A 144,179-nucleotide genomic window follows, 5' to 3' on the forward strand; every position below is an offset into this window, starting at 1 on the left:
CACTGTCCAAATTTATAGCTTCAGTCGTAAACCGTCCACTGGGCCCTGAAGTTAAAAACCCAGCCAATAAACACAAACATTTGAAAAATTTCAACCATTTTTCAAAAATTTTTTCAAAGGATTAGGGTAATATTCAAGTTGAGAAATTGTTGAGAAAATCGCGTTCTCAACAAAAAACAGACATTACCCTCAACAGTAAAATTCAACACATTCGCAATAATTCATCAAGTTTTATCCTCAAATTGAAATGCATCGCTACTCAATAATTGCTCAAACAATTTTCGATGCGAGTCACATTAAAAATTAACGTTGTTGCAAATACTTTTGAACCAAAATTTGTGTAAATGATATCTCCACTTCAAATTGAAAGTCAAAGCCAAAATTCTATGAATTTTGTATAATTTATTCATTTTCGTCAAAATAAATTATATAATAATACACTACAATACACCCTCAAAAAAAATCGCTTCTCTAACATATGTTCCAAACATATTTTGCAGGAAACACATATATTATTGGATACTGCAGAAACATTAATATGTTTGTTTTATCTGAGCGTATTATATGTTTGGAAGCATTTTGAGTCCAAAAATAGTATATGTTTGGAAGAATTCCCCAAAGAAGATTGTGCTCATTCCCTCACATAATTTTCACTACCACGAAATTTTTGAGTTCTTCGCATCTTTTTCTGTAATACAAATATGCTGTTTTTTCTTTCAAATGTCTATTCTCTTGGTTCCGAATGTATATTCTCTTTATTCTGAATACTCATTCTAATATTCAAATTAAATAGTAATTAGACTTAAGCATATAAAATTTATGGCCTTATCATGAAACAGTTTTCCGAACCAACATACAAGCGGTTTCACAGAAATTGCTCTCATTTCATTCTATCGCTGTGTTATGTTGATATCTTTTTATTCAACCATCCCGGTTTCCATCTCTATTTATTTCTCTATACTAACTCTCTCTCTCTCTGGCGCTCTTTGAATAAAGTATCACAACATATATATGTTTACTCGAAATTTGTAAATTTATATATGTTTACATTCACACATATTATTTTTATGAAACATTCATGCCCCAAACATAATATATTCTAACATATTAACATATGTATCCCAAACATTTTGTGTTAGTTTAGGAACATTACATGTTTGCACTTAAATATATTGTGTTTAAAAATTGTGCCCGAAACACATTTTGTTTATATCGGAACATATTAAAAACATATTTTTCTAACAGTGTACTAATTGAAAAATATATATCTTATTAAGCATATCAACAAATAAGAATAAAACTTTAAATATATTAAACATTATTTGTAAACACTTTTGCATAGATAATTCGATTTCCTTCCTACATTGAAATTAATTAATATGCGGGCAATTTGAAATTAGGAACGTGCTGGATCGCGTGTTAGAATAGATTTCCAACAGAAGGAATTCACATTATATCCATTTTAAGCTGATAATAGGATGTAAATTAAACTGACGATGTGATGCACATTTTCATCCAGAAGTTATTGATATGCAATAATATCAAGTTTTTAATAATTTTAATGGGTTGTACTTTGAAATCTTTCCGGAAACTTTTTCTTGTCGATAAGCCACTCATTTTTCATCGGCCAGCTTCATAATGTTTGCAAGAATGTAGCAACCAAACATTTTAGTTTTCTGCAAAAAGGTTTAAATTTAGTGACTTCTCTAAAATGTTGGTTTATTTTTTCATATTGACTTACCAATTATTATAAACTATTTGAAGCAGTTCAAGTTAATTGTCCAACATTTTTTCATCGGTCAGCTTTTTAATGTTTTCAAGAACGTAGAATCCATAATTTTAGTTTTCGGCAAAGAGATATACATTTAGTCACTTCCTTCAAATTTTATTTCATTTTTATCTTAACTTACCTATTATTATAAAGTATTTGGAGTAGATTCAGTTATTTGTCTAAAATTGTCCAATTTTTTTATTTCTTCCAATTGACCACGAACTTCGTTGCACCAAGAAGTATTAAAAACCACATGGTTTTTTCGTTGCATTTTAGGGTAGTGTTTTGTCAAAGTTTTCTCATATTATCTTCAACACCTTTTCAAAGGTTTCGTCAACATTTTGGAGCTGTTTCAAGCCAAGTTGAATTTATGTTGAAAATTACATTTACCCTCAAACTGAAAAGTTTTTGCATTTGAAAAACGCTCATCCTGTGTTTATTGGGAGTGGATGACTTTGAATTTCGCTGCATGTTCCTATATCAAATAGTCTTTTGTCGTTTCCTAACGAACTAGTTCCAATGAACGGTTCACTAAAAGGAACGACTGTCACTAGTTCCACCTCTTTCGCTCTCATCGTTCCTTTTGCCATTTATTTTTATTTTCAATTGACGCTCCATCGTTCCGCGGATCGGAGTTTGATTTTTTACTTTTGTTTGACAATAACTATTTGCTAATTCTATCATTTTGGCGCGTGTGTATATTAAAGCATTGATTGACAAGCTGCTATTTAATAGAATCATTGGTGTTTTTGTTTTCACAAAACACAAAAAACCCTTTTAGGATACAGTCATTGCAAATTTGAGTTTAGTTACTTTCTTAAATTCTCCATTTCATTCTTTATTTTTTCACTATATTGCTATTTGAAGTAAATTCACTCAATTTTTTCGTATCTTTCATTTGACAACGAACTCGGTGCACATAGTAAACATACAATGTCATGCGCTTTACAGACTATCAGTTATTTCGGACGGAATGTCGGTGTTTGTAAAGAATCTTACAGTGTGTCGGATCGATACGACTTGTCGGCAATGATTATGTCATGTGCGGCCGAATATTGTTTTGATTTTTATGGTTTTAGCGCCATCTGTTGGCGGACAGCAGAAAACGTACGAAGAATAGGGTTATCCATCCCTGGCAAAAACAAAGATATGTTTTTGTTGGGGATTGGAATCAAATTTCGCGATGGCTGGGAAATGGAGAAGATTATGGCGAAGGCAGCGTCAATAATGGAGGTTTTTGGAGCGTCAGATTATTCCGAGTTTGGACGTTGAGAAGAGCGGTTGGTGTGGCAAGAGAAAAAAGCAAAGGAATAGAAAGATTGTGATTGTTGATTGGATTTTATTGAATAAATTTACCTACATAACAAACTTAACAAAGACACAAAGATACAAAGATACAAACCCATACAATTTGATATAAACAATAATATAAAGACAGTTTTGTTTGAAAGTTTTTTAACGAGAAATAAACTAAATAATATAATGAATAAACAATATTACAAAGTTTAATGTTGAATCAAAGTGTAGTTATTACAAATTAAACATTCTTAAAAGTTTAAGCTATATTATAAATGCAATAATATAAAAACAACAATATAAATGCTTAATATAGCTTAAAAACTAATTATTGCTAAAACCTGAAAAGAGAAATGAGAAATCAACATTAGTGAAGTCAAACAAAAAAAAAATATATAAATTAATAAGTCATAAGAACATTCAATAAAAGACTACTTGCCTGTTGTTGTCCACCTCCACTGCCATATTGTAATTGTCATCGACCCCAGTCTTTCCCAGCTGGCGAATATTTGATGGTTTCCAGAAATATTGTTGATTTTGGCTGCTGCATTGCTTTCCGTCTTCCATGCTGCGTATGATCGTATTCCATCTTGGGTGTATTTAGCGCTGGTCAACCTACAGCGCCACAGGTACCTCTGTTTCGTCTGTTGTCATACTTTGAATACTTGGACATTTGTTTGACATCGGCTGACGGACAGACGAAGACATGAGCTTCTGCAAATAAAATAAAGAAATCTATTAGTTATTTGATTTATGCCAGTTTTTATGTGTTAGCGAAAGGGGTATTCATTAGCGCGGGTTTGTTTCGTTGCGCCTGGTTTGGGCATGATAAATAGTGTTTAGGCTGAGCTCACCCTAGGACTAAGTTTAACGCTCGTAATGTTTGTCGCCGTAGGAACACTAAAGCTGTGAAACAAGCGCTACACGAAAAGGATTGTATGTTTTATTTAAGGAAGTTGTATTTTGACGTTACTAATACTTACGTGATCTAGACGGACGTACGGAAAGACGAAGAAAGGATTTCGTGAGGTCCTGATGAAATATTTGCGGATGCTGTCGGTGGAAGATTTTTAGGCTTGTTTGTTAATGGATTAAAGAATTGTTTTGATGAAATACTTATCTTTTATGAATTGTGTCCTTTTTTTTGGAGAATAATTGTAAATTCTGGCCTTAAGTAATTTTCTTCAATTTCATTATTCCAATTAATCTGAAAGAGAGAAAAAGGGTAATAAAAATCTGTTTATAATGTCATTTGAAAAGAAATAATATTGGTGTCAAATTATTAAATACGGAAGGCTAAAGAAGTTATGAGGGAAAAGGGAAAAAGGTGATTTAAAGGACAGGTGAGTAGCATTTGGGGTGTCCCGAGTTGATGGGCCACGGGGACACCATGGTTGGGGTGGGTCAGGCCATGGCATGCCTTGGAAAGCCGGCATGCCAGCAAACCAATATGAGTGGAGATTGTGTGAAAATTATCTTACGATTTTTGATACGTACCTGTTGTGTTTTGTGATGTCCATCAAAGGCTGGTTGTATTTATTTTTTTTGTCAGCTGTCAGAGGACTGAGTTGCCAATGAACCGCGCCCCACAGACTGAGCCAAAAGCCGGCAACACCGTTCAGCAACCAGCGTACGGCAACTCAGTTCCTCACTCCAGATGGCAGTAGCCTCCGGGCTGTGACAATTAAATAATCGGTAAATGTGTTATCGATCCCATAAACATGCAGCAGTATCGATTATGCCTTCGGACTTAACTTATAATGTGCACAATATATGGGATATGTTCGACACGAGCACTGTCGTCCGGAATAACTGATAGTCTGTAAAGCGCATTAAGTATTCATCGGATGATGAGAAATTGACCATTAATATGTAATTACTTATTTGCAGTTTGAAAATTAACTACTTATTTTCTCAGGTATCCAAATCTCGAAAATAAATACTTCTGTCGCCGATAGAATTTATATAACAGGTTGGCTGATAAGTCCCCGGTCTGGCACATAGATGGCGTCGCTAGTATTAAATGCATATTATTTTTATATAGTACCAACCTTCAAATGATTCGTGTCAAAATTTGACGTCTGTAAGTCAATTAGTTTGTGAGATAGAGCGTCTTTTGGAAGCAATTTTTGTTATTTTGGAAAAAATGGAAAAAAGGAATTTCGTGTTTTGATAAAATACTGTTTTCTGAAGTGAAAAAATAAGGTGGAAGCAAAAACTTGGCTTGATAATGAGTTTCCGGACTCTGCCCCAGGGAAATCAATAATAATTGATTGGTATGCAAAATTCAAGCGTGGTGAAATGGGCAAGGAGGACGGTGAACGCAGTGGACGCCCGAAAGAGGAGGTTACCGACGAAAACAACAACAAAATCCACAAAATGATTTTGAATGACCGTAAAATGAAGTTGATCGAAATAGCAGAGGCCTTAAAGATATCAAGGGAGCGTGTTGGTCATATCATTCATCAATATTTGGATATGCGGAAGCTCTGTGCAAAATGGGTGCAGCGCGAGCTCACATTTCTGAGCGGTGTTTGCAGTTAACTCGGAATACACCCGAGTTTTTCCGTCGATATGTGACAATGGATGAAGCATAGCTCAATCACTACACTCCTGAGTCCAATCGACAGTCGGCTGAGTGTACAGCGACCAGTGAACCGTCTCCGAAGCGAGGAACGACTCAAAAGTCCTCTGTCAAAGCAATGACCTCTGTTGTTTGGTATGCGCATGGAATAATTTTTATCGATTATCTTGAGAAGGGAAAAAGCATCAAAAGTGACTATTATATGGCGTTATTGGAGCGTTTGAAGGTCGAAGTCGCGGCAAAACGGCCCCATATGAAGAAGAAAAAAGTGTTGTTCCACCAAGACAACGCACCGTGCCACAAGTCATTGAGAACGATGGCAAAAATTCATGAATTGGGCTTGGAATTGCTTCCCCACCCACCGTATTCTCCAGATCTGGTCCCCAGCGACTTTTTCTTGTTCTGAGCCCTCAAAAGGATGCTCGCAGGGAAAAAATTTGGCTGCAATGACAAAAAAATTTGTTTTTCTTTGTTAGACCGGGGACTTATCAGCCAACCTGTTACTATTGTTATACTACGTTCGCACTAGACACGAAATCTCGCTATTTAGAACCAAAACCTCTCATCTCCGGTCCTAAGTACACTACTTATTTCATGGCCGAAGGTATGCCTGGGGTGAAGTACTTTCCACCAGTGACATGTGTATCTATAAAAACACAAGAGAACGAAACTGTGAAACGAAACTGCGTCAGTAGGTGGCAGCCATGAGGAAAATTTCTCTAATATCATGCAGTTTATGTCGGCGCTTCTCTCAAATATCATACAGTTTGCGTCGGCGCCACCCAGTGCTGACTTTATGAACCGTAAAGAAAATAGGATTAAAAACCTACTTTGTAGTAACTTATGTTCTTTTTTATAAATGTTTTTATTCCATTAATTTTGTTGGCAGACAATTTGAAATTATAACTGCCGATTCCTTTATAAACAATTTATCAAAACAGCGCTTCGACCTCAACGTCGGTAAAACCTAAGCTGCAGTCATTGTGCGACATCTATACGGTTGACATTTGTTGTTGTTGTAACAGTTTTTAATGTAGTTTCATCCATTTTGTTCTATGCTTGTGTAGTTCAGCTGGTAGCCAGATCAAGGAACTCTGCGACAAGGATGGGGTGTGTCCAGAGTGATCTGGTAGTGAGACGGCTAGGCTTAGCTGGGCAAGCAAAAAGGTTACGAGTGTCATGTGGCCCTTGATTACATATGGGACACACGTCAGCTACGCTACTATCAATCACTGATAAGTATGAATTGAGGCGGCTGCACTTGCCTGATCTTAGTTGGGCCAAAACTACCCTTGTCTGCCGTGGGAGGTCTCTCTCCTCCGGTGCAATGGGCAGCGGTCGGACTCCGAGAACAGGATTAACCTTGTAGCTTCTCACCGCTTCAGCTACAGTATCCTCATGAATCCTGTTCAGACCTGTCTGGTATGCTGCCTGATCTAGAGGCTCTCTTTTGTAACGCTGGATCTCTGGCTCTAGAAGGTGAAGATCAACCCTTACATTCCTGGGTGGAGGTTGTCTATCCACAAGATGGTGATTCGGATGACAACTTCGATGGCAACCCAAGAGGTACTGCTTTGACAACATGTAGTTGTGTCGACGCACTGGGATGATCTTGGTCTCCGCATAAAGGTGATCCAGGGGTGTACTGCGGAGACATCCTGTTGCGGTTCTAAGGGAAGCGTTCTGACAGGTCTGTATGTTATTCCACTGCGTATCGCTCGTTTGATGCGTCCACACTGGCGCTGCATAGTTTACCACAGACCGGCCAATTGCCTTATATGTAGTTAACAAGGTTTCTTTGTCCGCACCGCAAGTGCTGCCGGCAAGCGACTTGAGGACCTTGTTTCTACCGCGGAGCTTATCACAAATTGCAGTGGCATGGGCGGACGACTTATAAAGGCTGTCGAATGTGACCCCGAGAATCTTGGGGTAATTTGTTGTCGGAATTGTTTCGCCATCGACTCTGACATTCAACTGCCTGCGTACTTCCACCGTCCATGTAGTGAAGTGTGCCTGAGGATTTTGTGGGAGATATCCTCAAATTTCTTGCAGTGAAATAACTGGTAAGTTCAGCTAGGTAGACATTTAATCGATCGCAAATGTCATCAACAATGGGCCCGGATGCCATTATTGTGCAATCGTCCGCATAAGACACAATCTCGACGCCGTCAGAAGGGGGTGCAATCGAGGACAGGTAGAGGTTAAACAGTGCCGGAGATATCACCCCGCCCTGGGGAACTCCCTGTTTAACTCTACGGGGTTTTGACTTTTTGTCCCTGAATTCCACGTACGACTGGCGTCCACACATATAATTCAGAACCCAACGCTTCGCCCCTGCCGGTAGGGACGTGTTCTCTATGTCCTCGAATAATGTGGCATGGTTGACCGTATCGAATGCTTTCGATAGGTCAAGCGCCACGAGGACCGTCCTATGACACGGCCTGGGCTGGTTAATTCCCATATTGATATGTGTCGAAATGGCATGTAAGGCCATCGTCGTACTGTGTACCTTACGGAATCCATGTTGATGGTGGGCAGCTGGAAAATTCTCCACAAGGCTGGGGAGGAGTAGTGCCTCAAGTGTCTTGGCTACTGGCGAGAGAAGGGATATCGGTCTGTACGATTCACCTTTACTCGAATCTTTGCCTGGCTTCAGTAGTGGAATCACTCTTCCCATCTTCTAGACATCGGGTATAATGAGTGATTCCAAGGACAAATTGAGGAGTCTGGTCAGGTACTCAACTCCCAGTATTCCCAGATGCTTCAGCATTAGCATTGAAATTCCGTCGGGGCCCAGCGCCTTAGATGGTTTCGCGCTGTTGATGACATTGGTAACTTCGGCAGCGGTAAATTGTGGTGTGTCGTCGGCTCGGAGACCACGTATGCGTCGAGTGGCGCATCTCTTCGGATCAGTCACAGTCACGTCGCCAAAGGTGACTGAAATCCTATCATCCCTTGTAGCGGGGTTCGAGAGGGCTCTCACTGTTGACCACAATTTACCAGTCCCTGTGCCTAAGTTATATTGCTTCAGGTGCTCTAACCAAGTGTTCCTCTTGTGCTCGTCGACTATCTTACTAATCTCTAGATTTAGTTCTCTGATTCTAGGAACAGCAGGGTTAGCACGGCGGCGTTCATCACGCTCGTCTGCGAGTCCCGCCGCTTCGGCTGGGAAGTTGGGCCTCACTTGGGCAATTCGACCAGCGGGTATGAAGCGAGCGGCTGGTGCGTTGATGATGTCCCGGAACGCCCTCTGGGCAACATGAACATGAGAGGGGGATGGGAGCTCACTGAATCGGCGATCGGTGTATTTTCTGAAGCCATCCCAGTTGGCTTTATTTTGATTGATAAACGTCCGGCGTTCAGAGGTTATGAAATCGGAGCGTCGGTTAATAGTGAGAATTATGGGGAGGTGGCCCGATCCCAATGAAATGACGGGTTGCCAGGAAACGTCATTTATCAGACCAGGCGACGCTAAAGATAAATCTGGCGAACTGCTGCAGTCGCCCATAATTCTCGTGGGGCCTCTTCGTTCGCCGTGCAAAATGTGGAGTCACCTATCTGCTCTGCCAAAGCTATGCCTCTCTGGTCATTACCTAGGAGTGAATGCCAAAGTTCATGGTGGGCATTAAAGTCTCCTAGAACCAATCGGTTATGCCCGCACAATAGCCACTCAATGTTTGGGCAATAACCTGGAGCACAGCTACCAACCGGTGGTATATACACATTGTATAGCTCTATCTCGGCAGCCCCTGACTTGACTGATACCCCCATACATTCCATATACGGGTCACTAGTGTCTGGCACAAGCGGGATAGGTCTATACTGCACGGAACGGTGTATTATGAAAGCCAGGCCACCACCTCCACTTCTTGTGCGATCCTTTTGAAGCACATTGTATCCATCACAATGGCGTAGGCTGCAGGTGGAATTCAGCTTATCTTATCCTTTTCCGATTCATAAAGCCCACGATTTCGCTAATCTTACCTCGGAGCCCGTTGCAATTAAATTGCAAAAACGATGCACTATCCGGAACTGGAACAACAATATTCGGTGTAAGATGCTGCGGCGGAGAATATTGTTGAACGGGAGATGTCGGGGGGGTCGCATAGTCAGACGACCCACTGCTGCTATCGCTGGCACAGCATCCTGCCACGTAGTCAGTTTGACTATACTCCCGCAGCGATGTTAAGCCGGAACAGTTCCGGTAATGCACCCACTCCAAGCACCGGTTACACCTGACCGAAACCGAACGGTGGTGGATCAGGTTTCGGCAGACTGAACAATACCATGGTCCGGGGTTCTCCTCTATCCCGGCTCGGACCAACAGCAAACGCAGAAGGCTCCCCGGGATGCACCTTCTCCAACACAAAAAGACGACGAAACAACACGTACACTGATGTGGCAGTCGCTGGCCAATGGATGGGGTCCATCGGGTCAATCCGGTACACAGAACCCGCCGCCGTGGGATTGACGGTTGACATTTGTTGTTTTTGTAGAAGAGAAATTTACAAAGTTTTTGTAGAAGAGAAATTTTCGTCCTCTTGTATTTTTATTCTCTCTGTATATGTAATCCGGAGCGGTGCCAATTAATCTGTTAATTACTTTTTAAGCAGGCCCTACAAGATTACCGCATAATTGCTGGGACGCTCTAAAAGTACTGTTACGAATCTGATAATTATAGATTTAAGTTTATTTAAATTAGTTTCCGTTAATTTAAAATTTCAAATTGTAACGATAAAATCTCGTTATCACTTGTTGGAATCATCTATTCATTTTCGGGTACTTTCTTAAATTTCTTTTATGTTCTTTTGATTGCTTATTTTCATATCGAAATGTTAGTTCTTACTTTCTCATAGTATAACAACCCCTTTGCTTTGTTATTTTGCATTCTCATTTCATCTCATTGTCTATTGTCACTGTTATTGTAGTAATGCGAGCATATATCTATGTGAGTGTATATGTGTTTGGCAGCCACCAGATGAATAACTTAATGGTCGTAGATTCTTCTAGCGTTGTCAAAGAATGTTCTGGCGTTGCCAGAATATTGTAGTGCTACCAGAATATTCTCGCATTGCCAAACCGTCATATATAAAAGCGCTCGCATGCTGCTAACGAGTCAGTCTTAAGGTGGGTATTAAGTTCGAGTTTAGCCGCTAAAATCATAATTTTTTCACGATTACTTTTCTTTAATAATCCATTTTAAGGTGTACAAACATTGTGAAAATTGCTTTGGGATATTCCCCATCAAGTTATAATAAAATCTGCAACAAATATTTATAATTTTATGCCTTTTTCTTACTGATTTAGTTTTCACTTTAGCGATTTAGCGGCTAAACTCGAACTTAGTACCCACCTTTAACTAAAGCGTCAAACGAATAACATCAGTGTGAACGAATTGTAAAGTGAATTAGTGTAAAGTCATAGTAAATAAATTGTAGATTAACGTTATTGAAACGAACAGTATTTTAATTGACGGGTAATTAAAAACGCCTAAATATAAAAACGTAACAATTGCAGTCGGAAGTGAAATAACGGGAAAAAAATCTACAATGAAGTTTAATGAGCTTTGTGTGGAAGACTTAAAAAAGGAGTTGAGCAAACTGGAGCTGCCGACAACAGGCAATAAGGCCCAGCTTCAAAAGCGTCTACTGGAAGAGTTTGAACGGCGTAATATGGACATTGCGACGCATGAGTTTGATTATAAGGAAGACATTGATGAATCAATACTCGTCAATACCAGCAGTGTAGAAACTCCGTCTGTGGTTTCGAGTGTTGTGGATTACACATCAATGCTCAGTGTTTTGAGCAAAATGATGGAGGAAAATTCTATAAAGATCATGGATGAGAATTCTAGAAAAATGGATGAAAATTCTAGAAAAATGGAAGAAAATTCTAGAAAAATGGAAGAAAATTCTAAAAAATTGCTGAAAGAAAATGCCCTACAAATGGAAGCAAGTTCTAGAAAATAGGAAGAAAAATTCGACGAAAATTCTAGAATTCTCAATGAAAAACTACAACAAATTTTTGAAGGCATGGAATTGGATAAGAAAGTTCTTTCCGTGGATGAGAAAATTATGGTTCATGATGAGAACTTTCTACACATCGAGAATAAAATGTCAGAGCTGGAAATTAAAGGTGGTCCAGTGCGCGTCATCGAGGGCTCAAAAATCAAAACTCCTGATTTCGATGGCTCAACGTCATTTGATGTCTTCAAATTCCAATTCGAAATGGTTGCTTGTAGAAATTTGTGGAATGACGATGATAAAGCAATTGAACTTCTATTGGCATTAAAGGGCAATGCTGCTGACGTGATACAAAGCATTCCCGCTGCTTCCAGAAATAACTATAATGAAGTAATAGCTGCACTACAACGCAAGTACGGTGGAGAACATAAGCAAGACATCTTCAGAATGGAATTAAGAGGAAGAGTCCAGAAGTCAAATGAGACTCTACAAGACTTTGCAACAGAGGTTGAGCGGTTGGTGCTTTTGGCATACCCTGGAGAGAATCATCCTCTTATAGATCGTATCAAGATTGAGTCTTTTGTGAATGGCATTCGAGACCCTGAGATAAAATGTGCAACATATGCCACACAAAAAGCTACATTCACAGAAACAGTAACATTTACACTTGTACAAGAGACTGCGGAGTGCTGGCGCAGCCACAAATGCAGAGTGTATGTAAGGTGGAGACCGATTGTGAAGAATCGAAATCCGTGATTGAGTTGATAAAAGAGGCTCTGAGGCAGATAATGCAAGAAATAAAGCAGCAGGCAAATAAATCAAGAATAAAATGCTATAACTCTGATAAGACTGGCATTGCAATCTACAAAGCACACACTACTCGAAAGCTGAACCAAAGGAGATATTTGTAAATGTCAGACAGTTACACATCGAATCTGGAGTGGACTGGCCAACAGAACAGCGTAAAGATCCCATTTTGAACAAAATTATTTCGGCAAAGGAAGAGAACAAGAAGCCCAGTAAGAAAGACATCGCGGCCGATAGTCCACTTATGAAATCATACTGGGCTCAATGGGATAGTTTAGTTCTAGTCAATGGATCCCTGCAACGTAAATGGGAAAGCGAAGATGGCAAGAGCAGCCGAAATTTGATCATCGTACCGGATTCCAAAATAAGAGACGTATTGGCGGAGTTCCATAATGGTCCCATTGGAGGTCATCTGGGAATAACCAAAACAGCCGAGAAAGTGAAGCAACGATTCTACTAGGTTAGATGCCAGAAATCAATTGCTGAATGGGTAGCCAATTGCGAGAAGTGCATGAAGGCGAAAGGTCCAACAAGGAAAAGTCGAGGTCCTATGCAAGAGTATAGACCAGGAGCACCGTTTGAAAGAATAGCAATGGACGTGGCAGGCCCTTTCCCAGTAAGTGATTCTGGAAACCGTTATGTCCTTGTGGTCATGGATTACTTCAGCAAATGGCCAAAGGTGTATGCAATTCCAAACCAAGAGGCAAAAACGATTGTGGATGTGGTCAACAAAACCTGGATATGTCGCTACGGTGTGCCGTCCGAGATTCACTCAGACCAGGGAAGAAATTTTGAATCGGCCATATTCAAAGAGATGCGTGAATCTCTTGGTATCAAGAAAACGAGGACTACGCCATTACATCCACAATCCGATAGCATGGTAGAAAGGTTTAATCGCACTCTGGAAAAGTGGTGGACAACACATCTTCGAAAAGTGGTGGACAACGGCCAGAGGGACTGGGACGAACATATACCAAAGTTTTTGCTGTCCTATAGATCTGCCATTCATGATTCCACACCGGCCAATGTTCTATTCGGAACTGAGTTGAAGTTGCCTGGAGATCTGATATTCGGCGCTAAACCTAATGAGCTCGCCATGGAAGAAAACAGAAACGATATCCCAAACACTTTCGGTGAAGTTCACGAATCAGTGCGCAACAAAATAAAAATGATCAGCAACAGAATGAAGGCGAGATACGATCGTGCTGTAAATACTGAGGGCTTCCAAGAAGAAGAATTGGTTCTGCTATTTAACCCGCAATGAAAGAAAGGATTGTGTCCTAAACTGCAAACACAGTGGGAAGGCCCATACAAAGTCATCAAGAAGATCAATGATGTTGTATACCGGATTCAGAAGGACGACAGCCCTAGATCAAAGATGAAAGTTGTACATCTGGAACGATTGGCTCCTTACGGAACAGGTTCTGTGCCTGGCTTAAGGCTTAAGAGGGAGGCAGTGTTACGAATCTGATAATTATGTATTTAAGTTTATTTTTTCATTTTCATTTATTTATTTGATTTGGATTTTCAGTACAACAAGATACAAATCTTATAAATTTAGTACTAAATATGCATTGTTATAAATAATAAAGTAAGAATAAATCATTCAACTATTATTATCAATATTTAAGTTTGAATAGGTAATGAAATTAACAATAAAAAACTAAATAATTTTAAAGACTAAAAAAAAATATATGTATGTATAAATTATTTAAATGAGTTTCTATATGTATTCCCTGAGAAATAGAGAACTCTGTTAGTAGATAGCATCAGGATTCGCTATAGAATTTAATGACATTTGTCTTGAATCTAGGATTGTTTCTTATGATTTGAATGTGATTCGGGAGTTGGTTCCAGAGACGGATAGTTCGTATCAGGAAGTGTTTTTCAGATAAACTACGACGATGGCTTAGTTGTATAATAGTTCTACCCCGAGAAGATCTGGCAAAATTCAGTTTATTGTATAAGTATGTCGGCTTGCATGTGCTTATTGTTAAATGTTGTTTGCAGTTTTCTGTAGTCCTAAGCATTACAGCCCGCAAAAATCTCAGCGGCATAAAACAATGTAGGAAGAATATAGCTTTTAACAAGATGTAACCTAATATTCAGAGGTGTATACTGTTGGGTTGTCCACAAATTACGAATGATAGAGAATAATTTTCCACAAGTAGCAGTTATATGATTGTTGAAAATAAGATGTTTGTTAAAAATAAGTTAAGATGTTTGTTGAAAATAACTACAAGGTTCTTTGCTTTATCAACAACTTCTAGGAGTGACGTTCCCAATAATAGTTGAATGTTGGTTCCAACTTCAACAGATTTATTACGGATAATTATTGCTTTTGATTTGCTTGTATTAAGCAGTAAACCGTTATTTGAAGCCCAATATTGAATTCTAGAAAGATCTTGATTGATATTAGACACACAGGTTTCTATAGAATCCAGGTGGCATGATGAATATAATTGTAAAGGGTGATTCTTTTGAGGTTAGGATTTTCATGCATTAGTATTTGACAGATCACGTGGGATTTCAGACATGGTGTCAAAGAGAAAGATGCTCAGTATGCTTTGACATTTCATCATGAATAGACTTACTAACGAGCAACGCTTGCAAATCATTGAATTTTATTACCAAAATCAGTGGCAGAAAATCCGCTTTTTTATCGACAAATTTTGTTCAGCGATGAGGCTCATTTCTGGTTGAATGGCTACGTAAATAAGCAAAATTGCCGCATTTGGAGTGAAGAGCAACCAGAAGCCGTTCAAGAACTGCCCATGCATCCCGAAAAATGCACTGTTTGGTGTGGTTTGTACGCTGGTGGAATCATTGGACCGTATTTTTTCAAAGATGCTGTTGGACGCAACGTTACGGTGAATGGCGATCGCTATCGTTCGATGCTAACAAACTTTTTGTTGCCAAAAATGGAAGAACTGAACTTGGTTGACATGTGGTTTCAACAAGATGGCGCTACATGCCACACAGCTCGCGATTCTATGGCCATTTTGAGGGAAAACTTCGGAGAACAATTCATCTCAAGAAATGGACCGGTAAGTTGGCCACCAAGATCATGCGATTTGACGCCTTTAGACTATTTTTTGTGGGGCTACGTCAAGTCTAAAGTCTACAGAAATAAGCCAGCAACTATTCCAGCTTTGGAAGACAACATTTCCGAAGAAATTCGGGCTATTCCGGCCGAAATGCTCGAAAAAGTTGCCCAAAATTTGACTTTCCGAATGGACCACCTAAGACGCAGTCGCGGTCAACATTTAAATGAAATTATCTTCAAAAAGTAAATGTCATGGACCAATCTAACGTTTCAAATAAAGAACCGATGAGATTTAGCAAATTTTATGCGTTTTTTTTTTTAAAAAAAGTTATCAAGCTCTTAACAAATCACCCTTTACATCAGCATACATTTGAATATTTGAAAATTTCACTTGATCAGACAAATCATTGGAATACATGGAGTATAGAAGAAGGCCAAGAGGTATGATGATATTAGGCGCACAGCGGTCGAATCAAAGTTACAGTTATATCTCAGTTTATTACATAGTATTGGATGCAGGACACTGTCAAAGGCTTTTGAGTGATCAAGGAGAATGAGAAAAGCTATATCCCCATTGTCGAGAGCAGACCGTAATGTTGCCACGACATAGTAAGAGCAGTGAGACAGCTGTAATCAGGCCTAAATCCAGACTGTCGTGTGGTTAGAAGGTTTTTCTCATTCAGGTAGTTTTGGATTTGAATATGAAGAATTTTCTCTAGTACTTTGGATAGATATGGTAGTATCGCAATTGGACGAAATTCGCCATTACCTTTTGGTATAGGAATAATTGTTGCAGTTTCCCATGCCACGGGGAAGGTGCTGGTCATAATAATGCAGTTATAGATATGAGTGATATTTTGCAGAGTGTATGGTAGAATAATCTTGATGAATTTGGGATCAATTTCATCACAGCCAACCGAGTTGGATTTAATTGACATACAGCTGTTGTAAACCTCAACTTGTGTTACAGTTTTAATACCAAATTCGGACTCAAAATTATTGTTTGTATTTAACATTATCTCTTGATCAGCGTTAGTCATCAAGGGACTAACAAATAAATGTAGGATTACATATTATTACAATACTTATAGCCTATTGGACAAGAAGATTAAGGAAATTAGTACTATTAAGTTACTGAAAAGAACTTCTTCAATAAGCTCGAATAAGTATTGTAATAATATGTAGTTTAAATGACTTGGACATTAAACAGTCCTGCATTGGTGTCAGGCTAACATAAAAATAGTAAATGTAGGATTTTTATTCCGGAATATCTTCAAAAACTGCTTTACAACTGTTACATTCACAACAGTTTTTAATGTTTTAGAAAAATGTCGTCTAGTGAAGAAAATAACATAAAACCATTCCAACAAAATTTAGAAAATAGCCTTTTTGACCAAATTGGCTCACTGTTGACTTAAAGGCAGTGATGCCAGGAAGTTTTTTGAAAATTCCCTACGTGGCTCCTAAAAATTCCATTTTTTTCCCTACGCCCAAAATTTTTTCCCTACATTTTTTCCCTACGGTACTAAATTCATACAAATTTGGCAAGAATATAACAAATATTTTATATTGAATTCAATTTCTTTGAAATTAATAGTCAGGGATTATATCCGTCAATAAAGGGACCAAATGTTCAATATTATGACATTTTTATTCGGATTTCGAACATTGCAACATCATTGCTCATTTTTAACACTACCAACATTTTTCTTGTGGACTTTAATGGTCGCGTGTTTCTTCAGGTCAGATTTCTACAAATTACGAACTTTCCACAAGCATTGGTATTTAAAATCGTCATTTTCGACCGCCTCTAGCCAACCCTTTAAGTCAACAGTGAGCCAATTTGGTCAAAAAGGCTATTTTCTAAATTTTGTTGGAATGGTTTTATGTTATTTTCTTCACTAGACGATATTTTTCTAAAACATTAAAAACTGTTGTGAATGTAACGATTGTAAAGCAGTTTTTGAAGATATTCCGGAATAAAAATCCTACATTTACTATTTTTATGTTAGCCTGACACCAATGCAGGACTGTTTAATGTCCAAGTCATTTAAACTACATATTATTACAATACTTATTCGAGCTTATTGAAGAAGTTCTTTTCAGTAACTTAATAGTACTAATTTCCTTAATCTTCTTGTCCAATAGGCTATAAGTATTGTAATAATATGTAATCCTACATTTATATACACGAATCCGCGTATGCACTGCAAGTGATCTTTGTGTTAGAAAATATTGAGAGGCACCAAGTTGACGAAGCCATCACCTGTTTATGAACCTTAACGGAAGCGTTTATTCCTGCAAATGAAATCTATTTACACATTTGTAATTAAATAACAATACAAAAACATCTTTTGAACTTTTCTAAATAAAATCATTACAATAACATCGTTAACGGTGAATCGCGTATTCCATTAGTTGATGCTTTGACTACCATATATTTTGGAGCTTCAAATATCTGGAATATTAAGGAAAAGTACTCTTCTTGTTGCAAAATGTAGTAAACTTTGGAAATTGGAAAAATTCCCTACATTTGTAGAAAAATGAAAAATCTGTCCTTTTTTCCCTACCGATGTAATTTTAGGAAAAAATCCCTGGCTAGGAATATAATGTCATGTTTGGAAAATGCTGAGCCACATATTTGATCGTATTTTAACACGTCATTCAAATCACTGACCCAGAAAACATCAAGGAGAGTATTAACAGTGGATGAGAAGTGCCTTGGAATAGTCTTATTGACTGGCGCCATGTTTAATGATTCCATACTTGAAATAAGACTCTTGTCTACCAAAAGGTTACAGTTAAAATCTCCAGTTATAAGGGCATCTTTATAGAGCACACCGATCTGCTCCAATTTCAACAACAGTGGTTCATAATCGACTCTACAGTTTGGCCGATATACACATCCTAGCAACATCTTCCCCGTATCACCCTGAATCTCAATAAATATATATTCCATGACGTCTGATGTTTCAGATCTGCACACTACTTTTGCTTTGAAAATGTTTTTCAAGTATATGGCAACACCTCCACCATGAGAATGTCTGTCTGCTCTAAATAGATTATAGCCATGCACATTGTAAGCAGTGTCAGTAATATCTTTGTGAAACCAGGTTTCGGATACACATGCTGCATCGATTCCTGAGTATTCTATTAAGTATTTAAATTCATCAATCTTTTTATACAAGCTCTGAGCATTCAAGTGGTATATAGTAAAACCGCTGGTCGTTTTAGCAAAAACTCTTATCATGTGAAAGTTACCGTCTCTATTCCCAGTATTGTTAGTTATCATGTATGGGACCATAGTAATAAGAATAAGAGTAGATTCAAGAGTAGTCATGGGTATTTGCATTATAAGGAAGAGTAAGAAAAGTATGTCAGTCTCAAAAGGGAATAATATACGAACAAATATTGTATACGAATGATTATATATTATGTATAAGGATACAGAATTATTCATCCGTGGAATTTGATCGATTATTAGCGTCATCTAGAAAAAATGCACTAAGATCATCGGGAAATTCAATGACCCTAGGTTTATCAGCACTAGTTGTTTTAATGTGCACTAGTCCTCGCTGGGTGTACACAGAAAGGATACGCTTTTGTTTCTTAAGTTTAAGAGCTTCCTTAAATATGTTGTAGTTGTGTGGAGTTAAATTTTCATTTACGTATATGGGTTTATCGCTCTGATAACCAATGTCACACAAGCGTAATTGTCTCTTCTGTTCTCTCTTAAATTGGGAAATAACTTTGAGAATAAAGTTTCGATCGTAAGCCGACTGCATTTTAATGATTATTACGTCGTCAATTTGATTTTTTACGGTTACGTATTTGTTTCAGTCTATAAGCATTTTGTATCGATGGATTGATATTAAGTTTGGTGCAAAGTTTTCCAAATACGTCCCTCAAGTTTTCACTTTCCATTTCGGGCATTCCCGTAATACGGAGGCCAGAAGAGACGACTGAATTATCTTTCTCTAGAAGCTTAAGTTTAACATCTCGAAGCTCATTCTTCAAGCAGTTAATTTCAGAGATCACAGATTTCATATCAGTCACCTGCAGTTTCAACATATCCACTTCAGTTTGGAGTGCATTTATTTTGGTGTTCATATCAACCTTAATTCTTTCTTCACTTTCACGTATCATTTTTTCAATAGTTAGAGTTTGATTTTGGATTTTATTATTTATTATAGTAATAAGTTTTTGATTTGGCGATTCAGAACTATTTATCTTCGGAGTATCGGTAATTTTATTCAGTAATGTGTTTTTAATAGATCTTGATGGTGTGTGACGATTGATATTGTAATCCCGAAATTAACCAATGGGTAACACACTTTAAATGTTCGTAAACTAAAGTTTACTTTTAGGATGATTGTGAAAATAGTGGTTGTGAGATTTGATAAGCGGTAAAAGAGCTTAAAAATATAGTTTAATAATTGTTGTATATGTTTAGGATGATGTTGGTAAATAATGGTTTTGAAATTTGATAAACAGAAAAAAGTTTTAACGAATATCGAGTCTTGCGTTAATGTTTAAAAATTATAGTATAGTTTTAGGATGAATATGATACACAGTGGTTACAAAATTCAATAAGGAGATCGACACGGGTTAAGTACAAGTAGAGCTTTCACTTGTATGTATGCGTGTTTTATACAATTTCACTCGTTTCTCACTACTGTTATGGCGAGAGTATCTCTCAGTAGTTTTCACTAATTTGTTTTCGTTTCTTTTTTTGTTTTGTTCGTGTTGCTTATCATAACGAAAATAGGGAACTACAACAGCTGTCTCAAGTCGTGAGCGCATTCATTAGTGATCAGGAAAAGTATTACCTTATGGTTTGTTAGGTCTTATTCAGTTTATTACCTTATGCAGTGCAGTGGCCAGCAATGAACTTATGTTCGTTTCGTTGGGATAAATAATAACGCTCACCTATTTCTTTGTGCATTCGTAACTTACATTTTATTGAGGTATTCTTAGAGTAAGAGTTGTTGAGGGCTCGATGGTTCGATGGAAAAAGAGACCATGTCATGCTCATTGACTTGACAGTTCAACTCGCAAGTCGAGCGAGTAACATGAAATGACCTCAAGTTGCCATCTATCTTACAACTATCAAGTAAATGCATACAGTATAAAAGTGACCGTTAAATTCAAATTAATAAGAAATTCATGAGAAGGGGACAACTACATTCAACATTCTGGGGCCCCTTGGCCCATAGGCCAAATTAAACTCGTATCATTCCATTATATGTAAAAAATCAATTTAAAAGTGCTAATAAAGTCTAAGTCTATGAACGGTATCTACTGTGTGAATTTATATGGATGTTACTTCCAACTAGTTAATTTTCCTTTTTCACAAGTACTCTTTGGAATCTATAACAAATTCATATAAATGGTTTTATGTCAAAGTATTTTCTTGTTGTATCCATAATTCAAATTACTTGTGTGTATGTTAATATATATACGTATGCTTAAATTTTCGTATTGACATTTCGTAGTATGTATTCGATTTTCCATTTTTTTCATTTCAATTTGAAATTCATTAATTCAAGAGGTACGTTTCATATATTAATAGTACAAAATAAAATTAAAAGTCTTACAATGATTCTTGTAGGCGTTTTAAGGCGATCAACGCTTCTTCGATATGCTGTTTCGCATTTCCTGATGGTGTTGTTATATCGTGAGTAGGTCGACGAGGTTTAGACCGAAATTCATGAGAAGGGGACAACTACATTCAACAGTTCGTATATATGCACAAAATGATTTGCAAATTTTGATGAATTTCTTTTTTATATTTTACGTATTAAAACTTGATATAAAGTTTAGTTTATAACGACACTTTTTTTAACTTTATATTGTCTTATTCACTAGGAAAAAGCTTTTTAATACGAGCTTTAACAAAACACGTCCACTCCCAACCAATGTTGAGAGTGGACGTGTTTTGTTAAATTAAAATTTCAAATTGTGACGATAAAGGGTGATACGGTCACAATTTGGTCAATATAAACTTGACGTATTTCTTTCAATTTTGCATTTAAAAAACCTGAACACCCCCCATTTTGAAGGTGTGTGAGTGTGTAGAATGTTGCTGCTATTTTGATTTTGGAATTCACTCTTCAGTTGTCAAAATGCCGTCCAACCAAGAAGAGCAGCGTATCAAAATTTTGCTCGCGCATCGCGAAAATCCGAGCTATTCGCACGCAAAGCTGGCAAAATCGCTAAATGTTGCCAAATCAACCGTTACAACTGTAATTAAAGTGATTGGGGAACGTTTGTCGACAGCCAGGAAGTCTGGATCGGGGGGAAATCGAAAACCGGAAGCCGCTAAGACGACAAAGAGAGTTGCAGGTAGTTTCAAGCGAAACCCTAACCTCTCTCTCCGAAATGCCGCAAATAAGCTGGGTGTATCGTCTACAACCGTGCATCGAGCCAAAAAACGAGCCGGACTATCGACTTACAATAAGGTAGTGACTCCAAATCGCGATGATAAACAAAATACGACGGCCAAAGCGCAATCCCGGAGGCTGTACACGACGATGCTGACGAAGTTAGACTGCGTGGTAATGGACGACGAAACCTACGTCAAAGCCGACTATAAGCAGCTTCCGGGACAGGAGTTTTATACGGCAAAAGGAAGGGGAAAGGTAGCAGATATTTTCAAGCACATAAAACAGTCAAAGTTCGCAAAGAAATATCTGGTTTGGCAAGCCATCTGTACCTGTGGCTTGAAAAGCAGCATTTTCATAGCTTCCGGGACTGTCAACCAAGAAATTTATGTGAAAGAGTGTTTGAATAAACGTCTGCTACCTTTCCTGAAGAAACACGGTTGTTCCGTACTGTTTTGGCCGGATTTGGCATCTTGCCATTACGGTAAAAAGGCCATGGAGTGGTACGCCGCCAACAACGTGCAGGTGGTTCCCAAGGACAAGAACCCTCCCAACACGCCAGAGCTCCGCCCAATTGAGAAATACTGGGCTATTGTCAAGCGGAACCTAAAGAAGACCAAAAAACTGCTAAGGATGAGCAGCAGTTTAAGGCAAACTGGCTTTCTGCGGCGAAGAAGGTGGACAAGGTGGCTGTACAAAATCGGATGGCAGGTGTCAAGCGTGAGGCCCGGCAATTCGGATTTGGAAAAGCGAAAGCCTAACTGAATATTTTTCCTGAATTTTATACTAATTGAACTTGAAAAAGAAATTTAATTTGATTTTTTAAATAAACGATTTCACCGATTTACACGCGTTTTCCCTTGACCAAATTTTGACCGTATAACCCTTTAAAATTTCGTTATCACTTGTTGGAATCATCTATTCATTTTCTAGTACTTTCCTAAATTTCTTTTATGTTCTTTTGTTTGCTTATTTTCATATAGAAATATTAGTTCTTACTCTCTCATAGTATAACAACCCCTTTGCTTTGTTATTTTGCATTCTCATTTCATCTCATTGTCTATTGTCATTGTTATTGTAGTAATGCGAGCATATATCTATGTGAGTGTATTTGTGTTTGGCAGCCACCAGATGAATAACTTAATGATCGTAGATTCTTCTAGCGTTGTGAAAGAATGTTCTGGCGTTGCCAGAATATTATAGTGCTACCAGAATATACTCGCATTGCCAAACCGTCATAATAAAAAAATTTAAGTTCTTACTATCTCATAGTTTCACAACTCCTTTCCTTGGGTTATGTACATATTACCGACGATTCGTCCCAAACTTCGCCAGCATCGCCGCTAGTCTCCATAAAGGGTGATACGATCAAAATTTGGGCAAGGGAAAACGCGTGTAAATCGGTGAAATCGTTTATTTAAAAAATCAAATTAAATTTCTTTTTCAAGTTCAATTAGTATAAAATTCAGGAAAAATATTCAGTTAGGCTTTCGCTTTTCCAAATCCGAATTGCCGGGCCTCACGCTTGACACCTGCCATCAGATTTTGTACAGCCACCTTGTCCACCTTCTTCACCGCAGAAAGCCAGTTTGCCTTGAACTGCTGCTCATCCTTAGCAGTTTTTTTGGTCTTCTTTAGGTTCCGCTTGACAATAGCCCAGTATTTCTCAATTGGGCGGAGCTCTGGCGTGTTGGGAGGGTTCTTGTCCTTGGGAACCACCTGCACGTTGTTGGCGGCGTACCACTCCATGGCCTTTTTACCGTAAGGGTGATACGATCAAAATTTGGGCAAGGGAAAACGCGTGTAAATCGGTGAAATCGTTTATTTAAAAAATCAAATTAAATTTCTTTTTCAAGTTCAATTAGTATAAAATTCAGGAAAAATATTCAGTTAGGCTTTCGCTTTTCCAAATCCGAATTGCCGGGCCTCACGCTTGACACCTGCCATCAGATTTTGTACAGCCACCTTGTCCACCTTCTTCACCGCAGAAAGCCAGTTTGCCTTGAACTGCTGCTCATCCTTAGCAGTTTTTTTGGTCTTCTTTAGGTTCCGCTTGACAATAGCCCAGTATTTCTCAATTGGGCGGAGCTCTGGCGTGTTGGGAGGGTTCTTGTCCTTGGGAACCACCTGCACGTTGTTGGCGGCGTACCACTCCATGGCCTTTTTACCGTAATGGCAATATGCCAAATCCGGCCAAAACAGTACGGAACAACCGTATTTCTTCAGGAAAGGCAACAGACGTTTATTCAAACACTCTTTCACGTAAACTTCTTGGTTGACAGTCCCGGAAGCTATGAAAATGCTGCTTTTTAAGCCACAGGTACAGATGGCTTGCCAAACCAGGTATTTCTTTGCGAACTTTGACAGTTTTATGTGCTTGAAAATATCTGCTACCTTTCCCCTTCCTTTTGCCGTATAAAACTCCTGTCCCGGAAGCTGCTTGTAGTCGGATTTGACGTAGGTTTCGTCGTCCATTACCACGCAGTCAAACTTCGTCAGCATCGTCGTGTACAGCCTCCGGGATCGAGCTTTGGCCGTCGTATTTTGTTTATCATCGCGATTTGGAGTCACTACCTTCTTGTATGTCGATAGTCCGGCTGGTTTTTTGGCTCGATGCACGGTTGTAGACGATACACCCAGCTTATTTGCGGCATCTCGGAGAGAGAGGTTAGGATTTCGCTTGAAACTGCCTGCAACTCTCTTTGTCGTCTCAGCGGCTCCCGGTTTTCGATTTCACCCCGATCCAGACTTCCTGGCTGTCGACAAACGTTCCCCAAACACTTTAATTACAATTGTAACGGTTGATTTGGCAACTTTTAGCGATTTTGCCAGCTTTGCGTGCGAATAGCTCGGATTTTCGCGATGCGCGAGCAAAATTTTGATACGCTGCTCATCTTGCTTGGATGGCATTTTGACAACTGAAGAGTGAATTCCAAAATCAAAATAGGAGCAACATTCTACACACACACCTTCAAAATGAGGAGCGTCCAGGTTTTTTAAATGCAAAATTGAAAGAAATACGTCAAGTTTATATTGATATAATTTTGACCGTATCACCCTTTAAATTGACGCAAAAAGGTCAGAAGTTCCAGTGGAGCGACGAACAGGAGGATTCATTCCAACATTTAAAAGAACTTTTATGTTCAGCTCCTGTTCTAGCTTACCCTATTCTGGGCGAAAATTTTGTTTTGGATACAGATGCTAGCGCGCATGGTATTGGAGGTGTGCTATCTCAACAGATAGACGGCAAGGAGAAGTTCATCGGGTATTTCATCCGAACGTTGCCCAAGCCTGAAAAGAACTACTGTGTAACGCGACGAGAGCTGCTAGCCATCATAGAGAGTGTAAAACATCATCATAAATATTTGTATGGACAACACTTCTTGCTCAGGACTGATCACTCAGCGCTACGATGGTTGCTTCAATTCAAGAATCCGGAAGCTCAACTGGCACGTTGGATCGAGAGGCTCCAAAGCTATGATTTCAGTATCGAGGAAAAAAAAAAGGTGGAAAACACGGTAACGCTGACGCTTTGTCACGTCGACCTTGCAGTATAGAATGCAAGCACTGCTCGAAAGCTGAACATAAGGAGGAGATTGTTGATATTCGGCTGTTACACATCGAATCTGGAGTGGACTGGCCAACAGAACAGCGTAAAGATCCCATTTTGAACAAAATTATTTCGGCAAAGGAAGAGAACAAGAACCCCAGTAAGAAAGACATAACAGCCGAAAGTCCACTTATGAAATCATACTGGGCTCAATGGGATAGTTTAGTTCTAGTCAATGGATCCCTGCAACGTAAATGGGAAAGCGAAGATGCCAAGAAATTTGATCATCGTACCGGATTCCAAAATAAGAGACGTTTTGGCGGAGTTCCATAATGGTCCCAGTGGAGGTCATCTGGGAATAACGAAAACAGCCGAGAAAGTGAAGCAACGATTCTACTGGGTTAGATGCCAGAAATCAATTGCTGAATGGGTAGCCAATTGCGAGAAGTGCATGAAGGCGAAAGGTCCAACAAGGAAAAGTCGAGGTCCTATGCAAGAGTATAGACCAGGAGCACCGTTTGAAAGAATAGCAATGGACGTGGCAGGCCCTTTCCCAGTAAGTGATTCTGGGAACCGGTATGTCCTTGTGGTCATGGATTACTTCAGCAAATGGCCAAAGGTGTATGCGATTCCAAACCAAGAGGCAAAAACGATTGTGGATGTGGTCAACAAAAACTAGATATGTCGCTACGGTGTGCCGTCCGAGATTCACTCAGACCAGGGAAGAAATTTTGAATCGGTCATATTCAAAGAGATGCGTGAATCCCTTGGTATCAAGAAAACGAGGACTACGCCATTACATCCACAATCCGATAGCATGGCAGAAAGGTTCAATCGCACCCTGGAGGAACATCTTCGAAAAGTGGTGGACAACGGCCAGAGGGACTGGGACGAGCATATACCAACGTTTTTGCTGTCGTATAGATCTGCCATTCATGATTCCACCTCTCGAACACCGGCCAATGTTCTATTCGGAACTGAGTTGAAGTTGCCTGGAGATCTGATATTCGGCGCTAAACCTAATGAGCTCGCCATGGAAGAAAACAGAAACGACATCCCAAACACTTTCGGAGAAGTTCACGAATCAGTGCGCAACAAAATAAAAATGGTCAGCAACAGAATGAAGGCGAGATACGATCGTGCTATAAATACTGAGGGCTTCCAAGAAGAAGAATTGGTTCTGCTATTTAACCCGCAACGAAAGAAAGGATTGTGTCCTAAACTGCAAACACAGTGGGAAGGCCCATACAAAGTCATCAAGAAGATCAATGATGTTGTATACCGGATTCAGAAGGACGACAGCCCTAGATCAAAGATGAAAGTTGTACATCTGGAACGATTGGCTCCTTACGGAACAGGTTCTGTGCCTGTTCGGGACGAACAGGCTTAAGCGGGAGGCAGTGTTACGAATTTGTTAATTATAGATTTAAGTTTATTTAAATTAGTTTCCGTTAATTTAAAATTTCAAATTGCAACGATAAAATTTCGTTATCGCTTTTTGGAATCATCTATTAATTTTCTGGTACTTTCCTGAATTTCTTTTATGTTCTTTTGTTTGCTTATTTTCATATCGAAATGTAAGTTCTTACTATCTCATAGTTTAACTCCTTTTTGTCATTGTTGTTGTAGTAATGCGAGCATATATCTATTGGGAGCCACCGTGGTGCAATGGTTAGCATGCCCGCCTTGCATACACAAGGTCGTGGGTTCGATTCCTGCTATGACCGAACACCAAAAAGTTTTTCAGCGGTGGATTATCCCACCTCAGTAATGCTGGTGACATTTCTGACGGTTTCAAAGCTTCTCTAAGTGGTTTCACTGCAATGTGGAACGCCGTTCGGACTCGGCTATAAAAAGGAGGTCCCTTGTCATTGAGCTTAACATGGATTTGGGCAGCACTCAGTGATAAGAGAGAAGTTCACCACTTTGGTATCACAATGGACTGAATAGTCTAAGTGAGCCTGATACATCGGGCTGCCACATAACCTAACCTAACCTAACATATATCTATGTGAGTGTATATGTGTTTGACCATGAACAACTTAATGGTCGTAGATTCTTCAAGCATTGTCAAAGAATGTTCTGGCGTTGCCAGAATATTGTAGTGTTGCCAGAATGTTCTCGTATTGCCAGACCGTCATATATAAAAGCGCTCGCATGCTGCTAACGAGTCAGTCTTAATTAAAGCGTCAAACGAATAACATCAGTGTGAACGAATTGTAAAGTGTAAAGTCATAGTAAATAAATTGTAGATTAACGTTATTGAAACGAACAGTGTTTTAATTGACGGGTGAAAACGCCTAAATATAAAAACGTAACATTATGTTATACAAGTAACATATTCATTTACAATTATTCGAGCTTTATGGACAATGAAGATTAAGGAATTTGATCAATGGAGTCGTTGAAAAGAAAACACCAGATATAAATCTATAAACGGCTGACTGTACATGTTTCCTTTCGGGCGAGCTATGAGTTGTTAAAATTTGTTTTAATACTACGTTCGCACTAGACACGAAATCTCGCTATTTAGAACCAAAATCTCTTTACAAATCTCAAGTGTTCGGACTGGCAAAATAACGAGATTTCGTGGATTTGAGGATTTAACAGCTGTTTGTAAATATATCAATACAAACACAACCCCGTATGTGTACACGCACACACACATTCATCTACAAGGAAAAATGGGCAGGGTTGCAAAAAGCGCATTTTTAGTACTAAAACCACAGTTGTACAAGGCAGTATAGGGGATTTTGAGAGATTTTGTTGAAATCCTCTACGAGCCAGCTGATATTAGCCTATAGCAAATCTACCGAGATTTAAGAGGATTTCGGTCAAAATCCTCGTTTACGAGGAGTTCATGCCAGCGTGTAGACCATTTTTTGGCGGCAAGACCTATTTTCGGAGTTACGGGACCCTAAAGTTTTCATTATTATTTATGTTATATTGGATTTAGTACCCAAACGCATATAATCTTTCTAAAAGTAATATATATGGTATCCAAATAATAGGTAAGAAAGCATGTATTTAGAATGCATATAAAAAACTTCAGAAGCATGGTACTCATAGCTAATTTCGAGTTGCGAACTTCGTAAAGAGATTTTTATATAGAAAGTCATTAAAGAGAAAAACCAAAAATCTTTCTTCCATTTCCTAACAAATAATGAAAATCACGCGATTTTTTTGAAAAAAATTTTGTCCTGCGGCGCTTTTTTATATTAAAATAATTTGTTACGTTTTTTTGAATTCAATTCAATAGTCCATTTACTACTACAAAAACAAAAATAAGAGAACACAACAATATCACATTAACTGTTCAAGATAAAAAGTACTATTTACATAACAAAATTAAAATTTTTTCATAACCTACATCTCGGAAACTAAGTGTTTTCAGGACAATTTTTACTCAATATTTTCTCTTTAAAATACATCATTTGTACTAAATACGGACATTTTTTTTCAAATTTAGCAAAAAAAGTGAAAAAATAAAATAAAAATTTTCAAGGGTCGATAACTCGAAAACTATGCTTTTCCGACAATTTTTTACTTTATATTTTCTCTTTAAAATGTACTATTTTTACTAAAAACGCAATTATTTCGGAAAATTTCTGAAAATGTAAATAAAATTTTTCAAGGGTCGATATCTCGAAAACTAGGCTTTTCCGACAATTGTTTTACTTTATATTTTCTCTTTAAAATGTACTATTTTTACTAAAAACGCAATTATTTCGGAAATTTTCTGAAAATTTAAATAAAAATTTTCAAGGGTCGATATCTCGAAAACTAGGCTTTTCCGACAATTATTATTACCTTATACTTTCTCTTTAAAATGTACTATTTTTACTAAAAACGCAATTATTTCAGAAATTTTCTGAAAATTTAAATTAAAATTTTCAAAGGTCGATATCTCGAAAACTAGGCTTTCCGAAAATTTTTTCTTTATATTTTCTCTTTAAAATTTACTATTTTTACTAAAAACGCAATTGTTTCGGAAATTTTCTGAAAATTTTCGGTCAAAATTAAAAAAAAAACAAGTAAGGAAAGTCTAAAGTCGGGCGGGGCCGACTATATTATACCCTGCACCACTTTGTAGATCTAAATTTTCGATACCATATCACATCCGTCAAATATGTTGGGGGCTATATATAAAGGTTTGTACCAAATACATACATTTAAATAGCACTCGATCTGAACAGAATTTGATAGACTTCTACAAAATCTATAGACTCAAAATTTAAGTCGGCTAATGCACTAGGGTGGAACACAATTTTAGTAAAAAAATATGGGAAACATTTAAATCTGAAGCAATTTTAAGGAAACTTCGAAAAAGTTTATTTATGATTTATCGCTCGATATACATGTATTAGAAGTTTAGGAAAATTAGAGTCAGTTTTACAACTTTTCGACTAAGCAGTGGCGATTTTAGAAGGAAAATGTTGGTATTTTGACCATTTTTGTCGAAATCAGAGAGCTATATCTAAATCTGAACCGATTTCAACCAAATTTGGCACGCATAGCAACAATGCTTATTCTACTCCCTGTAAAAATTTCAACTAAATCGGAGTTAAAAATTGGCCTCTGTGGTCATATGAGTGTAAATCGGGCGAAAGATATATATGGGAGCTATATCTAAATCTGAACCGATTTCAACCAAATTTGACACGCATAGCAATAATGCTAATTCTACTCCCTGTGCAAAATTTCAACTAAATCGGAGTTAAAAATAGGCCTCTGTGGTCATATGAGTGTAAATCGGGCGAAAGCTATATATGGGAGATATATCTAAATCTGAACCGATTTCAACCAAATTTGGCACGCATAGCTACAATGCTAATTCTACTCCCTGTGCAAAATTTCAACTAAATCGGAGCAAAAAATTGGTCTCTATGGTCAAATGAGTGTAAATCGGCCGAAAGCTATATATGGGAGCTATATCTAAATCTCTACCGATTTCAACCAAATTTGGCACGCATAGCTACAATGCTAATTCTACTCCCTGTGCAAAATTTCAACCAAATTGGGGTAAAACTCTGGCTTCTGGGACCGTATTAGTCCATATCGGGCGAAAGATATATATCCCTTCTGTGCGTGATGAGGTCCCGCTGGACCTTTTTGATTTTTATTCATACATAACTTTATCTTTTATATGAATTTCAGCTTGATGGTTTATGACTTCTTGTACTGAAGTGTTTTAAGTTGAAAACTTTAAATTTTTATGTGATTGAATCATTAAATCGGTTTTTATAGGTATTTGAAAAAGTTTAGTGCGATTCTGCGTGATGAGGTCCAATGGGACCTATTACTAATTACATTAGTGGTTTTAGCACAGTTTAAAAAGCAGTGTAAAGATATTGCGATTTTCGTATTTGGAACAATTAATAACACTAACATCCTTTCAGAAAATACCGTTATTTGGAAGAATTTGTCATTTTTGAAGTTTCCATTGGTTTCGTTGCTTGGTAGTACATAATTTTATGTCTTCCGTTGATATATCCAATATAGTGAGAGTAAAAGTGCAAAAAAAGTTATTTGAACTTCATGGAAATCGTGGTCGAAATAAGTTTTTATATTTCTATACATTTTCCAGACCTATCGGCTCCTGGAATTTGGCAAGATGTGTCTCAATTTGGACCAAGTTTGAAACAATCACAAAACATTGGAAAACTTCAAAAGAAGAAGTTCATCATTTGCTTGTTCAAAAAACAACAATAAAGAAGATTCCACAGTAGCCATCACCAAGAGAGGACGAATGGAAACCAAAGTAAAAAAGGAAAGTACAAAGAAGTTCTAAAAGCTATGGTTAGAGTGGAGAAGGCAGGTATGTACAATGGAAATTTGCATTATACATTTGATCATTTGGTAAATAAAAATAAAACAAAATTCACCGCGAACAATTTGAAAAATAATAAATCACATAAAAACATTAAACTAGATGAAAATATGTTAAAATCTTCGCAAAACCGTGGATAAATTCAAATTAAATTAAAATAATTTATCTCTTCGTCGAATCCACTCAACACACTGTTCGTACCGACCAAACTATACATAATACTGCGAGCAAAACGAACGCCACTAAAAAAATCGTATTGTTTTTCCTTCAAAAATCCAGTTTGTTAAGAACATTCAACTACAAAATCAATATATTGTTGCTTGGTACGTATAAGGATACTTATAGGTACCACACCTGCGTCAAACATCAGGGTCACTAGTATACTAATCAAAAATTTTAACATTATCTGTATCCTATTTGTTGAACCCACTGTTCAACAATTAGACTTCATTTGTTATTTGAATTCTTATGATTTCATTTTGTTTTATATTACCTTTGTATTCAACATGAATTGAAACCTTTTATATTTTACTTTCATATCATTTATCTTATGTACCTCATTTCATTACTTTTATTTATAAAATATATATAATATTTTTTTTATGTAGTAGTAACATAAGTAAATAACGCTAGGAGCGTATTTAGTTTGAAGTCGCCATTGTTAAGTCAGTTCTAAGTGAGCAGTCAATAAAGCAAGAGGCTTTCACTTGTTCAAAAGAAATATCATAACTTGTTTTTATTTCTTTGGGAACTCAATTTTTAACCCCCTGAATTCTGCGAACCAGATACCAGAATTCTTCATGGTCCTTCGAACGTTCTTAGCGGAGTCTAGGAATAGATGGAATCAGTGGACGTTTCCAGATCGTCAACTGTCCTTTCAAAAGTCAACGTTTTTATAGACGTAAACGACAACACGTTAGAAAACTTCAATAGGAGAAGTTCATCACTTGCTTGTATGTGACTTATGTGTTGCTGATCGCCGTTTTTATAGACATCACCAACAACAAAACATTGGAAAACTTCAAAAGAAGAAGTTCATCATTTGCTTGTTCAAAAAACAACAATAAAGAAGATTCCACAGTAGCCATCACCAAGAGAGGACGAATGGAAACCAAAGTAAAAAAGGAAAGTACAAAGAAGTTCTAAAAGCTATGGTTAGAGTGGAGAAGGCAGGTATGTACAATGGAAATTTGCATTATACATTTGATCATTTGGTAAATAAAAATAAAACAAAATTCACCGCGAACAATTTGAAAAATAATAAATCACATAAAAACATTAAACTAGATGAAAATATGCTAAAATCTTCGCAAAACCGTGGATAAATTCAAATTAAATTAAAATAATTTATCTCTTCGTCGAATCCACTCAACACACTGTTCGTACCGACCAAACTATTATTTTCCATCACTAATATGATTTGCCGATAGAGTACCTAAATGTTCCATCACTGATATTGCAAACCAAAAATGCCATCACTGACAAAAACGAAAGGCAAAAGAAAAAGGTGAACAGTATCGAGCGGGAATAAACTAAAAAATTATCGAAAATAAATATTAAAATTAAACAGTGAAAAAACAGTGTAAACAATTAATAAAATTCACAAGAACAAAATAAAAGTTGTGTTTTAGTGACTGATAGTGAAAGACATTGAAAAAATTGTGCAAAACCGGCCGAAATAAAGGAATTGAAAATTTCCTTTGTTGGTGCAAATACGTCCCCCAGACAAATATATACTCAACAATAATTAATCAAGAATACTTAAAATACAAGGAATTAAAAGGGTGAGTGTTTTATTTGGAATTATTTTTCACATATACTTGGTTTTTTGGCAAATAATTTTTTCGAGAAATACATACAATCATAACTGTTAAAATCAAATTCAGTGCCGGTACAAAACAAAAACAACAACGTTACGACCTACATCAACGTGAATGGAGATGCCACATTGGTGTGAAAATAAACTAATTTGCGGATAAAAATTTTCCATTGTTGGAATTAATATTTTAATGAAATTCGAAGAAAGTGATTGGAGGTTAAATGAATAAAAATGATTTCAATAATAAAATCATCGCGTCGTGAAAATTTATAATTTTACTTCGACTTAAAACAAAATAAAAGACTCGAAACATAAAAGCAGAGAATTTTTTTTTTTGCTACAATTTCTTCATGGAAACAACGACCAATAAATATAAATGCTCCAGTTCTGCGGTAAATTTGTTTTTTATAACGGTATAATTTCCAGAAAAGACTAAACTCGTTTGACATTGTTCCAAGGTTATAATCAAGAAGAAGAATTTGTAAAGAACTTTAACAAATATTCATGTGTGTGTTTGAACATAACGGTTTACAATTTCTCGAGAGGAGAAACGAAACACAAAAGAACATTCTATGAAAATCTCGTATTACAAAAGGTATTGCCATTGTTTTCAAATTATTGTATCCTAGTGGGATTCTGGAATTTCTCCACGAAGTAAACATATTTCGTGTGTTTAAATTTTGGAAAATCGTAAAAATTATCGAATATTCTTCTTCAGATATTTTAACTGAATTTTTTCTCACTATATTAAAATCTTTATAAAGAACAACGGACACGACCATCTATTTGAATATAATTTGTCCACGGAATGACAAAGAGAAAGGCAAAAATGTCGTCGTCACGTAAATTTAATTTTGATCAGAGACAATTAGTTTCTTTCTGCAAGAAATTCGCTGAAGAATTTGAAAATATTGACAGTCCTGCGATTTTTGAAGTGAAACATAATGAGTTGGAACGTAAGAGTGACTTCGGGAGAGTCAGATGAAAATCTTGAAGACAAAGAAAATGTGGAAAAATTTGATGCCGCATCGGAAAAGTATCAAGATTGTAAAGTTAAAATAATAGAGGCTTTGCAAAACAGATTGCAGCCAAAGGTACATGGAAGTACACGAGCTGATGTCTCCATGACTTATCAAAATGTTTCGAACTTGAAACTTCCACCCTGTGATACACAGCCATTTGAGGGAGGATACTCGAAGTGGCCTGCGTTCAGGGATATTTTCCAAGCAGTGTTTATAAATCATCCTGGCTTATCTCAAGCTCAAAAATTATACCACTTACGTTGCAAGACAAGAGGTGAAGCCTTGCAAATAGTACAAAAATTTGATCTTGTTGATTCAAATTTCAATTTAGCATGGGAAGCATTAAAAAATAGATACGAGAATACTCGAATCCTCGTCCATCAACAAATGAAGAAATTGTTTGGCGCTCCAGTCGCAAATTGTGAAACCCCAAAATCCATAAGACAAATTCAAAGTTGTATTAATGATAGCGTATCCATATTAAAATCATTCAAGGTGAAAACTGATGATTGGGATCCTATTTTAATACATTTATGCTCTACAAAATTGCCTGACGAGACAATTAGAGCTTGGGAAGACTCATTAGTTGACCATAGGGAATTGCCATCATGGTCACAATTAGATTCCTTTTTATCAAAAAGGATAGAAATCTTGGAAACCATTAATGATTTGAAAAAGCCAAGTCACAAAGACAATCAGAACAAAACACAAACATTTTATGCGTATTCAGAGAGAGGAAATACCAATATTTGCAAGAAATGTAAACGAAATCATGGTCTTCGTCATTGTAAATATTTCAAAGCACTAACTCCACAAGAGAGACTAAAATATGTTTATGCGAATAAATATTGTGCCAATTGTTTACCGTCGAATCATTTTAAGTCTAAATGTTCGAGCAACTCGTTATGTAACAAATGTCAGAAAAAGCATCACACTATGCTTCATTTGGATACAAATCAGAGTAATGTGACAAACCAACGAATTGATATCAGAGTAATGTGACAAACCAACGAATTGATAGCGAAGAAGCTGAAAATGGACAATTAGATACTCCAAGTACATCAAATTCAATAAGAGAAAGAAATAATAATCGTAATGATTCTATACAAGTTCATTTCGCCCAAAATAATGGCACAACTGTTTTACCCACAGCTGTAATAAAATTGGTTCATGCTGGGGAAATTTTTTTGGTCCGAGCTCTCTTAGATGGAGGTTCGGAAAGAAGTTTCATCTCAAAACGATTACAACAACAACTGCAACTGCCAGTACTTCGTCATATCAGTCAGATATCAGGATTGGGAAATTCGAACGGAACCTGTTGCGTTGAAATTCAATCTAGGAATACAAAATTCTCCATGAAAATAAATGCTATTGTTGTTCCAAAATTAGCTAGTTTTCTCCCCGCAAAGAGAGTAAACATTGGACACCTAGAGTATTTATCAAATTTCGATCTTGCGGATCCATTTTTCTACAAACCATCGCCTATAGATATGATCATCGGAAGTGATTACTTACCACAAATTAATATGAAAGGCATTCACCTTGATTCAGCCCAAGGATTAGAAGTCAGAGAATCCAAATTTGGATGGTATTTGTCAGGTCCTATGCCTGTTTCTGAAATAAATTCATTTTCATTATCAGTTGTAGATTCCGATCACGAAAATCTACATGATATTTTGAAGAAGTTTTGGGAAATTGAGGAGGTTGATGTTCGTCCACCCGTTAATGATCACGATGCATACTGCGAGGAATACTACCGGAAAACTACATTTCGAGATGAAAGTGGAAGATACGTAGTGCGCCTTCCCTTTAAGCCTGAATTTCCTCATGAAATATATTTAGGTTCCTCAAAAAAGAGTGCATTGGCTCAATATTTCAGAATGGAGAAAAACCTTGCGAAAAATTCAGATTTGAAGACTGAATACGATAAAGTTCTTCAAGAATATATTGATTTAGAGCATATGGATTTAGTAAAGTACAATGAACTACCTGATGAGAAACAGTTTTCTTTTTTCTTGCCCCATCACGCGGTTGTTAAACCGGACAGGAAATCCACAAAAGTTCGGGTTGTATTTAATGGATCAAAGAAAACGTCTAGTGGCTATTCATTGAATAATGTATTACTTCAAGGGCCAACACTTTTAGCCGATTTGACCCAAATAATTTTAGGATGGCGATTTTATAAATATGTATTCACAGGCGACATCGAGAAGATGTATCGCCAAATTTGGCTTCACCCAGAAGATAGAAAATACCAATCAATTTTATTTCGACCTAATTCTGATGATCATGTTAAAACATATCAACTAAAAACTGTGACTTTTGGAATCAATTGCGCCCCCTTTTTGGCGATAAGGACATTGATTGAACTCAGCGAGGACTACAGGCCGAAATATGAGTTTGGTTCACAAGTGCTTCGGAACGAAACTTATGTTGATGATGTATTGTCAGGTGGACATGACATCGAAGAAGCAAAACTAAAACAATTACAACTAATGCAGATACTCAAATCTGCCTCTTTTCCTTTAAAAAAGATGACATCCAATAACGATTTTCTTTTGCAACATTTGGCCCGGGAAGATCTTCTTGATGATGATTTTTTAAAATTTGATGAGTCCAGCACAACTAAAACTTTGGGCATCCGCTGGAATGCCAAGGAAGATGAATTCTTTTATAATGTTGAGTCCATAGAAAAAAATCCCGTAGCTACGAAAAGAATAATATTATCGGTTATTGCGAGAATATATGACCCTCTGGGTTGGCTGGGACCAATAATTGTCACAGCCAAAATATTGATGCAAAGTTTATGGCAGGAAAAAATTGACTGGAATGAGCCTGTACCTTTACATTTGTTAGTAACTTTGAATAAATTTGTTGAAAATTTATCATTTGTTTCGAGGTTGCGAATACCGAGGTGGATTGGATTTTCTCCAAGAAAGCATATCCAAATGCATGGATTTTGCGACGCCTCGGAGAAGGCTTACTGCGGTGCAATTTATATTCGTGTTCAAGATCTCAGTGGCACTATTTCCAGCAACCTGCTCATAGCCAAAACAAAAGTGGCCCCTCTAAAGAATATAACAGTTCCGAAACTCGAATTATGCGGTGCTGTGTTGATGGCGAAATTAATGAAAACAATCACGGTGAAATATGATTATGAAAAATACTTTTGGACTGATTCTTCTATTGTCTTAGGTTGGCTGCAAAAATCCCCACAGTCCCTAAAGACATTTGTGGCTAACAGAATTACAAAACTCAGTCAAATCTCGGATATCACTTGTTGGAAACATATATGTACTGAAGACAATCCAGCTGATGTAGGTACCCGAGGATGTACTCCACAAGAGCTTAAGCAACATAAACTATGGTGGCATGGGCCTCCGTGGCTTCAAACTCTACAAGAAAATTGGCCCAAGCCAAGAACTTTTGATCCAACAGAAATCGAAACCAAAAAGACGTCAAATTTTCATCTTGAAATTCAAAATGAAGATTTCATAAATCGTTTTTCATCATTTAACAAAGCTATTCGAGTTTTGTGTCAAATATATCGGTTTATCAACAAATGCCGACATAAGCTTCACCAAGAGGGTGAAGCATTATCTACAGATGAAATAACTTTTGCAAAACATCGATTAATAATTATGGCACAGAAGTCTCATTACGCTCAGGAGTACAAGAAACTTGAATCAAAACTGCCTGTCAATAAGAAAAGTACTATTTTAACTCTAGCCCCATTCTTGGACAAAGACGGATTAATACGAGTTGGTGGAAGACTAAATAATTCTGGATTTAGTTTTGAAGAGCGGCATCCGGTTCTCATACCTGATAAATCTCATCTATCAACGCTTTTTGTAAATTATGCACACGAAATACTCTTGCATGCAGAACATGGAGTTATGCTACGATACATAAGACAAGGTTTTTATATTCCTCGCCTTCGAAATGCAATCAGAAAAACAATTCGTAATTGCCGAAAATGTACGATTTATAAACACAAATTCCACAATCAACTCATGGCATCTTTACCTCAAGAAAGAGTTAATTTCTCTCCTCCTTTCACCTATACTGGAGTTGATTTTGCTGGCCCATTCAGCATCAAATCGTCGTTTCTCAAAAATGCTAAAGTGTTAAAAAGTTATGCAGCGGTTTTTGTGTGTTTCACTACGAGATCCGTCCACTTGGAGTGTTGCTCAGATCTGTCAGCTGATGCCTTCCTGGCCACATTTAGCCGATTTGTTGGTCGTCGAGGGCTACCAAAAACACTATTCTCCGACAATGGGAGAAATTTCATAGGCGCTAATCGAAAACTCCTAGAAGAGCACAATTTATTTCTCAAAGATGTGGGAAATAATTTGGGAACAATATATAGTCCACAAGGCTTTACATGGTCTTTTATACCGCCATATGCTCCTCATATGGGCGGCCTATGGGAGGCTGCCGTCAAATCTATGAAGACCCACTTAAAAAAGGTAACAACTAATTGGAACTTTACATTTGAAGAGTTTACAACTTTATTGGTTCGAGTTGAAGCAGTTCTAAACTCAAGGCCACTATGTCCGATTTCAGAAGACCCAAGTGAACTTCTACCATTGACACCCGGTCATTTTTTGCGTGGAGCTTCCCTTACAGCTCCCCCAGAGTCTCCAGTCATACCTCCATTAAAATCTCTCTCATATATTAATCGATGGCAGCGATTAAAAGCGATTTTTCACATGTTTGGTCAAAGATGGAAATCTGAATATGTAGTAGAATTACAAAGACGTTATAAATGGAAGACGAGCAAGAATAACATCAAAGAAGGAGATATTGTCATCGTGAAAGAAGATTCATTGCCACCAACGGAATGGTGCCTTGGCCGAATTTTGAAAACATTCTATGGTAAAGATAATAACGTAAGAGTAGCAGAGATCAAAACTAAAAATGGCGTAATCGTGGGACCTGTCGTGAAGATATGTCTTCTCCCGACATCAGAAAATCCCTCCTTTTCACAATTGCCAAAAGACATATTATTAAAACCAAAATCCCAATGATCAAATCAAAAGATGCAAGTTTCTCATTGTATATATTTTGTTTTCTTTCTCTCTTTCCATTTCAGATTCTCAGTCACCATGGCTCAGCTAGTAAAAAAACCGAGATGTTTTCTCTGTGGTCGAAACCAACCATTAAAATATTGCGTCCGGTTTCGCAATATGTCTGTTCCCGAACGTCGAAAGGTCTTAGTTGGAAAGGATATATGCATAAACTGTTTTGGAAGTGGACACACCAGATCAAATTGTCCGTCAGAAAATCGATGTCAAATGTGTGACGCCAAACACCATACGATGATACACGTCGACAATTTTGAGGCTGTACCAAGTTTCGAAACCACTATCCTCTGGTCGTCAGATAATGAAGAAACAGATCAATTCACCGCAACTACCCCATGCTCTGGCAACGAGACCAACTTTTTCACCATTACTGCAGATGAATTATCTAGCCTACCATTTGACTCCATGCCTTTCTATAAACAGATGACAACATACAAAGGTTGCTTACCATACAACTGGTCCCCCACAGATGACAACAAGTCTACAATGATAGCTCCAGTAATTGAGTGTGATGTCTTAGAAGGAGGTATCCAAAAGTCCTTGACTTTTCTCTTCGAACCAAGAGTACCAAAATCTATGATTTCATTTTGATTTATATTACCTTTGTATTCAACATGAATTCAAACCTGTAGTAGTAGCATAAGTAAATAACGCTAGGAGCGTATTTAGTTTGAAGTCGCCATTGTTAAGTCAGTTCTAAGTGAGCAGTCAATAAAGCAAGAGGCTTTCACTTGTTCAAAAGAAATATCATAACTTGTTTTTATTTCTTTGGGAACTCAATTTTTAACCCCCTGAATTCTGCGAACCAGATACCAGAATTCTTCACTATTAAAAATTAAATAAAACTCTATATTTACAACCAAATGTTTATATATGCAATTTGTGCATTATAGAAGAGTCCACCTACAGTAAATGATCGAAAAATATCGTAGGGATAACCTCTCTACCATCCTTTTTTCATCACGCTGGTATCGCTTCCAGTGTTATCACATACACAAGGGATATGGGAGCTATATCTAAATCTGAACCGATTTCAATAAAATTTGGCACACTTGACTACAGTACTAATTGTTCTTCTTGTGCAAAATTTTAAGCAAATTAGGTTAAAACTCTGGCTTCTGGGGCCATATAAGTCCATATCGGACGAAATATATATATGCACCCTCAAAAAAAATCGCTTCTCTAACATATGTTCCAAACATATTTTGCAGGAAACACATATATTATTGGATACTGCAGAAACATTAATATGTTTGTTTTATCTGAGCGTATTATATGTTTGGAAGCATTTTGAGTCCAAAAATAGTATATGTTTGGAAGAATTCCCCAAAGAAGATTGTGCTCATTCCCTCACATAATTTTCACTACCACGAAATTTTTGAGTTCTTCGCATCTTTTTCTGTAATACAAATATGCTGTTTTTTCTTTCAAATGTCTATTCTCTTGGTTCCGAATGTATATTCTCTTTATTCTGAATACTCATTCTAATATTCAAATTAAATAGTAATTAGACTTAAGCATATAAAATTTATGGCCTTATCATGAAACAGTTTTCCGAACCAACATACAAGCGGTTTCACAGAAATTGCTCTCATTTCATTCTATCGCTGTGTTATGTTGATATCTTTTTATTCAACCATCCCGGTTTCCATCTCTATTTATTTCTCTATACTAACTCTCTCTCTCTCTGGCGCTCTTTGAATAAAGTATCACAACATATATATGTTTACTCGAAATTTGTAAATTTATATATGTTTACATTCACACATATTATTTTTATGAAACATTCATGCCCCAAACATAATATATTCTAACATATTAACATATGTATCCCAAACATTTTGTGTTAGTTTAGGAACATTACATGTTTGCACTTAAATATATTGTGTTTAAAAATTGTGCCCGAAACACATTTTGTTTATATCGGAACATATTAAAAACATATTTTTCTAACAGTGTGGGAGCTATATCTAAAAGACGGACATCGCTATATCGACTCAAGAGCCCACCCTGAGCATTTTTGCCAAAGACACCATGTGTCTATCTCGTCTCCTTCTGGGTGTTGCAAACATATGCACTAACTTATAATACCCTGTTCCACAGTGTGGAGCAGGGTATAAAAAAACATATAGGAAAATACCGATTTTCAGATGTCGATATCTCGAAAACTAGGCCTTGCCGCCAAATTTTTTACTTTACATTTTCGACCCCCCCCCCCCCCAAAAAAAAATATTAAGCACTTTTACTAAAGTATATTTGTTCCACGTCTTGTATGAAATAAAAGAAACGACAACAAATTCATGGTATGCTTGTATGTAAATAATAATACTCCCAATAGAGTCATAAGAAACACGCCAAGCATAAGGCATTTTATTAAAACTTAGTGCTAAATAAAATGATAAAGTGAAACTTGTGCACTTTAGGCTTGTTGTGTTTAGGGTCAGGTTTCGTCAACCCTGAGTAATTTGCAATTAAATCCGACAGGGATACTAGCATTCATGTCGCTTACAACTCCACCATGGGGTATACTCTTTCAAGTGCGACTATTGACGTAAACTGTTGTCAAACACAAATATTCAGTATAATCAATAATGAATAATATAAAATTATAAGAATGCATTTCAGACTAATACTGGTGGTCGTCCGTAGATTTAGTTAAACTGGGACCCCTCCATCATAAGCGTAGTCGGCCTTATTGTGCATTACTAGTCGGTTATCAACAAAATAGAAACTATCTGAACGAGTTTCGAATGGATTAGAAATCATCTCGGATACTGAAAATAAAGAAAGATGAAGATTATATATGAAGTATTGTGACTGAAATTGGGGAAACGTATATGTATCAACCAATGTACGAAAAAAGTAAGGTAATTTTTTGGAAAATATTAAATAAAGAATAAATATTTATTCTCCTAAATAAATTTCATCTCCTTCAAAGAAATATAATACACTTAACCACACGTCATCAACCAATCCTTGAAGCATGCCAAATTGTCTCTTTCTGGTGTATTCGATTTGTTTTCTTCCTCAATCGACGTGAAACGTGTCACCAAATCTCTTTGAAATACACAGAAGTCACACGGAGCCAACTCAAGCAAATACGGTGGATGCAGAACAAAGGACCTTTTGTCCGCAGTACATGCAAAGGAATATAACTTTTGATAACCATGTAGCGCAAAATTCGTTCTTTTGTTTTTTATTTTCTTCGAAAAGTTCAAATTTTTATAACCAAGAAATTGTTATTTTTCATTGCATTTCTTTTATTTTTGCCGTAAATCAAGCTTTGGGACCTTTCGAAAATGCTATGATTCGCTGCAAATTGAGAGCGCTTTCATTTTTCTTGAAAATAATTAGTCATCTTCATAATTATTTTAGATTTATTTTTTTATTTTTCAAAGTCAAAAATCGAATTATCTGCCAATAAAGAAACCGCTGGGTTTCAAGGCGGCCACATTAACATGCTGATTAAAAAAATAAATGGATAATAATATTGTTTGCTCGAAGTCTGACTTCTAAAGCTCTACGTCTGATCGTTATGGTTGGTATATCCAGGTGAAATAAACCCAGCAATAAAAACGTCGCCAAAAAAGAAGTGAAAATGAATTTAACATGGGCTTGTCATAGGACGGATGTCCACCATTTCAACAGCTATTGCACTGAATTTACATCACTTCTTAAGGTGTGATCCGAATTCAGTGTTTTGGATGTGAATTCAAAAATTTGTGATATTTTGCAAAATGAACAATTTATTTAATTTTTTTATGATTTTTTATGCATTCTAACGCTTGTCTGAAAGGTTTGACTTCAACAATTTACAAAAATTCGCAATTTTTCTAGAATGGATATTGCATTTTTTTCGACCAAATATTAATAATTTGTATCATTTTATTAATTCTTACTCAGTTTTTAACTTAAAAAAAATCAAAAGGCACTCATTAAAAATATGAAAAAGTCGAGTTATAAAAAATTGAACTAAAAGAACTTCATGTGTAGTTAAAATAAAGAACATCTTCGAGAGAACATTTTTTTTAAGTTGTGCCTTTAAAAGAACTTCCAATTTTTTTTTTGGCATAGTCCTAGGCTTTATTCTAGCTCTTTGCATAGTTTGGAAGCTTCCACTATTTATAAACCATAAAATTCTTATTACAGGAAAATTACCTAGATTAAGTTCATGGTAAGGTTCGTTGGAAATTTATGGCAATAAAAGCTACGACGAGAACTAAGCGGCTCTTTGGAAAGCGATGCAGTTAGCCAGAAAAGAAAATATATTTTTTTGAATCGTTGTTTGCTTATTGTTCATATTTAACGAAGTTAATGAGTTATATATCTTATTCTTTTAAGAGAGTTCATCTTTTTTATTTTTTTACAAACGTAATCAAAGTGTTCATTAGAGTTTAATTTATAGTCAATTATGAAGCTTATGCATTTAATATGTGTTATTTTTCTCCATATATTTCTAAATTATCGTCCGCATACATAACAATTTCGCACTCGCTCAACATATTTGGCATGTCGTTGATCTATGGTATGCTAAGAAAGGATCCTTGTCTTACTCCCAAAAATATAATATATTTTTTATAAATTGTTGACTAGAGGAAAATAAAGTTTGTCAAATTTATTTGGGCAAAGCCCTTTAGACTGCAAGAGGGTTGGACGTTTCGTAATCAATACATTCGTCATCGGATAATTTACTAAACCAAAACACTTTAAATCTATCAATATAAGTGATGGTGTACAACGAAAACAACAGCAGAATAGCAATACCTTCCTTCGTTTTCAGTTTACCACAGTGCACTATGGATGAAATCGCGATTTTAGCGGCAAAAAGTCAAATTTTAAACTTAAGATTTTTAATATTTTCTAGCTGGGGTTTACTAACGAACATATTGATTGTAAAAAATCGAAATAAATTGTTACTGTTGGCAACCCTGTTTACGCACAAACAGCCGTTAATATTGAAAAAAATTTTAATAAGTGGTAATAAGAGTAAAGCAGCGCAATTTTCTTAAAATTAAAAACTTTTTTAGATAAATATTTTTATAAAAAAAATATGTAAGTATGGGTTCTAATACTCGAGGAGAGTAGTTTAACTATATAAAAATAGAATTCGCTAAATGTTTGCATTTCGTAGTTATTTTGATGGTTTTTGGGTGTACTTTTTTGTGAAATGTAGAAGAGTTTTATCGTTTTTCGTGGAGTAAAACTAAAAATGTTTTGAAATGCCGTGGGAAATGTTTTACATGTGATTGTTTGTGGAAATCTCCAGTTTTATGCCATGGCAAAACTGTCTGCATTTGACTGCTAATTAATGAATGATTTTTTTCAGAAACACTCATGTTTAAAAATTTTGAAATCTTTGAGTTTTTGTTGGCAAATAAGAGAAATGATTCGAATTATGTTATAGAAATTACATATTGAAGTCTGACGGTTTGAGATATGAATAAGTCGTTTGCATGCGTAGACTTGGCAACAAAAAAACTCAAAATTTAAAGAAAATGTTTTGGGTCTTCATTTCGAAAAGCCGAAATAAAATGGCAGTGGAAACGGTGATGAAAACTATTCCTCGCACGAAAGAGAGAAGAACATTTTCCGGCAAGGACCTTTTAGCATCTTTTACTAGTATTAGTATTAAAACATTTACAGCCAACCTTAATTGCTTTCTCCTCGGAATTTGAAAATGGTACTCAAAAGTCTCGTCGTCATTGCATTAAAAATAGTGAAATATTTTTCACAAAATATGAATGGCCCCGATGTCTGCCACAATATACAAACTATTAGTATAGTATATATAATATTAGTATATTTATCTCAAAGAAACAAGGTTTTGTAGTTACTATAGATTTCCTTACGAGCAGGTACCGCTCGTAAGGATTCAAGAGTGCGCAATATACTTCACATGCATCTCTGAGCTATGGATAGCTCTGGCTCATATATTTCTTGTTTACAAGAACCTACACATACCATAATTAAAAAAAAAAAAAAAAACAAAAACAAAAAACATCAATTTACTCGGAATGTCACTAAACGTTGTAAAAGGCTCGGATTACAAAAAAAAAAAAAACAACTAAAATTGCAAATTTTGTTAAGGAGTAATCGTATGAACTTAGTGTGAACTAGAAAGTTGTTAATAAATATATAGGATACATTTCTTACCTTGATTGTTTGGTAATATTTTCAATAGTTCATGAGCTATAGTAGGAAAACCGAAAAAATCGGTGAAAACTTTTAATTTTTTCGACATTTTTTGGCGTTTTGAGCATGAAGATGAAATTTTTCCGACTTAATATATTCAGCATTTTTGTTTGCCTAGTTAAGAGCTACTTTGCTGAATGATGCAAAAACAAATAACACCCTTTTTCGAGGTATTTATAGCAATTACTCTCAATTACTCACCAAATTTTGTGAAGCTAACATGGTTGAAAGTATTTTTTGCCGCTAAAATCTTGATTTCGCCACTGCATTATGGGCGAAATCACGATGAAAAATATCGGGCTACCTAAACTTTTCGACTTCATTTTGTAATATTTAATTACCAGGTAACATTTTTAAACGCCGTTCGTATATCCATTTATTCGTACGGCTATGCCGGTCTCCAACTTTTTAAGACATATCCCACATGTTGACCACACCATAATTTATGTTCGACGACATAATAGATAATGCAGCTTATTAACCACCCTTATTCTGACGTCTGCCGCTTTTTCGTCGCCTCGCCTCTAATTTGGATTTCCTGTAGAAAGGCGACGACGACTAATTGTGCAGGCGGCTAATCACGGCATTTGATATCGAATTCATAATCGTATCGAAAAAATTGCCGATGATGGATCATGGCATTCGACCTGCGTGAAGATAGCGACGTCGCTAACTTTCGATAACAGGGTTATCGAAAAAATAACAGGGTGACACAGAGACGACAAAAACTGAATTAATATCAGACGGACAGACAGAATATTTAATGAAATTTATGTATTTCCGTGCTTAAAAACAACGATTTATACACAGAATATGGTAGAGAACATCTACCTACAATTTGGTGTGCCACATGTGCCTGTTCAATGTTATTTAGCTTGGTTATTACTGGGTACTGGTGGTCAAGACACTATTTCCCATGTGGAGTCCAGGAATGGACTTCGTACACAAAAGTGACAACGGAACTTGGTAGAGGTCATCAATACCTACAATTTGGTAGTGGTCAGGACAGTATTTCCAGCGCTGAGGCCAGGAATGGACTTCGTACACAAAAGTGACAACGGAACTTGGTAGAGGACATCAATACCTACAATTTGGTATACCACATGTATCTGGGAAACGCCGAGTGTAGAACAAAATTTTCCAGAAACTGTTGGACGCACTGGTGGTCAGGACAGTATTTCCAGCGCTGAGGCCAGGAATGGACTTCGTACACAAAAGTGACAACGGATATTGATAGAGGACATCAATACCTACAATTTGGTATACCACATGTATCTGGGAAACGCCGAGTGTAGAACAAAATTTTCCAGAAACTGTTGGACGAACTGGTGGTCAGGACAGTGTTTCAAACGTTAAAGCCAAAAACACTAGGTAACAAATAACAAAATTTTGTTATGTGAATTTTTATATGGTTTTTTCTGCCACATTTTTACTAAAAAAACGCCGTTTTTTAACTTTTTTAAGCCGCCAACATCCAAACTTCTTACTCGATTTGAAAATTTTCTGAGAATGAGTTGTAGACGGCTCAATTTTCTTTAATTTGAGTAGTATTAGGATCAAAAAGGTCAAAGAAAACGAAAGATATGCTCAAAATTGTAGGTGTACCTCCAAAAATTAAAAAAAAAAAAAATTAAAACTCATTTTCGTGTTTAGTAGGTCAAAATCAATAAGAAAACATTTTTGGCAGCAAACATTTAATTTATTACAATCATTGTGTGCGTAAAAGTTTTAAAAGGTCTGTAAATAATAAACAATTTATTTGAGGAATATTTGGAACATATATTAATAATTTTTAAAAGCGATTAGCTGGTTTAAAATTTGTGTACACAGCCCTGTTTTTTTGTTGTAGACTTAAATAAATTTTTGCTACCGAAAATTTCGCTAGAGGTGCATACCGGCCTAAAACTAGGAACATGTATTGCCTTGTTGTACTTTATAACTACAACTCAAGAAATTGCACTCTCTCATAGAAGAAAAACTGAACCAAATGTAAAGGTGAGTACTATGTTCGGGTTTTTCACCAAAACACTAAATTAAAAGTACAAATATATTTATGAAGACGATTATATTTTGATCGAGTCTTGCCAAATAATGGATGGAAAAGGTCCAAGGAATTGATTGTAAATAATTTTATATTTCGAAATTAATTAATTAAAAAAGTAACCGTGAAAACAAGCTGGTTTTCAGCTTGAAAACTGAACATAGTACTCAGCTTAAAGGAAAAACTATTGGCGCCAAATCAATACCATTTTTACCATACAGTAGTTCTTTTTGACAACTTTTGGGAACCGTACTAAAAAATTCTTTTGCTTTAGTTCATATTGAACTTATATGTACGGTCATTGAACTTTATATCCACGTTTGATTCATAAAATGTTTGATACATACTTAAAACAAGGAAAAAATCATTGGGCTGTGGAAAATTTCCAAAACATAATAAAATTTAACTACAAAAAAATAATTTCTTTGCACTACAAATCAGTTAAAAATAAGTTGTTTTGCTAAGACAGCTTAAATTTACAAATAAAAAAAATATTAACAATGTGAACGTAGTATGATTCTACGTTCACATTATGCTTGAAATCTCTCGTGAGCGTATAATGTGAACATAGTATTAATATGAAAATGCTATTTGCAAATCTCGAAAAAGTAAGATTGCAGTGAGGACGTACTACTATACCATGTTCACAATATGATATGAATGTTTATATTATTTGATATCTCACCTTTGTATTGAAAGGCAAAATTCTCGAAAACAAAAGATTTCAAGCACAATGTGAACGTAGAATCATACTACGTTCACATTATATAACAGATTCCACGGCACATATGCCATGGAATCTGTTATACACCAGTCCGCCATTTTGTTATGTGTTATAACACTTTTAGCAGAGTTACCAAGATAACGTACGAAACACGTGCTTTAAATATGCACCCTTTGCACGATCGACATGTCAACACAATAATTATTGAAAAGAAAAAACATGATATTAATTGTAAATATGTAATAAATGATCTTTGTACATATGAAAGAATTTATGTTATTAAATCCCATTTTAAGTTATGTTTTCCTTTTCGTGTTTAATGTTTATTTTTGGCTTTAAAGTTTGTAATACTGTCCTGACCACCAGCGCGTCCAACAGTTTCTGGAAAATTTTGTTCTACACTCGGCGTTTCCCAGATACATGTGGTATACCAAATTGTAGGTATTAATGTCCTCGACCAAGTTTAGTTGTCATTTTTGTGTACGAAGTCCATTCCTGGCCTCAGCGCTGGAAATACTGTCCTGACCACCAGCGCGTCCAACAGTTTCTGGAAAATTTTGTTCTACACTCGGCGTTTCCCAGATACATGTGGTATACCAAATTGTAGGTATTAATGTCCTCTACCAAGTTCCGTTGTCACTTTTGTGTACGAAGTCCATTCCTGGCCTCAGCTCTGGAAATACTGTCCTGACCACCAGTGCGTCCAACAGTTTCTGGAAAATTTTGTTCTACACTCGGCGTTTCCCAGATACATGTGGTATACCAAATTGTAGGTATTGATGCCCTCTATCAATATCCGTTGTCACTTTTGTGTACGAAGTCCATTCCTGGCCTCAGCGCTGGAAATACTCTCCTGACCACCAGTGCGTCCAACAGTTTCTGGAAAATTTTGTTCTACACTCGGCGTTTCCCAGATACATGTGGTATACCAAATTGTAGGTACTGATGTCCTCTACCAAGTTCATTTGTCACTTTTGTGTACGAAGTCCATTCCTGGCCTCAGCGCAGGAAATACTGTCCTGACCACCAGTGCGTCCAACAGTTTCTGGAAAATTTTGTTCTACACTGGGCGTTTTCCAGATACAGGTGGTATACCAAATTGTAGGTACTGATGTCCTCTATCAATATCCGTTGTCACTTTTGTGTACGAAGTCCATGCCTGTTCTGTGTATAAATCGTTGTTTTTATGCATGGAAATACATAAATTTCATTAAATATTCTGTCTGTCCGTCTTATATTAATTCAGTTTTTGTCGTCTCTGTGTCACCCTGTTATTTTTTTCGATAACCCTGTTATCGAAAGTTAGCGACGTCGCTATCTTCACGCAGGTGGCATTCGATCGAAATTTGATGCAATTTCTCTGCCATTGCCAACAGCAAAAAACGAAGCAGAACAAAATGAAGTTAGAGACACAAAATAGAATGTAGAGAAACATATATGTTTTTGAACATTTCAAAGTAAAAAGTAAATTGTATTGGATTATATCTTATCTCTTTTTATATTCCTCCGAATTCTTTCCTAATTGGAGGATGAGATGAATATAAAATAATTTGGCGACAAATTAGGAAAGTGCACATTGTTATTGGTGTAAGTTCATGGGTTTGATATGGTGTACACTGTTAGAAAGTCACCTTTTTGCAGGCTCAATGGACGATTTCGGCTGACGAAGGAGGCGTTCAAATGGAATATGTCCCCATGTTACGAATTCGCAAAATTTTCCTCAACCTCTACTTTCTGAACCACAAAGACATATAAGGTTGGCTGATAAGTCCCCGGTCTAACAAAGAAAAACAGATTTTTTTTGTCAAAATTCGTTTTTATTATTCAACATAGTTCTCTTCAAGAGCGATACAACGATTATAACGACCTTCCAATTTTTTGATACCATTTTGGTAGTACTCCTTCGGTTTTGCCTCAAAATAGGCCTCAGTTTCGGCGATCACCTCTTCATTGCAGCCAAATTTTTTCCCTGCGAGCATCCTTCTCAGGTCTGAGAACAAGAAAAAGTCGCTGGGCCAGATCTGGAGAATACGGTGGGTGGGGAAGCAATTCGAAGCCCAATTCATGAATTTTTGCCATCGTTCTCAATGACTTGTGGCACGATGCGTTGTCTTGGTGGAACAACACTTTTTTCTTCTTCATATGGGGCCGTTTTGCCGCGATTTCGACCTTCAAACGCTCCAATAAATAGTCACTGTTAATGGTTTTTCCCTTCTCAAGATAATCGATAAAAATTATTCCATGCGCATCCCAAAAAACAGAGGCCATTAATTTGCCAGCGGACTTTTGAGTCTTTCCACGCTTCGGAGACGGTTCACCGGTCGCTGTCCACTCAGCCGACTGTCGATTGGACTCAGGAGTGTAGTGATGGAGCCATGTTTCATCCATTGTCGCATATCGACGGAAAAACTCGGGTGTAAAACACCGCTCAGAATCAACACGTTATTTTTGGTCAAATGTGAGCTCGCGCGGCACCCATTTTGCACAGAGCTTCCGCATATCCAAATATTGATGAATGATATGACCAACACGTTCCTTTGATATCTTTAAGGCCTCTGCTATCTCGAACAACTTTATTTTACGGTCATTCAAAATCATTTTGTGGATTTTTTTTTATGTTTTCGTCGGTAACCACCGGCGTCCACTGCGTTCACCGTCCTCCGTGCTCATTTCACCACGCTTGAATTTTGCATACCAATCAATTATTGTTGATTTCCCTGGGGCAGAGTCCGGAAACTCATTATCAAGCCAAGTTTTTGCTTCCACCGTATTTTTCCCCTTCAGAAAACAGTATTTTATCGAAACACGAAATTCCCTTTTTTCCATTTTTTTCACAATAACAAAAGTTGCTTCACAAAAGACGCTCTATCTCACAAACTAATTGACTTACAGACGTCAAATTTTCACACGAATCATTTGAAGGTTGGTACTATATAAAAATAATATGCATTTAATACTAGCGACGCCATCTATGTGACAGACCGGGGACTTATCAGCCAACCTGTTATGAAATTTATGCACACTGTTCTTATGGATAAGGAATTTATTTGGAAGAAGATGGAATTGTTCAGATGTTATTGACAATCCAAAATTTTGCGTTTTGCGAATTCGTAAACCAGAACAGCGGATATGGTTAAGTTGTTGTTGTAACAGTTTATTGTGATTTCATCCATTTTTATGTTATACGCTTTGGTACTTCAGCTTGTGGCCAGATCGAGGAACTCTGCGACTAATGTGGGGTGCGTCTAGAGTGACCTGGCGGTAAGTCGGGTTGGTTTAGCTGGGCAAGAGAAAAGATGACGCGTGGCCCTTGGTTGCAAATTGGACATACGTCAGCTACGCTGCTATCAATCACTGATAAATAGGAATTGAGGCGGCTGCACTTGCCTGATATTAACTGGGCTAAAACTACACTAGTCTGCCGTGGGAGGTCTCTTTCCTCCGGTGCTATGGGCGGTGGACGGACTCCGAGAACAGGATTAACCACGTAGCTTCTCACCGCTTCAGCTACAGTATCCTCTTGAATCCTGTTCAAACCTACCTGGTACGCTGCTTGATCTAGAGGTTCTCTTTTGTAGCGCTGGATCTCGCGCTCTAGATTATGTATATCAACCCTTACGTTCCTGGGTGGTGGTTGTGCATCCATGAGATGGTGGTTTGGATGATTACTGCGATAACAACCCAGGAGATACTGCTTTGACAACATGTAGTTGTGTCTTCGCACAGGGATGATCTTTGTCTCCACATAAAGGTGATCCAGGGGTGTGCTGCGGAGACACCCAGTCGCAGTCTAAGGGCAGCATTCTGACAGGTTTGAATGTTATTCCACTGCGTATCACTAGTCTGCGGTGTCCACACTGGCGCTGCATAGTTTACCACTGACCGGCCAATTGCCTTATAGGTAGTTAACAAGGTTTCTTTGTCCGCACCCCAAGTACTGCCGGCAAGTGACTTGAGGACCTTGTTTCTACCACGGAGATTATTACAAATTGCAGTGGCATGGGCAGACGACCTGAAAAGGCTGTCGAATGTGACCCCAAGAATCCTGGGGTAATTTGTGGTCGGAATTATTTCGCCATCGACACTCAACTGCCTGCGCACTTCTGCCGTCCATGTAGTGAATAGTGTGGCTGAGGATTTAGTGTGGGATATCCTCAAGTTTCTCGCAGTGAAATAACTGGTAAGATTAGCTAAGTAGACATTTAAACGATCGCAGATGTCATCAACATTGGCCCAGATGCCAAGATTGTACAGTCATCCACATATGATACAACCTCGACGCCGTCAGGTGGGCGTGGAATCGAGGACAGGTAGAGGTTAAACAGTGCCGGAGATATCACCCCACCCTGGGGAACTCCCTGTTTAACTCTACGGGGTTTTGACTTTTTGTCCCTAAATTCCACGTACGACTGGCGTCCACACACATAATTCAGCGCCCAACGTTTCACTCCAGCCGGTAGTGACGTATTCTCGATGTCCTCAAATAATGTGGCATGGTTGACCGTATCGAATGCTTTCGATAGGTCAAGCGACACGAGGACCGTCCTATGACACGGCCTGGGCTGATTAAGTCCCTTATTTATATGTGTCGAAATCGCATGTAAGGCTGTCGTCGTACTGTGTACCTTACGGAATCCATGTTGATGGTGGGCAGCTGGAAAATTCTCCATAAGGCTAGGGAGGAGTAGTGCCTCAAGTGTCTTGGATACTGGCGAGAGAAGGGATATCGGTCTGTACGATTCACCTTTACTCGGATCTTTGCCTGGTTTCAGTAGTGGAATCACTCTTCCCATCTTCCAGACATCGGGTATAATGAGTGATTCTAAGGACAAATTGAGGAGTCTGGTCAGATACTCAACTCGCAATATTCCCAGATGCTTCAACATTAGCATTGAAATTCCGTCGGGGCCCAGCGCCTTAGATGGTTTCGCGCTGTTGATGACACTGGTAACTTCGGCTGCAGTAAAGGGTGATACGGTCAAAATTTGGTCAATATAAACTTGACGTATTTCTTTCAATTTTGCATTTAAAAAACCTGAACACCCCTCATTTTGAAGGTGTGTGTGTGTAGAATGTTGCTCCTATTTTGATTTTGGAATTCACTCTTCAGTTGTCAAAATGCCGTCCAAGCAAGAAGAGCAGCGTATCAAAATTTTGTTCGCGCATCGCGAAAATCCGAGCTACTCGCACGCAAAGCTGGCAAAATTGCTAAAAGTTGCCAAATCAACCGTTACAAATGCAATTAAAGTGTTTGGGGAACGTTTGTCGACAGCCAGGAAGTCTGGATCGGGGAAATCGAAAACCGGAAGCTGCTGAGACGACAAAGAGAGTTGCCTTCCCAGTTGGCTTTCTTTTGATTAATAAACGTCCGGCGTTCAGAGGTTATGAAATCGTAGGGTCGGTTGTTGTGAGAATTAGGGGGAGGTGGTCCGATCCCAATGAAATGACGGGTTCGAACGGTCCCATCGCCCACTTTCCCGCCCCTTCCGACCGTGAGGGCCTCGTCCCCATGACGTAGGGACAGCGGACACACCATGATCCGGACCATGGCGGGGTGGAGGCAGAGGGATTTGACCAGCTACAGAGAAGGACTCATCAGCCGGGTATATTAAAACACAAGATCAAATATTAGGTTAGGTTAGGTGGCAGCCCGATGTATCAGGCTCACTTAGACTATTCAATCCATTGTGATACCACATTGGTGAACTTCTCTCTTATCACTGAGTGCTGCCCGATTCCATGTTAAGCTCAATGACAAAGGGACCTCCTTTTTATAGCCGAGTCCGAACGGCGTTCCACATTGCAGTGAAACCACATAGAGAAGCTTTGAAATCCTCAGAAATGTCACCAGCATTACTGAGGTGGGATAATCCACCGCTGAAAAACTTTTTGGTGTTCGGTCGAAGCAGGAATCGAACCCACGACCTTGTGTATGCAAAGCGGGCATGCTAACCATTGCACCACGGTGGCTCCCAAAAATATTAGGTTATTCAATAAAACTAATGTATTAGTTATCCAAATATGCTAAAATTCTAGACTTCATCATATCAATACTAAGGTTAGTGTCAACTAGATGATAGATTGAATTAAAAATAATACACATCCTACGAATAGGCTCCACAGAAGCATAATTCGAACGTTGAAAATCAATGTAAAGAAACTGGTAATTCCTAGATGCCCTAAAAGGAACATTTATCCTAATCCTAGATATCAATTCCGAACATGGAATATCCCCACTAACTAACCTAAACATCATCATGGAGCTCAACATCGTCCGTCGGCTCCTAAGCCACAATGCCAAGATCAACAAAAGAATCAACCTCTTCCAATAACGAGCCCCGTATACTATACCGAACATCAATAGGCCTAGACCTAAAGAATCGCATAAACTTGCATTTCCTCAAGTTCAAATCCATCAGATTTACCCTACACCAATCATCAAAGCTATCCAAATCACCTTGTAATAAATGCACCTGATCAGAATTATCAAACGAGGAGAATAACTTGACGTCATCAGCATACATCAAAATCCTAGAGTTAACCACGGACTGAGGTAAATCGTTTATAAATAACAAAAATAAGTCGGGCCCCAAATGACTACCCTGAGGCACACCTGATGGGACATCAAAGCACCTTGAATAGGAATCACCAAAAGACACAATCTGCGTACGGCAATCAAGATACGACGAAATCCAAGCCAAAAGGGCACTGGCCAATCCAATCCTATCCAGCTTATATAACAAGATCTTATGATTCACCCGGTCAAAAGCCTTACTAAAATCCGTATAAATGACATGAGTCTGATTCCCAACAACAAACTGATTAATAACATGAGAAGTAAATTCCACCAAGTTAGTAGTAGTCGATAGGCCCTTACGAAAACCATGCTGGCATGGATCCAGTATCAAAGAAATGCCATGCGACAAAACATCAGACACCATCTTTTCAAAAACCTTGGGAATAGCACTCAATTTTGCTATCCCCCTATAATTACCCACATCAAAGGGGCTCCCCGACTTATGAAGTGGTACGACAAAAGAGCTCCTCCATCTTAGAGGGAAATAACCTCAGTGAACTATTAAACAACATCGACAGTGGAGCAGAGAGACATTCGGAGCAAAACATCAGAATTATCCCAGGAATCCCATCTGGACCACCACTGGTGGACGCCTCATCCCCACGCAAATACCCAGAAACAGACAGATTGTCAAATAATGGAATTGCCACTCTATCAAGCGACCTAATAGAATAGGGATATGAACCATCAGCATCATAAGCACCCTTTCTATAAACAGATTGAAAATAGCCCGCGAAACAGTCCGCAATGGACTGGTCCCCATAAAAATCAACACCATCCCTCCGGATCTTCGATGGCATAGTCGAAGACTTACGTTTCATCCTAACAAATTCATAAAAAGACCTCGGGTTACAATGAATGTCACCTCTAACCTTATCAATGTAACGAACATAACACGCTCTTGATTCCATATTATAAATAGACCTAGCGACAGAGTACCGAGCATAATCAAAATCAGATCCCGTCCTCTTATAACGTCTAAAACATCTATTCCTATCATTCCTGAGTCTCGCCAACACAGGAGAATACCATGGCCGATTCCTAGAGAAATCCACCCTTCGCCTAGGAACAGTCCGTGACACAAAACCGTCCAAAACCTTGTAGAAATTATCAACAGCCATATCGATATCAGACAACCGATCACATCTATAAACAGAGCTCCAGTCAACACCCGAAAGAAGCGAATTCAACAAATCGAAATTCGTCTTCTTAAAACATAGTGAAAATACCTCATCCCGAGCAGCAACCATTTGAGACTCATGAGCAACATCCAAGAGGAAAAGAGAGAAAGCAGGGTGATACCTATCCTCAGGATAGGTATCACCCTGCAGTAGTTCTTTTTGACCATACAGTAGTTCTTTTTGACAACTTTTGGGAACCGTACTAAAAAATTCTTTTGCTTTAGTTCATATTGAACTTATATGTACGGTCATTGAACTTTATATCCACGTTTGATTCATAAAATGTTTGATACATACTTAAAACAAGGAAAAAATCATTGGGCTGTGGAAAATTTCCAAAACATAATAAAATTTAACTACAAAAAAATAATTTCTTTGCACTACAAATCAGTTAAAAATAAGTTGTTTTGCTAAGACAGCTTAAATTTACAAATAAAAAAAATATTAACAATGTGAACGTAGTATGATTCTACGTTCACATTATGCTTGAAATCTCTCGTGAGCGTATAATGTGAACATAGTATTAATATGAAAATGCTATTTGCAAATCTTGATGACACTGGTAACTTCGGCTGCAGTAAAGGGTGATACGGTCAAAATTTGGTCAATATAAACTTGACGTATTTCTTTCAATTTTGCATTTAAAAAACCTGAACACCCCTCATTTTGAAGGTGTGTGTGTGTAGAATGTTGCTCCTATTTTGATTTTGGAATTCACTCTTCAGTTGTCAAAATGCCGTCCAAGCAAGAAGAGCAGCGTATCAAAATTTTGTTCGCGCATCGCGAAAATCCGAGCTACTCGCACGCAAAGCTGGCAAAATTGCTAAAAGTTGCCAAATCAACCGTTACAAATGCAATTAAAGTGTTTGGGGAACGTTTGTCGACAGCCAGGAAGTCTGGATCGGGGAAATCGAAAACCGGAAGCTGCTGAGACGACAAAGAGAGTTGCCTTCCCAATTGGCTTTCTTTTGATTAATAAACGTCCGGCGTTCAGAGGTTATGAAATCGTAGGGTCGGTTGTTGTGAGAATTAGGGGGAGGTGGTCCGATCCCAATGAAATGACGGGTTCGAACGGTCCCATCGCCCACTTTCCCGCCCCTTCCGACCGTGAGGGCCTCGTCCCCATGACGTAGGGACAGCGGACACACCATGATCCGGACCATGGCGGGGTGGAGGCAGAGGGATTTGACCAGCTACAGAGAAGGACTCATCAGCCGGGTATATTAAAACACAAGATCAAATATTAGGTTAGGTTAGGTGGCAGCCCGATGTATCAGGCTCACTTAGACTATTCAATCCATTGTGATACCACATTGGTGAACTTCTCTCTTATCACTGAGTGCTGCCCGATTCCATGTTAAGCTCAATGACAAAGGGACCTCCTTTTTATAGCCGAGTCCGAACGGCGTTCCACATTGCAGTGAAACCACATAGAAAAGCTTTGAAATCCTCAGAAATGTCACCAGCATTACTGAGGTGGGATAATCCACCGCTGAAAAACTTTTTGGTGTTCGGTCGAAGCAGGAATCGAACCCACGACCTTGTGTATGCAAAGCGGGCATGCTAACCATTGCACCACGGTGGCTCCCAAAAATATTAGGTTATTCAATAAAACTAATGTATTAGTTATCCAAATATGCTAAAATTCTAGACTTCATCATATCAATACTAAGGTTAGTGTCAACTAGATGATAGATTGAATTAAAAATAATACACATCCTACGAATAGGCTCCACAGAAGCATAATTCGAACGTTGAAAATCAATGTAAAGAAACTGGTAATTCCTAGATGCCCTAAAAGGAACATTTATCCTAATCCTAGATATCAATTCCGAACATGGAATATCCCCACTAACTAACCTAAACATCATCATGGAGCTGAACATCGTCCGTCGGCTCCACAATGCCAAGATCAACAAAAGAATCAACCTCTTCCAATAACGAGCCCCGTATACTATACCGAACATCAATAGGCCTAGACCTAAAGAATCGCATAAACTTGCATTTCCTCAAGTTCAAATCCATCAGATTTACCCTACACCAATCATCAAAGCTATCCAAATCACCTTGTAATAAACGCACCTGATCAGAATTATCAAACGAGGAGAATAACTTGACGTCATCAGCATACATCAAAATCCTAGAGTTAACCACGGACTGAGGTAAATCGTTTATAAATAACAAAAATAAGTCGGGCCCCAAATGACTACCCTGAGGCACACCTGATGGGACATCAAAGCACCTTGAATAGGAATCACCAAAAGACACAATCTGCGTACGGCAATCAAGATACGACGAAATCCAAGCCAAAAGGGCACTGGCCAATCCAATCCTATCCAGCTTATATAACAAGATCTTATGATTCACCCGGTCAAAAGCCTTACTAAAATCCGTATAAATAACATGAGTCTGATTCCCAACAACAAACTGATTAATAACATGAGAAGTAAATTCCACCAAGTTAGTAGTAGTCGATAGGCCCTTACGAAAACCATGCTGGCATGGATCCAGTATCAAAGAAATGCCATGCGACAAAACATCAGACACCATCTTTTCAAAAACCTTGGGAATAGCACTCAATTTTGCTATCCCCCTATAATTACCCACATCAAAGGGGCTCCCCGACTTATGAAGTGGTACGACAAAAGAGCTCCTCCATCTTAGAGGGAAATAACCTCAGTGAACTATTAAACAACATCGACAGTGGAGCAGAGAGACATTCGGAGCAAAACATCAGAATTATCCCAGGAATCCCATCTGGACCACCACTGGTGGACGCCTCATCCCCACGCAAATACCCAGAAACAGACAGATTGTCAAATAATGGAATTGCCACCCTATCAAGCGACCTAATAGAATAGGGATATGAACCATCAGCATCATAAGCACCCTTTCTATAAACAGATTGAAAATAGCCCGCGAAACAGTCCGCAATGGACTGGTCCCCATAAAAATCAACACCATCCCTCCGGATCTTCGATGGCATAGTCGAAGACTTACGTTTCATCCTAACAAATTCATAAAAAGACCTCGGGTTACAATGAATGTCACCTCTAACCTTATCAATGTAACGAACATAACACGCTCTTGATTCCATATTATAAATAGACCTAGCGACAGAGTACCGAGCATAATCAAAATCAGATCCCGTCCTCTTATAACGTCTAAAACATCTATTCCTATCATTCCTGAGTCTCGCCAACACAGGAGAATACCATGGCCGATTCCTAGAGAAATCCACCCTTCGCCTAGGAACAGTCCGTGACACAAAACCGTCCAAAACCTTGTAGAAATTATCAACAGCCATATCGATATCAGACAACCGATCACATCTATAAACAGAGCTCCAGTCAACACCCGAAAGAAGCGAATTCAACAAATCGAAATTCGTCTTCTTAAAACATAGTGAAAATACCTCATCCCGAGCAGCAACCATTTGAGACTCATGAGCAACATCCAAGAGGAAAAGAGAGAAAGCAGGGTGATACCTATCCTCAGGATAGGTATCACCCTGCAGTAGTTCTTTTTGACCATACAGTAGTTCTTTTTGACAACTTTTGGGAACCGTACTAAAAAATTCTTTTGCTTTAGTTCATATTGAACTTATATGTACGGTCATTGAACTATATATCCACGTTTGATTCATAAAATGTTTGATACATACTTAAAACAAGGAAAAAATCATTGGGCTGTGGAAAATTTCCAAAACATAATAAAATTTAACTACAAAAAAATAATTTCTTTGCACTACAAATCAGTTAAAAATAAGTTGTTTTGCTAAGACAGCTTAAATTTACAAATAAAAAAAATATTAACAATGTGAACGTAGTATGATTCTACGTTCACATTATGCTTGAAATCTCTCGTGAGCGTATAATGTGAACATAGTATTAATATGAAAATGCTATTTGCAAATCTTGATGACACTGGTAACTTCGGCTGCAGTAAAGGGTGATACGGTCAAAATTTGGTCAATATAAACTTGACGTATTTCTTTCAATTTTGCATTTAAAAAACCTGAACACCCCTCATTTTGAAGGTGTGTGTGTGTAGAATGTTGCTCCTATTTTGATTTTGGAATTCACTCTTCAGTTGTCAAAATGCCGTCCAAGCAAGAAGAGCAGCGTATCAAAATTTTGTTCGCGCATCGCGAAAATCCGAGCTACTCGCACGCAAAGCTGGCAAAATTGCTAAAAGTTGCCAAATCAACCGTTACAAATGCAATTAAAGTGTTTGGGGAACGTTTGTCGACAGCCAGGAAGTCTGGATCGGGGAAATCGAAAACCGGAAGCTGCTGAGACGACAAAGAGAGTTGCCTTCCCAATTGGCTTTCTTTTGATTAATAAACGTCCGGCGTTCAGAGGTTATGAAATCGTAGGGTCGGTTGTTGTGAGAATTAGGGGGAGGTGGTCCGATCCCAATGAAATGACGGGTTCGAACGGTCCCATCGCCCACTTTCCCGCCCCTTCCGACCGTGAGGGCCTCGTCCCCATGACGTAGGGACAGCGGACACACCATGATCCGGACCATGGCGGGGTGGAGGCAGAGGGATTTGACCAGCTACAGAGAAGGACTCATCAGCCGGGTATATTAAAACACAAGATCAAATATTAGGTTAGGTTAGGTGGCAGCCCGATGTATCAGGCTCACTTAGACTATTCAATCCATTGTGATACCACATTGGTGAACTTCTCTCTTATCACTGAGTGCTGCCCGATTCCATGTTAAGCTCAATGACAAAGGGACCTCCTTTTTATAGCCGAGTCCGAACGGCGTTCCACATTGCAGTGAAACCACATAGAAAAGCTTTGAAATCCTCAGAAATGTCACCAGCATTACTGAGGTGGGATAATCCACCGCTGAAAAACTTTTTGGTGTTCGGTCGAAGCAGGAATCGAACCCACGACCTTGTGTATGCAAAGCGGGCATGCTAACCATTGCACCACGGTGGCTCCCAAAAATATTAGGTTATTCAATAAAACTAATGTATTAGTTATCCAAATATGCTAAAATTCTAGACTTCATCATATCAATACTGAGGTTAGTGTCAACTAGATGATAGATTGAATTAAAAATAATACACATCCTACGAATAGGCTCCACAGAAGCATAATTCGAACGTTGAAAATCAATGTAAAGAAACTGGTAATTCCTAGATGCCCTAAAAGGAACATTTATCCTAATCCTAGATATCAATTCCGAACATGGAATATCCCCACTAACTAACCTAAACATCATCATGGAGCTGAACATCGTCCGTCGGCTCCACAATGCCAAGATCAACAAAAGAATCAACCTCTTCCAATAACGAGCCCCGTATACTATACCGAACATCAATAGGCCTAGACCTAAAGAATCGCATAAACTTGCATTTCCTCAAGTTCAAATCCATCAGATTTACCCTACACCAATCATCAAAGCTATCCAAATCACCTTGTAATAAACGCACCTGATCAGAATTATCAAACGAGGAGAATAACTTGACGTCATCAGCATACATCAAAATCCTAGAGTTAACCACGGACTGAGGTAAATCGTTTATAAATAACAAAAATAAGTCGGGCCCCAAATGACTACCCTGAGGCACACCTGATGGGACATCAAAGCACCTTGAATAGGAATCACCAAAAGACACAATCTGCGTACGGCAATCAAGATACGACGAAATCCAAGCCAAAAGGGCACTGGCCAATCCAATCCTATCCAGCTTATATAACAAGATCTTATGATTCACCCGGTCAAAAGCCTTACTAAAATCCGTATAAATAACATGAGTCTGATTCCCAACAACAAACTGATTAATAACATGAGAAGTAAATTCCACCAAGTTAGTAGTAGTCGATAGGCCCTTACGAAAACCATGCTGGCATGGATCCAGTATCAAAGAAATGCCATGCGACAAAACATCAGACACCATCTTTTCAAAAACCTTGGGAATAGCACTCAATTTTGCTATCCCCCTATAATTACCCACATCAAAGGGGCTCCCCGACTTATGAAGTGGTACGACAAAAGAGCTCCTCCATCTTAGAGGGAAATAACCTCAGTGAACTATTAAACAACATCGACAGTGGAGCAGAGAGACATTCGGAGCAAAACATCAGAATTATCCCAGGAATCCCATCTGGACCACCACTGGTGGACGCCTCATCCCCACGCAAATACCCAGAAACAGACAGATTGTCAAATAATGGAATTGCCACCCTATCAAGCGACCTAATAGAATAGGGATATGAACCATCAGCATCATAAGCACCCTTTCTATAAACAGATTGAAAATAGCCCGCGAAACAGTCCGCAATGGACTGGTCCCCATAAAAATCAACACCATCCCTCCGGATCTTCGATGGCATAGTCGAAGACTTACGTTTCATCCTAACAAATTCATAAAAAGACCTCGGGTTACAATGAATGTCACCTCTAACCTTATCAATGTAACGAACATAACACGCTCTTGATTCCATATTATAAATAGACCTAGCGACAGAGTACCGAGCATAATCAAAATCAGATCCCGTCCTCTTATAACGTCTAAAACATCTATTCCTATCATTCCTGAGTCTCGCCAACACAGGAGAATACCATGGCCGATTCCTAGAGAAATCCACCCTTCGCCTAGGAACAGTCCGTGACACAAAACCGTCCAAAACCTTGTAGAAATTATCAACAGCCATATCGATATCAGACAACCGATCACATCTATAAACAGAGCTCCAGTCAACACCCGAAAGAAGCGAATTCAACAAATCGAAATTCGTCTTCTTAAAACATAGTGAAAATACCTCATCCCGAGCAGCAACCATTTGAGACTCATGAGCAACATCCAAGAGGAAAAGAGAGAAAGCAGGGTGATACCTATCCTCAGGATAGGTATCACCCTGCAGTAGTTCTTTTTGACCATACAGTAGTTCTTTTTGACAACTTTTGGGAACCGTACTAAAAAATTCTTTTGCTTTAGTTCATATTGAACTTATATGTACGGTCATTGAACTATATATCCACGTTTGATTCATAAAATGTTTGATACATACTTAAAACAAGGAAAAAATCATTGGGCTGTGGAAAATTTCCAAAACATAATAAAATTTAACTACAAAAAAATAATTTCTTTGCACTACAAATCAGTTAAAAATAAGTTGTTTTGCTAAGACAGCTTAAATTTACAAATAAAAAAAATATTAACAATGTGAACGTAGTATGATTCTACGTTCACATTATGCTTGAAATCTCTCGTGAGCGTATAATGTGAACATAGTATTAATATGAAAATGCTATTTGCAAATCTTGATGACACTGGTAACTTCGGCTGCATTAAAGGGTGATACGGTCAAAATTTGGTCAATATAAACTTGACGTATTTCTTTCAATTTTGCATTTAAAAAACCTGCATTTAAAAAACCTGAACACCCCTCATTTTGAAGGTGTGTGTGTGTAGAATGTTGCTCCTATTTTGATTTTGGAATTCACTCTTCAGTTGTCAAAATGCCGTCCAAGCAAGAAGAGCAGCGTATCAAAATTTTGTTCGCGCATCGCGAAAATCCGAGCTACTCGCACGCAAAGCTGGCAAAATTGCTAAAAGTTGCCAAATCAACCGTTACAAATGCAATTAAAGTGTTTGGGGAACGTTTGTCGACAGCCAGGAAGTCTGGATCGGGGAAATCGAAAACCGGAAGCTGCTGAGACGACAAAGAGAGTTGCCTTCCCAGTTGGCTTTCTTTTGATTAATAAACGTCCGGCGTTCAGAGGTTATGAAATCGTAGGGTCGGTTGTTGTGAGAATTAGGGGGAGGTGGTCCGATCCCAATGAAATGACGGGTTCGAACGGTCCCATCGCCCACTTTCCCGCCCCTTCCGACCGTGAGGGCCTCGTCCCCATGACGTAGGGACAGCGGACACACCATGATCCGGACCATGGCGGGGTGGAGGCAGAGGGATTTGACCAGCTACAGAGAAGGACTCATCAGCCGGGTATATTAAAACACAAGATCAAATATTAGGTTAGGTTAGGTGGCAGCCCGATGTATCAGGCTCACTTAGACTATTCAATCCATTGTGATACCACATTGGTGAACTTCTCTCTTATCACTGAGTGCTGCCCGATTCCATGTTAAGCTCAATAACAAAGGGACCTCCTTTTTATAGCCGAGTCCGAACGGCGTTCCACATTGCAGTGAAACCACATAGAGAAGCTTTGAAATCCTCAGAAATGTCACCAGCATTACTGAGGTGGGATAATCCACCGCTGAAAAACTTTTTGGTGTTCGGTCGAAGCAGGAATCGAACCCACGACCTTGTGTATGCAAAGCGGGCATGCTAACCATTGCACCACGGTGGCTCCCAAAAATATTAGGTTATTCAATAAAACTAATGTATTAGTTATCCAAATATGCTAAAATTCTAGACTTCATCATATCAATACTAAGGTTAGTGTCAACTAGATGATAGATTGAATTAAAAATAATACACATCCTACGAATAGGCTCCACAGAAGCATAATTCGAACGTTGAAAATCAATGTAAAGAAACTGGTAATTCCTAGATGCCCTAAAAGGAACATTTATCCTAATCCTAGATATCAATTCCGAACATGGAATATCCCCACTAACTAACCTAAACATCATCATGGAGCTCAACATCGTCCGTCGGCTCCTAAGCCACAATGCCAAGATCAACAAAAGAATCAACCTCTTCCAATAACGAGCCCCGTATACTATACCGAACATCAATAGGCCTAGACCTAAAGAATCGCATAAACTTGCATTTCCTCAAGTTCAAATCCATCAGATTTACCCTACACCAATCATCAAAGCTATCCAAATCACCTTGTAATAAATGCATTATCAAACGAGGAGAATAACTTGACGTCATCAGCATACATCAAAATCCTAGAGTTAACCACGGACTGAGGTAAATCGTTTATAAATAACAAAAATAAGTCGGGCCCCAAATGACTACCCTGAGGCACACCTGATGGGACATCAAAGCACCTTGAATAGGAATCACCAAAAGACACAATCTGCGTACGGCAATCAAGATACGACGAAATCCAAGCCAAAAGGGCACTGGCCAATCCAATCCTATCCAGCTTATATAACAAGATCTTATGATTCACCCGGTCAAAAGCCTTACTAAAATCCGTATAAATAACATGAGTCTGATTCCCAACAACAAACTGATTAATAACATGAGAAGTAAATTCCACCAAGTTAGTAGTAGTCGATAGGCCCTTACGAAAACCATGCTGGCATGGATCCAGTATCAAAGAAATGCCATGCGACAAAACATCAGACACCATCTTTTCAAAAACCTTGGGAATAGCACTCAATTTTGCTATCCCCCTATAATTACCCACATCAAAGGGGCTCCCCGACTTATGAAGTGGTACGACAAAAGAGCTCCTCCATCTTAGAGGGAAATAACCTCAGTGAACTATTAAACAACATCGACAGTGGAGCAGAGAGACATTCGGAGCAAAACATCAGAATTATCCCAGGAATCCCATCTGGACCACCACTGGTGGACGCCTCATCCCCACGCAAATACCCAGAAACAGACAGATTGTCAAATAATGGAATTGCCACCCTATCAAGCGACCTAATAGAATAGGGATATGAACCATCAGCATCATAAGCACCCTTTCTATAAACAGATTGAAAATAGCCCGCGAAACAGTCCGCAATGGACTGGTCCCCATAAAAATCAACACCATCCCTCCGCATCTTCGATGGCATAGTCGAAGACTTACGTTTCATCCTAACAAATTCATAAAAAGACCTCGGGTTACAATGAATGTCACCTCTAACCTTATCAATGTAACGAACATAACACGCTCTTGATTCCATATTATAAATAGACCTAGCGACAGAGTACCGAGCATAATCAAAATCAGATCCCGTCCTCTTATAACGTCTAAAACATCTATTCCTATCATTCCTGAGTCTCGCCAACACAGGAGAATACCATGGCCGATTCCTAGAGAAATCCACCCTTCGCCTAGGAACAGTCCGTGACACAAAACCGTCCAAAACCTTGTAGAAATTATCAACAGCCATATCGATATCAGACAACCGATCACATCTACAAACAGAGCTCCAGTCAACACCCGAAAGAAGCGAATTCAACAAATCGAAATTCGTCTTCTTAAAACATAGTAAAAATACCTCATCCCGAGCAGCAACCATTTGAGACTCATGAGCAACATCCAAGAGGAAAAGAGAGAAAGCAGGGTGATACCTATCCTCAGGATAAGAAACAGGATCACATCTGGACAAATCAAAATTATAAGGATCGCCTACAAAAACCAAATCAAGAATCTTCCCAAAGAAAATCATAACTCCATTTATCTGACCCAAACCAGCATCAAGAAAAGATCCAAAAAAGTCGTCACCCATTCCGATCCACTACAAGTAGTCAGTGGAGTCAACGCCTCCGTATCAGGCAAGTCGAGCCAAGACACCATAGGCAAATTAAAATCGCCCAAAACCACGATCCTGTCCGAATCATTCATTCCAGACATAATACTATTTATTGCCACAAAATGACGCTCATAGATAGAATACTCAGAAGCCGGAGGAATGTATGAGCATGTAACGAATAACTTAAATTCCAGAACATCTACCCTTACCGCAAGGAATTCAATACCATCAACACCATCCAGAACAATTCGCTCAGATGGGAAGGTGTCAAGGACACCAATTAGTACCCCATCACCAATCCTACCCATACGATCCTTCCTGAACACCAAGTAACGACCACAAAGAATCTCAGAATCATATACCGATGGCCTGAGCCAAGTCTCAGTCATAACCAAAACCGCAAACTCAAAATCAAAACTATAAGCATATAGCCTCGATAATTTCGTATTCAACCCTCTGACATTCTGATAAACATTATACTATGTCTATACTATCGACCCTAGACCTAATATTACAATCAATGTCCTCAGCCGTCGTCTCCGGGGAAAACGAGAAACAAAAACTACCCTCTTTGAGACAGCCATATTGAGTCTCTTCGAGCTTTTCCCCTTTGGTTGAGGCTGAGGGCAATCCGACAAAGTAGGCGTCTCGAAATTTATGAGAGACAAACCTGAATCAACCCCACGACCCCGCGAAGAAGTCGAGTCAGTCACCAAAGGAATCGGCGGTATAGGAGCTTGCGTGGACTGTTCAACTACAATACCTGGAAGAGGATCACAAGAAATAGGAGCAGTCACAGCCGCTCGGGGCAGTGATGATACGGTACCACCTTCCGAAGTACCGGAAACACTAGGCATCGCATCCTTCGTACCCCTTACAACCGCTGACGCACCCCCAACCGTTGATGATCCTACACCAGATTACGGCCAGTCCTAACAACCTTAGTACGACCCTCCTTCGGCGACGACTCTTTCGAAGACCTCTTCCGTTTCGTACCCGATACAGGAGAGGCAACAAATGACGAAAGATCTGGAAACCTATCAAACAACGTCGAAAATTTCACAAAGCTCGAATACAGCTCCCATAAGTCACGCGTCAACGTAGTCACCTCAGACGTAGCCTCCCTAAAAAAGTTATAGAACTCCACACTAATCTTCCTACATCTCACACAACACCATCTAAGACCGTTGTTACCAACGTACAACTCATCTACCACCCTTGCAGCCAGTCCAGCACACCTCGAATGCCAATGCCCATCACAAAGCCAGCATACAATAACAATCTCATCATCAGAAGCAATTTTACAATCCTCATTCGAGCATACCATGATGAATTGAGTAACAAAATAAAATCAAGTTGAAAATCCAAATATAAATTATAGAATAAACTATAACAAAAATTCAAATGAAAATATCCCACTGCCTCAATATACACTAAAAACGCCAAAAACACAAATCAACAAATACAGTATTGACAACACTGTTTGACCACCAAATCAACAATACAAGTATTGACAACACCGCTTGATAATGTATGTAATGTATGTATGTACAGCCACTCAGAAAATTATATGTACAAAAACAAAACAACTGGTACAAAAGAGCAAAGCACACTTGTTATTGTAAACTAACACAAAACTATCAGACAAATAATCCAATTGAGAATAAATACAATACAGGTTAATTACACAGAGGATTAACCAACATTGAACTTTTTCAACAAACTAATCACTTATCTGAATGATTTAAAATACACCGGCACAAATTAAACTTTTCTTTACATGCAAAAAACACAAAAATTATTCAAATTTTTAATAGCGATAAGAAAAACACCACTAAAGCACAACAGTGTTGCCAAAAATCATGAATGACGGGTTGCCAGTAGACGTCATTTAGCAGACCAGGCGACGCTAAAGATAAATCTGACGAACTGCTGCAGTCACCCATAATCCTCGTAGGGCCTCTTCGTTCACCGTGCAAAATGTGGAGTCATCTATCTGCTCTGCCAAAGCTATGCCTCTCTGGTCATTACCTAGGAGTGAATGCCAAAGTTCATGGTGGGCATTAAAGTCTCCTAGAACCAATCGGTTATGCCCGCACAACAGCCACTCAATGTTTGGGCTATAACCTGGAGCACAGCTACCAACCGGCGGTATATACACATTGTATAGCTCTATCTCGGCAGCCCCAGACTTGACTGCAGCCCCAGACTTGACCATATACGGGCCACTAGTGTCTGGCACAAGCGGGATAGGTCTATACTGCACGGAACGGTGTGCCGCGAACCTTACCCTTTTCCGATTCATAAAGTCCACGATCTCGCTAATCTTATCCCGGAGCCCGTTGCAATTAAATTGCAAAAACGATACGGAACTGGAACAACAATATTGGGTGTGAGTATATTGTTGTACGGGAGATGTCGGGGGAGTCGCATAGTCAGACGACCCGCTGCTGCTATCGCTGGCACAGCATCCTGCCACATAGTTAGTATGACTATACTCCCGCAGCGATGTTAAGCCGGAGCAGTTCCGGAAGTGCGCCCACTCCAAGCACCGGTTACACCTGACCGAAACCGAACGGTGGTGGATCAGGTTTCGGCAGACTGAACAATACCATGGTCCGGGGTTCTCCTCTATCCCGACTCGGACCAACGGCAAACGGAGAAGCCTCCCCGGGATGCACCTTCTCCAACGCAAAAAGACGGACGAAACAACACGTACACTGATGTGGCAGGCGCTGGCCAATGGATGGGGTCCATCGGGTCGATCCAGTACACAGAACCCGCCGCCGTGGGATCGGATGGTTAGGTTAGGTGGCAGCCCGATGTATCAGGCTCACTTAGACTATTCACTCCATTGTGATACCACATTGGTGAACTTCTCTCTTATCACTGAGTGCTGACCGATTCCATGTTAAGCTCAATGACAAGGGACCTCCTTTTTATAGCCGAGTCCGAACGGCGTTCCACATTGCAGTGAAACCACTTAGAGAAGCTTTGAAACCCTCAGAAATGTCACCAGCATTACTGAGGTGGACATGCTAACCATTGCACCACGGTGGGTATAATTTGTGATGGCATGTCAACGTCAATTCTACCACTTTACAATTGTCTGTCGTCTTAAAACTTTTGGCCAGTGGAAGCCTTCATCATTCACTATTATTACAAGGTGGTCCAGAAGCGTTATGTTGTCACGGAATAGTACGGTAATTGGTTGATCACAATCTCTTGGATATCGATCTAGAATGTGCACTTTTTATATAGGTCTTTGCCAAGCTAGGATGCTCGCTCCCGAACTCGACTATGACCAATTTTTGTTTAACTGTTATTGAAGTTACATTAGTCCTAAATATTCAAAATATGTTCATTATATGTAAATTTACTACAAAGTACCAACAATTCGAACTTAAACTAATATATTTACTATTCCTATATGGCGAAAACAATGTAAAAAATTGATATTTTGTTGAACTTAACAATTTGTATTGTTTTAACAAATTTAATGAAACAAAATCTGCTTAAACAAAAATGACGCTGCGCCCCCCTGGAACCTCGTGATGCCCCCCATTTGGGAAACGTTGCTTTACATCTTACTAATTTCTATTCCTTAAATTTAGTTTTCGATTGTTCGATTATCAAAGTTTAAAAATTTCTTTTGGTAAATTTAACGGCGACAAAAAGCGACGATATTGGCGACAAAAAAACACCAGGAATACGGATAATATGAACGGCGTATTATATTTGTGTCGATTGAAATCGTAAAGAGGCAGCAATTTATTAAAACAAGAATGTAGAAGTTCGCAAAAATACTTTATATAGTTGAGAAATTTTAATATTACTTGGAAAATTATACCATATATTTCTTTATTAGGTAGTATAATGGTACATAAATGTAGGAAAGTGTCAACAAAAATGTATTATGCATTCTTCCTAATTTCTAAGATCATATCGTTCAAACAAATAATTTGGCGCTAAACGAAGTTCAATTCTCTTCAAACGTATAGTAAATTCATATATAACATTCGTAAACTAAAAGGACAAAATTACACAATAACTGTTTCTCAAAATTAACAGAATCACTGTCTTCAAATCTGCTATTAATAGAGAAATAGAAAGATATCATAGAAGAAAGACACAAAGTTATAAAGCTCTTAAAAAATAAAATATAAACAGATTTGTAAAATAGACAGACTATTTAAATTAAAACATAGTTTACTTGTGAACATTCTGTGAATGAAATATTGCAATAAAAGCAAAAATATTGCAACAAATAAGAATAAATTAAATGACAGCCAAAAATGGCTACATGCACAAAGTGCAAAAAGGGAGTTAGGGTAGAGGCAGCAATACGGTGTGATGGTCATTAGCGTAGCTAGACAATTTTCCTAGGGGGGGGGGGCTATAGCCCCCCTAGCTAATTAATTAATGTTTTATTTTATAAAAATAAATAAAAACTCAGGCTTCACCTTAACTAGACAATTAATTTATAATAAAGCAACTAAAAGCAGTTCCACATTTTTCCAGCAAAAAAAAAATTGGGAATTGTTAAAAGGCACAACTTTAAAAGCAAATTATTTAAAGTATGTCGACAAAATGCAAATTACATTCTAGAAAAATTGCGAAATTTTGAAAATATTTTGGGTCAAACGTTCCCATTTCACATTATTTATTTGGGAAGATATCACAAAAATTTTTAATTCACACTGAATTCGGATCACACCTTAAAAATGATGCAAATTCAGTGCAAGTTGAAATAGTGGGCATCCAGCGTTATTAAGATATTCATTTATGAACGAATAGTTTTAATATCGTTTAATATTTTTTTAAATTAAATCGACTAAAACTCTGACTAAACAAAATAATAAAGGTAGTTTAGTTATTAAACTAAACATAAATTTGGGAACTTAAATCATAAGTTCAACCACAGTTTTATTTCATAAATATCAGACTTCAAACATTCACTTATAATAATTAACTTGTATAAAAAAATAAAAAAACTATATATTGCCATAGGCAACTGCTACCATGAAAGTCTTTAGCGGAACTTTGTGCGGTTGTTTTGACTTGTTTAATATTATATAAAAACAATGAAAAATCGTAAATAGGTTTTCAAATTCTGGGGGGGGCTAAAATTTTTCTGGGGGGTCTAAGCCCCCTCCCCAGAGGCCTTCCTACCAGCGTTGCCAATTTAGCTTTTTTCCCGCTAGATTTGGCTTTTTTTGAAGACGTTTAGCGGGAAAAAAATGCATTTAGCTTTTAGCTTTTTTTCTGGCTTTTTTTCATGACCCTTTTAGCTATTTTTGGCTTTTTTTTATTTTCGACATGTTTCTATTGAAATATGGATAAATCGGCGTTTTTATCTAAGCCTTGCTGCAAGTATAAGGGTTTCCACATATTTCAAAGCTCAGTTGAAACATTAATAATGAGTCCAGCCATTATGCGGGCATTTTTGTAGCAAATACACCTTGTTGTAAAGTTTTTTCATTATATACATAAAGGTTATCGTAAACTTTAAATCTACTATTACCATACAAATTTGTTAGATAAACTGTCAGTAAATTATTGGGAATATTATCATTTGACTCGTTTATCCTTTTTATGTTATTATAATATTCTAAAGTTATTACGATATTACTAAATTAAAATAGTAGATGTGAATAGCTTTGTGCACTGAAAAAATATTGTCGTCTCCTTAAAATACGAACGCGAATTTTGGTTATAATATCATTTGTGAATTTCTTTTATATAAACTGTTTTCCTTGTCCAAAAGACGATAAGGTCGTTTTGTCCTTATAATTAAGTGATTCAACTTAAAAATGGGTATGTTTTCATGAAAGAAGGAAGAATTAATGAAATAGTCTTAAAATGTGAGGAGTTTTTGCATCTTAACCACAAACCAAAATAGCGTTCAAAAATAGAAGATGTTTTTCAACACTTTATTTTAAAAACGTATATATACAATAATTTCTACTTGAAGTCGAGTCTGAATTTGGAAATTTAAGTTGGCGTTAGCACGTTTTTAAAGCACTTTGATAGCTCATGAAGAAAAGGAAAATGTTTTTACTGGAAAATGTAAACTATAGGTATTTTCTACAATTTAAATAAAAATAATGTATTTCGAATTTTTCACAATTTCAAAACCAAACTAAAATTTTATTTAAAAAAATGACAAATCATTTTTTTACCAAATCCAAAGCATGCTTAGATCATTTAATATTTTAAAATAACAAGTAAATAAAATAGAGGTGTTGGGAAGGTAGCTCCCACAAAACGAAGGACTTCCAGTAAAAAATTTGTAATCAAATTAGTAATCAAAATGTATCGAATACGCAAACAGAGCTAATATGCCTTAGATATTGTTACAGTCTCACAGAAGTGGAATTAAAATGAAAATAATATGCATTGTAAGTGAAATAAAGCCTTTAAGTTTGTTAAATTTCAATCAAAAATGTGACTTTTGATACAAAAAAAATTAGCTTTTTTTCCAGCTATTTTTTTTAGCATTTTTTAGCTTTTTTTAGCCATTTTTTTGGGCAAATCTAGCGGTTTTTGGTGAAAAAATTCTGGCAACGCTGCTTCCTACGCTTATGGCGATGGTGTGTGTGTGGCAAATACTATCATTGTAAAAAATGTTCTGATATCGATGAGTCAAGCAAAATATTTCAAACTGCAAAATTTGCATATTAAAAATAACAATAGGCTCAGAGCAATGTTGATCTATAAAAGTTGTATTTCTTAACTTAACATGTTATGACATTTTACTGAGGCCTTGGAATTCTGATGACTTAAGGCTACCTCTAAATTACTTGTACCAAGTGACTCCTACTCTATAGCAAAATTTGAATTGAATTGCATTTCAAAATAATATTTCCTTCCATAAAATAAAGCTTTTTAGAGCAGTAAACTTCTCTACACTTCTGATCGTAGTTGCGTCTTTTACTTACCAAGCTCAGGATGAAGGTTGGGAAATTCGTATATGTGCTCGCAGCTATTTTTCGAATACGGTATGCAATAACCAAACTCAAAATCGAATGTTTTCAATAGACGGTCACGGAAGAAATGTCTTTCTATCATCCTAAAATTATTTACAGGTCTGCTTCCAACTGTAAATTCAACTCTAAAACAACACCGATCGATTAGTATGAAATATTTATAAGTGAATGATATATATTACGTTGCGCCAACTCTTGTTAAGGTAAGGAAAGCCGGAGTGAACTGATAGCGTACGTATCGCCCAGCATTTGGATCGGTTTCTTCGATTGTTAATTCTTCCGTCGCTGCCATAAGTTCTAAATTTGATTTGGCATATTGTTCACTTGGTGGTTTTGCAATTTCAAACAAAACTGCACCACTTTCCAAATCGCGTATTTTGAATCTGGTAAAATCGATATCATATATATTTGCGTTTGGTGAACATAGGTAGTCTTCACTAATTTTGGTTAGCCTCAGTACATCATCAGGAGTTATAGTGCATAATTGAATTGCTTTCTCGCCATCAGGAAGAGGACTCGAGGTCCTGTTCGATTGTAAATTGTTTAACTGTTTTCCAATGACACTCATATCCAAAAATTTAATTTGTTGAGACTAGTGTTGGGAATGTAACGAGTATTTGATTACAAGTACTCGTTACTGACTAATTTTTTGAGTACTCGTTGCAATTAAATGAGTACTCAATATCTTCAATTACTTTTCTTTAATAATCCATTTTAAAGGTAGGTACTATGTTCGGTTTCCGCAGCGAAATCCCATACAAAACCAAAAATGCGAAATATTTTTTCGTTTGTGGTACTTTGTTTTTTTCGAGTTGAAAAACTGACATAAAGCGAATAGTCCCTAAATAGCTCGTGTTAAATCCTTCCATATGTTGAGATTAGTTAGTTTCAAAACATGGCGCCATTTGCAATGTGAATTAAGAAATAATTTATATATTCAAATGATTTGTGTGAAATTACAATACAAATGTGGTTCGCATTGTTATTTAAAAATGCAATAAGATCGATTGACAAAATAAAAATAACTTTTTCGTAATAAAGCCACCATCTAGCGGCTCCCTACTACATGATAGAATAGAAATAATGTACATAACATGAAATTTATAGAAAAGTGTTAACAAAATAAAAATCTATTTAGTGAATTTCACTTTACAATCGTTTCTTTTTACTGGGTATAGGGATAATAAACACAAATGCTGGCCGTGCATCGTAATTATAAAGAAGGCAGTGCGATTGATGTTGCAGTACTATGGTAGCTACGAGTGGAATCACAGGAATAAATTTTTTATGTTCCAAAAATAAAATGCAAAAATTAATTATGCATATATCTTGCATTTTATCGATTCAAAACCCTGGTTGAATTTTATAACGTGACTGAAATAGTTATAAAATTATTCATTGGGAGAGTATCCCTGCCAACATTTTTTGAATTTGGGGCGCTTCTGAGAATCCCCACTACGTCGAAAATAATCATATACGACATCAAAAACTTGTCGGAAAAGCGCCGTCACTATTGAGAAGTTGTACCACGCCACGTTACTACGAAAAAGTAATCATCAGTGCAATTATTAGGTGCCTATTTAGATCAATTTCGAAGGACGCCAATAAGAACCCCTGCAAACTATCAGAAAAAGTGAATTTTAAGGTAATTGTAGAAGAATCATTGTGGTCAAGTAAAACACGATTGTGTAGATGTTTATTGATTTGATTAAACATTTATAATTTCTTATAAATATAACATTTTTCGGTTTATCTCATCACATTTAACATAATTTTTTGCATTAATAAAAGAATGATGTTGAGTTTTAAGTAGCAAGTTACATATTGCAGCGTCTATCAGCCAGTTTGTTTATTTTCGATGGAGACAGCGTGCCTGGAAAAAATATTTGAAAAACGATCACTTTATTCTATTTGGAAAGTCGAAAATTGTTCACCATATACCTTTCACAATTTTAAGCGTAATATCTATGTTTTCAGAACTTTATTTTCGTTTTTATTTAAATAAAATATAACAAGCTGGTTGCGCTTGGCGTTTCACAAAGGATAAAATGGCTCTTCTAACAGTAGTAATGGCAAAATACTTTCATGTACATTTTGTACTTTTTGATATGCTTCCCCCATCACAGTTCGCGATGGTTGTGGTGACATTTACGAGTCTGTGGTAGCGATGAGGAAGAAATGGAACTTTGAAATGCTGGCAGGGGAAGGACTCACCGCCATGTGTCTATCTCGTCTCCTTCTGGGTTTTGCAAACATATGACTAACCTGGGATGGATATGGATACGTATTTGAAATTTGCTTCTCCAAAAGGCTATACGATGTAATATTTGGTGGTGTTTTGCTGCGGCCTAGCTCGCCGGTTGGTGGATTCTTCTCGCCTCTAAGGTTGTACATTTAAATTTTTGTCGAGTACCAATTTGTTTTCCTGGACCAGAACTGGGAGATCACAATTCGTAGAAAATAGTAATTATGATGGTTCATACCTGATATTATGTGGGCAATCGCTCTCATTGAGTGGCTTTTTATCCTTGCATCTCTCAACCAGATAGTCCAGGGATGGGAAGTCATGTGTTACTTGGGTCATTTTGTGTGTAATATTCTGATGTATGAAATTTGCCAAAACTTAGATTGTTCAAATCTGACTATTCTACATCTAACATGGGAGAGATTAGATGAATTTTTCCTCCCAGACAGCCCACCCCATATGACATTTTTTTTTTTGTCATCCATGGTATTTTTATGCCTTAAGGTGGGTATTAAGTTCGAGTTTAGCCGCTAACACGTCATTTTTTCATGATTACTTTTCTTTAATAATCCATTTTAAGGAATACAAACTTTGTGAAAATTTGCTTTGGGCTTTTCCCCATCAAGTTATAAAAAAATTTGCAACAAATATGTATAATTTTATGCCTTTTTCTTGCTGATTTAGTTTTCACTTTAGCGATTTTAGCGGCTAATCTCGAACTTAGTACCCACCTTTGTTTAAAAAATACCCCAAAATTGATATAACCTTTTTTTACATTAAATGACCGTTACGAAATTTAGCATTTTTGGAAAAGTTTAACACATTTTAAATAATTTTCAACAATTAATCATATTATTTATTTAACTTAAGTTTTAATTTTGATATGTATGAATATTTTAATAATAATAAGAGAAAAAATCAATAATCTCAATTAAGAACAATATTTGAAAATTAAGTTGATAACAAATCTTATAAATTTAGTTATTTTATTATGTAGAATTATATAATAACATCTGTGATATTTAACATAAAAACATTTTTTAAGTTTATTTAATATGTTTGATTTTTTTATATATTTATATTTATTTATTTTATTATTATTTAATTTTATTTTAGAAGTTTAAATATATATTTTTTTTATTTATTTATTTAGTTATTATTATTATTATTTATTAGCACTTATTTTTATTAATTATGTATATTTTTAGTATTTATTTTATATATTTATTTATTCTGATTTCATTTTTCATATTGACGTACCAATTATTATAAACTATTTGAAGCAGTTCCTGTTAATTGTCCACCATTTTTTCATCGGTCAGCTTTTTAATGTTTTCAAGAACGTAGAATCCATAATTTTAGTTTTCTGCAAAAGAGATATACATTTAGTGACTTCCTTAAAGTTTTATTTAATTTTTTATTTTCACTTACCTATTTTTATAAACTATTTGGTTATTTGTCTACAATTTTCCATTGTTTTAATTTCTTGCAATTGACCACGAACTTCGTTGCACAAATAAGTATTGAAAACCACATGGTTTTTTCGTTGCATTTTAGGGTAGTGTTTTGTCAAAGTTTTCTCATATTATCTTCAACACCTTTTCAAAGATTTCGTCAACATTTTGGCAAATTGGAAGTAATTCGCAAACAATTTGAAGATGTATTGAAGATGAGCTATTTCAAGTCAAGTTGAATTTATGTTGAAAATTATATTTACCCTCAAGCTGAAAAGTTGTTGCATTTGAAAAACGCTCATCCTGTGTTTATTGGGCAGCTTTATTTGTACGAAGCTGACGTTACGCGGCATTTGGTTTTACGAACCACAACAACAGATAATCGTACAAATATGTTGATGAATACTTTTCAGACATCCCAACAGTTTGAGGTTACACCACATCAATTTAAAGCAGCAACAAAAACGAAGCTTGTGCTCTCCCACTTCTACCAAACCTTTACATACAACATTAACAAAACATATATTCCCCTATGTTGCACGAGTGCAAAGGGGGAGAATGTTTAAGCGACTTCTCTTAAACCGCTAAATGCACCATACTCAACGTCAAATCAAACTAAACACACCAAATGTATTACTGTGAATGAATGAATGAATAAACCTCTAGTGCCATGGAGATGCACCAAGGAAATATAACCAACCTTCAATAACCTGAGTTGAATAAATACAGTCCACTAAAAAATTATCCCATCAAGTTATAATAAAATTTGCAACAAATATGTATAATTTCATGCATTTTTCTTACTGATTTAGTTTACACTTTAGCGATTTTAGCGGCTAAACTCGAACTTAAACCTGAAGCAATTTTTAGGCAACTTCACGATTTATGATTTATCGACCGATATGTTATATATGTATTAGAAGTATAGGAAAATGTAAGTCAGTTTACACGTCTTCGATTTTACAAGAAAAATTTGGATATTTTGGCCATATTTGAAATCGAAAAAACATATTTATCTGAAATGATTTCAACCAATCTATAAATTGCACTCCTTGTGCAAAATTCAAAGCAAATCTGGCTGAAATTCTGGCTTCTGGGGCCGTATTAGTGATGTCGGGCGAAAGAACCGATTTCTTCCAAAATAAATAGGGTTTTATTCTGACAAAAACACATACCTATGCCAAATTTGATGTCGATTGAACTAAAATTGCACTTTGATTTCAAAAATGTGTTCACCCTGCCAACATTTTTTGAATTTGGGGGCGCTTCTGAGAATCCCCACTACGTCGAAAACAATCATATACGACATCAAAAACTCGTCGGAAAAGCGCCGTCACTATTGAGAAGTTGTACCACGCCAAGTTACTACGAAAAAGTTTCTCATCAGTGCAATTATTAGGTGCCTATTTAGATCAATTTCGAAGGACGCCAATAAGAACCCCTGCAAACTATCAGAAAAGTGCATTTTAAGGTAATTGTAGAAGAATCATTGTGGTCAAGTAAAACACGATTGTGTAGATGTTTATTGATTTGATTAAACATTTATAATTTCTTATAAATACAACATTTTTCGGTTTATCTCATCACATTTAACATAATTTTTTGCATTAATAAAAGAATGATGTTGAGTTTTAAGTAGCAAGTTACATATTGCAGCGTCTATCAGCCAGTTTGTTTACTTTCGATGGAGACAGCGTGTCTGGAAAAATATTTGAAAAACGATCACTTTATTCTATTTGGAAAGTCGAAAATTGTTCACCATATACCTTTCACAGTTTTAAGCGTAATATCTATGTTTTCAGAACTTTATTTTCGTTTTTATTTAAATAAAATATAACAAGCTGGTTGCGCTTGGCGTTTCACAAAAAATAAAATGGCTCTTCTAACAGTAGTGATGGCAAAATACTTTCATGTACATTTTGTACTTTTTGATATGCTTCCCCCATCACAGTTCGCGATGGTTGTGGTGACATTTACGAGTCTGTGGTAGCGATGAGGAAGAAATGGAACTTTGAAATGCTGGAAGGGGAAGGACTCACCGCCATGTGTCTATCTCGTCTCCTTCTGGGTGTTGCAAACATATGACTAACCTGGGATGGATATGGATACGTATTTGAAATTTGCTTCTCCAAAAGGCTATACGATGTCATATTTGGTGGTTTTTTGCTGCGGCCTAGCTCGCCGGATGGGGGGATTCTTCTCGCCTCTAAGGTTGTACATTTAAATTTTTGTCGAGTACCAATTTGTTTTCCTGGACCAGAGCTGGGAGATCACAATTCGTAGAAAATAGTAATTATGATGGTTCAGACCTGATATTATGTGGGCAATCGCTCTCATTGAGTGGCTTTTTATCCTTGCATCTCTCAACCAGATAGTCCAGGGATGGGAAGTCATGTGTTACTTGGGTCATTTTGTGTGTAATATTCTGATGTATGAAATTTGCCAAAACTTAGATTGTTCAAATCTGACTATTCTACATCTAACATGGGAGAGATTAGATGAATTTTTCCTCCCAGACAGCCCACCCCATATGACATTTTTTTTGTCATCCATGGTATTTTTATGCCTTAAGGTGGGTATTAAGTTCGAGTTTAGCCGCTAACTCGTCATTTTTTCATGATTACTTTTCTTTAATAATCCATTTTAAGGAATACAAACTTTGTGAAAATTTGCTTTGGGCTTTTCCCCATCAAGTTATAAAAAAATTTGCAACAAATATGTATAATTTTATGCCTTTTTCTTGCTGATTTAGTTTTCACTTTAGCGATTTTAGCGGCTAATCTCGAACTTAGTACCCACCTTTGTTTAGAAAATACCCCAAAATTGATATAACCTTTTTTTACATTAAATGACCGTTACGAAATTTAGCATTTTTGGAAAAGTTTAACACATTTTAAATTATTTTCAACAATTAATCATATTATTTATTTAACTTAAGTTTTAATTTTGATATGTATGAATATTTTAATAATAATAAGAAAAAAATCAATAATCTCAATTAAGAACAATATTTGAAAATTAAGTTGATAAAAAATCTTATAAATTTAGTTATTTTATTATGTAGAATTATATAATAACATCTGTGATATTTAACATAAAAACATTTTTTAAGTTTATTTAATATGTTTGATTTTTTTTTATATATTTATATTTATTTATTTTATTATTATTTAATTTTATTTTAGAAGTTTAAATATATATTTTTTATTTATTTATTTAGTTATTATTATTATTATTTATTAGCACTTATTTTTATTAATTATATATATTTTTAGTATTTATTTTATATATTTATTTATTCTGTCGATAATGCAGTTTTTATTTGATTTTTATTCTAAAATATACAAAACTTTATAAAATTTTTATTAAATGAATTTGATAATTAATTCATTCATTTATAATTAATTTAATAATTTTTTGATATTATTTGATATGTTTATTTTGTTAAATAATTTTTAAATTGTTATTTTATTTTAACGCATATTTTTTTTTTTAATTTTAATAGCAATAATTCATACATATATTTCTCTTCAACGAAGCACGCATAATAAAACTCAACTCTCATTTAACTAATTTAATCGTGTTTTAATTAAACCATCACAACAGGTTATGGGCCCAGAGTCCGTTTATTAAATTAGTTTAACCGTTTTGAGAGAAACAAGAATTGAATTTGTATAGAATGGCGTTCGCAACAAATTTTAATGTTGAAGAACTGATCGGAAGAGAGAATTATGCATCGTGGTCATTTGCAGTGAAAAATCTACTTCAGCATGAAGAATTATGGGATACGGTCCAAGGAATTTATCCCGCAGGTGGAAGAGATGTCAAAGCTGACATAAAAGCAAAAACCAAAATTATTTTGTTAGTCGACATTAAAAGACGTCTTTCAAGATTCTGTGTTGACCCGCCGTGTTGGTTTGTTGCGGCAGCTTATTACAAAAACTTTTTCATCGTCCGAGAATATTGAAGAGTGTGTAAGCAAGATTGTGTCCACTGCTCATAAGTTGAAAGAAGTTGATATGCCAGTAAGCGACGAATGGATCGGCACATTACTCTTGGCAGGTTACCAGAAGAATACGCGCCAATGATAATGGGTATTGAAAGCTCTGGAGTGATGATTACGTGTGATGCTATAAAAACAAAGCTTTTGCAAGATGTAAAAAACCCGAGTAGAAGGAAAATTTTCCAAATAAAAAAATCTTCGCTGCTTCAATTGCAATCGGTTTGGGCATATAGCAACCTACTGCAAAAAGAAAATAGATAACACCAACAGCGAACATGGATTTTGCACTGTTTTTGTAGTTGGTGCCATTAATCCTAATGATTGTTTTGTAGACTCAGGCGCAAGTCTTCATATGTCGATGAGAGTGGATTGGTTTACAGAAGTAAAAGAGTCACATGTCAAGGAAATTTTTGTGGCCAATAAGGAGCGACTGCCAGTAAAAGGTGTGGGTGACATAAAAATGCAGCTAAAAATTTATGGTGAATTGTTGGATATAACAATTTTTAACGTGCTTTATGTTCCTGAATTGACGGCAAATCTCCTATCCGTCAGTCAAATTGTAAAAGGAGGCTACACCGTCGAATTTCTGGACAAAAAGTGTGTTATATCAAAAAATAACAAAATTGTGGCTACAGCTAGTCAGAAGGACAGTATGTATAAGTTGGATGGTCATACAAATCATATGTGCATGATTGCAAAAAGTGGAAGTTTTTCATTATGGCATGCCCGAATGGGGCATTTGAACCATCAAGACATGTTGAAGACACAAAAGCGTGTAAATGGAATGAAATTTGAGATGTCATCATGAAAAGTGTGTGTCGTGCCTTAAAGGCAAAATGTCAAGAAAGCCGTTCAAAAAGTCTACGCTCAGTACAAAAGATCTACTTGAACTTGTGCATTCGGACCTTTGTGGCTCGATGGAGGAGACATCTATTGGAGGAGCTAAGTATTTTATGATTTTCATTGATGATTTTTCGCGTAAAATCTTCGTATATTTTTTGCAGGCAAAAACGGAAGTACCAGCATTGTTTTTACATTTTAAATCCCGTGTCGAGAATGAGACCGGCAAATTCTGCTGTTCGTTCGCATACAAAACGAAAATCAGCTGATTTCGGTTTCTCTAAGCTCTATCTAAACGACAAGTGAGACGAAAATCAATGCGAACGAAAACGTAACGTTACCACTAAAATTGGGTTTCTCTAACTCCATTCGGTCGCATTTTGTCGAACAGAAATGTCAAATCCACTCACTTTGCACAAACCTTTCGTTTTGTGGAAAAAGGCATAAATAGGGAAAAACTTAATAATTGATAAATTGATTAACGCTTTTTGGTGCAAATATATGATAAAAGTGGTTTATATCGATCTATTTCTCTTTATAACCGCCATATAGACTGTTTAAATGAAATTCTAAAACGAACAAACGCATACATTTGGAATGAAACACTCATTAAAAGGAAAACCGAAACCTAATTATTGCAGATATATAGAAATACAAATACATATCTCTCTACGAGGGCTAATTTCGTAAAAAAAAATATTGACCTAAACCAAATATAAACAATCCCAATAAACACAAACGTTTGAAAAATACTAAACTGCAATAATTTTTCAAACATTTTTTCAAAGGATTAGGGTAATATTCAAGTTGAGAAATTGTTGAGAAAATCGCGTTCTCAACAAAAAACAGACATTACCCTCAATAGTAAAATTCAACACATCAGCAATAATTTCTCAATTGTAATCCCCAAATTGCAATGCATCGTTACTTAATAATTTCTCAAACAGTTTTCAATGTGAGACAAATTAAAAATTAATATTGTTGCGAATATTTTCTAACCACAATTTGTATGAAATTCAATCCCATTTCTAACTGAAAGTCAACGCTAAATTTCTAGGGATTTTGTATAATTTATTAATTTTTTTTCGGTAAAAAATAGAATAGTATTAAAAATAACATTAATAATATATAAAAATAATAATATAATACCAATCAAAACATAATTATCTTATTTAACTATTAATAAATAAAACTATCAATACAACTTTAAATATCTTAAACATTTTTACATGTGTAATTCGATTCCCTCCATAATGTTGGTGTCACATAACTATTAATTAATTAATTAATTATTAATTAATATGCTGGCAGTTTGAAATAATTACTATCGAGGAACTTGCTGGCCTGCGTGTTGTAATAGATTCCAGCAAGAGCAATTCACAAAATAAGAAACTGATGACGGGATGTAAATTGATGTGATGCACATTTTCATCCAGAAGTTCTTGATATGGGAATTGTTGCACTTTGAAAGTTTTCTGGAAACTTTTCCTTGTTGTTTCTTTCATCATTTTTTCATCGGCCAACATCTTCCAAGAATATAGCATCCAATGATTTTAGTTTTCTGCAAACAATCGATTTTAGTGATTTCCATTAAGTTTTCATTTCACTTTTTATTTTGACTTACCAATTATAGTTAGCTTTTTGGATTAATTCCAGTCTAATGTCCAAAATATTTCGTATTTTTGTATTTCTTCCAACTGATCCAGAAAATTCGATTTCCTCAAGAACGTTGGTGTCACAAAATGGTTATAAAATTCATTAAAATTCCGGCAATTTGCAACTAACGTGCTGGCCAGAGAGTTAGAATAAATTTCTAGCAATATGAATTCACAAAATAACAAATTGAACCGATGATGCGATGTAAATAAAACTAAACTATGTGATTTATCATCCAGTTGGTATGGGAAAGCATAACCAGCCTCTTAATTTTTCCAAGCAGCAGCATCCAAAGATTTTAGATGTCTGCAAAGAGATTTGAGTTTAGTGATTTCCTTAAAGTTTTCATTTCGTGTTTTATTTTTACTTACCAATTATTATAAAATATTTTAAGAAATTTCAGTTGATTATTGATTATCAAAAAATTTCCACATTTTTTTATTTCTTCCACGAACTTCGTTGCACAAAGTAGTATTGAAAACCATGTGGTTTTTTCGTTGCATTTCATGGTAGTGTTTTGTCAAAGTTTTCTCCAATTATCTTCAACACATTTTTAAAGTTTTCGTCAATATTTTGGCGGTTTGGAAGTGATCCGCAAACAATTTGAAAATGTATTGAAGATGACTTGTTTCAAGTCAAGTTGAATTTATGTTGAAAATGATATTTATCCTCAAACTGAAAAGGTGTTGTATTTGAAAAACGCTCATCCTGTGTTTATTGGGATGAGAAAAATTTGCAAAATAAGCGGCGATGCCAGATTGAATTTTATGGAAAATAATTTTTAAAATGTATGGGCCTTTTTCAAGTAATTGAAATAATTGAGATCTGGTAATATTAGCATTTGACAGTAACGTAAGCCATGCGAACGAAAGAAAGGAAGTTAGAGAAACCCAAATCTAGACGAAAGTGAGTGACTGCCGTTCGTTCGCAATTGCTTTCGTTCGGATATCAGAAATAGGCTGTAAATGCTTGCGTACGGACAATGGCACGGAGTATTGTAATCAACAGCTGTCATCAATACTCATCAACCAGCCGTATAGCCCACAGCAAATTGGGGCCGCCGAACGTGCTAACAGGACGATAGTTGAAAAGGCGCGCTGTATGTTATTTCATGCTGGATTACCAAAAAAGTGTTGGGCCGAAGCTGTTGCGAATGCCGTATACATATGTCATAAATCGTTCCCTTTCTGCCTCTGTTGCAAAAAATGTGGACTGGCGAAGAATTGGATTTGTCGCACCTCCGAACTTTTGGTTGTCGAGCCATTGCATATGTACCCAAAGAGAAGAGGAAGAAATGGGATGCAAAATCACGAGAATTCATATTCGTTGGCTACTGTCAAGACACCAAAGGCTATCGTCTACTGGAACTAGATAGTTTACGTTTAGTAAAGAGCCGGGATGTAGAATTTTTTGAGGATGAGTTTCCACAAAGACAATCAAATTCAGAATTCGATGGATATAAATTTCTTGATGTTGTTTACAAAATTGGTTGTCAACAAGAAAGTGATGGCACACAAGAAAGTGATGGCACAGATGATGATACGACCAATGGTGATGGTACAAATTGTGATGGTGTACTGTTTGCTCCAACGTTTTTGAAGACAGTGAAAGCAGTGGTTCATTTTATGATCCCCCAGAACGAAATCAAGTTGAAACCGAATTGGAGACAAATGAAAATAACACCGTCCGTCGTTCAGCTCCCACTCCAAAGTCTGTTTATATGAAGGACTATTATTTGTATTTAGTGGAGGCTGACGTTGTTGATGATCCATTGTCTGCAAGGTATTGTTACGTTTTTATATTTAGGCGTTTTTAATTACCCGACAATTAAAACACAGTTCTTTTAAATAACGACAATCTACAATTTATTTACTATGACTTCACACTTTACAATTCGTTCACACTGAAGTTATTCGTTTGACGCTTTAATTAAGACTGACTCGTTAGCCGCATGCGAGCGCTTTTATATATGACGGTGTGGCAATACGAGAACATTCTGGTAGCACTACAATATTCTGGCAACGCCAGAACATTCTTAGACAATGCTAGAAGGATCTACGACCATTAAGTTATTCGTCTGGTGGCTGCCAAACACATATACACTCACATAGATATATGCTCGCATTACTACAACAACAACAATAATGACAATAGACAATGAGATGAAATGAGAATGCAGAATAACAAAGCAAAGGGGTTGCTATTCTATGAGAGAGTAAGAACTAACATTTTGGTAAGCAAACAAAAGAACATAAACGAAATTCAGGAAAATACTAGAAATGAATAGATGATTCCAACAAGTGATAGCGAAATTTTATCGTCACAATTTGAAATTTTAAATTAACGGAAACTAATTTAAATAAACTTATATCTATAATTATTAAATTCGTAACACTGCCTCCCGCTTAAGCCTGTTCGTCCCGAACAGGCACAGAACCTGTTCCGTAAGGAGCCAATCGTTCCAGATGTACAACTTTCATCTTTGATCTAGGGCTGTCGTCCTTCTGAATCCGGTATACAACATCATTGATCTTCTTGATGACTTTGTATGGGCCTTCCCACTGTGTTTGCAGTTTAGGACACAATCCTTTCTTTCGTTGCGGGTTAAATAGCAGAACCAATTCTTCTTCTTGGAAGCCCTCAGTATTTACAGCACGATCGTATCTCGCCTTCATTCTGTTGCTGACAATTTTTATTTTGTTGCGCTCTGATTCGTGAACTTCACCGAAAGTGTTTGGGATGTCGTTTCTGTTTTCTTCCATGGCGAGCTCATTAGGTTTAGCGCCGAATATCAGATCTCCAGGCAACTTCAACTCAGTTCCGAATAGAACATTGGCCGGTGTTCGAGAGGTGGAATCATGAATGGCAGATCTATACGACAGCAAAAACTTTGGTATATGCTCGTCCCAGTCCCTCTGACCGTTGTCCACTACTTTTCGAAGATGTTCCTCCAGAGTGCGATTAAACCTTTCTACCATGCCATCGGATTGTGGATGTAATGGCGTAGTCCTCGTTTTCTTGATACCAAGGGATTCACACATCTCTTTGAATATGGCCGATTCAAAATTTCTTCCCTGGTCTGAGTGAATCTCGGACGGCACACCGTAGCGACATATCCAGTTTTTGTTGACCACATCCACAATCGTTTTTGCCTCTTGGTTTGGAATTGCATACACCTCCGGCCATTTGCTGAAGTAATCCATGACCACAAGGACATAACGGTTTCCAGAATCACTTACTGGGAAAGGGCCTGCCACGTCCATTGCTATTCTTTCAAACGGGGCTCCTGGTCTATACTCTTGCATAGGACCTCGACTTCTCCTTGTTGGACCTTTCGCCTTCATGCACTTCTCGCAATTGGCTACCCATTCAGCAATTGATTTCTGACGTATCCAACGTCAAAGTACGCTTGTCGCCATTAATAACACCCGCAATAGTTAAATTGTTATTTTTCTGTTGAACTATTGCTATGGAGATGGTGGGGCCATCGTCTGTGGGAGCCAGCTCTTGCCCCGCTGAACTAGCTCGATTTAGTTTAAAGGTGACTCACTTGACTGTGGGGTCACCTTCTTATGGCTATTGTTTGATGGGGATGGCGATTTCGATCTTGATCGCTTACGACGTGCTTTACATTCCCGAGCAACATGTCCAGGCTTATCACAGTTATAGCACTTCATTCTGGATTTTGTTGTCTCCTGCTTCATTTCTTGCATTGCCTGCTTAACGGCTTCTTTCACTGAATCAATCACGGAATTTGATTCGTCATTCTCAGTCTCCACCTTACGTACTTTGTGAACTTGAGGACGTGCTAGTACTCTCGCTGTCTCTTGTGCAAGGGCAAATGTTACAGTTTCCACATATGTAGCTTTTTGTGACGCATATGTTGCACATTTTATATCTGGGTCTCGAATGCCATTTACAAAGGTCTCAATTTTGATGCGGTCCACGAGTGGGTGACTCTCTCCTGGATATGCCAAAAGCACCAACCGCTCAACCTCTGTTGCAAAGTCTTGTAGAGTCTCATTTGATTTCTGGATTCTTCCTCTTAATTCCATTCTGAAGATGTCTTGCTTATGTTCTCCGCCGTACTTACGTTGAAGTGCCGCTATTACTTCATTATAATTATTTCTAGAGGCAGCGGGAATGCTTTGTATCACATCAGCGGCGTTGCCCTTTAATGCCAATAGAAGTTCAATTGCTTTGTCATTGTCGTTCCATAAATTTCTAGAAGCAACCATTTCAAATTGGAATTTGAATACATCAAATGAAGTTGAGCCATCGAAAACAGGAGGTTTGGTTTTCGAGCCCTCGATAACGCGCACTGGTCCACCTTTAATTTCCAGCTCTGACATTTTTCTTTCAATGTGTAGAAACCTCTCATCATGAACCATAATTTTCTCATCCACAGAAATAATCTTCTTATCCAGCTCCCCAATTTGGCTTTCGATATGGTCCACACGTTTTTCCATGCCTTCAGCAATTTGTTGAATATTCTCATTTAGAATTCTAGAATTTTCGTCCATCTTTTTTGAATTTTCGTCGAATTTTTCTTCCCATTTTCTAGAATTAGCTTCCATCATTTTGCTCAAAATATTGACCATCGATGTGTAATCAACAACATTAGAAGCTACAGATGGAGTTTCCAGGGCGCTGGCTACTACTGATTCGTCAAGATCTTCCTTATAATCGAACTCATGTGTTTCGATATCAATATTGCGCCGCTCGAACTCTTCCAGTAGACGCTTTTGAAGCTGGGCCTTATTGCCTGTTGTCGGCAGCTCCAGTTTGCTCAATTCCTTTTTTAAGTCTTCCACACGAAGCTCATTAAACTTCATTGTAGATTTTTTTTCGTTATTTCACTTCCGACACCAATTGTTACGTTTTTATATTTAGGCGTTTTTAATTACCCGACAATTAAAACACAGTTCTTTTAAATAACGACAATCTACAATTTATTTACTATGACTTCACACTTTACAATTCGTTCACACTGAAGTTATTCGTTTGACGCTTTAATTAAGACTGACTCGTTAGCCGCATGCGAGCGCTTTTATATATGACGGTGTGGCAATACGAGAACATTCTGGTAGCACTACAATATTCTGGCAACGCCAGAACATTCTTAGACAATGCTAGAAGTATCTACGACCATTAAGTTATTCGTATGGTGGCTGCCAAACACATACACACTCACATAGATATATGCTCGCATTACTACAACAACAATGACAATAGACAATGAGATGAAATGAAATGAGAATGCAGAACAACAAAGCAAAGCAAAGAGAGTAAGAACTAACATTTCGGTAAGCAAACAAAAGAACATAAAAGAAATTCAGGAAAATACTAGAAAATGAATAGATGATTCCAACAAGTGATAGAGAAATTTTATCGTTACAATTTGAAATTTTAAATTAACGGAAACTAATTTAAATAAACTTATGTCTATAATTATCAAATTCGTAACAGTATATTAATTAAAGGTAAAGTCACGAGCAAACGTGTGTACCCCCCATGATAATTATAATGTCAATATAATGTCAGATGACTTAAGTTGACATTTTGTGTATGTGTAGTGTTGTTTTCAGCCAACAATTGTTTATTACAAAGAACAAAAAGTTATTTGAAGTTAAATATATGCCTAAGGCAGACATCAATACAAAACAACAAAAAATGGGGCGAAATTTTTCCGCTACATAAGCGAACGGTATCCTTGTCTCAGTGAAATGGCCTGGGAACAATGCGTAAGTGTGGAGTGACATGTAACAAGTTGGAGGAAATAATTATGAGCTTCTTGTGTATTCTATTTAGGTTCCCGATTTTGATAATCTTTATTTGGATATGAATGGCATTATTCACAATTGCTCCCATTCCGATGATACAAACATCCATCTCAACATAACAGGGGGATATGTTGAAGGACATATTCAACTATATTGACAAGTTGTTTTTTCTAATTAAACCACAGAAATTATTCTTTATGGCCATTGACGGCGTGGCCCCTCGTGCAAAAATGAATCAACAGCGTAGTAGACGTTTTCGTTCAGCCTAGGGATCTATAGTACAAACCAATAATCGATTTTTCGACATTTCGATTATTGACTTTTAATCAAAAATCGATTTTCGATTATTTTTACCAATGAAAATTCGAATATTCGATTTTTCATAATCGATTTTCATAGAAATAATGATTCTAAAAAATATACGATTTTATGAAATCTATTTGTCTTTTTGTGAGTATTATTAACAATAGTTTTTAATAAAAGCAAAAAATTAGTTCCAGTCAAACATGTTAATTTTTAAATTTGTTTAAAAATTAAAATGTTCAACATAAAATTTTTAACATGTGCCAATCATTAATTTTTATTTCCCCAAATAATTGCACTATAAATTCAAGGAAATTGAAAACACAAAGGATTCATTTCCACCAATTTGATATTTTATTTAATAAAATCAGAATTTTTATTTTTCTAGTTCAAAATTTAAACTAAATTTTTGGTGATCAAAACTAAAAATTAGTTAAAAATCTAAAATCGATTTTGCGATTATTTTTAGCTTAATAATCGATTTCGACTTTTTTAGATTTTCATGCCAAAATTCGAATAATCGATTTTCGATTTATAGATCCCTAGTTCAGCCAAGGAAGCTGAACTTTGGAACGATTATTATTATTATTTGTATTTAGTGGAGGCTGACGTTGTTGATGATCCATTGTCTGCAAGGTATATTAATTAAAGGTAAAGTCACGAGCAAACGTGTGTACCCCCCATGATAATTATAATGTCAAACTAAAATGTGTGACGGTTAGTTGCGGTATATATTTTTATATATTGTTACGAATTTAATAATTATAGATATAAGTTTATTTAAATTAGTTTCCGTTAATTTAAAATTTCAAATTGTGACGATAAAATTTCGCTATCACTTGTTGGAATCATCTATTCATTTCTAGTATTTTCCTGAATTTCGTTTATGTTCTTTTGTTTGCTTACCAAAATGTTAGTTCTTACTCTCTCATAGAATAGCAACCCCTTTGCTTTGTTATTCTGCATTCTCATTTCATCTCATTGTCTATTGTCATTATTGTTGTTGTTGTAGTAATGCGAGCATATATCTATGTGAGTGTATATGTGTTTGGCAGCCACCAGACGAATAACTTAATGGTCGTAGATCCTTCTAGCATTGTCTAAGAATGTTCTGGCGTTGCCAGAATATTGTGGTGCTACCGGAATGTTCTCGTATTGCCACACCGTCATATATAAAAGCGCTCGCATGCTGCTAACGAGTCAGTCTTAATTAAAGCGTCAAACGAATAACTTCAGTGTGAACGAATTGTAAAGTGTGAAGTCAAAGTAAATAAATTGTAGATTGTCGTTATTCAAAAGAACTGTGTTTTAATTGTCGGGTAATTAAAAACGCCTAAATATAAAAACGTAACAATTGGTGTCAGAAGTGGGATTACGAAAAAAAATCTACAATGAAGTTTAATGAGCTTCGTGTGGAAGACTTAAAAAAGGAATTGAGCAAACTGGAGCTGCCGACAACAGGCAATAAGGCCCAGCTTCAAAAGCGTCTACTGGAAGAGTTTGAACGGCGTAATATGGACATTGCGACGCATGTGTTTGATTATAAGGAGGACATTGACGAATCAATACTCGTCAATACCAGCAGTGTAGAAAATCCATCTGTGGCTTCAAGTGTTGTGGATTACACCTCAATGCTCAATGTTTTGAGCAAAATGATGGAAGAGAATTCTAGAAAACTGGAAGCAAATTCTCTAAAAATGGAAGAAAATTCTAGAAAATTGCTGGAAGAAAACGCTCTAAAAATGCAAGAAAATTCTAGAAAAATGATGGAAGAAAATTCTCTTCTTTTGGTGGAGAAATTTGACGAAAATTCTAGAATTCTTAATGAAAAGTTACAACAACTTTCGGAAGGTATGGAGAAACGCGTAGACCACATTGAAAGTCAAATTGTGGAATTGGATAAGAAATTTGTGGTTCACGATGAAAAATGTCTACACCTTGAGAAAAAAATGTCAGAACTAGAAATGAAAGGTGGTCCAGTGCGCGTAATCGAGGGCCCAAAAATCAAAACTCCTGTTTTTGATGGCTCATCTTCATTTGATGTTTTCAAATTCCAATTTGAGACGGTGGCATCCAGAAACATGTGGAATGACAACGACAGAGCAATTGAACTTCTGTTGGCATTGAAGGGTAATGCTGCCGATGTAATACAAAGTATCCCAACTTCTTCCAGAAATAACTATAAGGAAGTAATAGCTGCGCTACAACGCAAGTACGGTGGAGAACATAAGCAAGACATCTTCAGAATGGAATTAAGAGGAAGAGTCCAGAAATCAAATGAGACTCTACAAGATTTTGCAACAGAAGTTGAGCGGTTGGTGCTATTGGCATACCCAGGAGAGAGTCACCCACTTGTGGACCGCATCAAAATTGAGACCTTTGTGAATGGCATTCGAGACCCAGACATAAAATGTGCAACATATGCGTCACAAAAAGCTACATTTGTGGAAACTGTAACATTTGCCCTTACACAAGAGACAGCGAGGGTACTAGCACGTCCTCAAATTCACAAAGTACGTAAGGTGGAGACCGAGAATGACGAATCAAATTCCGTGATTGATTCAGTGAAAGAAGCCGTTAAGCAGGCAATGCAAGAAATGAAGCAAGAGGCAAATAAATCCCGGATCAAATGCTATAACTGTGATAAGCCGGGACATCTAGCTCGAGAATGCAAAGCACGACGCAAACGGTCAAGGTCCACATCACCATCTCCATTAAACAATAGCCATAAGAAGGTGACCCCACAGTCAAGTGAGTCACCTTTAAACTAAATCGAGCTAGTTCAGCGGGGCAAGAGCTGGCTCCCACAGACGATGGCCCCACCATCTCCATAGCAATAGTTCAACAGAAAAATAACAATTTAACTATTGCGGGTGTTATTAATGGCGACAAGCGTACTTTGACGTTGGATACTGGTGCATCAAAGTCTATCATTAGATCTGATTTAGTAAAAGGAAAAGTTACACCACTGATTGGAGTCAAGCTACGCACGGCTACAGGGGAACCCGCAACCGTATATGGAAAGGTCGCCGTAAAATTAACTATTGCTAACAAATCCGTTACTTTTGATTTCATTGTGGCCGATATAGTAGACGAAGTTATAATTGGAGCGGATTTCATGATTGCTTTTGGCCTCAATCTGGATATGAAGCGTCGTGTAATGACATGGTGCGATGCCGAAATAACGGTAAACGTGGGATACGACGAGAATACACCTGTCAGACGTTTGACAACGAGCCAGTCAGAGTCTATACCACCGAATGCCGAAGCAATTATATGGGTTTCTATGAATGGAGATTGTGAAGTCGGCCAATTGTGGGTTGTTGAACCAGCAGAAAACAAAAGCAACAACATCTTGATAGCAAATGCCCTGGTAACAACGAACGAAGAGAGACTAATACCAGTTCGTGTCTTGAACTTGTCTGACAATCATGAGCAAATTGTAAAATTTTCTGATATTGGAAAATGTACACCAGCCGAGGCAATAGTCAATTTGGAAGGCAACTCATCAAAGACACATGGAGCAGTGAGAAAACACGTAGAAGGGTATTTCGAGGCTTGGACACGTCATCTATCGCCGTCAGAGAGAAATAAAGCCAAGCAATTGTTGTGGAAAAACGCCTCTGCTTTTGCTTCTGAAAAGGGAAATCAAGGAAGAACATCTGTGGTGAAACATGAAATTAAAACCGCAGAAGAAAGGCCCATAAAACAGGCACCACGAAGTGTTCCCCTGGCAAAAAGAGACGAAGTTCAAAAGCTCATAAAGGAAATGGCGGAGAGTGGAGTGATCGAGCCATCATCAAGTCCTTGGTGTTCCCCAGTTGTGCTGGTCAAAAAGAAAGATGGAAGTACCCGATTCTGCGTGGACTACAGAAAACTGAATGATGTCACCAAAAAGGACAGTTATCCGCTTCCACGCATTGATGACACGTTGGACACACTAGCCGGAACAACATGGTTTTCTACGCTTGATTTGCAGAGTGGATATTGGCAAGTAGAGATCGCCGAGAAAGACAAGGAAAAGACGGCTTTTGGCGTTAATGGCGGTCTCTGGCAATTCAATGTAATGCCGTTCGGGCTCTGCAACGCTCCGGCTACCTTCGAAAGATTGATGGAGCGGGTACTGAAGGGGTTGCACTGGAAGTCGTGCTTGATATACTTGGACGACATCATAGTGATGGGCAAAACATTTGACGAGCACCTTAAGAACTTGAAAGACGTTATCCAGCAATTGTCAGCCGCTGGTCTACGCCTTAACGCAAAGAAATGCTCCCTTTTCCAGCGGGAAGTTAAATACCTGGGTCATCATGTGACTGCAGAGGGCATATCCACCGATGAAGACAAAATCCAAGCTGTCAGAGATTGGCCACGACCCCGAAATCTCCACGAATTAAGAAGTTTCCTTGGGTTATGTACATATTACCGACGATTCGTCCCAAACTTCGCCAGCATCGCCGCTAGTCTCCATAAATTGACGCAAAAAGGTCAGAAGTTCCAGTGGAGCGACGAACAGGAGGATTCATTCCAACATTTAAAAGAACTTTTATGTTCAGCTCCTGTTCTAGCGTATCCTATTCTGGGCGAAAAATTTGTTTTGGATACAGATGCTAGCGCGCATGGTATTGGAGGTGTGCTATCCCAACAGATAGACGGCAAGGAGAAGGTCATCGGATATTTCAGCCGAACGTTGTCCAAGCCCGAAAAGAACTACTGTGTAACGCGACGAGAGCTGCTAGCCGTCATAGAGGGTGTAAAACATTATCATAAATATTTGTATGGACAACACTTCTTGCTCAGGACTGATCACTCAGCTCTACGATGGTTGCTCCAATTCAAGAATCCGGAAGCTCAACTGGCACGTTGGATCGAGAGGCTCCAAAGCTATGATTTCAGTATCGAGCATAGAAAAGGTGGAAAACACGGTAACGCTGACGCTTTGTCACGTCGACCTTGCAGTATAGAATGCAAGCACTGCTCGAAAGCTGAACATAAGGAGGAGATTGTTGATATTCGGCTGTTACACATCGAATCTGGGGTGGACTGGCCAACAGAACAGCGTAAAGATCCCATTTTGAACAAAATTATTTCGGCAAAGGAAGAGAACAAGAAGCCCAGTAAGAAAGACATCGCAGCCGAAAGTCCACTTATGAAATCATACTGGGCTCAATGGGATAGTTTAGTTCTAGTCAATGGATCCCTGCAACGTAAATGGGAAAGCGAAGATGGCAAGAGCAGCCGAAATTTGATCATCGTACCAGATTCCAAAATAAGAGACGTTTTGGCGGAGTTCCATAATGGTCCCAGTGGAGGTCATCTGGGAATAACCAAAACCGCCGAGAAAGTGAAGCAACGATTCTACTGGGTTGGATGCCAGAAATCAATTGCTGAATGGGTAGCCAATTGCGAGAAGTGCATGAAGGCGAAAGGTCCAACAAGGAAAAGTCGAGGTCCTATGCAAGAATATAGACCAGGAGCCCCGTTTGAAAGAATAGCAATGGACGTGGCAGGCCCTTTCCCAGTAAGTGATTCTGGAAACCGTTATGTCCTTGTGGTCATGGATTACTTCAGCAAATGGCCGGAGGTGTATGCAATTCCAAACCAAGAGGCAAAAACGATTGTGGATGTGGTCAACAAAAACTGGATATGTCGCTACGGTGTGCCGTCCGAGATTCACTCAGACCAGGGAAGAAATTTTGAATCGGCCATATTCAAAGAGATGTGTGAATCCCTTGGTATCAAGAAAACGAGGACTACGCCATTACATCCACAATCCGATGGCATGGTAGAAAGGTTTAATCGCACTCTGGAGGAACATCTTCGAAAAGTAGTGGACAACGGCCAGAGGGACTGGGACGAGCATATACCAAAGTTTTTGCTGTCGTATAGATCTGCCATTCATGATTCCACCTCTCGAACACCGGCCAATGTTCTATTCGGAACTGAGTTGAAGTTACCTGGCGATCTGATATTCGGCGCTAAACCTAATGAGCTCGCCATGGAAGAAAACAGAAACGGCATCCCAAACACTTTCGGTGAAGTTCACGAATCAGTGCGCAACAAAATAAAAATGGTCAGCAACAGAATGAAGGCGAGATACGATCGTGCTGTAAATACAGAGGGCTTCCAAGAAGAAGAATTGGTTCTGCTATTTAACCCGCAACGAAAGAAAGGATTGTGTCCTAAACTGCAAACACAGTGGGAAGGCCCATACAAAGTCATCAAGAAGATCAATGATGTTGTATACCGGATTCAGAAGGACGACAGCCCTAGATCAAAGATGAAAGTTGTACATCTGGAACGATTGGCTCCTTACGGAACAGGTTCTGTGCCTGTTCGGGACGAACAGGCTTAAGCGGGAGGCAGTGTTACGAATTTAATAATTATAGATATAAGTTTATTTAAATTAGTTTCCGTTAATTTAAAATTTCAAATTGTGACGATAAAATTTCGCTATCACTTGTTGGAATCATCTATTCATTTCTAGTATTTTCCTGAATTTCGTTTATGTTCTTTTGTTTGCTTACCAAAATGTTAGTTCTTACTCTCTCATAGAATAGCAACCCCTTTGCTTTGTTATTCTGCATTCTCATTTCATCTCATTGTCTATTGTCATTATTGTTGTTGTTGTAGTAATGCGAGCATATATCTATGTGAGTGTGTATGTGTTTGGCAGCCACCAGACGAATAACTTAATGGTCGTAGATCCTTCTAGCATTGTCTAAGAATGTTCTGGCGTTGCCAGAATATTGTGGTGCTACCGGAATGTTCTCGTATTGCCACACCGTCATATATAAAAGCGCTCGCATGCTGCTAACGAGTCAGTCTTAATTAAAGCGTCAAACGAATAACTTCAGTGTGAACGAATTGTAAAGTGTGAAGTCAAAGTAAATAAATTGTAGATTGTCGTTATTCAAAAGAACTGTGTTTTAATTGTCGGGTAATTAAAAACGCCTAAATATAAAAACGTAACAATATTTTATTTAATTTTCCTTTGATTGTTAGGCGGTTGTAGGTGTTTTGTCGTATATGTCAAAATGATTATGAAGTGACAATACTAATTCGCCGCGAAAGAATAGGGTTGTATCTACAACAGATTTCTTAGATTGGAACAGGGATGTTTCCGGCTGTATGTAGGCAGGTCACCCATGCGGTTAGCGCGTCACTCCAGTTTAGCCTTCAGACAGTGAACATCGCAAGGAAATTTGTATTAAGAAAGAAATTTGCAATTGTATGAAATAGTGGTCAGACTTAATAAAATAGGAGACATCAACGCGATTGTTTAAGGAGAGACTGAATAATATTGTACATTTGGAAAAAGGGGTAAATATAGAAAAATATTATATATTATGTTTATTTATGTTAATATAACTGCGACAATGACTTGGTGGTGAAATCACGTGTTTAAATAGGTTGAACCAAGTGCAATAGAATAGAAAGGTCTATATCAGGAAATAAAATAATATCAATAATTTATTAAATCACTAATAAATATAGAATCTATGAATTAATTGATGTTAAGATAGAAAAGAGTGTATTGGCTCCTTATAATTAGAAGGGAGTAAGGTGCACGTGATGGAACCAGAAGCCTTCTTAGCAACGATGCGTTTCGGATTGGAGTATTAAATTAGTTATATTCAATTAAATTCGCGAGCTTGTAAGATCGCGTGTATATGTGTATGTGTGTGTATGTATATAGACATACCAAAAGATTTTGATAATTACGGAATAATTGTACGTCGGTGAAAACCATAATCGTAACCAAACCGAAACGTGTTGCAGGAGCTGTATTAATCAGAGAAAAATTATATTCTGATCGGCGAAACTAAATGCGATTTATTCTCGATACTAATTTGTCTGTATAGGCTAAGGTCTCTTTTATTGGACTGTATAGTCACAGAAATAGGATTTCAGCAGCGGCATGAACCAGACTCGTATACTCCATCTAGCGCAATTTTGCAAATCACTCACGACGGACTCCAAGAGGACAATAGTGGAGTCACGAATGAAGAGGCTACACTGGGTATAGTAGCAATAACTGAGTAGAAAAGGAGAAACATACTTTGAGGCTGTAATGTAAAGTTGTGGAAATTAACGAGGTTGTTATTATCGACCACTACTAACAAGAAGTCCTATGTGTTATCTCCAAGATCTATCCATAACCATAAATACTACTAATTCAGTTAATCTAACAAAAAAATTCAAAAAAAAAAAAAGAACTGATAAGAACGAATCTGAAAAAAAAATATAAAAGCAAAGGACAAACCAAAAACCAAATGAAAAAGTCATGAATAACAACCTAAACAATAATAACGTATGTTCCCTTGTTAAAAGCGACTAACAATTTATCATTCAAAGAAAAAAAAAAAGAAAAAAACACAATTCTCTCAATATCGTTTCAAACAAAATTATTAGGATATTCCTTCTAAAATATATTTGTGTTTATATATATATATATATATATATATATATATATATATATATATATATATATATATATATATATATATATATATATATATATATATATATATATATATATATATATATATATATATATATATATATATATATATATATATATATATATATATATATATATATATATATATATATATATATATATATATATATATATATGTTCATTTGTATGTAAATCCCGATTATTTTCGCTAATGTTACGAAAATTTATTAAACTATTGTTAAAGCTACACATCTGCTCGAATTGTTAGCCATTTATATATGTAAATAAAAAAAAAGGTTCTTATAATTGGAATTAAATCTTTAATACATAAGAATACACTAAAAATAAAGAAAATCATTAATACTTACAAAAAAATAAAAAAAAAATATATATATGATCTACAAGATTTAAACTTTTATTATAAGGTAAAAAGATTATCATCGCCAACAAATGAACTGAAAAAAAACATATCGAATAAATAAAGCCAAAAATAATATTCTTTTTGATAATATCAATATCCACCAAAAAAATAAATGAATAAATAAGTATCAAATTATTATATCAACTAAAAATAAAAACATTTATTTTAAACAGAATTTTAAATACTGAAATAAGAGCAAAAATGCAATACAATGCAGCAAAATAAAAACGATCATTCAATTAATGAGCATATTAAACTAGATAAAATATCCATTGATACAAGTATTGTAGATGTATGTTTACACTAAAATGAATAAATATTAAACCTTCAGATTATTAAAATAAAAGGAGCTATTTATTACAATAGCATGATAAATATGTTAAAAACACTTTATGTTACATATATTTTCATTTAAAAGAAAATATATATATATATATAGGTATATATCAAAATAAATAAATAGATCACGGATATTTTTCTAGTACAATAAAACAAAAAAAAAAAACTATGTGCACATAAAAAAAAAACCCAAAAAAATTAATTTCACAAGAATCGTTTTCAATTTATTTGTTAATATTTATCTTAAAATAAGGTTGCAAAAAAAAAAGATTACCCCCCCCAATGTGATTATAATAATAGAGAAATAATTGACATGGTTATTATAAATTTAGAATGAATAAATAATGTGAACCATTTTACTTTTAATTAAAACCATAATGCGTTAAAATTTGAAATAGGCTGGAAATGTAACGGAGACATAATGTGAAGGTTGGGTCCACTTTTGGGGTATTTTCTGTGATTGGCTAAGAGAATACCACGGATGGCAAATTGTCATATGGGGGTGGGCAGCCAGAGAGAGATCCACCATCGTCCCTCTCTCACACATGATGTAGAATTTTTTTTTTCGATCTAAATAGTATAAAATAGCAGAGTCAAAAATCGGTTTTTATTTAGATTTTTTTTGTTTGGTCATAACCATAGATTTCAGACATTTTATTGACCGGTATTTATAAATTTAAATGTGCAGCTGTATGCGGAAAAGAATTCACCCATCCGGCGAGCTAAGCCGAAGCAATGACACCACACCGGATCCGCACCGCATTGATGAGTGTTTTACTGATACTAAAATTCAAATCTTTGCCTAACTAGGCAGTGAGTTTGGGTGTTCAAATCTCTGAAAATCAAAAACTTACGGCCTTGTTAGAAGCACCCAGTTGTCACATTTTGGCGCCCAATGTGGGGCTGTTTTTTTGGATTTGTTGTTTAAATATATTAACAATCATTTCAAATTGGCTACCCATTTCCCCCAAATTAATGCTTTTAGTCCGCAATATCCCATACATTAGAATAGGAACAAATTTTTTTCAAGCGGTATCCCGGAAGGCAATTCATTGCCACGCCTGAGCTGTAACGCTTGATAAGATTTTCTTCAAGTTCTAAGCAGCCAACTGGATTTAATCGTACTAATTTCGGACAAGGATCGTGTATTCTGCGGCTACAGAGCTAGAAACTACATCAGTTGTTGATCCGAATTAGTGAGATTTGATTCGAGAGGCTACCATACAATTAGATATTTTTTACAGTGTACCGATTTTAGAGATCTGCACTAGAATCCAAATTTTTGAGAGAGACATCATTATTTAGATCCGACAAGATTTCGATAAACATCTTTTATTAAAAAACCAGTAAGGAAAGTCTAAAGTCGGGCGGGGCCGACTATATTATACCCTGCACCACTTTGTAGATCTAAATTTTCGATACCATATCACATCCGTCAAATGTGTTGGGGGCTATATATAAAGGTTTGTCCCAATTACATACATTTAAATATCACTCGATCTGGAAGAATTTGATAGACTTCTACAAAATCTATAGACTCAAAATTTAAGTCGGCTAATGCACTAGGGTGGAACACAATGTTAGTAAAAAAAATGGGAAACGTTTAAATCTGAAGCAATTTTAAGGAAACTTCGGAAAAGTTTATTTATGATTTATCGCTCGATATATATGTATTAGAAGTTTAGGAAAATTAGAGTCATTTTTACAACTTTTCGACTAAGCAGTGGCGATTTTACAAGGAAAATGTTGGTATTTTGACCATTTTTGTCGAAATCAGAAAAACATATATATGGGAGCTATATCTAAATCTGAACCGATTTCACCCAAATTTGGCACGCATAGCTACAATACTAATTCTACTCCCTGTGCAAAATTTCAACTAGGTTAGGTTAGGTTAAAGTGGCAGCCCGATTAAGATTCAGGCTCACTTAGACTATTCAGTCCATTGTGATACCACATTAACTAAAAGTACCTATTACATATGGGCACTTCTAGTTTTAACCGCTGAACCTTCTTGATTATTTTTCTTTGTTGAACCAACCAGATTGTTCCAAAAACAGTAGCAGACTGCTTAAGTTAACGTTTTCCAGATCCGCCAGTAATCTGAAGCTATATGCTCCTAAAAGTTGCTTGCGCTTTACACAAAATGCAGGACACTCACACAAGAGGTGTTTAATTGATTCTTTTTCCTCCGCATCATGACAGCTCATACAATAGTCATTATACTTCGCGCCAATAGTTTTTGCAAAATCGCCTATCAGGCAGCGACCCGTTATAGCAGATATCAGGAGTGATATCTGACGTCTCGAGAACATTAGCATATCTAGTGTGCGGTTTAAGTTGAAATGGGGCCATATTTGCTTGGTGTCGTTACAACCCTTGCAATTCTCCCATCGAACATTTGCCATCATAACAGCCTTCTCACGCAGCATGAGCTTGCAGGTAGCTAGGGGCATACCAACAAATTCCAGTTCCCCTGGAATATGTAAGGTAGTCCCTAGCCTTGCCAACTCATCCGCTTCGCAGTTCCCCGGTATGTTCCTATGGCCAGGCACCCATATTAGGTGAATATTGTACTGCTCAGCCATCTCATTGAGAGATTTGCGGCAGTCGATGGCCGTTTTCGAGTTGAGGAACACAGAGTCCAAGGATTTTATTGCAGGTTGACTGTCTGAGTATATATTAATGCCCACATTTTTTGGAACATTACTTCTCAGCCAATTCGCCACCTCTCTTATTGCTAATATTTCAGCCTGAAAAACACTACAGTGATTAGGTAATCTTTTCGCTATTCGAAGTTCCAGATCATTAGAATATACTCCGAACCCCACTTGTCCATCCAATTTGGAGCCATCAGTGTAGAAATCTATATATTCTTTATTCCCCGGGGTCTGTGTGCACCACGCCTCACTGTTGGGGATTAGAGTCTCAAACTTTTTGTCGAAAAGTGGACTCGCCAAAGTGTAATCCACTACGTTAGGCACACCTGGAATTATTTTGAGGACAGAACTGTGACCGTAACCTTTTTCCGACCACAGCGATAGTTCGCGCAACCGCACAGCCGTTGTTGCAGCTGACTGTTTGGCCAAAATGTCTAAAGGCAATAGATGCAGCACGGCATTAAGGGAATTTGTTCCTGTCTTGCTGAATGCGCCTGAAATACACAAACACGCCATACGCTGAACTTTATCTAAACATGTCGGTTTCTGAAGTGCCGGCCACCAGACTACAACACCATATAGCATTATAGGTCTAACCACTGCCGTGTATAACCAATGCACAATTTTTGGTTCCAGTCCCCACTTTTTTCCTATTGCCTTTTTGCACGAGTACAAAGCTACAGTTGCCTTTCTCGCCCTTTCTTCAATATTAAGCTTAAAGTTCAGCTTCCTGTCCAAAATAACGCCAAGGTATTTTGCACATTCACCAAAGGGAATTTCAATACCCCCTAAGGAAATAGGCCTAACCGTGGGAGTTTTGCGATCGTTGCAGTACATGACTAATTCTGTCTTTGCAGGATTTACCCCAAGACCATTGTCTTTCGCCCATTTCTCAGTCATCCGGAGGGCCCTCTGAATAATATCTCTGATTGTCGATGGGAATTTTCCCCTGACTGCCAGAGCCACATCATCTGCGTATGCCACCACTTTTATCCTTTCTTTTTCTAGAGTAACCAGAAGGCTATTTATAGCAACATTCCAAAGAAGAGGTGATAGAACTCCTCCTTGGGGAGTGCCTCTGTTCACATACCTTTGTATGTTTGCTTGTCCTAGTGTGGCTGAAATACGTCTCTTCATTAGCAGTTCGTCTAACAGCCTGAGTATACATGGATCAACATTCAGAGTTGTCAGTCCATTTAATATCGAGCTCGGATGGACATTATTGAACGCCCCTTCGATGTCTAGAAACGCCACGATTGTGTATTCTTTGACAGATAGTGAGCTTTCAATAAAGCTGACTAGTTCATGTAGTGCGGTCTCAGTAGACCTGCCCTTCGAGTATGCATGCTGTCCTTTCGAGAACAACCGTGAATCGATGCTAGTTCTAAGATAAATATCTATCATCCTCTCCAGAGTCTTAAGTAGGAATGAGGATAAGCTGATTGGTCGGAAATCCTTCGCCCTCGAGTGAGAGGCTTTTCCCGCTTTAGGTATGAAAACGACTTTTGTTTCCCTCCACTTTCCTGGGATATATGATAAGTTGATACATCCTTTATATATCACTGACAACCAGGGGATAATTTTGTCAGTTACAGCTTGTAACTCCGCCGGAGTAATTCCATCAGGTCCGGGGGATTTGAATGGTCCAAAGCTATTTAGCGCCCATCTTATTCTAGTTTCCGATACAATTTCCTCGACAGGAAACGACCGCTGAGCAACTGTGGCACCGCCAGTACATGGTTCAACCGTCTGATTTCCAGGAAAATGTGTGTCCAATAGTACCTCCAGCGTCTCCTCACTGGACGTTGTCCAATTTCCCTCCGATGTTTTAATGAAACCTGGAGCGGAGTTGGTGGATGCTAGAACCTTCCGTAGTCTGGAAGCCTCGGACGTATTCTCAATACTGCTGCAGTAGTCATTCCAAGAGTTATGCTGAGCCTTTCTCAGTTCTCGCTTGTATCCTCTCAGATTCCTCTTGTAAGCGTCCCAGTCCTCAGGGGCTCTGGTGGACTTTGCCTTGTTAAAGAGCTTCCTGCAGGATTTCCTCATATTACTTAATTCCGTAGACCACCATGGTGGTCGATGTTTCCCCCTTGGCTTTCCTCTAGGGCATGCAGCTTTCAGTGAGATGTTGAAGGCCTTAGTAATCCGCTCCACTGCGTGTTCGATATCTTGCACATTTCTCATATTTGTCTCTGTTATTTCCGGTATCATCATATTGAACGATTCCCTATACCTATTCCAGTCAGCTTTCCTAACATTTGGCGAAAATATGGTCTTGGTGATATGAACATCAAATTTGAAACTGATGTAGCGATGATCTGAGAAGCTGTGTTCACTTAAAACATGCCACTCAGATATCATTTCATTCAGTTCTTGCGAGGCCAAGGTGATGTCCAAAACCTCTTGCCTGTTTTTAGTGACAAAGGTTGGGGCATCTCCCTTGTTGCAAACTACCAGATTAGTACGCAAAATAAACTCTATTAGCGACTCTCCCCTTGCATTAGTATCACTACTTCCCCATATACTATGATGCGCATTCGCATCGCATCCCATAATGAGTTTCGTCTTTGTTTTCAGTGACTCCTCAACTAAGGTCTTAACGGCACATGGAGGCATCTCCCTGTCATGTCCCATATAGACCGAAGATACCCAATATTTGCATTTGGCTATTTCTAAATTGGCAACGACAGTGTCTGCATTGCACATTGAGGGAAGCAGAAACAAGTTAAGCTCGTTTTTAGCAATTATACAGGCTCGAATTACATCATTACCAGTATACTGCAATAGTTTGAACCCCGGAGTACTTAATTCACATATTTTGTTTCTATAAACATATGGTTCTTGAATAAGAACTATGTCTATGTCCCCTTTCATCAGGAGAACTTTTAAGGCAGCACATGCAGCCTTACAATGATGAAGATTTATCTGGAGGATCCGTAGGACCATCGAGATTTTCAACAACCGTCACATCAGCCGCTTCAATCGAGTCATCAAGAATGTCCTCTTCAGAGATATCGGTGACTCTCGCAATAACCATAGGTTCGACTTTGGTGAGTTCTGAGGCATTAGAAGCGTCCTCACGCATACGGTATCTATCCATGTCTTCAACTTTGGTATCTCCCTCGACTTCGCAAGAGGATCCGCTTACTTCTGATTCAGACAGAGGCTTGTCCATTTCTGAATCCTTTAGCTGATCGTTTTTATACACCTTCATTTGGATATAATGAAAGCCATAACATACACGGCCCTGGGACTTTGCCAGATGTGGCAAAGACTGAGTGTTCAATATAAACACTGCATGCCGTCTTGGTCCATCCACTTCATCCAAACGGCCAACCTTCCAATCAGCTGTTGGAAGATCTGGATTGCATCGTTTCAGTCTATTTAAAATAGATTCAGGGTCAGAAGGGTTTGCAGGTATCCAGGCATGTGCTCTAGGTCTAGCCGGTATGTCTTTCTTCTCGACTAACTCTAGAGCAGCTCCTTCCCAAACTTCACCAATTAGTATCAGAGCAGCTTTAAAACATTCTATAGACCTCTGGTCCTCAAATGCGACTAGCTTAAATCGTCCTTGATACCAACCAGCCTCTTGGTGTCGAGGATCTGGGCCGGGAAACTTTTCCAGCACCTGTGAGTAGACGACAGACAGAGCATTCTCAATTTCCCCCCATTTTTGCTTTGGAACCATACCGTCCAATGCTCCTTTATTAATGATAGCCATCACAAGGCTATCTTTAGCAACTGAGGCAAACGATCTTTGATCCCTTTTGGAGGATGGCAGCTCATCCGGCGATCGTTCCCTTTTTCCAGTCTCAAGAATTCCTTGAGCCCATTTTAAGGAATCGCTTTGTTTAGCCGACAGCGTGCTTGGGTCGACTGATCCTAACTTCTTTAGGATAAACAAAGCATTTCTGCGTTCCTTGAATCTCTTTCGTGAGGGATTACCTCCTTTTGATGTCGTTACCTTAGAAAAAGTTCGACTTGTCAGAGTGTCGCCACCTGTCGACCCGTCTACAGGTCGACTAATTGGGCCTAACTCTTGGTCATTGCCCAGATTTATAACTCCAGTCGATACCCGTCCACTGGGCCCTGAAGTTAGCAACCCAGTGGATGTCTTTGAATTTTTCTGCATGGTGGCTTAATATCCCACCACACTTGAAATTCGTAGTAGGTACCTATTACGATGAGTTTATCCGCTATTGAAAAACACGTCCGTTCCGTTCGACGGTTGAATAGAGAATTTCAACTAAATCGGAGTTAAAAATTGGCCTCTGTGGTTATATGAGTGTAAATCGGGCGAAAGCTTTGTATGGGAGATTTATCCAAATCTGAACCGATTTCAAGCAAATTTGGCACGCATAGTTACAACGCTAATTCTACTCCCTATGCAAAATTTCAACTAAATCGGAGCAAAAAATTGGCCTCTGTGGGCAAATGAGTGTAAATCGGGCGAAAGCTATATATGGGAGCTATATCTAAATCTGAACCGATTTTGCTGATATTTTGCAAGTTTTTCGAGACTCATAAAATATTCGGATGTACGGAATTTGAGGAAGATCGGTTGATATACACGCCAATTATGACCAGATCGGTGAAAAATATATATGGCAGCTATATCTAAATCTGAACCGATTTTTTCCAAAATCAATAGGGATCGTCTTTGAGCCGAAACAGGACCCTATACCAAATTTTAGGACAATCGGACTAAAACTGCGAGCTGTACTTTGCACACAAAAATACATCAACAGACAGACAGACAGACAGACAGACAGACGGACAGACAGACGGACAGACAGACAGACGGACATCGCTAAATCGACTCAGAATTTAATTCTAAGCCGATCCGTATACTAAAAGGTTGGTCTATGATCACTCCTTCTTGGCGTTACATACAAATGCACAAACTTATTATACCCTGTACCACAGTAGTGGTGAAGGGTATAAAAAGAAGACTTAAGCGAATTTAAATCTACATCAATACTATAATATAATATCTTATATTAATAATTTTAAATAATTCTTAAAACTATATAATAAAAAAAGATATTTAAAGTGGAATATATTTGAGTTACTGAACCGAAACCATTCCATTTGATCCGATTACAAAATTTCAGCCAATATAATGATATTGAGATCAACCTGAAAAAAAAAATAGAAAATGAAATTAGTCATATATGCTAATAGTATACTAACAATTATACATAGTAAATTGTGTGTTTATTTTTTTTGCTAACAAATATCAGTAGAACATACCTAAATAATGTAATTAATGTACATAACAAACTCCTAAATAATAAAAGCAAAAAATACATTGAAACGACGAGGCATTGAAACTGTCGTTAATTTAAGAAGGAAGGAAAACCGTTCCTTAATTTCCTGATTAGGAGGAAGCCTATCTCGTTATACTTTGATTATTATAACTTCTAGGTTAACGCCAATACGATTCTAGCCACGAAACATACACGAAGATATACTCAGGATATACGGAAAATAGGTATTATTAGCCCGACGTGACTACCATCAATAATTATTTAATAGGGAAATGATTAGGTTTTCTTAGTTGGATAGATTTTTGCATATTTGTACAATCTTTATCACCAATCACCCATCGGGTCTACTTGGGAAAAGTTTCTGTGACAAGGTGGCTATCGACATCATTTTTTTTCGTTTTGACCAATTGTCCACTGGTAAACATCAATTTTTTTTCAATTGTCTAGAAATATTATTATTATTTTCGCTGACTTTCATTACCCCAAGATAAAGACATTTTTTTTTAGGAACACGTCAGTTTCAGGAACTGAGTTTGGTCGATTTATCAAATTACAAGTAACCAAACTAGTTATCAGAGTAGTGTAGTATAGACATATTTGGAAAGGGACAGAAGACATAATGCCCAATAATGGGGTACAGAGGTCATCGGACCGTATCGCTGCAAAGCAAAGAGGTGCCAACACGAATGGGCAATCTACTACACAGACAGCGGAAACCACATCGAACACGGCACCATGCAATTTGGCAAACAATATGGATACGACTTTAACAGCCTCCGGGTTCACACCATCTCTGATGTCACCGCCCGTAGTACCACCAAATGCAGCTGGTACACAACAAATGATAAGTCCGCAATATAACAACGAAACGGCTCAGGAGATTAGGCGTGAATTTCAGGAGTTGGCTATGCAAGGTACCTCTCGTCAACCCAATACAGCAACAAATTCTGGGATAAGTAGGGAAATACTTAGTATTCGTGAATACGTAAATGCATCAATTGGAGCGGCACAGGCCAGCATAATGCAAGAGCTGAAAAATGCCATATCGGTTACTATACCAGAATTGGTTAAGGAAGCTCTAAGGGCCGAGAGGAATATCCCCACAGGAAATTCTTCATCCAACAATTTCAATTACAGCGATTCCCAAATCCGAATTCAAAACTCGCACAATATAGGTCAGGGAAATTCGGCTGTGCTAGGGAATAATGGGGGACAAAACGAAACAGATCGAGGAGATAACCAAATAGCGAACGATACCTTTCAGAATACTGGAATGAGTCATAATCTTCCCAGAGGGCAGGACAATAACGCAAATAACCCAATATACTCGCCATTACAACTGGAGAAATGGGGCATTAAATATGATGGTTCCAATAAGTCTCTCAGTGTAGAGAGTTTTGTATTTCGAGTCGAAGCCTTGAGGTCTGATTACGGGTGTCCGTGGGATGTTTTTATGAAAGGTTTTCACCACTTGACTACAGGACGTGCCAATGACTGGATATGGAATTTTCGACAGGAAAATCCCAGATGCGAATGGAACCAATTAAAGTATCACTTAATAAAGAAATTTAGGAACTACGACAGTGATTTCGAAATTCAAAGGAGAATAGTAGAGAGGCGACAGGGACAATCCGAAACTGCCGAGAATTATATCACTGAAATAATGAAATTGAAGAATCAGATGAAAATCCAAATGTCGGAACAAGAATTGGTAAACACTGTAAAAGACAACCTTAAGGACGGATTGGTTCAGTTAGTTTTTCCAAGAAATATATATACCATGGACGAATTACTTGAGGAGTGTCGACGGGCCGAACGTAATTTGGCCAAAAGGAACCCCAACCGACAATATCAACAGTTCAATCGATTGAACGAATTGGAATATGAACATAGTGACCCTTTAGAGCAAAATGCTCACATAGAAGCCATAAGTCATAACACACAATCCGAAAAACCAATGGCATGTTGGAATTGCAAATCGCAAGGACACTCTTTTGTCGACTGTCCACAGGAGCAACGTGGCTTATTCTGTTTTCGGTGTGGGTTCGATGGTGTGACTTCACCTAGATGCCCACGATGCTCGGGAAACTATTCTCGGAACATGGTGAAACCCGTGGTCCCATGTTCAACGAAGAATCCAACGCAATAATTCAGACACGGAAAGATACTCTTCACTATGAAGACAATTCCAGTAGTACACCATATACAGTACTTAGATCCCGAAGTACACAAACAACTGAAAATTTACATGACGATTTAGAGACCACAGGAAAATCCAATATTTTGAATTCAAAATTCACAATGCCATATGAGCAACGTCTAGCAAGATATAATAGTAGACGTGAGGAGATATTCCGGGATTTTGTACCGACGCTTTCCAAGAGAATAGTTAAAGTAAGAGAAGGCTTCGCAAGAAGAAAAAAGGAAAAAAAAGAAATAGCTGCAACTTTGCTGAACACAGACAATGATATTAGACCCTACTTAGAAGTTCGATTAAACGGTATTGAATTGACTGGCCTGTTAGACAGTGGAGCCTCTATAAGCTGTCTAGGGAAGAATTGCCTAGAAAATGTTAGAAAAATGAACGCGACTATACTAAATTTCAAATCAGTGATTAAGACGGCGGATGGAAATCAACATGACGTCATAGGCAAGGTAGAAGTTTTGGTACAATGCGGTAATACTTCGCATGAAGTAATTCTTTATTTGGTCCCGAATCTAACCCAATCCTTAATACTCGGATATGATATGTGGCGGAAAGTTGGTATCTCTATTCAACTTCCTATAAATTCTATAGCTGAAATCACCGAAGGCTGTAATGATAATCCAAAAGTCCATTGTTTGACGCCAGAACAGTTAAAACGACTTGATGATGTGAAATTACATTTTAGGTGTTATACCAAATACGGCCTCGGAAAAACGTCCATTGAACAGCACATCATTGATACGGGCCAAGCCCTTCCCAAGAAAATGCGGTATTATCCGGTGAGTCCCGTAGTTCAGAAATTAATTTATGATGAATTGGACAGGATGTTACATTTAGATGTCATAGAGATAGCAAAGAATTCGGAATGGAACAACCGCGTTACCTTGGTTGTGAAGCCAAATAAAAATCGCCTATGCCTTGACGCGAGAGAATTAAACAAAGTTACCAGGAAAGACGCATATCCATTACCGAATATGGATGGATTATTATCAAGATTGGGTGAAACATACTATATATCAGCTATAGATCTGAAAGATGCATTTTGGCAGATTCCTCTGGAGGAATCAAGCAGGCCAAAGACGGCGTTCACAGTTCAAGGAAGGCCTCACTATCAATTCAAGGTGATGCCCTTTGGACTGTGTAACGCCGCCCAACGCCTATGCCGCCTTATGGATAAGGTGATTCCTCCAGAGTTGAGAGACCGTATATTAGTGTATCTGGATGATCTGCTGGTAGTTTCACCTAATTTTGATACCCACATGGAAGCGCTACGGACTGTAGGAGACAAATTATCTGCAGCCGGCTTGACAATAAACATGGATAAGTCCAAATTTTGTTATAAGGAGCTAAAATACCTGGGATATATTGTCGGAGGAGGGAAAATCAAACCTGACCCATCAAAACTGGAGGCAATCCTTAATATTAAGGCACCAAAGAGCCCCAAGGATATCAGGCGATTTTTGGGCACTGTCGGTTGGTATCGCCGTTTTATCCACAATTTCTCGTCCCTAACTGCCCCCCTTACGGATTGTTTAAAGAAGACACAGAAATTTAATTTAACAGCAGAGGCCCTGGAATCTTTTGAACAACTTACGAAGTGTCTCGTCACCAGCCCGGTTCTCTCAAGCCCGGATTTCAAAAGAGAGTTCTTTGTTCAATGTGACGCCTCCAATGTTGGAATTGGTGCGGTATTATTCCAAAAGGACAACGATGGTGGCGAACACCCCATAGAATATTTCTCCAAAAAGCTTAATTCGGCGCAGAGAAATTATTCTACGACGGAGAAGGAGTGTTTGGCCGTCCTTTTGGCGATAGAGAGATTTAGGCAGTACATTGAATTAATGGAATTCACTGTGATAACCGATCATTCAAGTCTTCAATGGCTCTTGCGACAACACGACTTGAATGGCCGACTGGCTCGGTGGTGCCTTAAACTCCAGGGCTATGATTTCAAGGTTGAGCATAGAAAAGGATCTAAAAATATAGTACCTGATATGCTATCAAGATTAGACTTAGATGCAATAACTCTCAAGCCAGGTATTGTAAATTTCGATTCTTCGATGTTCAAGACTGAAAAATATATCTCTCTGATGGATACAATAGAACAGAAATCTCAACAACTGCTCGATCTGAAAGTTGTGAACGGCGTTGTTTATAAAAGAATCATGTTCAATAGGGATGGAATAGAAAGTGAAGATGGTTGTTGGAGGATTTGGTTACCGGATGAATTAACTGAAGGTGTAATAAAAAGCGCGCACGAGGATGAGACCTTACATAGCGGTACGGCAAAAACTTTAGCCATGGTGAGGCAATATTATTACTGGCCAGGTATGGTCAAGCAGGTCATGGATTATGTAGCACAGTGTAATACCTGTAAGAAGATAAAACATCCTAAGCAGACCACTAGGCCTCCTTTGGGGGACAAAGTGGTGACGCAAAGGCCGTTTCAAAAAATTTATATTGATTTTTTGGGGCCTTACCCGCGCTCGAGAAATGGGAAGGCATACATATTCATCGTATTGGACCATAAGACGAAATTCGTTTTCCTGAAGGCAATGCCTAAAGCCTCTACCAAACTAGTGAATAAGTTTCTAATAGAGGAACTATTCCATAAGTTCGGTGTCCCCGAAGTCATCCACTCGGACAATGGACAACAGTTTGTGTCTGAATCATTTAAGGAGATGTTGGAAATATTCGGAGTGAAACATATGAGGACCGCTTTCCATTCCCCTCAAGCAAACGCCAGCGAGAGGGTTAACCAGAGCATTTTGAGCGGAATTAGATCATATTTAGACACGGATCAATCGAGATGGGACGAGAAACTATCTAGCATCGAATGTGCCCTTAGGGCTACAGTCCATTCATCAATTGGCGTTTCTCCCTACTTTGCCCTCACGGGCTACAACATGATAACGCATGCGGAGAAATATGAGGTTCTACGTAGGTTAGGTTGTTTGGAAGAAGGCGTGGTGGAAGTGTTACCTCACAATGATAGGATGCAGATTATTCATGATAGACTTAATGAAAGATTGGGCGAGGCGTACGAGAGGAACGTTAAGTCCTATAATAGACGATGTCGAAATATTTCATTTAAGGAGGGCCAAGAGGTTTATAGGAAGAATTTTGAACAAAGTTCCTTTAAGAAGGGTTTGAATGCGAAGCTCTGTAAACCCTGGTTGAAGTGCCGTGTTAGAAAGCCATTGGGAGGAATCAATACGAATTGGAGACACTCAAGGGGCAGAGAATTGGAATTTACCATGCGCAACACATTAAACAATAGACTGGAATATATTACCCCAAGGGAGAAATACGTATTTTGCGATAATCCGACAATTAGGCTTGATTGAGACTCATATTAGATCGGATGTCATATGTGAGTCGGGTTCGACACTACGGGTTGAATTATGACAATAACACTGACCTAGTGTACGCAAGTGACCAATATTGTCAATAATTCTCCAATCGTAGATACAGAAATATTTTTTTTTGATTCAATCACGAAATTAACTGATCCAATAAAAGAATTTTTTTTATAATATTAATTTTTGTGATTGATTTTTGCTTCAATTAGGAAAATTTGTTGAATCAAGTAAATTTTTATTGAAGGACAGAATGTACAATCGTTAAATTTTCATGATATTTAATTACCTTTGGTACAATTTTCGGTTCAAGATGAATATTATGATCACCAACGCCTCATCAGCTGGTCGATGGAATCTGGGTCATAACTGGTCGGTTAATATCGATGATACAACGCAGTATTTGGACTATATTGTTTGGGTTTTCGGTTGAATATCACATGTGGTGGACTGGAAGACGATAAAACCGATCAGGCCAGATCTATGTATACCACAGAAGAACAATTATGATGGTGATAATACTGATGTAATGGTAATGAAGAAATTGCATACTTGTACTCGTCTTCAGGGCATAATTATAATGTGGTTACACATTTGAAGCGATCCAAATGGAATATCCGGGCCAACGATATCGACAGAACAGCCTGACATTTGACCGAGGAACCACGAAAAATTGAATAGCTTTCGAAAACGATCTGTAACATAAATGACGACCCGATACACTTTCTCGTTATTGCTATTAACGTGGAAGGCTTGGATGTTTGGATCACCGAATTGCAGATATCACAGTAAACACACAGTAATCAATTCGCACTGAATTTATGGTATATATTGATGTACCACATACAAGGGACACAAACGAAGGAAATAATTGACAAATTATTAGTTATTTTGACTTTGCAATGGCGATAGATGCCTTTTCTTTTGTTTATCAACAGAGAACTGGCACAAACAAACACATACACATGGTAACGTTGGGTAAACAATCGATAATAAGGCCTACGTGTTTTGTTGGACACTATTTTTCGGATTTTGCCCATCCCTTTTGCACTTCTCAGGCTCCGTGAAAAGGGCTGGCTTTGTGACGGTTAGTTGCGGTATATATTTTTATATATTTTATTTAATTTTCCTTTGATTGTTAGGCGGTTGTAGGTGTTTTGTCGTATATGTCAAAATGATTATGAAGTGACAATACTAATTCGCCGCGAAAGAATAGGGTTGTATCTACAACAGATTTCTTAGATTGGAACAGGGATGTTTCCGGCTGTATGTAGGCAGGTCACCCATGCGGTTAGCGCGTCACTCCAGTTTAGCCTTCAGACAGTGAACATCGCAAGGAAATTTGTATTAAGAAAGAAATTTGTAATTGTATGAAATAGTGGTCAGACTTAATAAAATAGGAGACATCAACGCGATTGTTTAAGGAGAGACTGAATAATATTGTACATTTGGAAAAAGGGGTAAATATAGAAAAATATTATATATTATGTTTATTTATGTTAATATAACTGCGACAATGACTTGGTGGTGAAATCACGTGTTTAAATAGGTTGAACCAAGTGCAATAGAATAGAAAGGTCTATATCAGGAAATAAAATAATATCAATAATTTATTAAATTACTAATAAATATAGAATCTATGAATTAATTGATGTTAAGATAGAAAAGAGTGTATTGGCTCCTTATAATTAGAAGGGAGTAAGGTGCACGTGATGGAACCAGAAGCCTTGTTAGCAACGATGCGTTTCGGATTGGAGTATTAAATTAGTTATATTCAATTAAATTCGCGAGCTTGTAAGATCGCGTGTATATGTGTATGTGTGTGTATGTATATAGACATACCAAAAGATTTTGATAATTACGGAATAATTGTACGTCGGTGAAAACCATAATCGTAACCAAACCGAAACGTGTTGCAGGAGCTGTATTAATCAGAGAAAAATTATATTCTGATCGGCGAAACTAAATGCGATTTATTCTCGATACTAATTTGTCTGTATAGGCTAAGGTCTCTTTTATTGGACTGTATAGTCACAGAAATAGGATTTCAGCAGCGGCATGAACCAGACTCGTATACTCCATCTAGCGCAAATCACTCACGACGGACTCCAAGAGGACAATAGTGGAGTCACGAATGAAGAGGCTACACTGGGTATAGTAGCAATAACTGAGTAGAAAAGGAGAAACATACTTTGAGGCTGTAATGTAAAGTTGTGGAAATTAACGAGGTATGTTATTATCGACCACTACTAACAAGAAGTCCTATGTGTTATCTCCAAGATCTATCCATAACCATAAATACTACTAATTCAGTTAATCTAACAAAAAAATTCAAAAAAAAAGAACTGATAAGAACGAATCTGAAAAAAAAAAAAATATAAAAGCAAAGGACAAACCAAAAACCAAATGAAAAAGTCATGAATAACAACCTAAACAATAATAACGTATGTTCCCTTGTTAAAAGCGACTAACAATTTATCATTCAAAGAAAAAAAAAAAAAGAAAAAAACACAATTCTCTCAATATCGTTTCAAACAAAATTAGTAGGATATTCCTTCTAAAATATATTTGTGTTTATATATATATATATATATATATATATATATATATATATATATATATATATATATATATATAAATATATATATATATATATATATATATATATATATATATATATATATATATATATATATATATATATATATATATATATATATATATATATATATATATATATATATATATATATATATATATATATATATATATATATATATATATATATATATATATATATATATATATATATATATATATATATATATATATGTTCATTTGTATGTAAATCCCGATTATTTTCGCAAATGTTACGAAAATTTAAACTATTGTTAAAGCTACACATCTGCTCGAATTGTTAGCCATTTATATATGTAAATAAAAAAAAGGTTCTTATAATTGGAATTAAAACTTTAATACATAAGAATACACTAAAAATAAAGAAAATCATTAATACTTACAAAAAAAATAAAAAAAAAAATATATATATATGATCTACAAGATTTAAACTTTTATTATAAGGTAAAAAGATTATCATCGCCAACAAATGAACTGAAAAAAAAACATATCGAATAAATAAAGCCAAAAATAATATTCTTTTTGATAATATCAATAACCACCAAAAAAATAAATGAATAAATAAGTGTCAAATTATTATATCAACTAAAAATAACAACATTTATTTTAAACAGAATTTTAAATACTGAAATAAGAGCAAAAATGCAATACAATGCAGCAAAATAAAAACGATCATTCAATTAATGAGCATATTAAACTAGTTAAAATATCCATTGATACAAGTATTGTAGATGTATGTTTACACTAAAATGAATAAATATTAAACCTTCAGATTATTAAAATAAAAGGAGCTATTTATTACAATAGCATGATAAATATGTTAAAAACACTTTATGTTACATATATTTTCATTTAAAAGAAAATATATATATATAGGTATATATCAAAATAAATAAATAGATCACGGATATTTTTCTAGTACAATAAAACAAAAAAAAAAAAAACTATGTGCACATAAAAAAAAAACCCAAAAAAACTAATTTCACAAGAATCGTTTTCAATTTATTTGTTAATATTTATCTTAAAATAAGGTTGCAAAAAAAAAAGATTACCCCCCCAATGTGATTATAATAATAGAGAAATAATTGACATGGTTATTATAAATTTAGAATGAATAAATAATGTGAACCATTTTACTTTTAATTAAAACCATAATGCGTTAAAATTTGAAATAGGCTGGAAATGTAACGGAGACATAATGTGAAGGTTGGGTCCACTTTTGGGGTATTTTCTGTGATTGGCTAAGAGAATACCACGGATGGCAAATTGTCATATGGGGGTGGGCAGCCAGAGAGAGATCCACCATCGTCCCTCTCTCACACATGATGTAGAATTTTTTTTTTCGATCTAAATAGTATAAAATAGCAGAGTCAAAAATCGGTTTTTATTTAGATTTTTTTTGTTTGGTCATAACCATAGATTTCAGACATTTTATTGACCGGTATTTATAAATTTAAATGTGCAGCTGTATGCGGAAAAGAATTCACCCATCCGGCGAGCTAAGCCGAAGCAATGACACCACACCGGATCCGCACCGCATTGATGAGTGTTTTACTGATACTAAAATTCAAATCTTTGCCTAACTAGGCAGTGAGTTTGGGTGTTCAAATCTCTGAAAATCAAAAACTTACGGCCTTGTTAGAAGCACCCAGTTGTCACAAATGGCAGATGACTTAAGTTGACATTTTGTGTATGTGTAGTGTTGTTTTCAGCCAACAATTGTTTATTACAAAGAACAAAAAGTTATTTGAAGTTAAATATATGTCTAAGGCAGACATCAATACAAAACAACAAAAAATGGGGCGAAATTTTTCCGCTACATAAGCGAACGGTATCCTTGTCTCAGTGAAATGGCCTGGGAACAATGCGTAAGTGTGGAGTGACATGTAACAAGTTGGAGGAAATAATTATGAGCTTCTTGTGTATTCTATTTAGGTTCCCGATTTTGATAATCTTTATTTGGATATGAATGGCATTATTCACAATTGCTCCCATTCCGATGATACAAACATCCATCTCAACATAACAGGAGGATATGTTGAAGGACATATTCAACTATATTGACAAGTAGTTTTTTCTAATTAAACCACAGAAATTATTCTTTATGGCCATTGACGGCGTGGCCCCTCGTGCAAAAATGAATCAACAGCGTAGTAGACGTTTTCGTTCAGCCTAGGGATCTATAGTACAAACCAATAATCGATTTTTCGACATTTCGATTATTGACTTTTAATCAAAAATCGATTTTCGATTATTTTTACCAATGAAAATTCGAATATTCGATTTTTCATAATCGATTTTCATAGAAATAATGATTCTAAAAAATATACGATTTTATGAAATCTATTTGTCTTTTTGTGAGTATTATTAACAATAGTTGTTAATACAAGCAAAAAATTAGTTCCAGTCAAACATGTTAATTTTTAAATTTGTTTAAAAATTAAAATGTTCAACATAAAATTTTAAACATGTGCCAATCATTAATTTTTATTTCCCCAAATAATTGCACTATAAATTCAAGGAAATTGAAAACACAAAGGATTCATTTCCACCAATTTGATATTTTATTTAATAAAATCAGAATTTTTATTTTTCTAGTTCAAAATTTAAACTAAATTTTTGGTGATCAAAACTAAAAATTAGTTAAAAATCTAAAATCGATTTTGCGATTATTTTTAGCTTAATAATCGATTTCGACTTTTTTAGATTTTCATGCCAAAATTCGAATAATCGATTTTCGATTTATAGATCCCTAGTTCAGCCAAGGAAGCTGAACTTTGGAACGATTAGCACAGAGCCTAGGTGAAGTGAGAGAACACGAACGATTCGGTAGCAATTGTATTACACCAGGAACAGCATTTATGGATCGTTTGCATGAGGCATTGCGCTATTTCATAAAAAATTATTGCTGATCCTATGTGGCAGAAGTGCAGAGTTACCCATCAAAAAATTTGGAAGTTCTTCCAAAGGCACAACTTTAAAAGAACTTCCAGAAGATGTACTCCCAATGATGTTCTTCATTTTAACTACACCCTCAAAAAAAATCGCTTCTCTAACATATGTTCCAAACATATTTTGCAGGAAACACATATATTATTGGATACTGCAGAAACATTAATATGTTTGTTTTATCTGAGCGTATTATATGTTTGGAAGCATTTTGAGTCCAAAAATAGTATATGTTTGGAAGAATTCCCCAAAGAAGATTGTGCTCATTCCCTCACATAATTTTCACTACCACGAAATTTTTGAGTTCTTCGCATCTTTTTCTGTAATACAAATATGCTGTTTTTTCTTTCAAATGTCTATTCTCTTGGTTCCGAATGTATATTCTCTTTATTCTGAATACTCATTCTAATATTCAAATTAAATAGTAATTAGACTTAAGCATATAAAATTTATGGCCTTATCATGAAACAGTTTTCCGAACCAACATACAAGCGGTTTCACAGAAATTGCTCTCATTTCATTCTATCGCTGTGTTATGTTGATATCTTTTTATTCAACCATCCCGGTTTCCATCTCTATTTATTTCTCTATACTAACTCTCTCTCTCTCTGGCGCTCTTTGAATAAAGTATCACAACATATATATGTTTACTCGAAATTTGTAAATTTATATATGTTTACATTCACACATATTATTTTTATGAAACATTCATGCCCCAAACATAATATATTCTAACATATTAACATATGTATCCCAAACATTTTGTGTTAGTTTAGGAACATTACATGTTTGCACTTAAATATATTGTGTTTAAAAATTGTGCCCGAAACACATTTTGTTTATATCGGAACATATTAAAAACATATTTTTCTAACAGTGTACACAGGAAGTTCTTTTCATTCAAATTTTTATAACATGTAGTATTCATATTTTTAATTGGTAATGTTAATGTAATGTTTTTGTTTCAAATTGGTTAAAAACTGTTTAAGAATTCATTAAATGGTACACCCTCAAAAAAAATCGCTTCTTTAACATATGTTCCAAACATATTTTGCAGGAAGCACATATATTATTGCATACTGCCGAAACATTAATATGTTTGTTTTATGTGAACATATTATATGTTTGGAAGCATTTTGAGCCAAAAATATTATATGCTTGGAAGAATTTTTCCCAAACACGATTGTGCTCATTCCCTAACATACTCGTAATTTTCACTTCCACGAATTTTTTTAGTTATTGGCACCTTTCTCTGTAATACAAATAATGTTGAAGAAATTATTCACTTTTATAAATTTTTTAAATTTTACCTTTCGCCTGCACGGAGAATCGAACCGAGGACCATACAGTTTGTAAGCCAACACACTATCCACTGGGCTACGTAGCTGTTATAGTCACCAGTAGATAATTATCGTTTTAAGTTACATTTATATAGCATAGTTTGCAGCGCCCACGAGCCTATGCAAACATAACATTATTTAACAGAAACATACATTTGTTTGCCACGTGGAGCAGTGGTTAGCGTGTCTGCCTTGCATGCAAAGGGTCGTGGGTTCAATCCCTGCTCCGACCGAACATTTTTTTTTGTTTTTTTTTTTTTTTAATTTACACATTTATATTTATACTATATTAATTTTTTTTAATGAAACTTCGAAATGTGCGTTATTAAAGATTTATAGTCAGTAACAGTGCTTGATATAAACGAAATTGACTGATTTTTGGATAAAATATTATTTTTTATTGCAAAAATAACAATCTTGTAATAAAAAACTGTTTTTGTACAAAACTTTAAAATTTGGAAGAAATTCAAAAACTAACAAAAGAAGAACGTGGAGTCGAGTATAAACATACATACATAATTTTATAATATAAACATAAATTTATTTAGGAGTGAACAGTTTTTTAATAGCATTTAACACCATCACCCTAAATTTCCTTTTATTTTTCTTTAATAATTCATTTTAAAGAAAATAAACTTTTTAAATTGTTTTAGCTGTAAAACTCGAACTTAATGCCCGCTTTTATATTTGATGGTGTCCGTCAACTCCTCGTGGACTACTTTTTAATAAAGAGGAACTAAAGTTTGTTTTTTTACATTTTACTGTGTAATTTTTCACTATTTCCTCCTTATTTCATTTTACTGTCCCAACTCTAAAAAGAGTATAGTGCCCTTTCGTTATTTTTATGAAGACCCCTGATTTCTTTTAACGAACCAAGAAAAAAATTGTGCCCATAATGCCAAAATGATAAACAAAACACATGTCCACACATACATAAAATGCTGCTCTCAAGGCGAAAACATAAGCTGTTTGTTTTTCAAATGTCTATTCTCTTGGTTCAGAATGTATATTCTCTTTATTCAAATTAAATAATATTTAGAGTTAAACATATCAAATTTTTGGCCTTATCATAAAACAGTTTTCCGAAACAACATACAAGCGGTTTCACAGAAATTGTTCTCTTTTGACTCTTTTGCTGTGTTATATTGATATCTTTCGTCAACTCTCCCGGTTTCCATCTCTATTTCTCTCTATACTCTCTCTGTCGCTTTGAATAAAATATCACAACATATGTATGTTTATTCGAAATTTGTAAATTTATATATGTTTGTATTCACACATATGATTTTTATGAAACATTCATGCCCCAAACATAATATATTCTAACATATTAACATAGATGTCCCAAACATTTAGTGTTAGTTCAGGAACATTACATGTTCGCACTTAAATATATTGTGGTTTAAAATAGTGCCCGAAACACATTTTGTTTATATCGGAACATATGAAAAACATATTTTTCTAACAGTGTACAAATTATTTAAATTTTGTCGAAAAAATGCTAAATTCAATCTAAAAAAATTATGAATTTTTGAATATATTTGAGGTCAAACGTTTCAGACAAGCGTTAGAATCCATTAAAAATTATAAAAAATCATAAAAATTATTTATTATTTATCTTTCCGATATTATGAGGTATTGCTCAATTCAATTCTATTTGCTTTCCGTGCAGATGTGTCCAATAAATAGTTATAGGACATAAATACATTGTCTGCATCTTCAATCAATTCTTTGGTTCCATAATATGGACACATTTTGAGTTTTTACCTACTTTAACCAAGTCTTCAATGTCCATTAAATCCAGATCATCTTTGCGCGATTCCACACGATGATGAAAGGCACAAGTTCTTTTTTGGACTCGCAATCGACAAATCGAACTGTGTTTTATTTGAATTGCCCTGTTCTCGCAATACCTCGGGATATATGCACAATTGATCTCTGGATCCCATACTAATAACACAATGTAAATAAAAGCAATATATATGTAAACAAAGAATGTAAACAAATCTACTAAACGTAAACAAAACCTTTGACAAGATGAATGTCGATATTAGTCACCTGATTGCATGACTTTACCTGGATTAATATGCCTTGCATTGTCTGTGGATGAAGCTTTAAATAGTGTTGAATGTAAGCAGTGGAGGCAAGCCATGCTTGCGGAATACAAATCCTTAATGGACAACAACACCTGGACATTGGTTGATTTACCTCCAAATACTAAACCTATAAAATGCAAATGGGTTTTCAAGAAAAAGCGTGACGAAAATGGATTTGTTCAGCGGTACAAGGCTCGATTAATAATCAAGGGATGTTCGCAGAGTCCTGGTATTGACTTTCAGGAGACTTAAGCGGACCTTAGACGGTCGGATAAACACTACGACAGAGGTTCGCCTATTTGTTGTGTGTTCGTTCAAGTTTTACCCTCACACTGCACGAACAATTATGATAACAACATGAAGAAATAAGAAGAAGCATAAACACAAACAATGAAGATGGACGAAAAGTTAGGTTTATGAGGCATGCGTCGCTTGAAAGGTCAGCTGCGATTTCAAGGTGAACAGCACGGACTGTTAGGCAGGTGAACAGGGCTATCCACCTCTTTTCACGTCTTCGACTCGTACATCGGCTGGTAAAGGGGCCATCTGGGGTTGGCTTGATTTAGCTGCACGAATTCGACAAGCACTACACTTCGATATTACACTTTTCAACAGCTGGCGAAGAGAAAGTTTCCAAAAACGTAAACGAATTTCACTGATAACCGTCGCCATGTTTATATGTAGAATTATATGTAGAAAATTTTGATGATGCGACTGAACAACAAGTTGAGTAAATTGGCTGTCTTTTGGCAAAATTATTGTCCGACGTGTTTCACAAGCCAAACATGTTGCATTTTCTATCCGATCAGATACACGTAAGATGTTTTCATCATCGACATATGGATTCAAGGATTTGATGCTGCTATTTTGCGACACATGACCATTTTTCTGCAAATCAACCAGTTCCTCCGCAAAGTGTTGTCTTCGAACAAACCGACACAGGCACATTTCAGCTTTTATTTCTTCGTCTATGCTCAGCTCACCCACCAGAAAAGTTTCATTTCTTATTCGACGTAGGTTAGGTTAGGTTAAAGTGGCAGCCCGATTAAGATTCAGGCTCACTTAGACTATTCAGTCCATTGTGATACCACATTAACTAAAAGTACCTATTACATATGGGCACTTCTAGTTTTAACCGCTGAACCTTCTTGATTATTTTTCTTTGTTGAACCAACCAGATTGTTCCAAAAACATTAGCAGACTGCTTAAGTTAACGTTTTCCAGATCCGCCAGTAATCTGAAGCTATATGCTCCTAAAAGTTGCTTGCGCTTTACACAAAATGCAGGACACTCACACAAGAGGTGTTTAATTGATTATTTTTCCTCCGCATCATGACAGCTCATACAATAGTCATTATACTTCGCGCCAATAGTTTTTGCAAAATCGCCTATCAGGCAGCGACCCGTTATAGCAGATATCAGGAGTGATATCTGACGTCTCGAGAACATTAGCATATCTAGTGTGCGGTTTAAGTTGAAATGGGACCATATTTGCTTGGTGTCGTTACAACCCTTGCAATTCTCCCATCGAACATTTGTCATCATAACAGCCTTCTCACGCAGCATGAGCTTGCAGGTAGCTAGGGGCATACCAACAAATTCTAGTAGTCCCTAGCCTTGCCAACTCATCCGCTTCGCAGTTCCCCGGTATGTTCCTATGGCCAGGCACCCATATTAGGTGAATATTGTACTGCTCAGCCATCTCATTGAGAGATTTGCCGCAGTCGATGGCCGTTTTCGAGTTGAGGAACACAGAGTCCAAGGATTTTATTGCAGGTTGACTGTCTGAGTATATATTAATGCCTACATTTTTTGGAACATTACTTATCAGCCAATTCGCCACCTCTCTTATTGCTAATATTTCAGCCTGAAAAACACTACAGTGATTAGGTAATCTTTTCGCTATTGGAAGTTCCAGATCATTAGAATATACTCCGAAACCCACTTGTCCATCCAATTTGGAGCCATCAGTGTAGAAATCTATATATTCTTTAATCCCCGGGGTCTGTGTGCACCACGCCTCACTGTTGGGGATTAGAGTCTCAAACTTTTTGTCGAAAAGTGGACTCGCCAAAGTGTAATCCACTACGTTAGGCACATCTGGCATTATTTTGAGGACAGAACTGTGACCGTAACTGTTTTCCGACCAGCGATAGTTCGCGCACCCGCACAGCCGTTGTTGCAGCTGACTGTTTGGCCAAAATGTCTAAAGGCAATAGATGCAGCATGACATTAAGGGAATTTGTTCCTGTCTTGCTGAATGCGCCTGAAATACACAAACACGCCATACGCTGAACTTTATCTAAACCAGTCGGTTTCTGAAGTGCCGGCCTCCAGACTACAACACCATATAGCATTATAGGTCTAACCGCTGCCGTGTATAGCCAATGCACAATTTTTGGTTTTAGTCCCCACTTTTTTCCTATTGCCTTTTTGCACGAGTACAAAGCTACAGTTGCCTTCCTCACCCTTTCTTCAATATTAAGCTTAAAGTTCAGCTTCCTGTCCAAAATAACGCCAAGGTATTTTGCACAATCACCAAAGGGAATTTCAATACCCCCTAAGGAAATAGGCCTAACCGTGGGAGTTTTGCGATCTTTGCAGTACATGACTAATTCTGTCTTTGCAGGATTTACCCCAAGACCATTGTCTTTCGCCCATTTCTCAGTCATCCGGAGGGCCCTCTGAATAATATCTCTGATTGTGGATGGGAATTTTCCCCTGACTGCCAGAGCTACATCATCTGCGTATGCCACCACTTTTATCCTTTCTTTTCTAGAGTAACCAGAAGGTTATTTATAGCAACATTCCAAAGAAGAGGTGATAGAACTCCTCCTTGGGGAGTGCCTCTGTTCACATACTTTTGCTTGTCCTAGTGTGGCTGAAATACGTCTCTTCATTAGCAGTTCGTATAACAGCCTGAGTATACATGGATCAACATTCAGAGTTGTCAGTCCATTTAATATCGAGCTCGTATGGACATTATTGAACGCCCCTTCGATGTCTAGAAACGCCACGATTGTGTATTCTTTGACAGATAGTGAGCTTTCAATAAAGCTGACTAGTTCATGTAGTGCGGTCTCAGTAGACCTGCCCTTCGAGTATGCATGCTGTCGTTTCGAGAACAACCTTGAATCGATGCTAGTTCTAAGATAAATATCTATCATCCTCTCCAGAGTCTTAAGTAGGAATGAGGATAAGCTGATTGGTCGGAAATCCTTCGCCCTCGAGTGAGAGGCTTTTCCCGCTTTAGGTATGAAAACGACTTTTGTTTCCTTCCACTTTCCTGGGATATATGATATATCACCGACAACCAGGGGATAATTTTGTCAGTTACAGCTTGTAACTCCGCCGGAGTAATTCCATCAGGTCCAGGGGATTTGAATGGTCCAAAGCTATTTAGCGCCCATCTTATTCTAGTTTCCGATACAATTTCCTCGACAGGAAACGACCGCTGAGCAACTGTGGCACCGCCAGTACATGGTTCAAACGTCTGATTTCCAGGAAAATGTGTGTCCAATAGTACCTCCAGCGTCTCCTCACTGGACGTTGTCCAATTGCCCTCCGATGTTTTAATGAAACCTGGAGCGGAGTTGGTGGATGCTAGAACCTTCCGTAGTCTGGAAGCCTCGGACGTATTCTCAATACTGCTGCAGTAATCATTCCAAGAGTTATGCTGAGCCTTTCTCAGTTCTCGCTTGTATCCTCTCAGATTCTTCTTGTTAGCGTCCCAGTCCTCAGGGGCTCTGGTGGACTTTGCCTTGTTAAAGAGCTTCCTGCAGGATTTCCTCATATTACTTAATTCCGTAGACCACCATGATGGTCGATGTTTCCCCCTTGGCTTTCCTCTAGGGCATGCAGCTTTCAGTGAGATGTTGAAGGCCTTAATAATCCGCTCCACTGCGTGTTCGATATGTGCAAGATATCGAATGTGCAAGATATCGAATGTGCAAGATATCGATATGTGCAAGATGTCTCTGTTATTTCCGGTATCATCATATTGAACGATTTCCTATACCTATTCCAGTAAGCTTTCCTAACATTTGGCGGAAATATGATCTTGGTGATATGAACATCAAATTTGAAACTGATGTAGCGATGATCTGAGAAGCTGTGTTCACTTAAAACCTGCCACTCAGATATCATTTCATTCAGTTCTTGCGAGGCCAAGGTGATGTCCAAAACCTCTTGCCTGTTTTTAGTGACAAAGGTTGGGGCATCTCCCTTGTTGCAAACTACCAGATTAGTGCGCAAAATAATCTCTATTAGCGACTCTCCCCTTGCATTAGTATCACTACTTCCCCATATACTATGATGTGCATTCGCATCGCATCCCATAATGAGTTTCGTCTTTGTTTTCAGTGACTCCTCCACTAAGGTCTTAACGGCATATGGAGGCATCTCCCTGTCATGTCCCATGTAGACCGAAGATACCCAATATTTGCATCTGGCTATTTCTAAACTGGCAACGACAGTGTCTGTATTGCACATTGAAGGAAGCAGAAACAAGTTGAGCTCGTTTTTAGCAATTATACAGGCTCGGTTTACATCATTACCAGTATACTGCAATAGTTTGAACCCCGGAGTACTTAATTCACATATTTTGTTTCTATAAACATATGGTTCTTGAATAAGAACTATATCTATGTCCCCTTTCATCAGGAGAACTTTTAAGGCAGCACATGCAACCTTACAATTATGAAGATTTATCTGGAGGATCCGTAGGACCATCGAGATTTTCAACAACCGTCACATCAGCCGCTTCAATCGAGTCATCAAGAATGTTCTCTTCAGAGATCTCGGTGACTCTCGCAATAACCATAGGTTCAACTTTGGTGAGTTCTGAGGCAATAGAAACCTCCTCTCGCATACGGTGTCTATCCATGTCTTCAACTTTGGTATCTCCCTCGACTTCGCAAGAGGATCCGCTTACTTCTGATTCAGACAGAGGCTTGTCATTTCTGAATCCTTTAGCTGATCGTTTTTATATACCTTCATTTGGATATAATGAAAACCATAACATACACGTCCCTGGGACTTTGCTAGATGTGGCCGTCGTGCCGTCTTGGTCCATCCACTTCATCCAAACGGCCAACCTTACAATCAACTGTTGGAAGATCTGGATTGCATCGTTTCAGTCTATTTAAAATAGATTCAGGGTCAGAAGGGTTTGCAGGTATGCACGCATGTGCTCTAGGTCTAGCCGGTATGTCTTTCTTCTCGACTAACTCTAGAGCAGCTCCTTCCCAAACTTCATCAATTAGTATCAGAGCAGCTTTAAAACATTCTATAGACCTCTGGTCCTCAAATGCGACTAGCTTAAATCGTCCTTGATACCAACCAGCCTCTTGGTGTCGAGGATCTGGACCGGGAAACTTTTCCAGCACCTGTGAGTAGACGACAGACAGAGCATTCTCAATTTCCCCCCATTTTTGCTTTGGAACCATACCGTCCAATGCTCCTTTATTAATGACAGCCATCACAAGGCTGTCTTTAGCAAGTGAGGCAAACGATCGTTGATCCCTTTTGGAGGATGGCAGCTCATCCGGCGATCGTTCCCTTTTTCCAGTCTCAAGAATACCTTGAGCCCATTTTAAGGAATCGCTTTGTTTAGCCGACAGCGTGCTTGGGTCGACTGATCCTAACTTCTTTAGGATAAACAAAGCATTTCTGCGTTCCTTGAATCTTTTCGTGAGGGATTACCTCCTTTTGATGTCGTTACCTTAGAAAAAGTTCGACTTGTCATAGTGTCGCCACCTGTCGACCCGTCTAAAGGTCGACTAATTGGGCCTAACTCTTGGTCATTGCCCAGATTTATAACTCCAGTCGATACCCGTCCACTGGGCCCTGAAGTTAGCAACCCAGTGGATGACTTGGAATTTCGCTGCATGGTGGCTTAATATCCCACCACACTTGAAATTTTTAGTAGGTACCTATTACGATGAGTTTATCCGCTATTGAAAAATACGTCCGTTCCGTTCGACGGTTGAATAGAGACAACAAATTATGTACATAGCGCTGTACCCAGGCCATCGTTCGTTTGAGTCTGCGATATTTGGAGAATCGATTAAAATGTGGTACAACAGAACCTACCTTGTGTGTAGTGAGTAATCGATGTTTAGATCGTAGTTCTGTTACGCTGCTGTTATTTTTCTCGCCCACTTCCGTCACTTCTGGCCACTGTGATCACATAAAAGAAAAGCTGGCCCATTTTTCCATCGTCCGTCCGAATTGTAGCTTTCTGAAAACTTCGCCCTTGTGACATAATCCGCCGGGTTTTCACAGCCTGGACACCATCTCCAATCGTCTTTGTCACTGTTTTCCAAGATTTCTGCAAATCTGTTGGCCACGTATTGTTTAAATTTGCGATGATCCGATCGAATCCACTGCAGAACGGTAGAGGAATCTGTCCAAAAATAAACATGATTAATGCGTTTCAAATGATTTTGTAAAATTAGCTCCTTCAATCTCACGCCTATTACCGCCGCTTGCAACTCACGCTTTGGTATCGTATGATAGCGCGTGGGAGCACAACTTGTCTTTCCCATAACAAATGCAACCTTAATAGACTCACTATATACGATCCGCCATAATGGTGAGTATTAAGTTCGAGTTTAAGGTGAGTATTAAGTTCGAGTTTAGCCGCTAAAATCTCTAAAGTGAAAACTAAATCAGTAAAAAAAGTCATACAATTATACAAAATTTGTTGCAAATTTTATTATAAATTGATGGGGAATAGCCCAAAGCAAATTTTCACAAAGTTTGTATTCCTTAAAGTGGATTAATTAAGAAAAGAAATCGTGAACAAATAGCAATTTTAGCGGCTAAACTCGAACTTAATACCCACCTTTAGCCGCTAATTTTCACTAAAGTGAAAACTAAATCAGTAAAAAAAAGTTATAAAATTATACATATTTGTTGCAGATTTCATTATAACTTGATGGGGAATATCCCAAAGCAAATTTTCACAAAGTATGTATTCCTTAAAATGGATTATTAAAGAAAAGTAATCGTGAAAAAATGACGATTTTAGCGGCTTAAAGCTGAGTATTATGTTCAGTTTTCAAGCTGAAAACCAGCTTGTTTTCACGGTTACTTTTTTTAATTAACTAATTTAGAAATATAAAATTATTTGTATTCAATTCCTTGGATCTTTTCTATCCATTATTTGGCAAGACTCGATCAAAATATAATCGTCTTCATAATTATATTTGTACTTTTAATTTAGTGTTTTGGTGAAAAAAACGAACATAGTACTCACCTTAAACTTGAACTTAATACTCACCTTAAATTTCCTTGGGCAATACTTCATCCCATTTTGTACCACTTTTCCACACGCACTGCATCAACACTTTCGATGTAATTAGAAAATCCCCAATAAAACCGAACGGGTCGTAAATCGACATGTTTAACGACAACATTTCACGTTTGGTAGAGATTTTCTTACCGTTTACTATATCACCGTCCACTTTGTGCAAAATTAATTTGAAGCAAAAAACATCTGACTGTGACAACCAGTGAATACCCAGTACTCGTTCTGTGTGGTTACTGTTGAGAAACTCATCATAGTGGTTACTTTCATTGGATGAAATATTGCGTAGATGAAAACCGCCGAATTTATGGATTCGAATTACATCCTTTAAAACTTGAATTGCCTCTTCCTCCGACTGAAAGCAATCGACGTAGTCATCCACATAATGGCGCTCCACAATTCCATGAATGGCTCTCGGTGCTTCTTTTATGAATTCCTTTGCATTTTCATTTTTTACATATAGGTGGGTATTAAGTTCGAGTTTAGCCGCTAAAAACGTCATTTCTTCACGATTACTTTTCTTTAATAATCCATTTTAAGGAATAAAAACTTTGTGAAAATTTGCTTTGGGCTTTTCCCCATCAAGTTATAATAAAATTTGCAACAAATACGTGTAATTTCATGCATTTTTCTTATTGATTTATTTTTCACTTTAGCGATTTTAGCGGCTAAACTCGAACTTAATACTCACCTTATTGCGCTATTGGGGGGGGAACAAGTTGCACCAAAAATTAGTCTTTGCATCACATAAGTTTCCACCGGCTTTTCCATATCGTCTCTCCACAAAAACCTTTGACTATTCTGATCTTCTTTGGAAATGAAAATTTGGTGGAACATTTCTTGCACTGTTAGAAAAATATGTTTTTCATATGTTCCGATATAAACAAAATGTGTTTCGGGCACGATTTTAAACCACAATATATTTAAGTGCGAACATGTAATGTTCCTAAACTAACACTAAATGTTTGGGACATCTATGTTAATATGTTAGAATATATTATGTTTGGGGCATCAATGTTTCATAAAAATCATATGTGTGAATACAAACATATATAAATTTACAAATTTCGAATAAACATACATATGTTGTGATATTTTATTCAAAGCGACAGAGAGAGTATAGAGAGAAATAGAGATGGAAACCGGGAGAGTTGACGAAAGATATCAATATAACACAGCAAAAGAGTCAAAAGAGAACAATTTCTGTGAAACCGCTTGTATGTTGTTTCGGAAAACTGTTTTATGATAAGGCCAAAAATTTGATATGTTTAAGTCTAAATATTATTTAATTTGAATAAAGAGAATATACATTCTGAACCAAGAGAATAGACATTTGAAAAACAAACAGCTTATGTTTTCGCCTTGAGAGCAGCATTTTATGTATGTGTGGACATGTGTTTTGTTTATCATTTTGGCATTATGGGCACAATTTTTTTCTTTGTTCGTTAAAAGAAATCAGGGGTCTTCATAAAAATAACGAAAGGGCACTATACTCTTTTTAGAGTTGGGACAGTAAAATGAAATAAGGAGGAAATAGTGAAAAATTACATAGTAAAATGTAAAAAAACAAACTTTAGTTCCTCTTTATTAAAAAGTAGTCCACGAGGAGTTGACGGACACCATCAAATATAAAAGCGGGCATTAAGTTCGAGTTTTACAGCTAAAACAATTTAAAAAGTTTATTTTCTTTAAAATGAATTATTAAAGAAAAATAAAAGGAATTTTAGAGCGATGGTGTTAAATTCTAGTAAAAAACTGTTCACTCCTAAATAAATTTATGTTTATATTATAAAATTATGTATGTATGTTTATACTCGACTCCACGTTCTTCTTTTGTTAGTTTTTGAATTCCTTCCAAATTTTAAAGTTTTGTACAAAAACAGTTTTTTATTACAAGATTGTTATTTTTGCAATAAAAAATAATATTTTATCCAAAAATCAGTCAATTTCGTTTATATCAAGCACTGTTACTGACTATAAATCTTTAATAACACACATTTCGAAGTTTCATTTAAAAAAAATTAATATAGTATAAATATAAATGTGTAAATTAAAAAAAAAAAAACAACAAAAAAATGTTCGGTCGGAGCAGGGATTGAACCCACGACCCTTTGCATGCAAGGCAGACATGCTAACCACTGCTCCACGTGGCAAACAAATGTATGTTTCTGTTAAATAATGTTATGTTTGCATGGGCTCGTGGGCGCTGTAAACTATGCTATATAAATGTAACTTAAAACGATAATTATCTACTGGTGACTATAACAGCTACGTAGCCCAGTGGATAGTGTGTTGGCTTACAAACTGTATGGTCCTCGGTTCGATTCTCCGTGCAGGCGAAAGGTAAAATTTAAAAAATTTATAAAAGTGAATAATTTCTTCAACATTATTTGTATTACAGAGAAAGGTTCCAATAACTAAAAAATTTCGTGGAAGTGAAAATTACGAGTATGTTAGGGAATGAGCACAATCGTGTTTGGGAAAAATTCTTCCAAGCATATAATATTTTTGGCTCAAAATGCTTCCAAACATATAATATATTCACATAAAACAAACATATTAATGTTTCGGCAGTATGCAATAATATATGTGCTTCCTGCAAAATATGTTTGGAACATATGTTAAAGAAGCGATTTTTTTTGAGCGTGCACGGATGAAAAAGACTGTTTTTCATATGTTTGGCTATAAACATTATATGTTTGGAACACAAATTTTTAAACACAATATTTTTGAGTGCAAGCATATAATGTTCATAAACTAGCATAACATGTTTGGGACATATATGTTAATATGTTAGAACATATTATGTTTGCGACATAAAATGTTTTTAAATATAATATGCTTGGATGCAAACATATATTAATTTAGAAATAGCCTATAAACATATATGTGTTTAGTAGCTTGGAGCGCTATTTAACAGGGAGCGATATTGAATTAAGTTGGTGGTTGTTGCTTGTTATTACAAAATTAACATTTTATTTTTCCTTGGGCAATTGATCAGCTACTTCTTTGATCCTTACAAACTGTGTGGTCCGCTGTTCGAATCCCCGTCCGGCAAAAGGTAAAATTAAAATAAAAAAATCATACAATTGAATAATTTCTTCTACAATGTTTGTATTACAGAAAAAGGTGCTAAGAACTAAAAAATCTCGTGGAAGTGAGAAAGATGTGGGGGAATATACAATTGGGCAGAAACAAAATTTTGAGCATTCAGGTCGAAAACCTATGTTGTTAGCACCTATATTACCTGTTTATTTTCATAATTCATTATGATTGTAAATATATAAATAAATAAATAAAATTTTGAGCACAATATTGTTTGGGAGAATTTTTTTAAGCATCTAATATTTTTGGGTGCAAAATGCTTCCAAACATATTATATGTTCACATAATAACATATTGTTTTTTGGAAGACAACATTATTGAATTTGGATGCAAAAATACAAAATGTTTGGAACTTAGACTACCAAAACATATATTGTTTACACCAATATGCTTTCAAACATATTATATATTGGAAGAGATCAAACATATAAATGTTTGGGCAATACCCAAAAATTTATATGCTTGAAGCAAAATATGTTTGGGAGTATATGTTACAGAAGCGATTTTTTGTGAGCGTGTGTGGATGTCTCCACAAACTGCAACAGGCGCTTCTCTCAATTTTAAAAGAATTGAAATTAATGAGTTATTTATGTCAGATCCTTGTAGAAGAACTTTATTTAAAGAAAATTGATTTGTCTCAGCTGCCGCATCAAATACAAGGCGAATGCCTTTTTTATTTGGATTTTTAACGCCAAAATGTGGCAAATAGAAAATTCTACTACCACCATTTTCAATTCCTTGTTTAGACAATTTTCTTGCGTAGCCTTTTTTGATGTAGTCGTTAATTTTATCATAATATTGCATGCACCCAGAGAAATGGTTGGTTGCAATTCGATAATTACAATGAGGAAATGATGTCAGTAAATTATTTTTTGTTACAAGAACAATGTTTTGATTATTTTCCCCATCATAAAGGGTGATTCTTTTGAGGTTAGGATTTTCATGCATTAGTAATTGACAGATCACGTGGGATTTCAGACATGGTGTCAAAGAGAAAGATGCTCAGTATGCTTTGACATTTCATCATGAATAGACTTACTAACGAGCAACGCTTGCAAATCATTGAATTTTATTACCAAAATCAGTGTTCGGTTCGAAATGTGTTTCGCGCTTTACGTCCGATTTATGGTCTACATAATCGACCAAGTGAGCAAACAATTAATGCGATTGTGACCAAGTTTCGCACTCAGTTTACTTTATTGGACATTAAACCAACCACACGAATGCGTACAGTGCGTACAGAAGAGAATATTGCGTCTGTTTCTGAGAGTGTTGCTGAAGACCGTGAAATGTCGATTCGTCGCCGTTCGCAGCAATTGGGTTTGTGTTATTCGACCACATGGAAGATTTTACGCAAAGATCTCGTGTAAAACCGTATAAAATACAGCTCGTGCAAGAACTGAAGCCGAACGATCTACCACAACGTCGAATTTTCAGTGAATGGGCCCTAGAAAAGTTGGCAGAAAATCCGCTTTTTTATCGACAAATTTTGTTCAGCGATGAGGCTCATTTCTGGTTGAATGGCTAAGTAAATAAGCAAAATTGCCGCATTTGGAGTGAAGAGCAACCAGAAGCCGTTCAAGAACTGCCCATGCATCCCGAAAAATGCACTGTTTGGTGTGGTTTGTACGCTGGTGGAATCATTGGACCGTATTTTTTCAAAGATGCTGTTGGACGCAACGTTACGGTGAATGGCGATCGCTATCGTTCGATGCTAACAAACTTTTTGTTGCCAAAAATGGAAGAACTGAACTTGGTTGACATGTGGTTTCAACAAGATGGCGCTACATGCCACACAGCTCGCGATTCTATGGCCATTTTGAGGGAAAACTTCGGAGAACAATTCATCTCAAGAAATGGACCGGTAAGTTGGCCACCAAGATCATGCGATTTGACGCCTTTAGACTATTTTTTGTGGGGCTACGTCAAGTCTAAAGTCTACAGAAATAAGCCAGCAACTATTCCAGCTTTGGAAGACAACATTTCCGAAGAAATTCGGGCTATTCCGGCCGAAATGCTCGAAAAAGTTGCCCAAAATTGGACTTTCCGAATGGACCACCTAAGACGCAGCCGCGGTCAACATTTAAATGAAATTATCTTCAAAAAGTAAATGTCATGGACCAATCTAACGTTTCAAATAAAGAACCGATGAGATTTTGCAAATTTTATGCGTTTTTTTTTAAAAAAAAGTTATCAAGCTCTTAACAAATCACCCTTTATAATATGTTTGGAAGCATTTTGCACCCAAAAATATTATATGCTTAAAAAAATTCTCCCAAACAATATTGTGCTCAAAATTTTATTTATTTATTTATATATTTACAATCATAATGAATTATGAAAATAAACAGGTAATATAGGTGCTAACAACATAGGTTTTCGACCTGAATGCTCAAAATTTTGTTTCTGCCCAATTGTATATTCCCCCACATCTTTCTCACTTCCACGAGATTTTTTAGTTCTTAGCACCTTTATCTGTAATACAAACATTGTAGAAGAAATTATTCAATTGTATGATTTTTTTATTTATTTTAATTTTACCTTTTGCCGGACGGGGATTCGAACAGCGGACCACACAGTTTGTAAGGATCAAAGAAGTAGCTGATCAATTGCCCAAGGAAAAATAAAATGTTAATTTTGTAATAACAAGCAACAACCACCAACTTAATTCAATATCGCTCCCTGTTAAATAGCGCTCCAAGCTACTAAACACATATATGTTTATAGGCTATTTCTAAATTAATATATGTTTGCATCCAAGCATATTATATTTAAAAACATTTTATGTCCCAAACATAATATGTTCTAACATATTAACATATATGTCCCAAACATGTTATGCTAGTTTATGAACATTATATGCTTGCACTCAAAAATATTGTGTTTAAAAATTTGTGTTCCAAACATATAATGTTTATAGCCAAACATATGAAAAACAGTCTTTTTCATCCGTGTAGTCACTTTTACACCAAGTGTTTCTATGTCGAAATATCCGCTCATCATTTTGTGCATTTGTTGAAGCAACTGGTTTTCGTTTTCATCAAAACGTCTATGGATATGTAAACCGCGCTTTATTACCGAAGTTTTTTCTCCTGGAAATGGCCCATATATTAGTGCTCCCAATCTGTCAATGGCACTGTTAAAAATGAATGATTTAAGCTCAAAATTAATTTTAATTTATTCGTATAATCCCTGGCGAGTATTTCGTCTAGTCCACGGGATTTCAAAAAATGTTCTACGTGGCAACTCTGGATTGGCAATGACAGATCAGACGAAATGTAAACATTACACTGTTAGAAAAATATGTTTTTCATATGTTCCGATATAAACAAAATGTGTTTCGGGCACGATTTTAACATGTAATTTTCCTAAACTAACACTAAATGTTTGGGACATCTATGTTAATATGTTAGAATATATTATGTTTGGGGCATGAATGTTTCAAAAAATTAAATGTGTGAATGCAAACATATATAAATTTACAAATTTCGAGTAAACATACATATGTTGTGATATTTTATTCAAAGCGACAGAGAGAGAGTATAGAGAAAGAAATAGAGATGGAAACCGGGAGAGTTGACAAAAGATATCAACATAACACAGCGAAAGAATCAAAAGAGAACAATTTCTGTGAAACCGCTTGTATGTTGTTTCGGCAAAGTGTTTTATGATAAGGCCAAATATTTGATATGCTAAGTCTAAATATTATTTAATTTGAATAAAGAGAATAGACATTCGGAACCAAGAGAAGAGACATTTGAAAAACAAACAGCATATGTTTTCGCCTTGAGAGCAGCATTTTGTATATGTGTGGACATGCGTTTTGTTTATCATTTTGGCATTATGGGCACAATTTTTTTCTTGGTTCGTTAAAAGAAATCGGGGGTCTTCATAAAAATAACGAAAGGGCACTATACTCTTTTTAGAGTTGGGACAGTAAAATGAAATAAGCAGGAAATAGTGAAAAATTACACAGTAAAATTTATAAAAACAAAGTTTAGTTCCTCTTTATTAATAAGTAGTCCACGAGGAGTTGACGGACACCATCAAATAAAGGGTGATTCTTTTGAGGTTAGGATTTTCATGCATTAGTATTTGACAGATCACGTGGGATTTCAGACATGGTGTCAAAGAGAAAGATGCTCAGTATGCTTTGACATTTCATCATGAATAGACTTACGATCTGCCACAACGTCGAATTTTCAGTGAATGGGCCCTAGAAAAGTTGGCAGAAAATCCGCTTTTTTATCGACAAATTTTGTTCAGCGATGAGGCTCATTTCTGGTTGAATGGCTACGTAAATAAGCAAAATTGCCGCATTTGGAGTGAAGAGCAACCAGAAGCCGTTCAAGAACTGCCCATGCATCCCGAAAAATGCACTGTTTGGTGTGGTTTGTACGCTGGTGGAATCATTGGACCGTATTTTTTCAAAGATGCTGTTGGACGCAACGTTACGGTGAATGGCGATCGCTATCGTTCGATGCTAACAAACTTTTTGTTGCCAAAAATGGAAGAACTGAACTTGGTTGACATGTGGTTTCAACAAGATGGCGCTACATGCCACACAGCTCGCGATTCTATGGCCATTTTGAGGGAAAACTTCGGAGAACAATTCATCTCAAGAAATGGACCGGTAAGTTGGCCACCAAGATCATGCGATTTGACGCCTTTAGACTATTTTTTGTGGGGCTACGTCAAGTCTAAAGTCTACAGAAAAAAGCCAGCAACTATTCCAGCTTTGGAAGACAACATTTCCGAAGAAATTCGGGCTATTCCGGCCGAAATGCTCGAAAAAGTTGCCCAAAATTGGACTTTCCGAATGGACCACCTAAGACGCAGCCGCGGTCAACATTTAAATGAAATTATCTTCAAAAAGTAAATGTCATGGACCAATCTAACGTTTCAAATAAAGAACCGATGAGATTTTGCAAATTTTATGCGTTTTTTTTAAAAAAAAAGTTATCAAGCTCTTAACAAATCACCCTTTATAAAAGCGGGCATTAAGTTCGACTTTTACAGCTAAAACAATTTAAAAAGTTTATTTTCTTTAAAATGAATTATTAAAGAAAAATAAAAGGAATTTTAGAGCGATGGTGTTAAATGCTAGTAAAAAACTGTTCACTCCTAAATAAATTTATGTTTATATTATAAAATTATGTATGTATGTTTATACTCGACTCCACGTTCTTCTTTTGTTAGTTTTTGAATTCCTTCCAAATTTTAAAGTTTTGTACAAAAACAGTTTTTTATTACAAGATTATTATTTTTGCAATAAAAAATAATATTTTATCCAAAAATCATTCAATTTCGTTTACATCAAGCACTGTTACTGACTATAAATCTTTAATAACGATGTTTCATTTAAAAAAATTAATATAGTATAAATATAAATGTGTAAATTAAAAAAAAAAAAAAAAAAAATGTTCGGTCGGAGCAGGGATTGAACCCACGACCCTTTGCATACAAGGCAGACATGCTAACCACTGCTCCACATGGCAAACAAATGTATGTTTCTGTTAAATAATGTTATGTTTGCATGGGCTCGTGGGCGCTGTAAACTATGCTATATAAATGTAACTTATAACGATAATTATCTACTGGTGACCATAACAGCTACGTAGCCCAGTGGATGTGTGTTGGCTTACAAACTGTATGGTCCTCGGTTCGATTCTCCGTGCAGGCGAAAGGTAAAATTTAAAAAATTTATAAAAGTGAATAATTTCTTCAACATTATTTGTATTACAGAGAAAGGTGCCAATAACTAAAAAATTTCGTGGAAGTGAAAATTACGAGTATGTTAGGGAATGAGCACAATCGTGTTTGGGAAAAATTCTTCCAAGCATATAATATTTTTGGCTCAAAATGCTTCCAAACATATAATATGTTCACATAAAACAAACATATTAATGTTTCGGCAGTATGCAATAATATATGTGCTTCCTGCAAAATATGTTTGGAACATATGTTAAAGAAGCGATTTTTTTTTGAGGGTGTAGATATATTAAATTTTTTATTGTAATCGCCAATTCCAGTTACGGTCAAATTAACTTTCTCGGTTTTTCGTGATATTTGGTGGTCGTTTAGCCATTGGAGCTGCAAAATTTCTGGTTCGCCGCGTAGACCAAGTTCCCGTGACAAACTTTCGTCTAGCATTGATACGTTGGAGCCGTCATCGACAAAGGCGTATGTTGTTATAATTTTAGTTGCTCCATACAATTTTACCGGCAGTATTTAATACACTCACCTTCGCTTACAAAACATTTTTGGTTGACTGCTCTATACACTGGTAGAAAAAAGGCGGTATGTGGCCATTACCGTTTGGTATTAATAAATTGATTCACGTTACCTTTTAATTTTGGTACCACTTTATATCAAATCATTTACATCTGTGACCACCTACTTCGATATTCTAGCTATTCTCACTATTTTTGTTTGGATTGGCAATTCTTCTTTCACTTTTTATTTTGAATTCATTTAAACTGTCATTTCATGTAATTTCAAAATTAACCAGTCCGAATACAACTCTGATAGCCAGTGTTGGGAAGGTTATAGGTTCACTTATGACAGGGATATTACTAATGTCACGATAAAAGAGAGTCGATTTGAAAGTTTTGATCTGAGAATCGCTCTTTATTGTTTGAGCTACCATTAGAAACACACGCTGGAATACTAGAGAACTCGGGAAAAAAGTGTACCACGAGGTATCTAAAATTGACCGTGACATTTCATAGAAACTTTAGTTAAAAGTGCGGAAATAGTAAATGTTTAGAAAATTTCGCAGCATTAAGGCCGGTATGCACCTCTAGCGAAATTTTCGGTAGCAAAAATTTATTTAAGTCTACAAAAGTTTTTCTTATCAAAAGGTAAGGAGAATAGAAGAAAAGTGATTCGCATTAATGGTATAATGATGATATTCGTTTTTATAAGGAATAGATTCACATTTCTTTTTTTATCCTTTCGTTTTATTAATTATGTTAAAGAATATAAGCATATTTTATATTAAATAATTAATGGTATTACTATTTCCAAATAAAAATCAATTGTACCATCCTACATATAAAGCATAATATAGGCTATATCACCACGAGGCTTTCAATTGTAATCCTGAATAGAATGAATAACAGAACAACAAGTAAAATTAAAAAGAAATTAATTCGCAAAAACAAAGAATCCGTAATACCATTAATTACTACAAAGGAAAGGATGAACATTAAACAAGAAATTTGAATATACATGTAATATATACATATAGATATATATTCCTTATAGGGATCAAGAAAATCAGCCAAAACCATTTACCATTCAACAATATATTCTAATGGCCAGTTTCTCATCCTCCGATTAATTTTAACCGGTGGATAGACCTCCGGTTAGTACAATTTTTGTATGGGATCAGCTGTTTTATCGACACGAAAAAAAAGAACAAGACATTGAGAAACTGGCCCTAATAGTGCAAACACCTATTAGTGGAATCATTGCCATCTCCTGGTTTTACCGACTTATTTTCAACGTGGTTTATACAGTCCAGCCAGAGGCAATATTTGAAGGTTGGATGGCACTGTGACACTGTATACCACCACAAGATGTCATAGGCAGCGTGGGCATTTGAAGATTGAACCGGCAATAGAGGACGCCAGTAATAATTGTGTATGAAAGCAGAAAAAAGGCGTAGCATACATTAAGGAGTACCGGTGAGATCTTTACAATTTGGTTGTCTGTGTTTCTAACGTATTTTGTGTTTCTACTAACATTTAAAAAAATAAAAGACGCTTGGTATCCTCGAGTAAGGACATCAATGTCTGAAATACTCCATACCTCGAGGATGCCATAAAAAAGGAGAAAGAAAAACTATTAATATAATTAAATTTATTACACAGAAAGTACATGAACATAGCTCGAAGTTAATATAAAAATAAGAAAGAAACATACAAAAGAATAGAATAAAACAAAAGTCCAAATATATGTAGAAGCTTTATTCCGAAAAGTCAATATTAAAAGAAAAAGAAGCATTTCGTAAACATATATTTATTACTAAATTGGAAACCAAAAAAAAGGCCTTGAAAAGGATAATAAATCGGAATTCAAGAAAAGAAGATAAAAAAACGAAAAATGAGCTAAAATTATAGAACATCATATATGTAATTGTAAAAATATCAAAATTAAAACAAAAATTAAGTTAACTTTTATCTTTTTTTGTTAATTATCTTTCAAACTAATTTTCGTCAAATACTCGAATAATTATTTCAACATTCTAAATCTAACGAAAATCAATTTGTATTTAATTAATTTATTCTCAATCAAATCATTAAGAAATTTGTTAAAAATAAACATATCGAATAAAAATTATATGTATTGAATAAATAAATAAATACCAGAATAAAGATAAATACAAATAAATAAAATTGACTTAAATAAAAATATAAATACAAATAGACCACAACAAATAATTCTAATTGTATTAAAACTAAAATTAAAATATACAGTTATATATAAAATTTAAATAAAATAAATAAATAATAAGTACCATATAAATATAAAATCAATATTTTTATGAATTTGATAATTATAGATTTAAGTTTATTTAAATTAGTTTCCGTTCATTTAAAATTTAAAATTGTAACGATAAAATTTTGCTATCACTTGTTGGAATCATCTATTCATTTTCTAGTACTTTCCTGAATTTCTTTTATGTTCTTTTGTTTGCTTATTTTCATATTGAAATGTAAGTTCTTACTCTCTCATAGTTTAACAACCCCTTTGCTTTGTTATTTTGCATTCTCATTTCATCGCATTGTCTATTGTTATTGTTGTTGTAGTAATGCGAGCATATATCTATGTGAGTGTATATGTGTTTGGCAGCCACCAGATGAATAACTTAATGGTCGTAGATCCTTCTAGCGTTGTCAAAGAATGTTCTGGCGTTGCCAGAATATTGTAGTGCTGCCAGAATGTTCTCGTATTGCCAGACCGTCATATATAAAAGCGCTCGCATGCTGCTAACTAGTCAGTCTTAATTAAAGCGTCAAACGAATAACATGAGTGTGAACGAATTGTAAAGTGTAAAGTCATAGTAAATAAATTGTAGATTAACGTTATTGAAACGAACAGTATTTTAATTGTCGGGTAATTAAAAACGCCTAAATATAAAAACGTAACAATTGGTGTCGGAAGTGAAATAACGAAAAAAAATCTACAATGAAGTTTAATGAGCTTCGGAAGACTTAAAAAAGGAATTGAGCAAACTGGAGCTGCCGACAACAGGCAATAAGGCCCAGCTTCAAAAGCGTCTACTGGAAGAGTTTGAACGGCGTAATATGGACATTGCGACGCATGAGTTTGATTATAAGGTGGACATTGACGAATCAATACTCGTCAATACCAGCAGTGTAGAAAATCCATCAGCGGCTTCAAGTGTTGTGGATTACACCTCAATGCTCAATGTTTTGAACAAAATGATGGAAGAGAATTCTAGAAAACTGGAAGCAAATTCTCTAAAATTGGAAGAAAAATTCGACGAAAATTCAAAAAAGATGGACGAAGATTCTAGAATTCTCCATGAAAAACTTCAAGAAATTTCTGAAAGCATGGAGAAACGTGTGGACCATATAGAAGGTAAAATTATAGAATTGGATAAGAAAGTTTTTTCCGTAGATGAGAAAATTGTGGTTCACGATGAGAAACTTCTACACCTGGAGAAAAAAATGGCTGACCTTGAAATTAAAGGTGGTCCCGTGCGCGTAATTGAGGGCACAAAAATCAAAACTCCTGTTTTTGATGGCTCATCTTCATTTGATGTTTTCAAATTCCAATTTGAGACGGTGGCTTCCAGAAACATGTGGAATGACAACGACAGCTCAATTGAACTTCTGTTGGCATTGAAGGGTAATGCTGCCGATGTAATACAAAGTATCCCAACTTCTTCCAGAAATAACTATAACGAAGTAATAGCTGCACTACAACGCAAGTACGGTGGAGAACATAAGCAAGACATCTTTAGAATGGCATTAAGAGGTAGAGTCCAGAAATCAAACGAGACTCTACAAGACTTTGCAACAGAAGTTGAGCGGTTGGTGCTACTGACATACCCAGGAGAGAGTCACCCACTTGTGGACCGCATCAAAATTGAGACCTTTGTGAATGGCATTCGAGACCCAGACATAAAATGTGCAACATATGCGTCACAAAAGGCTGCATTCGCAGAAACGGTGACATTTGCACTTGCGCAAGAAACTGCGAGATTGCTGGCACGGCCTCAAATTCACAAATTACGCAGAGTAGGGACCGAGTGTGAAGAATCGAAATCTATCATTGAATCGATGAAAGAGGCAATGAAGCAGGTAATGCAAGAATTGAAACAGGATGCAACTAAATCCCGAATGAAATGCTATAACTGTGATAAGCCGGGACATTTAGTTCGAGAATGCAAAGCACGACGCAAACGGTCAAGATCCACATCACCATCTCCATTAAACAATAGCCATAAGAAGGTGACCCCACAGTCAAGTGAGTCACCTTTAAACTAAATCGAGCTAGTTCAGTGGGGCAAGAGCTGGCTCCCACAGACGATGGCCCCACCATCTCCACAGGAATAGATCAACAGAAAAATAACAATTTAACTATTGCGGGTATTATTAATGGCGACAAGCGTACTTTGACTTTGGATACTGGTGCATCAAAGTCTATCATTAGATCTGATTTAGTAAAAGGAAAAGTTACACCACTGATTGGAGTCAAGCTACGCACGGCTACAGGGGAACCCGCAACCGTATATGGGTCGCCGTAAAATTAACTATTGCTAACAAATCCGTTATTTATGATTTCATTGTGGCCGATATAGTAGACGAAGTTATAATTGGAGCGGATTTCATGATTGCTTTTGATATCAATCTGGATATGAAGCGTCGTGTAATGACATGGTGCGATGCCGAAATAACGGTAAACGTGGGATATAGTGAGAATACACCTGTCAGACGTTTGGCAACGAGCCAGTCAGAGTCTATACCACCGAATGCCGAAGCAATTATATGGGTTTCTATGAATGGAGATTGTGAAGTCGGCCAATTGTGGGTTGTTGAACCAGCAGAAAACGAAAGCAACAACATCTTGATAGCAAATGCCCTGGTAACAACGAACGAAGAGAGACTAATACCAGTTCATGTCTTGAACTTGTCTGACAATCACGAGCAAATTGTAAAATTTTCTGACATTGGCAAATGTACACCAGCCGAGGCAATAGTCAATTTGGAAGGCAACTCATCAAAGACACATGGAGCAGTGAGAAAACATCTAGAAGCATATGTCGAGGCTTGGACACGTCATCTATCGACGTCAGAGAGAAATAAAGCCAAGCAATTGTTGTGGAAGAACGCCTCTGCTTTTGCTTCTGAAAAGGGAAATCAAGGAAGAACATCTGTAGTGAAACATGAAATTAAAACCGCAGAAGAAAGGCCCATAAAACACGCACCACGAAGTGTTCCCCTGGCAAAAAAAGACGAAGTTCAAAAGCTCATAAAGGAAATGGCGGAGAGTGGTGTGATCGAGCCGTCATCAAGTCCTTGGTGTTCCCCAGTTGTGCTGGTCAAAAAGAAAGATGGAAGTACCCGATTCTGCGTGGACTACAGAAAACTGAATGATGTCACCAAAAAGGACAGTTATCCGCTTCCACGAATTGATGACACGTTGGACACACTAGCCGGAACAACATGGTTTTCTACGCTCGATTTGCAGAGTGGATATTGGCAAGTAGAGATCACCGAGAAAGACAAGGAAAAGACGGCTTTTGGCGTTAATGGCGGTCTCTGGCAATTCAATGTAATGCCGTTCGGGCTCTGCAACGCTCCGGCTACCTTCGAAAGATTGATGGAGCGGTGACTGCAGAGGGCATATCCAACGATGAAGACAAAATCCACGCTGTCAGAGATTGGCCACGACCTCGAAATCTCCACGAATTAAGAAGTTTCCTTGGGTTATGTATATATTACCGACGATTCGTCCCAAACTTCGCCAGCATCGCTGCTAGTCTCCATAAATTGACGCAAAAAGGTCAGAAGTTCCAGTGGAGCGACGAACAGGAGGATTCATTCCAACATTTAAAAGAACTTTTATGTTCAGCTCCTGTTCTAGCGTATCCTATTCCGGGCGAAAAATTTGTTTTGGATACAGATGCCAGCGCGCATGGTATTGGAGGTGTGCTCTCTCAACAGATAGACGGCAAGGAGAAGGGCATCGGATATTTCAGCCGAACGTTGTCCAAGCCTGAAAAGAACTACTGTGTAACGCGACGAGAGCTGCTAGCCATCATAGAGAGTGTAAAACATTATCATAAATATTTGTATGGACAACACTTCTTGCTCAGGACTGATCACTCAGCTCTACGATGGTTGCTTCAATTCAAGAATCCGGAAGCTCAACTGGCACGTTGGATCGAGAGGCTCCAAAGCTATGATTTCAGTATCGAGCAT

General features: G+C 36.9%; 2 protein-coding genes and 3 long non-coding RNA genes across 7 annotated transcripts; 2 read left to right on the forward strand and 3 right to left on the reverse strand.

Moving 5' to 3' along the window:
- Nucleotides 1–3,249: 3,249 nt before the first annotated feature.
- unc-119 (unc-119 lipid binding chaperone) lies at nt 3,250–73,880 on the reverse strand. Of its 3 annotated transcripts, XR_012720249.1 has the most exons (6): nt 73,459–73,880; nt 73,229–73,401; nt 4,565–4,887; nt 4,051–4,274; nt 3,507–3,781; nt 3,250–3,408 (listed from the first exon to the last, which is right to left on the reverse strand). XR_012720249.1 is itself a non-coding variant. In XM_075299212.1 (3 exons), the coding sequence occupies exons 1-3, from the start codon at nt 73,842–73,844 to the stop codon at nt 41,814–41,816; spliced, it is 678 nt and encodes a 225-aa protein (XP_075155327.1). In that variant the 5' UTR covers nt 73,845–73,877; the 3' UTR covers nt 41,456–41,813. The 3 variants fall into 3 exon arrangements, 1 of the variants encoding a protein (XP_075155327.1); XR_012720250.1 differs by lacking the exon at nt 4,565–4,887 and having other exon boundaries at nt 73,459–73,878; XM_075299212.1 differs by lacking the exons at nt 3,250–3,408; nt 3,507–3,781; nt 4,051–4,274; nt 4,565–4,887 and adding an exon at nt 41,456–41,932 and having other exon boundaries at nt 73,459–73,877.
- Nucleotides 20,925–21,312, forward strand: LOC142230664 (uncharacterized). Its single transcript, XR_012720765.1, has 2 exons — nt 20,925–21,018; nt 21,079–21,312. It is a non-coding gene; the product is annotated as an uncharacterized LOC142230664 (long non-coding RNA).
- On the forward strand, nt 32,730–39,903 carry LOC142229529 (uncharacterized). Its single transcript, XM_075300091.1, has 2 exons — nt 32,730–33,014; nt 39,167–39,903. The coding sequence occupies exon 2, from the start codon at nt 39,180–39,182 to the stop codon at nt 39,747–39,749; it is 570 nt and encodes a 189-aa protein (XP_075156206.1). The 5' UTR covers nt 32,730–33,014; nt 39,167–39,179; the 3' UTR covers nt 39,750–39,903.
- A 1,059-nt stretch (nt 73,881–74,939) lies between the features above and the next one.
- LOC142232382 (uncharacterized) lies at nt 74,940–75,476 on the reverse strand. The gene is made up of 2 exons (XR_012721112.1): nt 75,218–75,476; nt 74,940–75,149 (listed from the first exon to the last, which is right to left on the reverse strand). It is a non-coding gene; the product is annotated as an uncharacterized LOC142232382 (long non-coding RNA).
- A 7,595-nt stretch (nt 75,477–83,071) lies between these two features.
- LOC142230642 (uncharacterized) lies at nt 83,072–84,217 on the reverse strand. Its single transcript, XR_012720758.1, has 3 exons — nt 83,846–84,217; nt 83,443–83,780; nt 83,072–83,379 (listed from the first exon to the last, which is right to left on the reverse strand). It is a non-coding gene; the product is annotated as an uncharacterized LOC142230642 (long non-coding RNA).
- Between the last annotated feature and the right edge of the window lie 59,962 nt (nt 84,218–144,179).

Source organism: Haematobia irritans, chromosome 3, assembly GCF_050003625.1.
Source record: "Haematobia irritans isolate KBUSLIRL chromosome 3, ASM5000362v1, whole genome shotgun sequence".
In the NCBI taxonomy this organism is placed as follows: domain Eukaryota; kingdom Metazoa; phylum Arthropoda; class Insecta; order Diptera; family Muscidae; genus Haematobia; species Haematobia irritans.

Bases quoted from the DNA above. Each gene is read 5' to 3' on its own strand.
- LOC142229529 (XM_075300091.1), top strand. From the start codon at position 39,180: ATGGCTCAGCTAGTAAAAAAACCGAGATGTTTTCTCTGTGGTCGAAAC.
- unc-119 (XM_075299212.1), bottom strand. From the start codon at position 73,844: ATGAGTGTCATTGGAAAACAGTTAAACAATTTACAATCGAACAGGACC. The intron at 73,402-73,458 runs GTAATATATATC...GTGTTGTTTTAG, and splicing joins TTAACAAGAGTTGGCGCAAC to AGTTGAATTTACAGTTGGAA. The intron at 41,933-73,228 runs GTAAGTAAAAGA...CTTTATTTTCAG, and splicing joins CAACCTTCATCCTGAGCTTG to TATCCGAGATGATTTCTAAT.